General features: G+C 37.8%; 2 protein-coding genes and 1 non-coding gene across 3 annotated transcripts; all 3 read left to right on the top strand.

The window, feature by feature from the left end:
* The first annotated feature begins 35975 nt into the window (after positions 1-35975).
* LOC142519721 (uncharacterized) lies at positions 35976-40463 on the top strand. The gene is made up of 6 exons (XM_075622749.1): positions 35976-36274; positions 37434-37595; positions 38298-38370; positions 38497-38998; positions 39070-39294; positions 40075-40463. Exons 1-6 carry the CDS (start codon positions 35976-35978, stop codon positions 40461-40463), a joined length of 1650 nt encoding a protein of 549 aa, XP_075478864.1.
* Positions 40464-60714: 20251 nt separating this feature from the next.
* LOC142519947 (small nucleolar RNA R71) lies at positions 60715-60821 on the top strand. The gene has a single exon (XR_012813831.1). It is a non-coding gene; the product is annotated as a small nucleolar RNA R71 (small nucleolar RNA).
* Positions 60822-69853: 9032 nt separating this feature from the next.
* On the top strand, positions 69854-83315 carry LOC142519720 (uncharacterized). The gene is made up of 2 exons (XM_075622748.1): positions 69854-70402; positions 83172-83315. Exons 1-2 carry the CDS (start codon positions 69854-69856, stop codon positions 83313-83315), a joined length of 693 nt encoding a protein of 230 aa, XP_075478863.1.
* The last annotated feature ends 60864 nt before the right edge of the window (positions 83316-144179 follow it).

Raw genomic sequence — 144179 nt, 5'->3', positions numbered from 1 at the left:
CATGCGAAGGATTAGCTAGGTACTTCTTCAGCATTGAGACGTAGAACACATTGTGTACCCCGGCCAGGTTCGGCGGAAGGGCAACACGATAGGCTAGTGTCTCAACTCTGTCAAGAATCTCGAACAGTCCAATAAACCTCGGACTCTGCTTGCCTCTCTTCCCAAATCTCATAACACCCTTCATAGATGCTATCTTTACAAAAACATGATCACCTACGGCAATCTCGAGATCTCTCCTCCTCTTGTCAACATAACTCTTTTGGCGACTCTGGGCGGTCTTCATCCTGTCTCGGATCTTGACCACTACATCTGCAGTTTGCTGAACTATTTCTAGGCCAAGTTCTGCTCTCTCACCGACTTCATCCCAATGAATTGGCGATCTGCACTTCCTCCCATACAGTGCCTCGTAGGGAGCCATACCTAAGAATGATTGAAAGCTGTTGTTGTATGTAAACTCGACAAGAGGTAGCTTAGATTCCCATGTTCCACGGAAATCTATTATGCAGGCTCGCAATAAATCCTCCAAAATCTGAATCACACGCTCAGACTGGCCATCTGTCCGAGGGTGAAAAGCCGTACTGAATAGCAACTTCGTCCCCATGGTTGCATGCAAACTCTTCCAAAAGGACGATGTAAACGTCGGGTCCTTTTCGGACACAATAGAAACTGAGATTCCGTGCAATCGAACTATCTCCCTGATATAGAGCTCTGCATACTGCATCATGGAGAAAGTCGTCTTTACTTGCAAGAAATGTGCCGACTTCGTGAGTCGATCCACTATAACACAAAAAGCATTAAATCCTCTGACTGACCTCGGCAAACCAAACATAAAATCCATGGTGATATTCTCCCATTTCCACTTGGGGATAGGGAGCGGCTTAAGCATTCCTGCTGGCCTCTGATGCTTTGCCTTCACCTACTGACAAGTGAGCCATTCAGACACAAATCGGCGGATGTCTCTCTTCACACCTGGCCATCAATATAAAATCTGCAAATCCTTGTACATCTTGATACCTCCTAGATGAATGGAATACGGAGATGAATGTGCCTCTGTCAGAATATCCTCTCTGATCGAGTCCCCACTAGGCACCCACATTCTACATCTTTATCTCACAATACCATCAGACACTGCGTAGAGTACACTGACCTTGGCCTCATCTTTCAGTCTCCATTTCTGTAACTGCTCATCTGAAGGTTGACCTGCACGGATTAGGTCGAGCAGCGAAGACTGAACGGTCAGATTAGACAGCTTAGGAGCTCTACCCTTATGATAAACCTCTAACCCAAATCTCTGAATCTCTGACTGAAGAGATCTCTGTACTGACAGTTGTGCTACTACCGCAACTTTACGGCTCAAGGCATCTGCCACAACATTAGCTTTCCCCGGATGGTAGCTAATTTCACAATCGTAGTCTTTTACCAACTCCAAACACACTCTTTGTCTCATGTTCATCTCTTTCTGCGTGAAGAAATATTTGAGAATTTGGCATTTATCACCACACAAGTAATGTCTCCGTATCTTCAAAGCAAAGACAACGGCGGCTAACTCGAGATCATGAGTCGGGTAGTTTTTCTCATGCACCTTCAACTGCCTGGAAGCATAAGCTATAACCCGACTATGCTGCATCAACACTGCGCCTAACCCGAGCTTAGATGCATCGGTGTATAACACAAAATCCCCATGCCCTAATTGCATGGATAACACTGGCACTGAGATAAGAGCTTGCTTCAAGGTATCAAAGCTCTTCTGACATTCATCACTCCACACAAATTTAGCATTCTTCTTTGTCAGTGAAGTGAGTAGCACTGCTATCGATGAAAACCCTTGAATAAATTTCCTGTAGTAGCCTGCTAGGCCTAGGAAATTGCGAATCTCTGATGCATTCTTCGGTTCAACCCATTCCTTGACTGCTGCTACCTTAGCAAGATCCACCTCAATATCGCTGCTAGATATTATATGATCCAAAAACGCTACCTTTTCCAACCAGAATTCACACTTACTGAATTTCGCAAGCAGCTTACGACTCGGCAAAACCTGCAACATTGTACTCATATGCTGACTGTGCTCTTCATGGCTCTTCGAGTATATAAAAATGTCGTCAATGAACACTATGACGAACTGATCTAGGTAGGGCTAGAATACTCGATTCATGAGGTCCATAAATATAGCTGGAGCATTAGCCAGTCCGAATGGCATTACTAAGAACTCGTAATGCCTATATCTGGTTCTGAAGGCCGTCTTATGAACATCTGCATCTTTCACCTTCAGTTGGTGATACCCCGATCGAAGATCTATCTTAGAGAACACTGTGGCTCTCTGCAACTGATCGAACATGTCCTCGATCCTTGGGAGTGGATATTTATTCTTGATCGTTACCTTGTTCAGTTCTCGGTAATCTATACACAACCTCATGCTCCCATCTTTATTCTTTACGAAGAGTACTGGTACGCCCCATGGTGAGAAACTAGGACGAATGAATTTCTTTTTCTAGAAGCTCCTGAATCTACTGCTTGAGCTCTAACATCTCAGCTGGAGCTAAATGGTACGGTGCCTTAGAGATTGGCACAGTGCCTGGAACAAGGTCAATGGAAAACTCCACCTCTCTCTTTGGTGGAAGGCCTGCAACGTCATTTGGAAAGACGCCAGGAAAATCTCTGACCACTGGTAAATCAGTTATAGACGGAGTGGGTACGTCAGGTGCAAAAACAATGCTGGCCAAGAAAGCCTGACAACCCTTGTGTATAAGTCTCCGCGCTTGCATGCAAGAGATCATGCGAGGAAAACTCCTCCATCTAGTTGGCTCGAAGAGAAACTGCTCAATGCCTAAAGGTCTTACCAACACTGACCTTTTCTGGAAATCGATAAGAACTCTGTTCTTCGTCAGCCAATCCATTCCAAAAATGATATAAAACTCTGGCATCGGCAACATGATTAGATCGGCATAAACTAGGTGGTCTTGCAGCTCGAGATCGATGTCTCTGACCACGCTAGTAGCTGACAATTCTTCTCCTGATGAGACTGTCACTGAATAGTTCACATCGAGTCCAATAGACTTGACATCCAGGTGACAAGCGAATGTCTCTGAAATAAAAGAGTGGGTGGCTCCTGAGTCTATCAGGGCCTTCGTGGATACTCTCTTTATGAAAATGCTTCCTGAGATTCGTTATCACACACAAACTTATATCCCAAAATTCTAACCTTAACCTCAAGCATAGAAGAAATCCTCTACCCAAGTCATCAAAATACTACTAGCACACTAATAATCCCAAATAAAATTTGAAACATGCATGGCAAAACAATACTGCGCTTATTTAAATAAGTTTGCCGGTCAGTAATGTCGTGTCTGGGTTCGCCTCTTGAGCATGCACGGCGAACACTCTTCCCTGGGTTGACTGCCTCCACTGTGGGCAATCCTTTAACATGTGGTCATTGGCTCCACATTTAAAGCACTTGCCTGACCCATATAAACATTGCCTCGGGTGCTGGCGATTGCACTTAGGACACACTTGGAAATCACCATGCTTCTAGGCGCCCTCTGATGTTGAATTGGGCCCTTGCCCTTTGGCGGTCCCTGATATGGCTTCTTCCCTGGATGTCCCTGGAAATGCTTCTTGAACGGAGGTCGCTGTTAATGCTGCTGCAGCTGCTGTGGAGCCTGATAGGGCCTCTTGCCCTGTCTGTCGCCTCAATATCCCTTTGATCCTGTTCTGCCGCCAAAGCTCTAGACACGACAACTGCATATGTAGTATGACCAGCAACTCGGACATCTCGGCGTAAGAGCGGCCGCAACCCATCCATGAAATGCCTCAACTTCCCCTGGGCCTCATTAGTTATCATAGGTACAAACTTTCTGACAAAGTTTGCCACGCTGCTGTCTCCCTGTCGCAGCGTCATGAACTCCCTAGTCAATCTGGATCGTACTTCTTCAGTAAAGTACTTGGGGTACAAGACCTCCTTAAATCCATTTCACGTCAGTGTTTGAAAGTTAGCTGACACTAATTCACTATCCCACCACAGTCTGGCATCCCCTGCCAGAAGGAATGTGGCACACCTGACTCTATCTGCATCTGTCAGTTCCATAAAGTCAAAGATTACCTCGATGGACTTAATCCATCCTTCGCCTATCATCGGGTCAGTGGTCCCCGAAAACTCCTTTGGGTTCATCCTCCTGAACCTCTCATACACCGCCTCTGGTCGGTGCCTAGCCCATGTATCAGTTGCAGCCTGGTTCCACGCAAACTGTGCGAAAAAATGAGTCATACCTGCAAGCATCTGTGCTTGCATATCTGGCGGTGGTGGAGGAGGAGCGTCTCTCCCTTCCTCCCGAGCCTCTCAGCCCTCATCCCTTACTTCACGGTTAATCAAGAGTCTAGGAGGACATACTGTTCCAACAATTTACCCAACACGTAACCCAATATGCATGAACATAATATCAATAGCATAAGATGCACGTAAATTGAATTCAAAACATGAACATGCTGAAATCATGACTTAATGCTTAATACATAACATAATTCAAAACTTTAAAACTTACAGACTTGAGGTGTGACTTCGTGAGCTTCTCGCAACTAGCAGTAGGCATAACCTTTTAAAAGAACCTCGCTCTGATACCAATTGTAACTTACCTTATTTTGAACTACTTGAAATTTGTGGAAAAATAAAAATTTTCTTAAATATAAAATTACTTTAAATTTTCGTTCATAAAACAATAGTTCATCCCAAACATAATTGAGTTAAAAGAGATCGCCAATAAAATTTGCTAAAGGAAAATGCTTGTTTAACGATCATAAACCCAAAACATAAAATCAGAGTATTTCGAACATTTCATGAAACTTAAAATATGGCGGTCCTCGGGTTTAGCCTCCCGCTCACTCCAAGTCAGCTCATTGGTCCTCACCTCTCGTCTCCTCAAATTCATCCTCACCTGCATCGATCAAGTCTAGTGAGTCTAAAGACTCAACACGTATAAACTAGGAGTAACGAGTAATACGTAATAAAGCCACATGCATATTTAAAATAAGATTTACATACTTGAAACCTGAACGTAATAGCATAAACGTACTTGAAACATGAACATAGTAGCATAAACGTAGACGTGCCATCATCATAAGAATTTTCTTAAACATACTTACATCATACACACTTGAGCATACATAAAATCATTTTGCGTAGAGACATGTTTCAAAGAAAGTGACCCATACATAAATACGCCTGATCAGACTAAACCACAGTACTGGGCTGACAGGGAAGATCCACTGCCACATACATGAGATCCCCGTTCATGCTTTAAAGGCTGGATTGGTCCCTGGTCATGCTTTACCGCTTTACAATCCTTATCTAAACCCGTTCATAATTTAACGGGGTGGATTTGTCCCTGGTCATACTTTACCGCTTTCCAATACCATACATAAATTTGGTCACAATACATTTAGCATACCTCAAAAACTTAAAATTATTTTCTTACACGTCGAACATACTTAGTTGGCGTTGAGGGATTCGTTGGATCTCACTTGGGGCCACTGCTGCACATACTAAATGAATAAGTAGCTTATGACATTCTAGTTTACTCGGTAAACCATGACTAATCATCGTATTAAACCATGACATGAAATCCCAAATTGATCCCTAAAATATTTCCCAAAGACTGGAGTACAGGGACCCCATGACCCCTCCGGGTCCGGGTCCGTGTAGGTACTGTATCTGTATACTCGAAAAAAAGGGAGGACACGGACTCCGTGTCAGGGTCCGTCTAAGGGTCCGTGTGGACTCTGTAAAAAGACACTTCAGAAGAAACAAGGGCACGGACCCCGTGCCAGGGTCCGTGTACCCACTGTTGACGCGAACCAACCGGAATTTTGTGCTTGTGACTTAATCTCCCTATCACGATCCTCCCGACCTTGAATCGGCACCTCGAGACCCATCCTAGGATACTATGGCACCTAATAAAACTCCAACAAACACCTCAAAACAACTACGCATCACAAACGACGCAATCCAATTCGTGAACACGACATTTGACACCAAATAATTTCCTACGACTTCTAATTCAACCGAGTGCCTAACGACACGAAACCAAACACCAAAAATCATCCCAACATAATTCTCGATGTACTTAAACACAGCAGCGCCCACCCGTCGATCCCCAATGAAGCCTGCAACAATAAAACTTCAAGAACACATCAAGAACATAATTTTTGGAAAAACGCAGTTTGAGCAGTCTCACGAAACGGCCATAACTCATTCAATTATTATCCAAATATTTCGAATTTTATATCAAATCGAAGGTATCAAAAAGTTCTACGTTTCATATTTTGAAAGTTTTTTCCAGAAAAGCGACCGAAAAATAACAGTATTTAAAATAACAGCAAAAACATGATTTGAGAACCCAAAAATGGTTTCAAAGTGATCCAAACATAGTTGCTCAAACCTCTACTCATCACACATGTATTTTCACGCATAAAAACATCGCAATACATACTATGACATGATCGACGCAGGAAAAATAAAATATACGTGCCTTTTGATATGAAAAACTCACGATACGGTGATACCGAAACGAAAACGGTGCGAGGCTTGATCCGTAACGATTAGTGGCTCGTTTTCTTGCACAAAAACCAACGAAAATTGCTGGAAATATTTCAGAGGAGTGGTGCGGCTGCTACTAGAGACAATAACCCTAGTTTTTCTTTTTAAAATGACATGAGATGGTGTGTGTGCAAAAATGAAAGGCCCTAGAGATGGAATGACAGAGTGTGTGTAATGGTGTGTGTGCGTGAGTTACAACTCAATTAAGGGGATAAATTGCTTAATTACTCAATTAACATGCTAATTAAAATGCTAATCAAATTGCTACATAAAATGCTAGATTAAATGCTAATAAAATGCTACCCCACTAAAAAGGAATTTTAAAAATACGCAATTGAAAATCTTTAAAAGTTTTAAAAATCTAAAATTCACCTAATAATTAAATTAGGCTTTAAAATGTTAAAACTTAATAAATTATTTAAAATGACCCAACCTTACCTTAAAATAAAATGCCCAATTAAATTTTGCCAAAAATCGTCGCCGGTCTTTTCCTCGATTCCCGCTTCGAATAATCGCCCGAAACATGAAACTCGAAAAAAAAACATTTTAACATGCATCACATAAGCATAAATAATTTAAAATAATACATTTAAATAGATCATGCATGGATAATAGTCAATTTAAATTTAAATTAAATGATTTTACTGCTAAATTAGTGCATGCGTTTTTCGTGTACTGATTTTTGGCCTCTACAGAAAGATACTGATACCTCTGGGAGAGTACAGTCTATTGATCGAGCAAGATTACTTCTCTACCCTGTTTCAGTTACACACTGAAAGGTTAACTGAATTCTTTGAAGTTCCTCAACAAGCAATTGAGGGCATAAAACTGAAGTTCTCTGCATCCAGTGATCCTATAAAGACGTCTTAGGAAGAACAAAAAGATGAAGTTGGAGTCTAGATGATGTGGTGGTCAATCCAATTCTGGAAAAGCGGGCTCATTTGATGCCTACACTAAAAAATAGCTTCAATTGATGACAGCCATTGCCACATAATCAAATAAAACTAATCAGTCATTTTGTTCCACATTCTGAATGCATCATCCCCTTGAGTAGATTATTTGAAAATGCAGGAACCTTGATGAGCAACTATGTAACTCTGCACAAGATCAAGGCTCTCACTGCACCAAATATTCTCTCTTTTAATCCTAAAAGACAAGCACTGAATATCTCTACTGCTGAGATGATTGCAATCAAGAAGGAAATTAGAAAATAATTGGCTACTGTATAGAAACCAATTGAAAAGAAAAGAAGCAAGGAAACTGGATCCAAGCTCAAGAGGAAACTGGTTATGCAATCTAGTGACTCTGAGGTAGCGACTCCTAATCATCATCTGAAATAGGCCAGAATAGCAAAAAACAGACCCGTGCCTACATCGATTAAGGCATTGCCTATCTCTTAGGTGAAAGAGGTCAAGGTAACTGAAGACAAGGCTACTGAAGATCCAGCAGAAAAATTTAAAGTGATAGCGGTGGTAGCTCTAACTAGAAAATTAGTATACCAACAACACTCCCTCCTCCAAGACCACCAAAAGCAGTGATCATTAGAGACCGCATCCAATCCACTAGGACAAGACTGATCTCTATGTTCTCCTTAGTCTCAGGAAAATTAAAAGAGAAGGTAACTGAATTTCAAGTCTCATAACCAATATCAAAAGTACATATTCAAATAGACCTGCTGGTGGATGATTTTAATGAATTTTCTGAAGAAAAGATCAAATTTATTGTTGAATGGATGGAATTCAAAACAATCAACTTTGCTAAAAAGTTGAATAAGGATGTACTGAACTGATACTTAGCACTGGAGAAGGCTGTGCTACAACAAGTCAAAAATGTGGTTATAACTGAAACTCTTCAACGTCGAGCTTATCTTCTGCATCTTCTGAAAATTCAAAAGCTGGCACAGTTTGTGCGAAATAGAAATCAAACTATATTCCTTTATGCCCAAATGCATTTGTGACATAGAAATGATAAATAAACTTGATATGGACCTGGTCTCCCTGCAGATGAAGGTCAAATTATGGAAAAATCATCACAAACTTTTTGAGCCAGTAGATTCCAAGGAATAAAAGGTTGATGGATCTTCATCTATGTATGTATCCGAGTAGCCCACTAAATCTGTCTCAAAGGAGGCCAAACTCTATACTCAGCTAGATATTTTCACTTCTCCTCCTCTGAGGCATATTACTCTTGTATATGTTGAAGAAGTTGTGCAATCCATTGCACAACAACAACGAGATGACGATGAAGATGACATCCTATTGAGCGAATTGATTTTGAGATCTACTTTGCCTTAGAAGATTGATGCAGTGGTCTCTAATGTAGAAGTAATCATATCCGATGATGTACTTATGATTAAATCCGATGAAGCTGCAATTGTTTGAGGAATCATATAGGAATTGGTTGAAACAGCTATGACTTAGCAAGATGGCCCAAAAACTGAAGAACAAATCAATCATACTGTAGAAGAATAGGCTGAGGTACCTATCAGACAAAGTGAATAAGTAGTCATAATGATCGAACAAGCAGGATTTTCCAGTAGTCAGGCCCTTGGACTAACAATTTCTGCATCCAAAGAACTTTCAAGAATAGAGTCATTCTCTCCTAATTTGGACTTATCTGATGGAACAACTCTGGATCATATTAGCTCAAGTCTCACTGCCATATCTTCTTATATAACAGTTCTTAAAGGAGCAATCTGAATACTGAGAAAGCTTTGTAATCATTTAAATTTAAAACGCTCAAAGAAGTGTCGGATATATCTAGGGCATGATCGAAATATTTAATCTATTGGAGCAGATAAAAAAAGATTCAAGCAGCTACTGCTACTCATCTTGGTGGGCAAATTGAAGCCAACAACTTTCAAATCTACACTGAGATAGAGGAAGTTCTACCAGTTTTAATGAAAATATTGACGACATTAGTTCTCAGTTAGCTTCTGTTCTTTCCTACCTCAAGCCATCTTCTGGTCTTGACAAAAATGGGGAAGATGAAAAGTCAACTGGCTCCGGTCATGCACAAAACAAGCGTACTGACAAGTTCTCCTGTCAGTTTAGAAGATAGTCATGAAACATAGTGTTTTTATATATTCAGTCAGATAATTCAGTTCTATATATTATTGAAAACAATGAATTTAGTATTGACATAATTTTGTCAAACACCAAAAAAAGAGAAATTTTTCGAACATTTTAAGTTGTGGTGATTTAACTAGGGTACTGATCCAACGGATAATTATATTGCCTAAATTAATTGATTCAAGAAAGAAAACTGAATATCCATAAGAAGAAGCTTTATAAGGAGTCTAACTAACAACTGAGCCAGACTCATAAAGCATAAGAAGAATATTGATAGCCTGATTCAAGGTTAATTGATGAAGCCCAACTAACAGTCTATATAAGTCGATCAGTTAGTCCAAATCCAAAAATTCCTTAAAGAATCATTATAATAAGTGATAATGGATAAGAGCCCAACTGAAATAGCGGATGAAGTTTTTTGTACCAACAGTCACTGAATCTTAACACAATGTCAAGTTCCTGCTCATCACCAGGACATGTCAAAGAGGACGATGACATGGAAAAAATGATGTCTGTATTTGTAAACATATATATTATTTTAAAAAGATTACTGTTACAGATTAATCTATAAATATATCAGTTGAACAAGCTCTAAATGTCATAGATACAATCTATCTCTGAACTTTTACAAACTAACTTCTCTTCTCTGAAAAACTTTATGCGAGCCAAACTGAAAAGCTAGTACATAATAATAAGTTATAATCTTATCATTTTAGGGATCAAATTTGTGCTTAGAATTTCCTTGTTAAATTTGTGTAACTGTTGTTTTAGATTGAAGTTTACTAAGATTTTCTTTTAGATAGTATTAAGTCCTATTAAAGTGGGTGATCAAATTGCTTGTAATTACCAAAGTACTTTAGTGCAAACCTTTCGTGAGAAAGAGGGGGTGACATAGGAGTACTGAAGTCTCCGAATATCCAGAAACAACTTTGTGTCTATTTACCTCTCAGTTTATCTACCTTAAATACTATTCAGTAAATCTCAACTGATTTTCTTGATAAATCATTTGTTCAAATAGTCTCAGTCAATTTACTTCCACACAGTTCATATTGATTAACTTACTAAGAAGCCAAGTGACAAGAATCAAATTTCAGTGCCGCAAACACATCCGAATTCATTTGGTGAGAAAAATTTATTAATCACCCTCTAATTTTATTTTCCAAGCCTAACATCTCTGTATAGGTCATTTATTTAATAAATATAGTATAAATATTATGTCATCCATTGAAGATTGAATTTACCACAATGCCCATTTTAGAAAAAATAATGCGTTAATTATATACAAACTCATTTGCAATTTCGAGATTGCTTAACACACCCCTTGAAAAAAACTATCTATTATGTGACATTTTACCATGCATTAATAAAATCGAAATACCGTAATGCGAAGCCATAAATACAATTGGAGGAAAGATTTCATTTTAAAAAAAATTGCAGAGTTTCGCGAAAAAGGAACTGGCCACCTGTCTCAAGCAAAATATTTCAAATCTAAAACAACTTTCCATATAACCATGAACTACAAAATAAATACTTAGATACATAACCAAAAGTAGCAAATAACGTTATCAAGAACCATTACAAATCAAATTTGCACTTCATAATAACTTTTTCATTTTTACTATAAAATATACTTCATTATCATTTCTTACAAGATTGTCATGAGATCTTCTTCTGTCTCGACGCTCTGTGGTATATAATCTTGTTTACATGTATCTGCATCTCATGAACATAATTGAAATGAGTTATAAAACTCACCAAGTTGACATTGTAATAATAAAGACATATACCATAGTGTAAAGAAGGAATCCGTATCATTTCTTAACCGTAATATGTCACATGTCAATAAAATACGTATATAACAATTATAAGATATCATTCAATAAAACATTACTTTCTTTTTTTTTTTGCATGGCATTGATAGGTCATCCCTCGATGGTATACATGTATGTCTCAGTCAAAATCAGTCATAGTACATGTCATTATGTTGATCAACTTTAGTCGTGTGGGTTTAGAATTACTAAAAGTAACACCACTATACCATATAACCATAAAAACATTCATTGAAACATTTTATCAAACATGTTGGCATCAATTCCATTTTTTTCAATATATCAATACATACAACATACATTATCAATGATTTAAAGGAGCTAAAATCAATATAAACTTCATTTATCATATACATAGCTCATGAGATGCGTTCAAAAGAAAAGTCTACTTACAACCACTTGAAGACTTGATAATCTTAACACCTTGACAATAATCCTATAACATAAAATCATGATATAAGCCATTAACAACAATCCTTTAACCTTCCAGCAATAATCAAGCCCATAAATGAACTTCTCTTCATCTATCATCATCAATAACCCAATTAAACCAAAAAAAAAATAGCTCACATTTGTTCCCCTTGCCAAAGATAACAAATTTTTTAGCTCCCTTTGCTTCTTAAATCCTTGAGATGATGAAGAAGAAAGGAAAAAGATGAAAGAAATGAAAAAAAAGAGAGAACCATAGCTCTAAACCGATGGAGTAGGAAAAAGGGAAAAGAAAAATGATACAAATACACTTCCCAAACAATATTTATTCATTCCCAACCTCAAAACACGTTTTTACACTTTGCTAGGTACTCAGGGGGTCATGTATTACCGCCCTAGCGCAGATCTCTCGGCTAAAACACAAAAATTCAGAGCTAGGTGCGCTCGGGCCGTCAAATCCTACCGCTAGGGCACGCTCTGCACACAGCTACAACAAAGATTGCTTCTGAAACACCTCTTCCCTTCCGAATTTGAAAAAAGTGGCAAACATGAAATTTGAAGCCCTATGTCTTTTCTTGCCTCTCCAATTGGCTTCATGTCATCTGAAGGTTGAAGTAAAAAGTTATGCTCATTCTACCAAAATGTGTCAGTGCAAGAACAACGGTACACACGACACACTTCATGGAGCTTTTGGCTTGTCTTCCATAATGATTTAAGCAAAACTTATAACATGAAAGTTATAGACTTATATAAACCACAACTACTACCACAGTTTCATACCGTTTCAGCACTTTCATTACCTATTAACTCAAGTTCAACCTTCTAATCTACACATCCATTATCTATTTTATTCTATAACGTTCATTAGCATTCATACCATAACGTAAAGCCATAGACCATCACCATATAATATCATACATCATTAATAAAATAAGAGAAACGATGATTGTTACAATTATTTCCCCCTAAAAAAAATTCGTCCCCGAAATTTACCTTACCACTCAAACAATTCCAGATAACGTTGTTTCATTTCTTTCTCGGGTTCCCATGTTGCTTCTTCGACGACATGATTTCTCCATAACACCTTCACGATACCAATCTCTTTGTTTCTTAACACTTTAACCTTTCAATCCAATATCTGAACTGGAAGTTCTTGATAACTCAAATTTGGCATCAAATCTAGTGGTTCATGATGAAGCACATGAATTGGATTCGATATATACTTGAGATGCATCGAAACATGAAACACATTATATACTTTATCCAAGTCCATAGGCAAAGACAATGGATAAGCTCGCTCAACAATTCTATCGAGAATCTCGAAAGCTCTAATAAAACGAGGACTGAACTTTTCTTTCTTCCCAAATCTCATAACTCCATTGAGTGGAGCTATCTTAACAAACACGTGATCACCTACCTTGAATTCCTTCTGTAGGGACTGAGCAGTTTTCATTCTTTCTCGAATCAATGCCACAACATCGACCATTTGTTGAACCAACTCTGGTCCCAACATCTTTTTTTCACCTACTTCATCCGAAAACAAAGGTGATCGACACCTTCTCCATACAAAGCTTCATAAGGTGACATGCCAATCAAAGACTGATAGTTGTTATTGTATGTGAATTCTACAAGAGACAACTTCAAATCCCACCTACCAGGAAAATCAGTAATGCAGGCTCTTAACATATCCTCAAGAATCTGAATACTTCTTTCTCATTGTCCGTCACTCTGAGGATGATAAGCCGTGCTAAAGGCCAACTTTGTACCGAAGCTCTATGCAAACTCTTCCAAAACTCAGATGTAAACTGTGGTTCATGATCTGAAACAATTAATACGGGTGTTTCATGAATTCTAACAATCTCTTGGACATAAGCCTCAGCATACTGTTCATCGAATAATTTGTTTTGGCAGGAAAGAAATGCGATGACTTAGTCAAACGTTCAACAATAACCCAAATCGAATTATTACCTTTATACGTCCTTGGGAGTCCGACAACAAAGTCCATTGTGATGTGCTCCCGTTTCCATTGAGATATCGGCAATGATTGCAACAATCCTTCCGGTCGCTGATGCTCAATCTTAATCTGTTGACAAGTTAGACATTCAGAAACAAACAATGCTGTATCTTTTTTGATACTTGGCCACCAATATAGTTGACGAAGATCTTGATACATCTTGGTGCTGCCTAGATGTATCGAATATGGCGCAGTATGAGCTTCATTCAAAACATATCGTCGAATATTATCACTAATAGGAACATAGATACGACCTCTGAAAGTCATCAATCCACCACTGTTTGACTCAAACTCAGAATTCCCTTTCAACTTAGCCTTAGACCTCATCATCAACAATTGATCCTCATTCTGTTGTTCACTTTTAATCCTATCAATCAAAGTAGATCGAATAACCAACGCTGAAAGTTGAGCTACAGTACCTTTCTCAACCAAAGCTATCTCATTCCTTTGCAGATCCATCAATGAAGGTTTCTGAAGCATATAACGCAACAAAACATCTGACTTCTGGCTCAATGCATCTGCAACCACATTCGCTTTCCCAAGGTGGTAACTAATAGTACAATTAAAATATTTTCCAACCACCTTCTCTTACACATATTCAATTCCATCTGAGTAAACAAATATTTAACACTTTTATGATTCGAGAAAATCTCACACTTCACTACATACAAGTAGTGTCGCTAGATCTTCAAAGCGAATAACACCGCTGTCAACTCAAGATCATGAGTCAGATAATTCTTCTCATAATCCTTCAGCTGACGAGAAGCACAAGCAATCACTTTACCACGCTGCATCAATACAGCACCAAGCCCTTTCTTTGAATCATCAATATACATCACAAAGTCTTTAACTCCCTCAGGAAGTGACAACACTGGAGCTGATGTCAATTTATCCTTCAATATCTGAAAGCTTTGTTGACACTTATTTGTCTATTCAAATTTCACCGTTTTCCTTGTCAAAGTGGTCAGTGGCAGGGCTATCTTTGAGAAGTCAGCGATGAAACGACGATAGTACCCTGTCAAACCAAGAAAACTTCTTACCTCAACAACTGTCGTAGGAATAGGCCACTGCTTCACTGCTTCTATCTTTGCTGGATCCACTGCAATGCCATCTTTAGAAACAATATGATCTAGAAATATTACAAGATCCAACCAGAACTCGCACTCGTACAACTGCTTGTCTCTCAATTGTTGCAACACTAATCTCAAATGCTCTCGATGAAGTTCTCGAGTCTTCGAATAAACCAGAATATCATCAATAAACATAATGAAAAAACTGTCCAAATAAGGCTTGAAAATTCGATTAATAAGATCCGTAAAAACAAATGGAGCATTCTTTAACCCAAAAGACATTACCAAAAACTCATAGTGAACATACCTGGTTCGAAAAGCAGTCTTATGTATGTCAATTTCTTTCACCCTCAACTGATGGTATCTTGAACGCAAATCAATCTTAGAAAATAATGTTGCCCTTGCAATTGATCAAAAATATCATCAATTCGTGGCAAAGGATATTTGTTCTTAATTGTAACTTTGTTGATCTCTCGGTAGTCAATATAGAAACGAAATGAACCATCCTTCTTTTTCACAAACAGCACCGGTGCTCCCCATGGTGAAGAACTTGGTCTAATAAAGCCCTTATCTAACAACTCTTGCAATTGGTTCTTTAATTCTTTCATTTCATTCGGTGCCATTTGATAAGGGGCTTTAGAAATATGAGCACTACCAGGTACAAAATCAATAAAAAAACTCGACTTCTCTATCGTGTGGCAACCCCGGCACATCATCAGAAAAGACATCAGAATACTCTTGAACAATCTCGATATCATTCACATTAACATTGCTTTCCTTACTCACATCCATCACTGAAGCCAGAAATCCCAGGCACCCCTTAACCAACATCTTTTGCACTTTCAAGCAAGAAATAAAAGGAATGTCAATCGAAGTAACTGAACCCTTGAAGATCCTGTTGTCACCTTCTTCTAACGGAAATCGCACCGTCTTAGCCACACAATAAATTACTACACGGTATGTTGATAGCCAATCCATACCTAAAATCACATCAAATTCTATCATAGGAATTACAATCAAATCAGCAAATAATGTTTCCTAATTCACTTGGACAGGACAAGCCTTAATCACACTCGTTGGACAAATCACATCACTCGGAAGCACAATATTATACTGGAGAGGTTCAAATATAGGTGCAATACCCAGTGATCTCATGAAAATTTCAGACATAAAGGAATGCGTAACTCCAGTATAAAATTAAAGTTAGAGCTACTTTGCCTGAAATTAAAATATTACCTGATATAATCGATGCATCTGGATTAACATCCTCCTCGGTCAAAGAGAAAATGCGTCCTTAGACTCTTCCTCGGCCTGAAGATTGAGTGCAATTGATGGCAATATGACTTGCACCTCCACATCTATAACATTTGTTTCTCCCTACAAGGCACTCACCCTTGTGTGGCTTGCTGCATTTGGGATATAAAGGCCTATTCATCTCAGACTGAACCACAGGAGCTTTACCTCGAAACCTTCTTCAAACTTCAAAATATAGTCATTCATGTTCAAGTTACCTTGCTTTAATTCTAAAAACTCCCTTCACTTTCCGTGTTTTTACATCGTTAGAAAATATCTGTCATAAAATAACTCCTTGAACTCACTCCATTTAAGGTTTTGAACATTGATGGCTACCTTCTTGGCTTCCCACCAAATACGTGCAGTCTTTGTCAAAAGGAATACTGCACAACTAACTTTGTCATTGTCCTCAAATTGCAGATAATCAAAAATTGCTTCAACAGCTTTCACCCATTCCATGGCTACAAGCGGATCTGCACTTCGTGTGAACTCCGATGGGTTCATTCTCTTGAATCTTTCATAAGATCCTTCATCCCTATGGTGCTGTCTGTCTTGACCTCTTCCTTGACCCCTACCTTGAGTTGAGGTTTGCGAATGTAAAAGTTGCTGGATCTGATCCCCATGAATTTTGTTTTGCTCCTTAAGTAACTTGCTAAACTCATCAACTACCCGTGATGAAGAACTATCCTCCCCTTCTACCGCTCACCTATTAGGTGGCATCTTCTACGTTACATCTCAGTTTAAAATCATTTTAAATTATCTACATTCCAATAGAGATACTTATCATCATATCAGTACGTCAATGAGATGCATAAATATACATACCGAAGTGTCGCAAATAGAAGAAGTCATGTGCCATATCATTGGTCCCAAAAACTTTTGCTCTGTTACCACTAAATGTGACGCTTATAAAATTGAAATACCGTAATGCGAAAGCCATAAATACAAATGGAGAAAAGATTTCATTTTAAAAAAAATTTGCAGAGTTTCCACGAAAAAGAAACTTGCCACCTGTCTCAACCAAAATATTTCAAATAATGCCAATAAAATAACTTTCATAAAACCATCAACTACAAAATAAGTACTTATATACATAACCAAAAGTAGCAAATAACGTTATCAAGAACAATTACAAATCAAATTTGCATTTCAAAATAACTTTTCCATTTTTACTACAAAATGCACTTCATTATCATTTCCTCCAACATTGGCACGAGATTTTATTCTGTCTCGACATTCCGCCGTATCTAATCTTGGTTACATGTATCTGCATCTCATGAACATAACTGAAATGAGTTATAAAACTCAGAAAGTAGACATTGTAATAATAAATACATTTACCATAGTGTAAAGAAGGAATCTGTATCATTTCTTAACCATAATATGCCATCTGTCAATAAAATGGGTATATAACAATTATAAGATGGCATTCCATAAAACATTCTTCTTTTTTGCATGGCATTGAAAGATCATCCGTCGATGGTATACATATACGCCTCAGTCAAAATCATTCATAGTACATGTCATTATGTTGATCAACTTCAGTCGTGTGGGTTTAGAATTACCAAAGGTAACACCACTATACCATATAACCATCAAGCCATAAAAACATTCATTGAAACATTTTATCAAATACGTGACGTGCGTGCTAAAAAATTAGCTCCTTTACTTTTCCATTGGCATCAATTCATTTTTTTAATATATATATACATACAATATAGATTATCAATGATTTAAAGGAGCTAAAATCAATAGAAATTTTATTTATCATATACATAGCTCATGAGATGCATTCAAAAGAAAAGTCTACTTACAACCACTTGAAGACTTGATAATCTTAACACTTTGACAGTAATCCTACAACATAAAACTATGATATAAGCCATTAACAACAATCCCTTAAGCTTCGAATAATAATCAAGGCCAAAAATGAACTTCACTTCATCTATCACCATCAATAATCCAATTAAACCAAAAACAAATAGTTCACCTTTGTTCCCTTTGCCAAAGATAACAAATTTTCTAGCTCCCTTTTCTTCTTAAATCCTTGAGATGATGGAGAAGAAAGGAAAAGATGGAAGAAATGAAAAGAAAGAGAGAACCCTAGCTCTAAACCGATGGAGTAGGAAAAAGGAAGATAAAAATGATACAAATACACTTCCCAAACAATATTTATTCATTCTCAACCTCAAAACACGTTTGTACACTTTACTGGGCGCTCGGGCGGTCATATCTTACCGTCCGAGCGCGGATCTCTCGGCCAAAACACAAAAATTCAGAGCTAGGTGTGCTCGGGTGGTCAAATCCTACAGCTAGGGTGCGCTCTGCACACAGCTACAACAAATATTTCCTCTGAAACGGCTCTACCCTTCCGAATTAGAAAACGTGGTAAACATGAAAATTGTAGCTTTATGTCTTTTCTAGTATCTCCAATTGGACCCATGTCATTTGAAGGTCGGAGTAAAACGTTATACTCATTTTATTAAAATGTGTCAGTGCAGGAACAACGATACACACGACACACTTTGGGGTACTTTTGGCTTGTCTTCCACAATAATTTAAACAAAACTCAAAACATGAAATTTATAGCTTATATACTATCTTTCTAATGGAAGTGGCATTACAAAATTTGGATCACAATGCAAAACATTATGCTAAAAACCACAACTAATACCACAGTTTCATACCGTTTCAGCACTTCCATTACCTATTAACTCAAGTTCAACATTCTATTCTACCCATCCATTATCTTTTTCATTCTATAATGTTCATTACCATTCACACCTAACGTAAAGCCATAGACCATCACCATATAATATCATACATCATTAATCAAATAAGAGAAAGGATCGGTTGTTACATATTAACTCTTCGTACTTTCAAATATTGAGCACATACATCCCAATGTTTTCAAATATTGAGCGCACACACCTTGTCTGTAAGTGTTTTCAGGTGTATGTATGCTCAAGTTTTGAAAACACGAGGAATAGATAGTCATGAAAAATTTTAAGCAATTTCTGAATTTTAAATGAATATTAACCCAAAAATATTTATTAATTAGAAATACCATGTTTCTATCATATTAACCCTTTGAAAGTAATAAGAAATAAAAAAAATTGCATAAAAACATGTGTCACTTTCATTTATATATGGTCAACAATGTGAGGACGTGATTTTCATACAGGGTGAGGATTTTCATCGTGATTTGGATTTGAACTCATACATCTATTCTAGTCGGTGATTAGATTTATACCACTATATCATAAATGGGGAGGAGAGACACGAGCGTCAAGTTAACTTTTGAAAACACATACCATCATATATTATTTACATTGACTAACACACTTAATAGGAATATCTTCTGCCAATGACCACTTGGTCCTGGCATTGTATTTTCCAAATGAGGAAGAGGTCATGAATTCTAGACCCACCAACACTGCCACTCAGTAAAAAAGAAAAAAAAAATATCTTCTAAATTATGTTTCAGTTTTATATTTTCATGTATAGATGAATAATATGTCATTAAAATAAAGTTTTAGGTTAAAAAGGAACAATATATTTTTTTTAAAATCTTCTACTCACAACGTGAAATAGAATATCAAGATATAAATAGGAACATGTTATTTACATATTTTTTTTAGGAGAATTATAAAACGTTCCATTTTATTTTCTTGACACAAAAGAGATAAATTGCATACAACCCTCTTGTAAAATCTCAAAATAATTGATAACCGTCATAAAAAATAATCTGACGATTAACCTCTTTTTTTTTTAAAAAAAAAAGAAGATCAAATAACTTAAACTTCATAATTTTAGAGGTAAACAATTTTAATACTTCCCACAATGTGTCATTCACATTTTATGTGTTGAATATACGAAAATTGTTATAAAGCCATATTACAAATATTTTTACAAATAAAATGTAATTAGCAACATGACACTATATAATAATCAAAGAAATAAAATTAAAATATCACAAGTTAATTAAAATAATAAAGTGATTAAGCATTTGTATTAATTAGATTTTAAATTATATGCATAAAATATGATGAAAAATTATTTTGTTTAAAAAAATGATATTAGGATAATATTAATATTTCTATAAATTATCTATGAGCACTTGCTTAAAAAATCTAAAAGATTAAACATCTATTTATTTTAAACAATACTATATTAATTCTTTTAGACTGCTCACGTCGATGAAATCTCGATTTGGTTTAATGCAGATCAAAGGTTATTCAATTGGATGACTAACATAGTCAGATTCTATTTTATGGAAAAAGTGTGAATTTTTATGCAAGGAATTAAGAATCTAAAAATTTTCTTGGTACAAAATCATATCTTTGGATCATAACATAAATTGATAAATAATAATAATTCGTAATTGTGTAACAATTAATATTCTTTTAAGCTCACTCTGGCTTCGTCAAGAGAAATATAATTTATCATCTTTGTGAAGAAAAAACATAAAACCCCTCCGAAAATTAAATGATCTTATGTAATCATGTGTTTTTTAAATTTAAGCAAACAACCCTATCATTTTTGGTTTATTCTTATTAGTTTAAGCAAACAACCCCCTGTCTTTTTTGGTTTAATCATTTGTCTTCGTGTCGATTACCTAATTTGTTTATTTATGTTTCTAGAGCATTGCAAATAAACGTTAGTAAGAATAATCACTCATTGACTAGTACTAGATTTTTTATTTTTGTTATTAATAATTAAATGTGTTGGGGATCGATAAGGAGTTTAGAGGAGCATGAATAAACTTTTTCCTTTGTTTAACGATTTTGCAAAGGGTGCTAGAATCCTGTTAGAGATTATAGCTGGTCTTGTTCGAATGTAAGTCCAGTAGATCACAATAAGTGCGGAAACGATCCACTTGAGTACGATGAGAAATAATAAAACAGTAGGTAGTAGAACAGTGGTTGTTTCTGGAAATTTGAAGATAAAATCTTCTACGTCTCCCCTTCTTCTGTTTTCAGAAGGTATCACTAAAAGACTTTGGATTTTACAGTACAACACTTGTACACACCAACTCAGTAGGGCTTATCCTTAGCCTACTAAAACTCTTAGTTACACAACTCCGTAAAAACGAATAAAACAAAGCTCTGGAAAAGACTCTTTTCCAGTTAACAAACTCTTCTCAATGATATAGTAAAGTGTTTCAGCTTGAAGAGAGTTAAGAAACAGTAACAGCACAAAATGATCTCAGAAGATCGGATATTGATAATGAAGCGTGTGCTGATTTTCTATATTTTGAGCTTTGAAGATAAGTAGTAGTTGATGATAGCTCAAACTCACGTTGGAATAATCGATGCATTGATAAAGATAATAACGTTATTTTCTATAAATGATTGATCTTCTTATATATAGAAAGCTTGAGTCCAATGTAAACAAAAACGGATTCTTTTGACTTCTGATAGAATCAGCTTTATTACATAAAAAGGTGCCTGCAGAAAGCTTTCAGAATAATCAGTCTTTGCTTTATACCAAAACTGGTAAGGCGTATTAAATAACTTCGTATAGCATTAATGGTGCAATTAATACTTGTACTAGGTAAAGTAACGGTAACATTTAAGATAGTAACGATCAAGTAAAAGACGTTAAGTTACTTCTACTTAAACTAAGTTCTGCTTATTAAGCTATGTTCTGCTTCTGGTTTTTTTAAGCTGATAAGTACTCGAAGAGTAGTGCTTTTGTTCAAGCGAAATGAGAGCTTCTGCTTTTATGTAGTCTTCTGGTTTTAGCTATCACGACCTACTGGTTTTGACTTTCATCACCACAATTAAATTAAGTCTAACAAAATGCATTCAATGTGACCGTTGGAATCGAAAACTATATATAATTGATGAGTTCAGTTGTGAAAAGGTTAACGATCACGAACAACAATAACAACTAGAACAATCAGTCAGTTGAGATTTACTTTCAAGTTTGTATTGTGTTTGCAATTCGCAAATCTTAGCTCATACTTCATTGATTTATTAGTAGCATTCATGCTACTTATTTGAGCTTTTCAGTTATCAACTGAAAAGTGAAAGAAATTCTAAGAGTTTAATTTTGGCACTGTTTAAGTCTAAATTAAATGAGTTTTACATTCTATTATAATTAATCAAAGTCTTTTAGTGAATTCATATCCTTAAGATAGAAGGGGTGACGTAGGAGTATTCGAAGTCTCTGAACATCCATAAAAAATGTAGTGTGTATCATTTTACTCATTCAGTTATCACGATATCCTAGCCGTAATATTCAATCTAGCTTTCAGTGTATTTTAACACTACTATTATTAGTTAACTGATCGATATAGACATACAAGATTAATTCTGTAAGGTCCTGAAATTTAATTCACGTAACTTGAATGCAAGCAAATATAGGGTTTTATTTTAAATTATGTGTTTAATTTTTTTATGCATTTATGCATAATTCATGCATGGTAGAATTTATTTCATGAATTTTTAAAAGTTCATGCATTAGGATTTCTACATTCATTTCATGCTCGAACGAGTAACGGAGACCGGAGAATTTTCAGGAAAAATATTTTAATTACATGATTAATTTTTATTAATTAATATAAGGTGTTTTTAAGTTTACTTTTCAAAAAAAGGATTTATTGGGTATTTTTACCCGCATGATTTTATTTTTAACCAATACGTAAATTTTATAGAATCGGAGGACTTTTTGAGGGTTCGGCTAATATTTTCAAAAAATTTCCAACACGAAATATTTTTGGGGAGTGTGTTTGGATTTAATGGGCCTACTTTTAAGCTTATTGGGCTTAATTATCTTTTTAATCTTTTAATTAAACAATTTAGGGCCCATTAGCTATTTGATTATTATTTATTTAAATCTAAACCACTCCTTAACCTAAACCTAATTATTCTACATGGCCGACACCTACCCTCAGCTGCAAACCCTCTCGTTTTTCAGCAACCATCTCCAGCATAGCCTTGGTTTTTGCTTGTTCTTGCAGAGAAGAAATTCTCCCTAGGTTCCCTCGCCTCGTTCTTACTCTCCAATCAACACCAAGGCATGCTTGTTACTTGTTTTTGCATCATTCACGTCAATATTAATGCTGTTGTGAATGCTTATACACGAAATGTTTTGATATATTCATGAACATGCTCGGTTTTTGTTTTTCTTTGTGTCCTTGAACTTTACGATCACCACTCACGTTTTTTTTCTGATTTTTGGTGCAAGGGACTGCTGTAATAGGTTGACAAGGGGTTGTACAGATCGTGGTTGTTGAGGTTTAAGTGATGGTGTGTGCATCTCGGTCGAGTTTTGATGAAAAAGGGTGAGGGCCGATCGGTTGTGAGGTGTGAGAAGGTTCGATCAACTTTCCTTTCACTTCGGCTATGCGAGGGCCTTCTCCAGCCCTAGACCAGACCCTGGTGGGTCTGAGTCGGGGTCTGGAATGGCTCGGACAATGCTAGAAATGACGGAACGAGCGATCGAGCAAGGGTGAGAAGGGTTGGCCGCGGTAGGGGTTGTTCTGAAATACTAGGTCCTACCTGTTAGTAGCGTGCATGGGGCTGGTGGCTTGGTTCTGATAGGTTCCTTAGGGTTTGGTCTAGGTCCATGGGAGGCTGGTTCAGGGTTGGTGCTGTCGGAGTAGGCTAGGGACGTGAGTTTTGGGAAGATGAGGGTAATAGGGGGCAAATAAGGAAGGGCCGAAACTTTGCGTTATTTCTGGAATTATCAGCCTAGGGATTGGGGGCCTGAGGTTGATTTTTTAGGAACATTATAGTGTTTTTAAGGTGTGATAAAAAGTTGGGAAAGTTTTGGTTCGATTCGGGTTAAAACCGGGACCAGTTCAAGTTTTAAAAAGAATCGGTTAAGTTGTAAAATGAGCTTGAGTTTACGTCTAGGAATGCTTTTAAATATGTTTTGGGATATTTTAAGGAGTTTGGTAAGCTTCGGGTCAACTTTAGAGGTCTAGGGGTGAAACGATAATTTTCGGGTTTCTAGGGGCAAAATGGTCATTTTGCCCCCGGGGTGAGATTTTGTTCAAGACAGCGCCCTGAGCACATATTTATGATATTTTAAATATTTATGCATCAATGTTTACGATTTTTATGAAATTATGATAAGTACGATGCATGCTTGGTTTAAAAGAAAAATTACGTATATGCATGCTTTTATTTAGGTGATGAATATGATGACACGTTTTGATGGAAGTGATTTAGTTGTGACTAACATGATGACATGATGACATGTAAGGCCGGGACTCAGTGGGCGGGTGATGCTGTCGCTGATGATCCTCGCCGCAAAGGTACCACGGTTACACGTAGATGAATCCATCGACTGACATGATGATACGAAAGTCACAGATAATGAGCGGAATTCAAATTAAGAAATTTAACACGTATATGCTGATACGATGATACATGCTGTGATTATTACCATGTTTTTATAGGAAACGTTTACGTATATGATTTTACTGCGGACATGAAATGTATGTTGATTATGCTATTTTTCACTGTTGTGTGCTACGTATATGTACTCGTTATTACTGGTACAGGTGTGTTAAGTCTTTAGACTCACTAGGCGTGTGTGGTGCAGTGAGCATTTTTATCCGGGGACCGAAGATGCCGAAGACTGAGTAGGCAGGCGGGATGTGCAGTGACACGACTCGAGGGCCATTGTTATTCCGCATATTGATTCCTGTGTTTTGAGAGGAGTTACACATTTTTATACGTTGGTGATATTTTGATTTTTACACGTTTATGTTTACGTTGATTTTGGATTATGTTAGTTATTTTAAACTGCGCTACTTTTATTGGCAAATAAATTTGATTATTTTAAATTTTATTTTGTAATTGCGAGCTTTTATATAAAAAAAAAATTTCGCACTTTTAAAACGGTAGACGTTACAAATTCCTTAATAAACTAATTTATATTTGGAAAAAATTTCAAAAAGCCAAAGTGTTTATTCAACTCCGTCTTATAAACATCTCACCCATATTAACCGATCATAATACATGGTATCAGAGAGATTAAATCTTGTCTTAAATACTTCCAAACGCTCACATCTTATAATCATGTTTTTGTTCAATAAAATTCATATGTTTTCCAGAGAAAATTTGATGATTGGAAAATTAGAATGCATGCTCATCTGTACAAGATGATGATATTTGTTACGTCATAACTGATATACCAATGAAAATATTGAAGGATAATACAGTAGTTGCTCAAACTGATGGAGCACCTCATCGCATTTAGATGGCACACGATGAGTAGGAAACTGAAGATAAAAGGAAGGCAAATCTGGATAATGTTGCCAAGGATATTCTCTACAAGACGCTGGATAAGAACACCTTCAGCAAGATCAAAATTTGCAAATCTACCAAAGAATTTTGGTAGAAGATGATCCAGCTATGTGAAGGAAATGAGCAAACCAATGAGAACAAACTCTCAGTTGCCATGCAAAAGTTCAATAACATCAAAATGAAGGCTGACGAGTCCATGAACGAGTTTGATTAAAGGGTGAGCAGCATTGTAAATGAATTGAATACACTAGGAAAAATGTATTCAAACAAAGAAGTTGCTCTAAAGGTGATGTGTGGCCTTCCCAAAGCGTGGAATTTAAAAACTATGGCCATGCAAATCAAAAAATCTTAACAAGGTGGAACTACATGATTTATTTGCAGACCTGGAAGCATATGAATTTTAAATGCAAACAAGAGAGGGTGAACTGTCAGTTCCACCAGTCACAACTGTCCTCAGGGCTCTGAAACTGAAGCCAATAGTTTCAATCGAGAAGACTGCTGAACAAATAAGCAATGATGCGACGTCATTTTTCGTCAGAAATTTTGAAAGGTTCATAAGAAAGAATCAAGGATCATTCCAAAGGAATTGCAACAGGTATGAATCAAAGGAAGAACCGAACGCGTGCTACAACTGTGGCAAAACTGGTCATTTCATACATGAATGTCCCAAGCCAAAAAAATACAGCAAGCGATAAGTTGAGAATGGAAAGAAGCCCTTCGAGCACAGGAAAAGATCAAAGGATGACAAGAAATCATCCAAGAAGAAGCACGAAGCCCTAGTAGCTGAAAAAAGCAAATCAAAATGGGCAGAAATTGGCAGTGATGAATCAGAAACTGAGAGCTTAAGCAGCTTTAGTGAAGAAGAAGATGTGAAATGCCTCATGGTTGATGATGCTGGACCGGAATCTAGAAGCGAGCAGGTATTTGATTTCAGTTCAACTGATTTTAGGCCTCCTGGATGTGACCCTACAGCAGCTAAGAACCTTGTCCCTCTATGAAACCCTAGCTGAAAACCTAGCTCCCTTCTTTCCAATTTTAGTTCCAGCCTTCTACCCTACATGTGCAACCTTTGTCTATGCATCTATGGCTATTACATTAATTATCATAATTGTAAGCTTGTTCAAAAACGATATCAGATGAACAACAAGATGAACAGAGCTAAAAAAACATGTGGTATCATCTGCACACAACACCCCTAACACACACAAACTAGGTCAATCTATTGGAACACAACGACTGGAAAGTCAGTTCGAATGATCAATGTCTGTGTTTCTAAAGGACTAATAAGTTCAGGAACCAAATATATTTGGGTAACAAATTTATTTATTATTTGTGATTGCAGGTTACAGGAAACTGATCAGAGACTTAGTCTGGTACTTGGACAGTGGATGTTCAAGTCACACGACTAGAGACGCATAATTAATATCACAACCGTTCTAATAATCAGTTTTGGATATGCCTCTCAAGGTAAAACCATATGTAAGGGTATCATAATTACTCAGTTAAGTTCAACAAACACACTTGCACCGTTAAGAAAACAACTGGTGATATTATCAAGGACATGCAAAAGATGTGGTAACAAGTTGGAGTAATCAACCAAATGAACCAGTCTGCTTCATCGCTTAAAATCAATCTAAGAACTATTTATGGCATAAAAGGTTGAACTACCTAAACTTCAAAACCATTGCACAACTGAGTAACCACGAACTGGTAACTGGTCAGCCAAAAATTGAGTTTTCAAAAGATAAAATTTGTTCAGCTTGCAGTTTGGGAAGCAAGTTAGATCATCTTTCAAAAACATAGGAAGTAAATCTTCTACCCGATGCTTAGAATTGATGCATATAGAGTTATTTGGTTCAATACATGTCATAAACTTAGGGGGAATGAAATACACATTAGTGATTGTTCATGACTTCTCAACATTTAATCGGGTAATCTTTCTTAAATCAAAAGATCAAATTGCTTCATAACTTATAAAAGTTTTCAAGAGACTTTTAAATGAGAGATTAGTTGGGATCGACAGAATAAGATCCGATCGGAGAACTGAATTTTTCAATCAAAATCTATCTCAGTTTCTTGAAAATTTTGGAATCAGACATTAATTCTTAGCTGCAAGAACACCACAGCAGAATAGTGTAATTGAATGCACAAATTGGACTCTTAAGGAGGCAGGTATAACTATGCTTGCTGATTATGGTATTTCTCAAATTTTTGGGCAGAAGCAGCTAACACAACGTTTTACTTTCAGAACAGATCGGTGATTAATAAGAATCATTCGGAAAAACCCAATGAGATATGGCATGGAAAGAAAAGTGTGGTTTCATACTTCAAAATTTCGGGGTGTAAGTATTTCATTCACAATAATGGTAAAAAACACTTAATTGTCTTCGATGTTAAATCAGACGAAGGATTAATTATTGGTTATTCATCATTTAGTAAAGCTGATAGAATATTTAATAAGTGTACTATTAATTTTGAAGAATCAAACATGTTGTTTTTGATGAAACAATACTAACTGATAAGCCAACTGATCCTGTTGAGCTAACTAATCGCTTAACATATATAATGTAAGGTCTAAAATGCGATAACGTAATCCAACTACATGCAAATATAGGAAAAATGAAAATGGCTAATTAAATTATTTTAGTTGCATTTATTGAATATGGTAGGCATGTTTACATGATTAAAAATGTGGTTTTATAATAGAATGCATAAAATTGTGTTGTAATGGTTATTCGAGACGCGATCGAGGAACGGAGACTGGGGACCATGGAAAAATATTTTTATTGAATATTTTTTAATTATTTAATATATGGTATATTTTATATGGCATTTTCGAAAATGGTAACTTTTGAAATGTTTTTACGCGTCGAGTCGTATTTGAAATCAGGTAATCGATTTTCGACGAAAATAGGGACGTTTTGGAAACTCGGCTAATATTTTTGCAAACTCTCCTAAACAAAATATTTTATTAACTATCTAATGGGCCTAATGGGTCTATTATACAAGGTTAATGAACCTAAACTTGTGCCATGTATTTTATATATCAAATAAGCCTTAAAAACCCTAACATATACGTAGTAAACCTCATGCCACTCACCTAAATAAATACTAGAACTCTCCATCAGCAACATACACGACCACACAACATAATTTCAAGCCAAATCCACGTGACTTTGAAAGAAAATTCAGCAAACTTCCTCCACCATCTCGCCACCAACATTCTTCGTATCTAAAATTGTTTTTTCAAGCGTAAAATACGCAAAGACACTCATTAATCTTTATTCACTCATTGTTCATACCATAATATATGTTTTGATACATATTTTCATGAAAAACATGATACACTTATTTTATTTTCATTTTTATGGAATAACATGAGCAAAACTAGAGTTTTCATCTTTTAAAACTCTTGCTTATGATGCACAAAGAGCTTCACATGTAGGGTAGAAGGCTGGGACGAAAATTGGAACAAAGGGAGCTAGGGTTTCATAGAGGACACAGCTCTTAGCTACTATAGGGTCACGTCCAAGAGGCCTAATGGGATGGTAGGTTGGCCCTAGGGTGGTTGCATGAGGGCTAGTTTGAGGGCTAATGGTCGAGGCGTGAGGCTTGTGCGTGTATGCATGTAGCGAACAGGTTTGGGGGGCTGTGTCTTCTAGGCTAGGAAAGTTCTGTCCAAGAGGGACTGAAGGGTTCGGTCCCTAGGAGGGTTGGTCAGGGTCTGGTCCACTCGTTTAGTGTCTTGGTTCGAAGGATTTAAGGTTGGCATGAGCTAGGGTTCGAGCAACTTAGGGAAGAAAAATCAGTAGCTGTTCTAGGCGTTTCATGGGTTCTAAATCGCTTGATTTGGGTTGTATATGGTATGGTTGTGTGCTAATAAGCTACGGTTCAAGTTTGGTAAAGTTTGGTTAAGTTTTGAGTCAAGTCGGTTTAAAATCGGGATGTACGTTTAAGTTTAAAAACGAATTGAGAAATTATTCAAGAAGCTTAAGTTTACGTCTAAGATATATTTATGAGTATATTCTAAGGTGTTATGTTAAGTTGGATGAATTTGGATCATTGTTTTAAGGTCTATGGATAAATTGGGAAAGTTAGGGTTTTAAGGGCAAAACGGTCATTTTACACCTGAAAAATGTTAGATGTCCTAGCAGTGCTGTTATGAATGCTAAAATGTTTATGAAATTTTATGATGAAACGTTAATGCTAAAATACGTGTTGTATACTTTGTTTAAAATAAAAATGATATATATGTGCATGGATTTTTATAAGTGAAGAAAATAATGAAAGGTTGAAGGAGGTGCCTTGATTGTGACATAAAATGATATGATTGGGGATGTCGTGAAGGAAATGGCCCCTGAGGGAACCCGTTTATGGGAGAAGGCACCAGAGGGAGCCCGACGATCGTATTTCCATAGAAAGGATATGATGATATAGAATGCCAAGCTTTAGTTGACAGGTGTGAGTGTCGCTGATGGCCCCGCCGCCTGGTACCATGGTTACACGTAGATGGATCCATCGACCTACAGCTGAAACAAATTCAAAATTAACAATCTGAATTAAATAAAAGGAAAACGTATACGTATATGATGAAAAGAAATGTTTATGATGAAAGGTTTGAAGTTATGCATAATCATGAAAAGCTATTTTTAGTAAAAGTATTATATTGATGCATGTGATTGTAAACGTACTACTTGTTATCATGATTAAAGTTTGCTGGGTTATAGACTCACTAGGTATGATCGATGCAGGTGAGCATGATTTTGATGTAGGACTTGATGGTTGAACTATCTTGAATGACGGTGCACATAACCCGAGAACATTTGCTAGTTTTCCGCATTACGTTTATAATTTAAGTTTACTTTAAAGATTCTATCATTTTTGAGGCTTTTGCGAGATTTTTTAGGGATTAAGATTTTTATGCTTTATTTTGAAGAATGGTAAATTTAGGTTTAGTTGATGTTTACGATTTCCTATTTTGAAATGTTCTTTTGGATTTTCAAATATTATGTTGGTTGGTTTATTTTTAAATGATGCAGAATATTTATATATATGTGTATGTGTTCGGCCGAAAGCTTAAGCAAAAGAGGAAAAAAAATTTAGTACATTTTAAAGAAAAACGAGTAGTGGACGTTTGAGTTGGTACCAGAGCAATGTTCTTGAAAAGGGTCGTGCCACCACCAGTTCCGGAAAGCTCAGTCGTCAAGCGTCAAGTCTATAAGTTTAAATGCTTTAAATGTTTTTATGATGGTAACTGCATGTTTACATGATCTATATGCTTAAGTTACACATTTAAGTTCTTTTTGAAGTCAAATGATATTTATGCTTAAGTTGCTCGAAAAAGGATCTTTATATGCTGCAAGGTTAGAAAACTTAGATTTAAATGCACGTTGGTTATATTTAGAATTTGAAAAACATTCAGATATAATGCCTCCTAGACGCACACCTACTACTGATAGGCAAGCTGAGACTAATGAGGATCGTCAATCAAATGCACCCCCACCTCCTAAAGGGGATGCTGCAGCTCGTGTTCTAGAGGACATGGCACGTTTCTTTGAGCAGCAAGAACAGGCTCCGAGGCCACAACACGATATGTATGATAAGTTCCAGAGGCTGAGTCCAAAGGAGTTTTCTGGCACCACCGACCCATTTGTTGCTGAGGGTTGGATTTGATATCTTGAGGTGCATTTCCGTTATCTTAATATGGGAGATGCTGACCGAGTTAGATGTGCTACCTACACGCTGCGAGACGATTCTTCTCTTTGGTGGGAAGGAGCTGAACATAGAATTAATCTAGCCACCCTCACTTGGGTTCAATTCAAGAACATCTTCTACGAGAAGTATTTTACTACTGACGTCCGAGGACGCTTGAAGAGGGAGTTCATGAATCTCCGTCAGGGAGACACGACTGTGGCTGAGTTCGTTAGGAATTTTGATAGGGTTTGTCATTTTGTGCCCCTTATTGCTAGGCATGCTGCTGAGAAATAAGGGCACTTCATGGATGGCCTTCGACCTACCATACGTCGTGTAATGCCCCAAAAATTCGAAGGTCCACGCGAACCACATGCATACAAGTTATTAAATTCTTGTGTATTTCAATTAGTTGTTTTAATTGAATAAATTAATTATGTTGTGCATATTGACATTTTTAAAATATAATTTTCTACATTATGGCATTAAAATGTATTTTTAAGGGTTATTCGAGTCGCGACCGAGGAACGGAGACCGATGGCTGAAAAATATAAAATATTTTTATTTAATAATTTTTTAATTATTTAAATTATGGTTGATGTTTTTTCATATTTTTGAAAATAAGGGATTTTGAGGTGATTTTATACGACGAGGCGTAATTTTTATCGGTGTTGGTTTTTCAACAAAAATACGAATGTGTTGGCAATCCGTCTAATAAATCCACAAATTTTTCTACTCAAAATATTTTTAATATTTACTATTGGACTTTTTGGGCCTATTATACCATACTAATGGGCCCTAAGCTTGCACACAATTAATTAGTATAATTAAGCTAAACCCTTCCTCCCAAACCTCACAACTCACGCCTCACACACACTCCACACACTCCAAAACTCCTAGCAGCCCTAAAGCACACACACCACACGTAGAATTGAAGGGAAACTCGTGAGATTTGAAGAGAATTCATCCTAGAGTCTCCTACGTCAAAGTTCTTTGCATCGCCAAACGTTTTTCGTGCATAATCTACGGAAAGGCACTGCCATGTTCTTTCCTTCAACATTTATCACACCATAGTAATTGTTGAAGCATGTTTTGAATGAAAACGAAGCACACAAATTATGATTTCGCAACTATACATATACAGGTGTCTAACTTGTGTTTATGATTTTTAAGGGGCTGCCATGAATTAGGCTATGATCAAACATATTTTTACACAGTTTCAAAGGGGTCATAGAACACCTGAATATGTTGCACAATCTGTTAAAACAATGGTGGGAACCATCGGGTGTCTTAAGTGATTGAGGGGCTCGTTTCATGGGCATGAAGGCTGGGCTTGGTCAAGGCTTGGGGCCAGGGCGAGCTAAGGACTGTTACGGGTCAAGGAAAGAGTCCTAGACATGCTAGTACTTTAGACCAGGGGCTGGGGAGGAGTCCTAGCCCTCCCGAGAGCCACATCAAGGGTTGTGCAGGTTTCAGCAGCCTGCAGGGAGGAAGAGACTTTGCCAAGGGGCATTGGGATGGGCTAGGTTAGGTCCTTAGTGTCCTAAAAAGGTGCACAAGGGTCTGGTTCAGGGTCTGAGTCGGTTGGCTATTTCCTAGAAACATAAACAAGAGTCCTTGTCAAAGTGGGTTTCTCGGCTATGGCATGCAGCCGAAGTTGGAGCTTTGGTTTCAGGGGCTGGGGTCTAGTCCTTAGGTTCTAAGGGTCCAGTAGGGTCCATAAGGGGTCTTGCTCGAGGTTGGATCATGATTGTTTGAGCTTGGCTCGAGGAAAAACAAAAATGGCTCAAGGGTAGTCTAGGTGGGTTTTTGGACTGTTTCTGCACCTTATGTGTAGCTTTGGTTTTGGAGCATAGGGTCAAGTCCAATGGCTTCTAATGGTCCAAGATGGTGCCTAGATGGGTTGGCTCTGGTTTGGCTCAAGGTGGCTCAAGTATTTTGGGAGATGGCTCGGTGTGTTCGATTAGGTGTCAAAAACGAAAATTTAAGAACAAAAATTGGAACCATGGGTCCACGGGTGTGGTTCATGGCTCACAAGGGTAGAAAAAATAAAAAAAATGTTATGTTTAAAATTTGGGAAGAAAATAATGAGTTTTGGATTTATCTGGGATTTAATTGCCGCACGAAATGTTAATTAAAGAATTAATTGAAACGTCTAGTTTTAAGCGAAATAAAATTATGAAAAATTATATTTAAGCTCAGATAATTATTAAAAGTCTATGTTTTAAATATGGGAATTTTATATTAATGTTTGGTTTAATTTGGGATTAAAACACATTAATATTTTATATTTAAAGATTAATTTAAAAGTCCTCTATATAAGCTAAATAAAAATATGAGAAAATTTATGTAAGCCTAAAATAATTAATTGGGACATGTTAGAGTAATTGAAATTAAGAAAATCGTAAAAATGTGAAATTTTACTTCTAGGGGTAAAATGGTAATTTTACACCCAAAAATTAGTAAACGTCATGGCAGTGTCCTGAATGCTTTTTTTATATGCTAAAATGATTATTTTAAATGTTTATGAATTTTATATGTTGAAATGTCAATTTTAAATGTTTATAGATTTTTATGATGTTAAATTTTTTATTTTAAGTGTTTATGGATCTTATGATTTTATGATGTAAAAATATTTATTTTAAATGTTTATGATTTAATATGTTAAAATGTTGAGTTTAAAATGTTTATGGCTTTTTATGATTTTTATATGTTAAAACGTTTATTTTAAATGTTTACGGATTTTTAATATGTTAAATTATGTTTTTTTAAAATATTTATGGATTTTTATGATTTAATATTGACATTTAAAAGATATGTTGCATACTTGGTTTAAAAGAAAAACGATATTATATGCATGTTTTTATTAAGTGATGGAAATACGAAATGTTGAAGGACGTGAAGGGATTGTGACTAATACGATGATATGTTGGAAATATCGTGAGGGTTATGGTCCCAGTGGGAGCCCGACGATCGTGTTTCCTTAGATACAAATACGAATACGATGATACTTTAATACGTAATGATGCGATCATGGTCGGCCAAGCTTCGAGGAAAGAAGGGTTTACGAGTAATGTGCAAAGTTCTGAAGGGTTCGTGATGCAGGGGAGTACGTTTGGGGACCAAAGGAACATTATTCTAGCAATAATTGAGAAAGATACTCGAATACCATACGTCGGGCGGGGTACGGGCCCCTTATCTTTCAAAGAATGATAACTTCAGTGCCTACACTGACCTCACTCCGGACATGTACCCAAGGTCCGTGTCAATTAAACTCGAGAACGAGAATTATAGTGTCTACATGGACCCTACTCCGGACCCATACACGGGGTCCGTGTCCATTGTTTCCCGAACAGTATTTTGCAGCGAATAGACACGAACCCTTACCCTGAGGCATACACGGGGTCCGTGTCCTATGATATCCGCGAAGATTTGGCGCAGATTTTTGTTTACATAATTATCTTTTGGATATCCTTTTGATTTTGGATGTATCTTTGGACGAATTTTGACACACTTTTTCAGATTATTGAAGATTGAATTAATTTTTTCTTGAGTTTTCTCTCAAACAACTAAAAGCTTTTTGCTTTGTTATAAAAAATCAAACTTATCAAAGTTTATGCTTTGTGGGTTTGTCGATCGTTCTTGTGCAGATTGTCATAGGTTGTTCTTTGAAGGTTAGTTCGAGTTTTCAATTGTTTTCTTTGCGATTATTTGTTGCTAAACTTTTTATATTTTAGAGGTGAAAATCACGCACACACTTGATTCAAAATATCGGGACACAACACAAATCCTTTTCACGTTATTGAATTGCGGGCGCGGTTTGAAATAATCGTGTTTGCTATTCGTTCGTATGAGGATTCATATCACGTAAGGCCAAGACCCAGTTGACGGGTGAGAGTGTCGCTGGTGTCCCCGCTGCCCAGTACTATGGTTACATGTAGATGGATCAATCGCCCAACCCGTAGACGAACATGAAAGTCACAATTAACGATCTGAATTCAACGAAAGGAAAAAAAATACATATATGTTGATGATAATATGTATATAAATATGTTGAGGATGATATGAAAAATGTTTATGAAAATGTTTATGTTTTGAAGTTTATGCGTGTCATGAAAATGGTATTTTTACATAAAAATACTTTCACTGTTGCTTGTGATTTTATACGTATTATTTGTATCAAGAATATGATGTGTTGAGTCTTTAAACTCACTAGGTGTGATTGATGCAGGTGAGTATGATAATAATGTTGAGGGAGGCTTGGATGCCTGATTTGACTGGACTGGAGGTGCACATAACTAGGACCAGCGCTTCTACTTTTCCGCAGTTATGATGTATGTTTATGATTTACGTTAAAGATTTTTAAGAATATCTATTTATGTTTTTTGAGTGGTTTTTGAGAGGATGATACTCTTTGCAATATTTGAAAATATTATTTTTAGGTTTTGTTAAACGTTTGACGATTTCATGTTTTGAGATATTTCCTTTGATTTTACAATACTAGTTGGTTGTTTTATTTTAAAATGGTGCAAAATATTTTATATATTTAATTAAGTAGTTAGGACGATTTTAATTGGAAGAAAAAATAAATTCTAGTACTTTTTAAGTAAAACGAATAGCAGACGTTTCACGTCGTGATGTGATGATGATGCGACCGACGGATTATGCAGCTGCCGTCACTTAGGCATTCCAAGCTAAGCAAGCCCTGAAAGACATTGATTTCGAGATGAGCGGAAGAGACAGCAGCACAAGCAAAACTCTCAGCCAGTCAAGAGGCAATTTACGGGACCTCCAAAAGCTCAAGGGCAACAACATCCCCAAGGACAATGGAAGAAGCCAGGGGAATAGAAGCCACAACAGTCTGGAGCACCAAAACCTGAAGAGGGGCCAATATGAAAAGAATTCAATCACCCACACCTTGGCAAGTGGATGTGGAGAACATACAAGTGATTCATATGCAAGGAAGAAGGACATAAATCAGCTGATTGTCCAAAGAAGAAAGGACCAAACATTGGCAGAGCTTATGTAATGCATGCTGAAGAAACGGAGGAAGAGACAGACATGACTTTGATCCATGGTAACCTAGTTATTTAACATCTTCATATTGCTTTAATTGCATGAAATATTAAATCTGTTATGAGAAATGATTAGGATAATGAAGAACCTAGAGGAAAATAGATTGCATGCTCTACTATAATTGGATTTAAGGGACGACATCGAAAGTTACGGAAATTGAGCATAAAATATAAGCCTTAAAATGCAAAGGAATGAGTAGAACCAAAATAAGAATTTTAAAGCTTGGAATTGGAAAGATAAAAAAATTTCGGGGCATTTATGGTAATTTTCAAAAATTATAGGGTCCAACTTGCAAAAACCAAAAATATAGGGATTAAAGTGCAAAACAAAAAATTTAAGGGGCAAAAATTGCATAGGGTCGATAACTTAAGGGCCAAACCATAAATTCCTAAGGGGTCCAGTGACTTTTTTTGCAATTTTGGGAATTCTAGGGATCAAATAATAATTTTCGAGATTTTGGAACCTAATTGGATTGAATTCAAAATTTATGGGGTTAGGACGCAAATTTTCGAAATTGTCAAAATTTTTGGGGTTGGAAATACAATTTCCGAAAATTATAAGGTTCAAATTTTAATTTTTGAGAAACTTTGGGTAATTAATTATAGAAATTCCTTAAGTGTCAACACGATTGGATTTGATGGCATATTTGTCGCAAAAAAGATATTCCTTTTAGGTGTAGCTACCTATGCATTGCTGGATTCGGGAGCTACACACTCATTCATATCCGAGACATTCGTCAAGTGACTAAAGATTAGACTTGAGGATATGGTTCTATTCCTTCTGTTGATCAAATGTTCACTTCGAGCATCGTGAAGAATCTGGAGCTTCATTTGCAAAAAGATGTGGTTTGGGCAGATCTCATCGTACTACCAATGCCTGAATTTGACATCATTCTTGGCATGAATTTGATGTCATTGAATGGAGCTTCGATAGATTTTCGGCAGAGGTCAGTGTCTATTAGATTGCCCATCGGGAAATCTTTTGTCTTTGAGATAGCGAGAAACAAGCAAATACCGCACATTATCTCCTATATCTGTGCGAGAAAACTTATGAGACGAGGCTACCAAGCTTTTCTAGCATGTGTTACTTCAGCACATGTTCCTGTCAGTCATAAGGTAGAGGATGTTAAGGTTGTCAGAGACTTTCCTAGTGTCTTTTCTGAGGACCTTTCTGGCATTCCACCGAACCGAGAGGTTGAATTTTCTACTGAGTTTATGTCGGGCACTTTGCCGATGCCGGTCACTATGCCAATTTCTAAGGCACCCTATCTGTAAGGTCCAAAATATGATAACGTAACATAACTGCATGCCAATCTAGGAAAAATAGAAAATATATAATTAAAGGGTTTTAATTGCATGAATTAAATATAGGGTGCATGCTTACATGTTTAAAATGCACATTTCGACACGAATGCATAAAAACTGTGTTTTAAAAGCCTATTTGAGACGCGATCAAGGAACAGAGACCGATGGCTGAAAAAAAGAAAATCTTTTTATTAAATAATTGTTTTTAATTATTTAAAATATGGTATATTTTTTATGGTATTTTCAAAAATGAGGGGTTTTGAGGTGATTTTATACGCCGAGACGTAATTTTTAACGGTATTCGATTTTCGAAGAAAATGTGAACTTTTGAGAACTCGGCTAATATTTTCACGAACTTTCTTAAACTCATTCCAGTTTAGTTACATTTAACTCTTGCAATGGACTCTTCAACTCTTTCATTTCAGTTGGGGCCATTCGATAAGGGGCTTTAGAAATCGGTGCGGTACCTGGTACAGTATCAATAACAAATTCCACCTCTCTATCCGGTGGCGATCCCTGGCACATCATCCGCAAAGACATCAAGATCTACATAGGGAGCATTTGAGGACCGTGTTACAGCAGTTGAGGGACAACCAGTTATATGCTAAATTCAAGAAGTGTGAATTTTGGTTGGAGCAAGTTGCATTTTTAGGTCATATCGTTTCCAGAGAAGGAATTGCTGTGGATCCGACCAAGATTGAAGCAGTTAAGAAATGGCCTATTCCTTTGACAGTTGCTGAGGTACGAAGTTTCCTTGGGTTGGCAGGGTACTATCGTCGTTTTATTGTCGATTTCTTTAAAATAGGCTTGCCACTTACTACTCTGACGAGAAAGACAGTTAAGTTTGAATGGACTAATAAATGTCAGCAAGCATTTCAAGTATTGAAGGACAAATTGACTTCAGCTCCAGTGTTAGCACTTCCTCAGCGAGGTGAAGACTTTGTAGTGTATACTGATGCTTCCAAGAAAGGTCTCGATGCTGTGTTGATGCAGCGAGGTAAAGTTATTGCTTATGCTTCTCGTCAATTAAAGGATTATGAAAAGAACTATCCGACTCATGATCTTGAGTTGGCAGCCGGGGTATTTGCTATGAAGATCTGGCGACATTATTTATATGGTGTGAAATGTGAAATTTTCTCAGATCATAAAAGTCTTAAGTATCTCTTTACTCGAAAAGAACTTAATATGCGTCAGAGAAGGTGGTTAGAACTTGTAAAGGATTATGATTGCACTATTAGTTACCACCCAGGAAAAGCGAACGTGGTTGCTGATGCATTGAGCCGAAACTCAGGTTTTCAATTGGGTTCTATGATTCAAAAGCCTCTGTTGTTGGATTTGCGGAGAAGTGAGATCGCATTGGTTGAGAAAGGTATGATCACTCGACTTTCAGCCTTAGTTATTCGACCGACTTTGATTGACTGAATTAAGCATGAGCAACAGTTGGATACTCTTTTGTTGGACTTGAGAGCAAGGTAGAGAAGAAGGGGAATTCTGAGTTTGGATTGAACAGTGATGGCCTGATTACATTTCAAGGCCGTATTTGTGTTCCTATTGGTGATGCTATTCGTCGTGATATTTTAACGGAAGCTCATACTGCTCCTTATTCAGTACATCTTGGTGGCACCAAAATGTATCAAGATCTTCGTCGATTGTATTGGTGGCCAGGTATGAAGAAAGATATAGCAGTATTTATTTCTAAATGCTTGACTTGTCAGCAGGTAAAGTTTGAGCACCAACGACCGGCAGGCTTATTGCAATCCTTACCTATACCGCAATGGAAGTGGGAACACATCACTATGGATTTTATTGTGGGGTTTCCAAGAACTCATAAGGGCTATAATTCTATTTGGGTGATCGTGGATCGATTGACCAAGTCATCACATTTTCTCCCTGCCAATACGACATATTCTATGACTCAATATGCGGAGACGTATGTCCAAGAGATTGTAAGACTTCATGGGATACCAGTGTCGATTGTTTCAGATTCGTGATACAAGGTTTACATCTGAGTTTTGGAAGAGTCTCCATAGAGAATGAGGTACAAAGTTGGCCTTTAACACAGCCTATCATCCTCAGAGTGATGGACAATCAGAGAGAGTTATACAGATTTTGGAGAATATGTTGAGGACCTGTACTATCGACTTTCCTGGTAGTTTGGATTCGAAGTTACCTCTTGTCGAGTTCACATATAATAACAGCTACCAGTCATCGATTGGTATGACACCATATGAAGCATTATATGGTAGGAAGTGTAGATAACCTTTATATTGGGACGAAGTAGGAGAAAGGAAGATGTTGGGACCCGAGTTGGTTCAACAAATGGTTGATGTGGTCGCACTGATCAGACAGAGAATGAAGAGGCTCAATCTCGACAGAAAAGTTATGCAAATGTTCGATGAATGCCTTTGGAATTCAATGTACGTGACCATGTGTTCGTTAAGATAGCTACCCTCAAGGGAGTTATGAGGTTTGGAAAGAAAGGTAAGTTGAGTCCTCGCTATATTGGACCTTTCGAGATTCTGGATAAGATTGGTGAAAGAGCGTATCGATTGGCTTTGCCTCCGGATTTGGATCGAGTTCACAATGTCTTCCATGTTTCAATGTTACGGAAGTATTTGTCCAATCCATCCCATGTTCTTCGACGCGAAGCATTGGATCTTTTGCCTAATCTGAGCTACGAAGAAGTGCCAATTCAAATTATTGACCGCAAAGTTAAGGTCCTAAGGAACAAAGAAATTGACTTTGTTAAAGTTCTTTGGAGAAATCATGTGATTGAAGAGGCTACATGGGAACCAGAGGAAGAGATGAGACAACGTTATCCGGATTTATTTTGAAGTAAATTTCGAGGACGAAATTTTTATAAGGGGGGGAGATTGTAATATCCCAACCTTTTATCCTTTTATTGTCAATGATGTTATTCGATAGTTTGGTGTTATGGATATATGGTTAAGTTATTATTGATCATGGTTATTGATATGGTTTATGAGTATAGTTGATGGAAGGGTTGGTATTGCATGTTATAACATCAATATGGTTATTGCATTGTATTCATGGTTATTTATTGTATGGTTTTGGTATGGTTAAGTAGATGGTTGTGTATTTGAGGAGTTGTTGTTGTCATGAAGGTATAATGTTGGGAGTTGGATTGATGGTTTGGATGGTTTGAGCCAAATAGGTAATTGTGGTGCAGAAACGGTATGAAAATTTTGGTATTTGTTACGGTTTTTAGCATAATGAATGGGATATTGATCCAAATGACATGAGGCCAATTGCATTAGAAAGCTAAGATCCAAGGTTACAACTTTCATCCTTTGAGTTTTGTTCAAATAGTTGAGGAAGATGAGTCAAAAATGGCCCGAAGTGTTTTATGTATATCGTCGTTCCTGCACTGATACATTTTGGTAGAATGGGCATAACATTTTACTCAAACCTCCAAATGACCTGAAACCAGTAGGAGATTCAAGAAAAGACATAGGGCTACAACTTTCCTGCTTACCACTTTGGCTAATTCGGAATAAAAAGTGCAGTTTTGGCCCTTGGACCGAGGGTACACGGACCCCTACACGGACCCAGGCACGAGGTCCGGGTCTTGCCAAACGAAATTTGTAATCTACCAAGTGTACACGGACCTATACACGGAGGGGGCACGGGGTCCGTGTCTATGGCGTATAAAACACATTTTTAAGAGTTTCTAAGCCAATAAGTTAGTCATTTCTCTTACTCCTCTTGCATGCATGGACTTGGGGAGCTAGGGTTCTTCATTTCTTTTCCTAATTCCTTTCTTTCCAAGGTTTGGATCTTCAAGTTGGATGTGTGATCTTCATATCCTCAAGAGCAAGTAACCAAGGTAAGGAAACTTATCTTTTGGGTATTTGGTTGAAGTGAAGGGAATGGTGGTTTAGGCTTGAATGATAGTTATAGGTTGAAGATGTGAAGTTAATGGTATAATCTTGATCTTGTGTTGTAGGATCAACTACCAAGAAGCTGTCACAACAAGTTTTATTGGTTGTAAGTGAGCTTTTTCCTTGAATGCATCTCATGGCCTATATGCATGATGAATGATGTTGTTATTGTTCCTAGCTGCTTTAATCCATTGATTATATACTTTCTATGTAATGGTTCATTGATTGAAAGAAAAGAAGAGGAATTTTGATGCCAATTGCTAAGAAAGGAGCTAGTTCTAATTACATGCACTCCACATGGTTGATAAAATGATTCAATGGTTCTTTTTATGGCTTGATAGTTATATGGTAGTGGTGGTGCTTCTAGCACTTCTAAACCCACATGACGGAAGTTGATCAACATTTAACATGTACAGTGACTGATTTTGACTGAAATGTACATGTATACCATCGACGGATGATTTATCATTGCCATACAAGGAAAATGAAAGAAATGATTGATAGAATGCCATCTTATAATTGTTGTCTATATATTCCATTGAACGATGGCATTTCCTATGGTTCAATTGTAATGATTCATTTCTTTACACTATTGTATATGTAATTGTTATTGAAAGTTCCACTTACTGAGTTTTGAAAACTCATTCCAGTTATGTCTTGTGATGCATGTAAAAAAGAATAGCGATAGAAGTGTCGAGGCATGTAAGGTGCATGTGCCAAAGCTTGGAGAATGATGTTTTGATAAAATGTGGCAATTATAAAATGGTTTTGAGTATTGTACCTTGGTTCATGTTTTGAACAAGAAATTATGTTTTTACTTTTTTCAAACACTTGGTATTTATGGATATGGGATCTATGTGTTTTGTGTAGGTTTTAAGAATATATGTGTATTTTGGAAAGATTGATTGTGGTAATATTTATTTTGTTTGCTTGAGAATATTTGGTAAGTCTATATTTATGGGTAAACTTTGCCAAAATTTTATTAATTATTATTTTTCTCCAAATCTTTTATGAGGCTTCCGCATTATAGCATTTATAGTTTAATGTCATGGGATAAGGGTGTTACACTTAATGGTACGATGATATGATTGGAGATATCGTGAGGGAAAAGATCCCAAAGGGAGCCTGTTACGGGAAGAAGGCCCTAGAGGGAGCTCAACGATCGTATTTCCATCGACATGATATGATGATATGTAAGGACAAGGCTCAGTTGACGAGTAAGAGTGTTGCTGGTGTCCCCGTCGCCAAGTACTGTGGTTACACGTTGATGGATCCATCGACCTTCGGCTGAAACAAAATTCACAATTAACGATCTGAATTCAATAAAAAGGGAAAACATATATGTATATGATGAAAAAATAAAATGTGTATGAGGAAAGAAAAAATGTCTATGTTTTTGTATGTTTATGAAATGCTATTTTAAGTAAAAATATTTTAATTGTTGCATGTGGATGTATATGTATTACTTGTTATCATGGTTAAGGTCTGCTGAGTCAATGGACTCACTAGGTGTGATCGATGCAGGTGAACATGATGTTGATGTTATTGAGAGACTTGATGGTTGATCTTGCTAGACTGAAGGTGCACACAACCCGAAGACCAGCGCTAGTTTTCCGCATTTAAATTAAGTTTATATTAAAGATTTTTACGACTTATGATGCTTTTGATTGGTTTTCAAGAGGATGTTAGAGTTAGGTTTATTTTGAAATCATGCACAGTTTAGGTTTGGTAAATAATCTACGATTTTACATTTTGAATTACTTTCCTTTGAATTTTTAAATGATTTTTGGTTGATTTGTGATGGGAAAAATACAAATATGTATGTATGGGTATTTCGGCCGAATGGAGTAAGTTAGGGAAAAAAATTTCTAGTATATTTTAAAGAAAAAATAAGTTGTGGACGTTTCAGTTCGTATCAGAGCAACGTTCTTGCAAAGGGTTGTTCCACCGCCAGTTCCGGAAAGGTCAGTCGTCAAACCTCATTTTTAAGTTTAAATATTTTATATGATTTATTTGATAGCACCTGCATGATCTCATGATTTAGATGTTTAAGATGCATGCTTATTAAAATTTAATGATATTCATGTTTAAGCTTAACGATAAATGAAATTTATATGATGCACGATTAGAACCTTAGATTTAAATGCATGTTGGTTACGTTAGAATTTGGAAAATGTTCGGACATAATGCCTACTAGACGCGCACCTAGTATTGATAGGCAAGCTGAGAATACTAAGGATCATCAAGGGAATGCACTACCACCTCCTAATGGGGATGGTGCTATTCGTGCACTGGAAGGTATGGCACGTTTCTTTGAGAAGCAGTTTCAGTAGGCTCCGAGGCCACAACATGAATTTTATGATCAGTTCCGGAGGCTAGGTCCGAAGGAATTTTTTGGCACCACTTACCCATTTGCTACTGAGGGTTGGATTTGATCACTTGAGGTGCATTTTCATTACTTGGACATGGGAGACGGTGCCTGTGGCGTGCCGTAATTTAAAACTACTTAGAAATTGCGGAAAATAAAAATTATTCATAAATAAGTAATAGTCTTTCAAAATACAATACAAATAAATTACTTGACTAAATATTCGAACTTGTTGAACGATCTTGCCAAAAAGAAGTAATTTCATTAAATCAGATTTGTAAAGTACCGTACTTTTAAACTACTTAAAATTTGCGAAAAAATAAAAATTTTCATAAATGAATCGTGAACTGTGAGGCCCGGGGCCGAAGAAGGCGGGGGATGATCGCCGGTGCCATGAGGTTGCACAGACAATGAGCGGCTCCTGGCAGGCTTCTAGGTGGAGGGAACATGAATAACCGATCCCACACCGAAATGATAGGGATTCCGAGGACTGTTCAATGTAATGGACTGTACAATCGTCAAATCTGGGGTGTTACATGAACCTTCAAAATTCGATAAAACAAACTGTCCATCCCCAAAGTAGTTGCATAAAAGATCTCAAAGTAAAGTTTGTCAAAGGTATTTGCTTAAAATCTCATAACCAGTAACATAAATCAGAGTACTTTTAAACATTTCATAAAACTTAAAACTTGGCGGTCCTCGGGTTTAGCCTTCCGCCCAGTCTAAGCCCGCTCACTGGTCCACATCTCTCGTCTCCTCAAATGCATCCTCACTTGTATCGATCAAGTCTAGTGAGTCTAAAGACTCAACATGTATAAACTTGGAGTAACGAGTACTACGTAATAAAATCACATGCAACTTCAAAATAGAACGTACATACTTGAACTTGAACGTGCATATAAAAGCTTGAACTTACATACATACATAGACGTGCCATAACATGAAACTTTTCATAAACGTGCTTGCATACTTGTCCATACATGAACATACATAAACTTTATCATTTGGCGTAGAGGCATGTTTCAAAGCAAGTGACTCATACATAAATACGCCTGATCAGAATAAACCACAGTACTGGGCTGACAGGGAAAATCCACTGCCACATACATGAGATCCCCGTTCATGCTTTAACGGGTGGATTGGTCCCTTGTCATGCTTTACCATTTTCCAATCCTGATCTAAACCCGTCATGCTTTACAGGATGGAGAGGTCCTCGGCCACGTTCACCGACTTCCAAACCCATTCATAAATTGGTCATATGACATTTAGCATACCTCAAAAATAAAACATTTTCTCATTTGCACGTCGAACATACTTACTTGGCGTTGAGGGATTCGTTGGATCTTGCTTGGGGCTCCTGCTGCACGTACTAATATGAGTTTCAATACTTATCTTGCATAGCTTATACGTATAGTCATGCTCACACCCAAAAATGATAATTTCCTTATGACATTCTAAATCTCTCGGGGTCGACCACATTTGATCATCGTACTAAACCATGACATAGAACCCCAAAACAAACCTCAAAGGGAAACCTAAACTATTCCCAAACAGGAGGTACACGGACCCCGTGCCTAGGTCCGTGTAAGTGTCCGTGTAGACTTTGCAAAATGAAACTTCAGAAGGAACAAAGGCACGGACCCCGTGTAAGGGTCCGTGTAGCCTCGGATAAAAATCAAACTGCGGAAATTCTTATATTATGCTTATTTCTCCCAACTCAACTGAATGGACTAAGAATCAATACCTCGAGACCTATCCTAGGATGCTATTACCTTGTTCCAAACCCATACAAACACCCCCAAACAACGACATCCAACCTACGACACCATACAACTCAAAAACACGGATATTGACACCAAATCGTTTCCTACTACTTCTAATGAATTCGAAAGCCTATCGACACTAACCGGCATACCAAATACCAACCCAGCATCATACAAAACATACCTAAATGCAGCAAAGATCACCCTTCGATCCCCAACGGAGCCTACAACAATAAAACTTCAAGAACACATCAATAACATAATTTTTCAGAAAACGTAGTTTGAGAAGTCCCACGAAAATGATCATGTCTCACTCAATATTAATCGAAATATTTCTAATTTTATATCAAATCGAAGGTATCAAAAATTTCTACATTTCTTACGTTGAAAGTTTTCCCAAAATCTCGATCGAAAAATCGCAGTATTTAAAAGATCAGTAAAAACGAGATTTGAGATCCCACAAATGGTTTCAAAAGTGATCCAAACATGATTGCTCAAACCTCTACACATCACACATGTATTTTCTCGCATAAAAACATCGCAACACATAATATGACTAGATCGACGAAGGAAAACAGATGCCTTTTGATAATTGAAAATACCAAAACGACGATACTGACGCGAGAAGGATGCGAGAGACGATCCGGGGCGAACGTGGCGCTAAATTCCTTGAAGAAAACCCTCGAAAAAAGTGCTAGAAAAGAAGGGGAGGGGCGGCTGCTCTCTTGGGAAAGAACCCTAGGTTTTTCTTGCTCTCAAAAAAATAATAAAAGTTTGAATGAAATATGTGTGTGTGTGTGTGTTGTGTCGTGTAAGTGTGTGAAAATAGGTGTGTACGTGTGTTTAGGTAGTAAATTAGGGAAATAAATTGCTCAATTAGTAATTAGCAATTAAATTTAAAATAATAACTCTCCCCTAATTATAATAAAATCTCTAAATTTAAAATAACTTGCACAAGTGTCAAAACTTTTAGAAGTTTAAAGAACATAAAATACTACATAAATAATTTGGGATTTAAAAATGATAAAACCAAATAAATTATTTAAAATGTCCCATCCTTAACTTAAAATAAAACACTACGTTTAAAATTTCCAAACTCGTCGTCAGTCTCTTCTCCTCGATCTCGTATCGAATAATCGCTTGAAACATGAAACTCGAAAAACATTTAACGTGCATCACATAAACATAATGAATTTAAAATAACGCATTTAAATAAATCATGCATGGCTAAAACTCATTTTAAAGTAAAATAAATGATTTAGCATTTAAATAGATGCATAGGTTTTATGTGTACTGAATTTGTGCTCTACAAGAGTAAACAAATTCAACATGCATAAAATCCTTGAAACTTAAGCGGCACTCGGGTTAGGCCTCCGCGCAGTCTGAGCCAACTCACTGGTTCCCACCTCTTGCCTCCTCATACTCGTCGTCACCTGCATCGATCAAGTCTAGTGAGTCTAAAGACTCAACATGATTAAACTCATAATAGCAAGTAATACATAATAAAATCACATGCATTATAAAGTAGCACATACATACTTAAACTCTAAACATACTTACATAAACATACATAAACATAGACGTGACATAATTTCATAAATATTTTCATAAACGTACTGCACCATACATACTTAAACATGCATAATCATCATCATTTTACGTACAGATATGTTTCCAAGCAAGTGACCTATAACATAATGCGCCTGATCAGACTAAACCACAGTACTGGGCTGGCAGAGATCATCACAGCCTTTCGACCGAACGTCCACTCCCACATACATAAGATCCCCGGTCATGCTTTACCAGGTGGATTGGTCCCTGTTCATACTTTACCGGTTTCCAATCCTGATCATAACCCGGTCATGCTTTACCAGAGTGGAGAGATCCCCGGACACGTTCTCCGGCTTCCAAACACGTTAATAATTGGTCACAAGACAATTCATATACCTAAAAAACATAAAAAAAATTTCTTTTTGCACGTCGAACATACTTACATAACGTTGAGGGCTTAATCGAGTCTCGCTTGGGCTAGTGCTGCACATACTAAGACATTATTCAAGAAACTTAAATTCCATAACTTAACCGTACCAATCGTAAATTAAATAACTTACGACTTTCTAAACCACTCTGGACTTGACCATTTTTTAACCATCATAATAGACCATGATATCGAACCCCGAAACAATCCTGATATGGAGTATGAACATTTCCCAAGTAATGGAAGACATGGACCTCGCTTAAACCATAATACAACATTTTCTATCCAAACTTCGTAAAGGCTAATCTAACCCTCACTAAGCTTGAACATAATGACATATTAATACCCAAACGAGGCAATAGCACTTAAACCTAAAGCTTCCCCATTCCTGGACCAGCGCCTGTGCGCCTACAGAGTAGCGCTGTAGAACTGGTTAAGAGCCTAGGTGCTACATTCCAGCACTGCGGCGCTACTGGACACAAACCTCAGGCGCTGCAGTGCACCAGATATAGAGCTGCGGTGCTAACCCTGCGCGACTGAAACCCAAAAATGGTCATCTTCTACCCATTCACTTCCCTACTACTTCTATTGTAATTAAACCCTTACCGACCCGAACGAAAACACCAAAAACATCTGATCACAACACACAACATACCTAAACACAGCAGTGATCTCCCGGCGGTTCCCAACAAAGCCTGCAACCAATAAACCTCAAGAAAAAATGAAGAACGCATTTTGATAACCACACAGTTTGAGCAGTCACACGAAAATGATCATAACTTACTCGTCTCTTGTCCGAAAATTACAAGTTTACTGTCAAATCGAAGGTATCAATATGTGATGCGTTTTATATGTTGAACGTTTTTTCTGAAAACCGACATAAAATTTTTAGGACTAGAAATAACAGCAGATTCTGTTTTTGAGATCGAAAAACTGTTTCAAAATTGTTCCAAACATCATTTTCTCAAACTCTGCATAACATTACCGGATTTTTACATACAATATGCATCAAAATATTAACTATGACAAGATCGATGCGAAAAATGAAATATTATACATGCCTTGACGTTTTTTTACTCCCGATACGATGAATACCAAAGAGAGGAGATGCGAGAACCGATCCGGGATGACTTGTGGCACGATTCTTGCTACAAAACCAACGTGAATCTACTGAAAAATCGAAGGGGAAGGGGCGGCTACTGGAAGAAACTTGGAACCCTACTTTTCTACCCTCAATTGAAACGTGTGTGTGTGTGTTGAGTTGTGTCTGTGTGTGATGATTAGGGAGTTAATTAGGATAAAATATACTTAGTCAAATAATTTGTGATAACATAATACTAATCTAATTATTTAATCAAACTAAAAAATTTAATAAAATAAATTTGAAGATTTAAAATCCCCAACTATTCAAATTAATATTTTGAAAAGCTTAAAATCTTAAAATCACCTAATAAATTAAATTAGGCTTTAAAATGCTTAAAAATTCATAAATAATTTAAAATATTAATTTTCTTGGCTTGAAATAAAATACCACATTATTCATAAATTGCCTAAATCGTCACCGGTCTCTTTTCCCGATCCCGAATCGAATATTCACCTGAAACATAAAAATCAGGAAAACGTTTTAACGTACATCAAATAAACATGTAATAATTTAAAATAATGCAAATCATAAATCATGTATTGATAAAAATTATTATAAAAATAAATAAATAATTTAACAATTTAATAAATGTATGGGTTTATGTGTACTAATTTTGGGCTCTACACTGCCCGTGTTAGGTGTGCTACTTATATGTTTAGGGATGAAGCTTCCCTTTGGTGGGAAGGGGCGGAGCATGGGATTGAGTTGACTACACTTACCTGGATACGATTCAAGGAAATATTCTAAGAGAAATGCTTCACTGCTGAAGTTCGAGGACGCTTCAAGAGAGAATTCATGAGTCTCCGTCAGGGACACGATTGTGGCTGAATTTGTTAAGAATTTTGATAGGGATTGTCGCTTTGTGCCCCTCATTGCTAAAGATGCTGCGGAGAAATTAAGGCACTTCATGGATGGCCTTGGACCTACCATACGCCATGAGGTGATGATGATGCGACCGGCGAACTATGCAGCTGTCGTTGCCTATGCATTCCAAGCTAAGCAAGCCCTAAAAGATATTGATGACGAGATGCAGCGCAAGAGGCAGCAACACCAACAGAGCTCTCAGCCAAATAAGAAGTCATTTATGGGACCTCCTAGAGCTCATGGGCAGCAAAAGCCCCGAGGATAAGTGAAGAAACCAAGACCACCAAAGCCATCACAACCTGGAGCACAAAAACCTGTAGAGAGGCCACTGTGCAAAGAGTGAAATCGCTCACATTTTGGCAAGTGCATGTGGGGGACGTACAAATGCTTCATATGCAAAGAAGAAGGAAATAAAGCTACTGATTACCCGAAAACGAAAGCACCAACGGTGGGTAGAGCTTATGTTATGCATGCTGAGGAAGCTGAGGAGGAGCCAGACACGACTTTAATCACTGGTAACCTAGTCATTTAATGTTTTTATATTGTTTTTACTGCATGAAATGTTAAATTGGTTATGAGAATTTATTTGGGATCAAGAAGAACATAGTGGAAATAAGGTTGCATGCTCAACCATAGTTGCAATTAAGAGATGACAATAGAAACCATTGAAATTGAACATTAGTTATGAAGCCTTAATTATGAAAAAGGGAAAAATAATTCCGAACAAGAATTTTAAGGCTTGAAATTGATGAAATTCGAAGTTATGAAGTAAGATGCAAAATTTTTCGAAAATCTAGGGACCAAAAATGCAAAATCAAAAAACTTAAAGGGTTTAAACGCAGTTAACCGAAATTTTAATGGGCAAATACGAAATTTTGAGAAGTACAATGGTCGAAATTGAGATAAGCCAAAAATTTTATGGTGAACATGGAATGTTCAAAAAATCAGGGATTAAATCGCAAAAGTTTAGAAAGATTCAGGGGCTGTTTTCGAATTTTAAGTATTTAGGAGCTATTTTCGCAATTTTTGGATTCCTAAGGGTTAGAATCGTGATTTCCGAAATTTTAGTGCTCAAATTATTGAAATTCGAGTTTAAGGGGACTAAGATGCGAATTTTCGAAAATTTCGGGGGACTAATTGGCAAAATTCGAAGTCTTTAAGGATGAAAAAGCTATTTTCAAAATTTTAAGGGGCTAGAAATGCAATTTTTCGAGAAATAATGTAAAGCCCAAGATTTTGATTATTGTAATCTGAAATGATTGGTTGATAAATTGATGTGATTATAAACGGAACGGATCATATCGGGAAAGACGAAAGAAGAATTGAAGTATGTGAGAGGAATGAGCCTCACGCATATGCGCGACCCAGCCGGGCGCATATGCGCGGAGTAGGCAGAGAACCTCGCGTATATGCGCGACCAGGAGCCGCGAGCGTCGGGCGAGGGCGCGCATATGCGCGAGCTTCCGTGAAGATACGCGCCGAGACATAAGTGTCTCGCGCATATGCGCCGGCGGAAGTCGCGCATATGCGCGAGACGTGCAGTGCATACATGAAGCCACTTGCCCCTTACATGCAATATATATATATATATATCAAAGTTCATTTCCTTCATTCAGACTTCTAGAGCAAGGAAACCGTAACTTCAGAGGATTCCCAAGTTCTTGATACTAGATTTTGATTTACGAACAATCCGTCCGTCCGATTTTCAATCTGACTTCAGTACCGTGTTTTTATCAACAAGAGCTTCAACTGGATGTAAGTTTTCTTATGTTTTGATATGATTCAAAAATACGATATTGAAGAAATCAGATATGATTCATATATGGTGTTCTTGATGCATTTGATCGAGCAAAGCTTGCACAGTGAATAATCCCAAAATTTATTTTATAAATGAAAGCTCGATTTGAATATCGCAAGTGCACGATAGTCAAGTTATAATAAACGTAAGTGAATACGAGTATCGTTCCACAAGGACTGCGTTACACTATTTTTTATTTTCAAGTAAAATTTCTTTAGCAACGATAAATTGAGTTGATGATTAAACTAATGTAAAGTAAACAATTAAAATAATTAAATTGCAAAGAAAACGTGTTCAAGAACGCAATGATTAATTTGGATTAAATCAAATGAGAAATGAATTTGTTGGGAATTATCAGTTCACCTACCACTCGTGTTTAAATAATTACACTCGACTTTTACTCGTGCGTTCGACGGAATTCCCTAGACTAATTAATATACTCTGTCGAGCTATATTAATACTAATAAAAAACATGCAGTACTCAAGTGTCCTCAAATATTTAACAGTTCAAGATTGCATTACATTCTATGGAATCCACTAGCTTTCATTCGGGTGAACTATCACTATCGACACGTACCCAATTCCGTATATCTACTAAAATTGTAAATCGGTGGTTTATACTATTTGATCCTATTGTTAACTATTCTATCGAACTCATCAACAACATGAAATAATCAAAGGAAGTTAGCTAGGCTTCGATTGAAACACGAAAGAACAATAGCATAAACAATTCACTAATGAAAACGTCGAGAAATAATGTTAAACACCGAGTACGGGGTAGGATCCCCTCAAATCCCAACAAATCTAGAGTTTAGCTACTGAAATTCATGATAAAAACCAACAATCAATGTAAGAAATAAAATACTGAATAATGAAAATACTAAAGATGACGATGGATGACGGCCACGACGCGTGGAAATCTCGAGGTCTTCGAAATCTCCTTTGCTCCTAGCCTCCTCTCCAAGAAAAATGATGAAAAGTCTGATAAAAGATGAAAAACGGCTGCTGTCCTCATGTGTTAGGTTATGGTGTAGGATAGAGTCCCTAGAAATTTGGAAACAAATCTTTCTCAATCTCGCTTCTCGCTAGGGCGGTATATTTTGACCGCCCTAGCGAGAGGTCCTCGAATAAGCTTCCTCGAGCATGTCCCTGGTTTCGCTGGGGCGGTCACTTTTGACCGCCCTAGCGAGACACTTGCGCAAAATAATCCTCGGCCAGACCACAATGCTCGCTGGGGCGGTCATTTTTGACTGCCCTAGCGAATTCTCTTCGACATTATGCCAAAGTTTCTCCCACTCTTTGGTTCAATTCCTACAAAATCACCACAAAATACACGAGGTCAGTCAAATGCTAAATAATGCTAAAAAGATGCAAAATTAAACTAAACAAACTAATATGATGCATGAATGCGACTCAAAACCAACACTAAAAACACGTAAAAACGAGTCCTATCAACCCCCTCATACTAACCTTTTGCTCGCCCTCGAGCAAAATAGGTTAAAGCACGAGAATCTAAATAAACACAACAAACACAAAATACTCAAACAAGAAATAACCAACACAAGTAAATGTCAATGGTGAGTTAACACTTTTATGCTCATGCCTCAGTGAACTTTCCCACATTTAAATCATAATCAAGTCAAATCACAAACGAATACTCATTCTCATCTACACATAAATCTCGACACTAATTTGAACGTGTGTGTGTGTCATGATGGGTCTAGTCATTCGTACTTCAAATAGATCAATCATCCGATCATGCGAGTCACTCAATTAGCACTTCAATACAAGTCTCACTAGCATGCACCCCCGTGTCCATTTATCACTAACCATAATTTGAACTTTATTCGATTCTTAAGTGCAGAGAAGGGTGTCAAAAAGAAGGAAAATAAGCTCAAGTGGCTAACAGTCGGGAGTACACCGATCATTTTCATTGTGCAATCGTCAAGACTTTTCGTCTGACTTTCCTCGTCTCCTTACATCTCCAACTTTTAGCCCAGGAATAGAATTTCATTCCTTTTATTTCGGCTCCCCCTCACCTTACATCTCCACCAATTTTTTCTTTTTCGATATATATATATATATATATTTTTTTTGATGCACAATTTTCACACGTGTACTCCCTAGGCTAAGAATATATACTTTGGATTACAGCTGGTTAGGAGTATGATATTTTAATTCAGTGCATTGAAAAAGGGGGTATATGTGAAGTTCAAGGCAAATCACATGTTCTCATTCAAGGTCCCAATTAGTGACTTATTTTCACGGGTTTACATGCTAAATCAACTCATAAATGATGCCTTTCAAGTTAACCACACAAAACCTTCAAATTTCACCATTATTCCTACAAAATTCTAGCCCCACACATATGTGCTCCAAAAGTTCAACTTTGTGCCAAAATTCATGCTTTAACAATCAAGAGTACCATTCATGAGGTGACCCAATCAATACTTTTGTATACTATCAATTCAACATCATCATTGGCTCATACACTATGTCTTCTCACCATAAACGACACCAAATAAAAGAAATGCAACAATTTAAAACCAATTAACTAAGCAAACATAACAATCTACCCCCCTCATACTAGAGTTGTGCAATGCCCTCAGTGCACAGAACGAAACAAACACTAAAAACATAAAAAAAACTCATGAATTTAAATGCAAAGATAGAATATGCAAAATAAAAGAAAGGGGAAACAGTAAACTCCCCTGATCAGAAATCATCCTCCTCCTCAATCTCCGGCGGTGGAACTCCCTCTTCAGCTGCTGGGGGCATATGATAATTGTACTGAAATTGGAAGGGTGGCGGGTATGCGGGTGTAGGTGGCCGTCCGGAAGTGTCGATGCCCAAATGAGTTGAGATCCCCTGCACCAGGTGTTCGATGTTCTGAATATGTGCCTGATTAACGGCCTGGTACTGCGTCTGATAATGGGCCCAAGCGCCCAATTCGGCGACGCGATCTCGCATGGCATGGCGGCGTGGCTGCGGGGGTGGTGGTGCATGTCCTAAGGCCGGAGGTGGTTGAGCTGCTATCCCATAATCGAAAAATACCTCCTCGGGCAGCTCAGCATGTCTCTTCTCCCTCTTGGATTTATAGAGAGCCTCATCAATGGCTCTCATCGGCGGTAACCACTCATCATCATCTTCGAATATCACCCCCGCTTGGGCACACAGCTCAGTCACTATCGTCGGGAAGTAAAAAGCCAAATTGCTGCTATTAATGCACATGTTAAGCTGTCCGAAAATGAGCCTGCCTTCATCAATCACTATCCTAGTACAGATGGCATAGAGAACAACCGCCCGCTCACGCTGCACATCACTCGTATGACCGACCGGCATCAATCTCTTAGACAAGAATGCATACCACAATGCCCCCTCCACTTTCAAAAACTTTTCAAGAAAGACCGTGTAAGTCCCCGGTTGTTTCCACGTGGTGCCCGGATAACAGAGTGTGCGAATGATCAAATCATAATCCGGGTTAAGCACCCACGCCTGAAACACCGAATCGTCCACCGACGGTAAACCCAACATATCATTGATCGTCTTGGGATCATACGGGACTAGATGTCCCCTCACAAATGCCTTCGACTCATTTCCCTCCGGAGCATTGGCATAAAATTCACGCACAACCGGAACCACTGCTGCATTCGGTTGTGCTACAAAGGTATTCCACCCTCTTCTTTCTATTTGGGACTCCGAAAATTGACCGATAACAAACGAGCTAAATCCACGCTCAGGGATTGGTTTCCTATGTAGTCTAGCATGCTCAAATCTCTCCCTAGCTTTTTCATTCACAAACATAGATGGAGTGGAACGAGAACTAGAAGCACTGTGAGTTACCTTAGATCTTTTGGGTGCCATGTAGAGATTGGAGTGCACAAAGTATCCAACCGCCGGAAAATTGTTGAGGGTCGCCGGAGAAGCTCACCGGAATATGTGGAAGATGACCGGAGTTGCTTGAAAGACCGCCGGAGAAGAAAATCTTGTAGCCTAAATGCTTCCTCGTGGAGTGTATGGACCAAGATTGAGTCTTTGCCCTGAAAAATCACCAAATAATAAGGATTGAGCACAAAAGATGGAGGGGGGGGTGCCGAAAATCGGAGGGGAGTAGTAGGGTTCGAAGTGGGGAGGAAAAGAGAAGAGGAAAGTATTTATAATCTGCGCGACTCGCTAGGGCGGTCAAAACTGACCGCCCGAGCGAGAAGTTTTCGGAAAAAAAATTTTTTGTTAATCTGTGCGACTCGCTAGGGCGGTCAAAATTGACCGCCCGAGCGAGAAGTTTTCTGGGAGAAAAATTTTTAATCTGCGCGACTCGCTAGGGCGGTATATTTTTCCCGCCCTGGCGAGACGTTTTCGCAAAAGACTTCTTTTTTTTTTAAAAAAAAAAAACGAGTACCCGCTGGGGCGGTCAGTTTTGACCGCTTGAGCGAGAAGTGTTCGGGAAAAAAAATTTGAATGCAATGCCATGCAACTACCTAAATGCAAATGATGCGATTAATAACTAAAAAAAAATATAATCAAAATCAAAATAAGGAGTAGAAGTAGTTCTCAATTTATAGTCTAGAGCTCGACTCTTCACCCATGTCCTCAATGACTGTCATGGAGCCGAGTGACTCCAATTTGTGGCTCAATTGTGCCACCGATATAGTGCTTCAATCTTTGAGCGTTCACAGTAAATGTCCCGTCCTTGCCATCATGCAACACCACTGCACCCGATGGGAACACCTTGGCTATAGTGAATGGTCCTGACCACCTTGACTTTAGCTTGCCCGGAAAGAGTCGTAAGCGAGAATTGTATACCAACACCGTTTCACCCACTTTGAATTCCCTTCTTATAATGTGTTTGTCATGGGCTCGTTTGGTGCGTTCCTTGTAAGATAGTGCAAGATCATAAGCTCTTCCCCGAAACTCATCTAACTGATTCAACTGCAGCAATCGTTTTTCACCTGCAAGAGCAAAATCAAAGTTTAGTGCTTTGGTCGCCCAATATGCTCTATGCTCTAATTCGACTGGTAGATGACATGCTTTACCAAAAAGCAACCTATATGGTGTAGTGCCTATAGGTGTTTTAAAAGCAGTACGATACGCCCACAAAGCATCATCTAACCGAATGGACCAGTCCTTCCTATTCACATTAACCGTCTTCTCTAAAATCCTCTTAATTTCTCGATTGGATACTTCAACTTGTCCACTAGTTTGGGGATGGTATGGAGTGGAAACCTTGTGGGTGACACCATATTTGCCCAACAGTTTATCAAAAATTTTGTTGCAAAAATGGGTGCCACCATCACTTATGATTGCACGTGGTACACCAAATCGATTAAAAATATGTTTCTTCAAAAATTTTAACACCACTTGTGAATCATTAGTGGCACAAGCCTCTGCCTCCACCCATTTAGATACATACTCCACTGCCACCAGAATAAATTTCTTTGCAAAAGACGCAGGAAAAGGACCCATAAAATCAATCCCCCACACATCAAATATTTCACACTCAATAATGTTATTTAAAGGCATCTCATGACGGTTGGAAATATTACCTGTGCGTTGGCATCTATCACAATTGAGAACATACAAACGAGCATCCTTAAAAAGAGTTGGCCAATAGAAGCCACATTCAAGTACCTTAGATGCCGTCCGTATGGGTCCTAAGTGACCACCTACCTCACGGTCATGACAATGGTTCAGAATTTGATTGGTTTCCTCCTCCGCCACACATCTTCTTATCATGGAGTCTGCACAAATCTTAAACAAGAACGGTTCCTCCCAAAAATAATATTTCACGTCTGAAAAGAATTTCTTTCTTTGGTGAAACAATAAATTAGGTGGAGGTGTGCCAGTGACAAGAAAATTTGCAAAATCGGCATACCAAGGGTACGCATTTACCTCAAGCAATTGTTCATCAGGAAACCAGTCATCAATATCATCGTCACTGCCCTTAATTCTAACATGCTCAAGCCTAGACAGGTGGTCAGCAACTACATTTTCCACACCCTTTTTATCTCGAATTTCGAGATCAAATTCTTGCAATAATAAAATCCACCTAATTAACCTAGGTTTCGCATCTTTCTTAGCAAGCAAGTATTTTAGGGCAGAATGATCTGTATACACAGTTGCTTTAGACAGAACAAGGTATGAATGAAATTTGTCGAAAGCAAATACTATAGCAAGCAATTCCTTTTCAGTAGTAGCGTAATTCAATTGAGCATCGTTTAAAGTCTTACTTGCATAGTAGATGGTATGAAATACCTTGTTCTTCCTTTGACCCAGCACCGCACCAACAGCTGTATCACTAGCATCGCACATCACCTCAAACGGTAGCTCCCAATCAGGGACAGTCAGAACAGGTGCTGTCACCAAGCTTTCCTTGAGTATCTCGAATGCATGCAGACAAGTAGAATCAAAATTAAATTCAGCATCTTTCATCAACAAAGAGGATAAAGGTTTAGCAATTTTGGAAAAATCTTTAATGAAACGCATATAAAAACCAGCATGCCCTAGGAAACTTCTAACTCCTTTTATTGATGAAGGTGTGGGTAAGTTTTTGATTACTTCCACCTTGGCTTTGTCAACCTCAATTCCATTCTCCGATACCTTGTGTCCTAACACAATCCCCTCTTGAACCATAAAATGACACTTCTCCCAATTCAACACCAAATTGCTCTCCTCACATCTAACTAACACCAAGTTCAAATTCTCTAAACATTCATTAAATGAGGAGCCAAAAATAGAGAAGTCATCCATAAAGATTTCAAGGAAATTTTCAGTCATGTCATGAAAGATAGCGGTCATGCATCTTTGAAATGTTGCAGGTGCATTGCATAAACCAAAGGGCATACGCCTAAACGCAAAAGTACCATAAGGGCAAGTGAAAGTAGTTTTCTCTTGGTCCTCAGGTGCAATTGTGATTTGATTGTATCCCGAATATCCATCTAAAAAGAAATAAAATTCATGACCTGCTAATCGTTCAATCATTTGATCGATAAATGGCAAGGGAAAGTGATCTTTACGGGTTGCATCATTCAATTTCCTATAATCTATGCATACACGCCAACCCGTAATAGTTCTAGTGGGAATCAACTCATTTTTTTCATTAGCAATAACAGTAATCCCACCCTTTTTAGGCACACATTGTACAGGACTTACCCACGCACTATCAGAGATAGGATAGATAATACCTGCATCCAGAAGTTTAATTGTTTCAGCTTTTACTACCTCTTGCATCTTTGGATTGAGTCTCCTTTGTGGTTGTGCTAGAGGTGAGTATTTATCTTCCATCAGAATTTTGTGCATGCAGATCGAAGGACTTATCCCTTTTATGTCTGAAACCTTCCAAGCGAACGCTCCTTTATGCTCCTTGAGGACTCCCAAGAGCTTACTCTCCATATCATCTGTCAAAGAAGAGGAAATAATAACAGGCAATTTATTATTTTCTCCTGGATATACGTACTTGAGATGTGGAGGTAATGGTTTGAGCTCCAAAGTAGGTGGCTCATCTAGGCTTGACTTTTGAGGCATTAAATCTTTTTTGTCTCCCAATTCCTCTAGTCTAAGCCTCACTTGCTTTCTCCAAGGTGGAATGGCATTCAAATGAGCTACCATCTCCATCTTTTCCTCGTCTAGCTCGTCCTCCTGCTTTTCAGTAGTGAGAGTGGCCTCCAATGGTTCTTTCAATCCATCCTGCACAAAATCACAAACAAGCGAATCCAAGACATCAATACGAAAGCAACTATCATTGTGCATTGTGTGCTTGAGAGTATTGAAAACATCAAAAATAATTTCTTCTTCTCCAACTCTCAGTCTCAATTTCCCCTCCTCAACATCAATCAGTGCTTTCCCTGTAGCCAGAAACGGTCTCCCTAGGATTAAAGGCATCTCTAAATCTTCCTCCATGTCAAGTACCACAAAGTCTGCAGGAAAAATAAACTTATCCACTTTCACCAGAACATCTTCGATAATCCCACGTGGATACTTGACAGATCTGTCAGCCAGCTGCAACGACATCCTAGTTGGCTTGGGTTCACCTAATCCCAGTCTCCTAAACACAGAAAAAGGCATCAGATTAATGCTCCCACCAAGATCACATAGAGCTTTATGAAAATTAATGTCACCAATAATGCAGGGTATCGAGAAACTCCCTGGATCTTTTTGCTTCGGAGGCATCTTGTTTTGAACTAAAGCGGAGCAATTTTCGGTCAAATTCACCGTCATATGATCTTCTAGCTTCCGCTTATTTGCTAAGATATCTTTCAAGAATTTTGCATAACTTGGCATATTCAATAAAGCATCAGCAAAAGGAATGTTAATATGCAATTTTTTAAATATCTCAAGAAATTTACCAAATTGTGCATCTAATTTAGTTTTCTTCATTGCTGCAGGAAAAGGTGGAGGGATAACAATTTTATTCTGTGCAATAGGTGTAGATGTAGAGTTAGAAGACTTACCTCCTCGATTTTTCACCTCATCCTCACCGTGCTTGGTCTTTTCCTCATTAGACCCGAGTGTTTTTCCACTACGCAATTCCACCGCCTTCACATGTTCTCTTGGGTTAGTTTCCGTGTTGCTTGGTAAAGTTCCTTGCTCCCTATTAGCAATCAGCTTAGCCAATTGTCCAATTTGATTCTCTAACCCCTTTATGGATGCATCTTGGTTCTGAAATCTCGTCTCTGTTGCAGAAATAAATTTAGTCATCATTTGCTCTAAATTGGACTTCTCCTCCCGAGATGGTTCTGGCTTGAATCCTTGGTGCATCACATATGGTGGACCTCTTTGTTGGCGATGTTGGTTGTTTTGACCTCCCCATGAAAAGTTTGGGTGATTCCTCCATCCCGGATTATATGTGTTCGAGTAAGGGTCATTTCTAGGACGGTTCTGGAATCCCACTTGTTTTACCGGTGCTCCCTCAGGCACATAGAATGGATTGCCATCTTGACAATCCTGCACATCATGCTCACCCCCACACTTATCACAGAAAATTTCTTGCAGACGCATAGCCGACCCACTCATGCTCATCCCATCAATCTTTCTATTCAAAGCCTCTAACTGTGCTGAAACCGCCGACAAATCATTAACTTGATTAACTCCAGCACCTCGTCTCTGCCTATCAGACTGAGGATGATAGCTACTAGCAGCCATCTCCTCCAATAACTCATATCCTTCCTACGCCGTCTTTCTCAGTAAGTTACCACAGGCAGCAGCATCTATCATAGTACGGTTAGGAGTAAGCAGACCGTAGTAGAAAGTTTGAACAACTAACCCAAGAGGCAGCTCATGGTGTGGACATCTCCTCAACAAGTCCTTGTAGCGCTCCCATGCCTCGTAAAGTGACTCTTGCTCATATTGAGCAAAATTAGTAATGTCGGCTCTGAGCTTCATAGTCTTCGACGGAGGAAAGTACTTGATCAGGAACGCCTTTGCCATATCTTCCCATGTAGTAATAGACCCTACAGGCAAACAGTTTAACCAAGACTTAGCTTTATCTCTCAGTGAAAATGGAAATAAACGCAAACGAACAGCGTCATCAGACACGCCATTAAACTTAAAAGTATCACAAATTTCAAGAAAGTCAGCTATATGAGAATTAGGGTCGTCAAGTGCACTTCCCCCAAATTGGACAGTGTTCTCAATCATCTGAATGATAGCTGGCTTGATCTCAAACTGATTAGCTCGGATGACTGGTCTTACGATGCTTGGACGTGCTCCATCAAGAGACGGCTGTGCATAATCCAACATCGGTATACGCCTTGGCTCCTCTCTTTGTTGATCGCCTTCCATTCTTTCCTTCGCTCTTTGCTGCTGTAGTCGACGTCTAGCTGTGCGTTCGATCTCGGGGTCAAAAGGCTCAAGCTTAAACTCGAGTGATCTTCGCATGCACCACAAGAAAAATCTGCAACACAATGAGAGTATCAAATAACAATAAAATAAATAATACTAAAGAATTTAAATGAAAAATAAAAAATTGTGAATCAACAGTCCCCGGCAACGGCGCCAAAAACTTGATCGAGCAAAACTTGCACAGTGAATAATCCCAAAATTTATTTTATAAATGAAAGCTCGATTTAAATATCGCAAGTGCACGATAGTCAAGTTATAATAAACGTAAGTGAATACGAGTATGATTCCACAAGGACTGCGTTACACTATTTTTTATTTTCAAGTAAAATTTCTTTAGCAACGATAAATTGAGTTGATGATTAAACTAATGTAAAGTAAACAATTAAAATAATTAAATTGCAAAGAAAACGTGTTCAAGAACGCAATGATTAATTTGGATTAAATCAAATGAGAAATGAATTTGTTGGGAATTATCAGTTCACCTACCACTCGTGTTTAAATAATTACACTCGACTTTTACTCGTGCGTTCGACGGAATTCCCTAGACTAACTAATATACTCTGTCGAGCTATATTAATACTAATCAAAAACATGCAGTACTCAAGTGTCCTCAAATATTTAACAGTTCAAGATTGCATTACATTCTATGGAATCCACTAGCTTTCATTCGGGTAAACTATCACTATCGACACGTACCCAATTCCGTATATCTACTAAATTGTAAATCCGTGGTTTATACTATTTGATCCTATTGTTAACTATTCTATCGAACTCATCAACAACATGAAATAATCAAAGGAAGTTAGCTAGGCTTCGATTGAAACACGAAAGAACAATAGCATAAACAATTCACTAATGAAAACGTCGAGAAATAATGTTAAACACCGAGTACGGGGTAGGATCCCCTCAAATCCCAACAAATCTAGAGTTTAGCTACTGAAATTCATGATAAAAACCAACAATCAATGTAAGAAATAAAATACTGAATAATGAAAATACTAAAGATGACGATGGATGACGGCCACGACGCGTGGAAATCTCGAGGTCTTCGAAATCTCCTTTGCTCCTAGCCTCCTCTCCAAGAAAAATGATGAAAAGTCTGATAAAAGATGAAAAACGGCTGCTGTTCTCGTGTGTTAGGTTATGGTGTAGGATAGAGTCCTTAGAAATTTGGAAACAAATCTTTCTCAATCTCGCTTCTCGCTAGGGCGGTATATTTTGACCGCCCTAGCGAGAGGTCCTCGAATAAGCTTCCTCGAGCATGTCCCTGGTTTAGCTGGGGCGGTCACTTTTGACCGCCCTAGCGAGACACTTGCGCAAAATAATCCTCGGCCAGACCACAATGCTCGCTGGGGCGGTCATTTTTGACCGCCCTAGCGAATCCTCTTCGACATTATGCCAAAGTTTCTCCCACTCTTTGGTTCAATTCCAACAAAATCACCACAAAATACACGAGGTAAGTCAAATGCTAAATAATGCTAAAAAGATGCAAAATTAAACTAAACAAACTAATATGATGCATGAATGCGACTCAAAACCAACACTAAAAACACGTAAAAACGAGTCCTATCAGTATTCGACATCGTATAATCGAAACCGGATTGAAGAACAGATACCGTATGAAATTGTTATTATTTATCAGATATGATTTGATTGAGCTTATACAGATTTGATATTAGATTATGTTTGTCGATCGATTATGAGTTGTTAAGATTGGTATTTGTTGATATCTGTATTGCTGGGTATATTGAGATTGTGCAGTTATGCCGTTGAAACAGAATTAGATTGAGTTCTGATTATATCCAGTATTGATTTGAGTGATGTATTGATATTGTACTCCTCGATATTGTCATTACCAGATTGAGTATGGACAGATTTGAATTCGAGACTTCGACTTTGTCAGACCGAGAAGAGAAAGGTATAAATCAATGTTGATCCGGATTGCACAACTCGAGTTAGATTTAACTTGATTTCCCAAAATCACATACTTAATTTTCATTGCCTCGATATGTTGCTTTGTCTGAGATTGATATGCTTATTCTATTGATTTATAGTTAAGCATATGTTATGTGAAGAGTCATGGGCGGATGTGCCTAGTCATTGGCGGAAGTGCCAAGGCGGATGTGCCTAGTATTTGGCTGAGTTGCCAAGACACCGGAAGTTTGGTGATATCGATGTTGCGTAGAAGTAGACCGTCTTCTATTGCGGAGATTCGATTGACAGGACCAAAGTTCGGGAATAGGAACGTACCGCCACCCCGATCGGGAGAGTAGGTGGGAGATTTGTTACATTCTTATTCAAACCGGGATCCTTAGATTAGAGATGAGTCGAGTTTGAGATGACGAGTCCAGAGTTTATTTACAGCTTTATATCGAGTCATGTCTTTAAGATTTTGATACATGTTATTGATATATGTTTCATGCTTTTATATTTGTTATATGATTGCATGTACACGTTGTTTTTATATTGGGAATATTTTTCTCACCGGAGTTATCCGGTTGTTGTTGTGTTTGTATGTGTGCATGACAACAGGTGGGACAGGATGAGGGTCACGAAGAGGATGAGAGATTACAGTTAGCGTGGAGATTCGGAACCAGAAGTAGAATAAGCTTCAGCACTTGACATATAGTAGTTAAACCCTAGTTTGATTTTAATGTAATTATACAAGATTTGTACTTTTATGTTAATGTTTATATTAGATTGATTTTATTATGTTCCGCACTTGTATTTAAAAATAAAATTTAGACCCAGTTTAATTAGATTGATTCAATTATTCCCAAGAACGATTAAGAAATGAGTTAGCGTCCGGGTCCCCACAGCAGGTGGTATAAGAGCAGTAGGTTACCTTAGACTGAGATAGAAGATAGTGAGCGGGTAGAATGAGTTTTCTTCCGTGCTTTTGATTGCTAGCATGTTTTACTGCTTTGAAATGCATGTTTACCTGATTATTTGATTTAATTGGAAACATGTGTTATTGAGAAAGAATCAGAACCGATTGTTGATCAGCAGTAAGATGATCAGAGGAGAACTGAAACAGGTTTTTTGTATTTGGTTACTAATCCTTTTGGTAATCAGATATACCTCCTCGAAGAATCCCAGAACTGGGTAGTATCTTGACTAATCCAATGGATATGTCCGCAACTCCGATGGAAACACTGTTGAAGAGGTTTCAGTCATTTCAACTGCCGATTCTGAAGGGTACTGAGACGTCTGTTGATTGTGAGAGTTGGCTAGATGACATAGAAATGCTGTTTGATTCACTTGATTACCCAGATGAACGTAGAGTTAAACTGATTGGGCACCAGTTACACGAGGTCGCGAAGAGTTGGTGACTTGCAACCAAGGAAGCCTTAGAACAGCGTGGTACTGTTATTACGTGGAAAACCTTCAAAACTTAATTTTATCAAAGATTTTTCCCAGTATCATACATGAAATACAAGGGTGCAGAGTTTGCAAATCTGAGACAGGGTCAGTGAATTGAAGAGTATGTGGCCAAATTCTCTACCTTGCTACGTTTTACTCCTCACGTGGCTGGGAATGATGAAGCTGTAGTAGATCAGTTCATCAATGGATTGAATCCTGAGATATTTACATTGGTAAATATGGGGCGACCCCATAATTTTGCCAATGCCTTGAACAGAGCAAAGGGAGCTGAGGCAAGTTTAATCCAACAGCGAGGAATGTCGTATGTAGCTCAACCACGGAAACAACAACAGCCTCCCACCCAATTCTTGCAACCCCTTCCTAGATTTGATAGTGGCAGTAGTAGCCGCGGAAAGAAAGATAAGCTGAAAGCTAGAGGGAAACAGTTTAAGAAGTATGGTAGTGGTTCATCCAGGTCAAGTGGTTCACGACAGAGCCAGAGTTATACCGGAGTCTATTGTAGCACATGTGGAGGGAGACATCCCACAAAGCAATGCCGAGGTGTGTTTGGTAGTTGCCACATCTGCAGACAGCAAGGACACTTTGCTAAAGTCTGTCCACAGCGAGGTTCCCAGGGATCCTAGGGAGCAGAATCATCTGGATCAGTGGCACAGCTTGATAGACGATCATCTATTGTTCACTTCTTTCCAGCCACCCTCTACCCAGTCACAGCCAAGGCCAGGAGGAAGCCAGACAGTTAGTCAACCTCTAGACAGTAGGCCAAAGTGTTGCATTGACCGAGGAACAGGCCCTAGGACGCACCTGACAATGTAATTGCAGGTAATTGATTCCGGTGTGGTTATCTTGCATATGCATTGATAGATACTAATGCATTCCATATGATTATCTTGGAACGAATTGCATTGATATATGCTTTGCCTTTTGAATCCTTATCTACTGTAGTATGTATCTTTTCATATTGAGGAGAGGTTTGATTTCAGTGTATGCTGTTAAACATGGTTTGCTACAGTATGACGGACATGAGATTGAGTTAGATTTTATTGTACTTGGGTTGTCTGATTTTGATTTTATTATCGGTATTGATATGCTGACCAAGTACAGAGCTACCGCTGATTATTTTCGTAAGATTGTGAGATTCAGACCTGAGAGGGCTGAAGAGTTGAAATTCTACGGTAAGGATTCTAGATTTAAAATTCTTTTGATATCTGCTATGTCTATGACTCGATTATTACAGAAAGGAACAGAGGGATTCCTTATGTATTCAGTTGACGTACTGAAATCGAGCCCATCATTGGCGGAATTGCAAGTGGTATATAAGTTTGTTGATGTTTTCCGAGATGAGATTTCAGAATTGCCTCCAATCAAAGAGATAGATTTCAGAATTGAATGCGTATCAGGTACAGTTCCTATCTTTAAAATACTGGACAGGATGGTACTGATTGAATTGAAAGAATTGAAAGAGCATTTGGAAGATCTATTGGCCAAGGGTTACATCAGACCGAGTGTTTCTCCTTGGGGTGCTCTAGCTATGTTTATGGGTTTAATGAACCGTGTATTTCAGAAGTATTTTGATAATTTCGTGATTATATTTATTGATGATATTCTGATATATTCGAAGAATATGATTGATCATGCTAAGCATTTGAGAACTGTATTGAAAATTTTGAGGGCTGAGAAACTGTATGCCAAGCTTTCGAAATGTGAATTTCGGCTGAGACATGTTGTATTTTTGGGGTACAGTATATCCGAAGATGGTATACCGGTTGATCCTAGCAAAGTGAAGATGTGATCAATTGGCCAAGATCGACATTATTGTCAGAAACTGCAGTTTTATGAGTTTAACAGACCAATATTGATGATTGGTGTTTCGAATTTGATTGAATATTGCTGTTGTTATGAATCCGTATTTGAAACAGATAGTAGACCGTGGAGACTTTATATTGTGCAGGCCGAACCAGAGCTGATTTTGAAAATTAAAGCAGCTCAGAAAATTGATCAGAATGTGCAGAATTCGATTTCGATGGTCAGAGCAGGGCATCGATCCGAGTATCAGGTTGGTGATAGTGTGTTATATGTGAAAAATCGTCTTGTTGTGCCAGATATTTCAGATTTGAAACGACAGATATTATCAGAAAAGCATAGCAGTCGATTTAGTATTCATCCTGGACAGCAGGAAAATGTACAATGATTTGGAAAGACAGTTTTGGTGGAAAGAGATGAAAGCTGATATTGCTGAATTTTTATCCAAGTGTCTGAATTGCCAACAGGTAAAAGTGGAAAGAAAGAAACCAGGAGTTCTGCTACAGAGTTTGTCCATTCCTGAATGGAAATAGGATCACATTTCTATGGATTTTGTGACAAAGCTACCACGTTCCTCCCGAGGTTGTGATTGCGATTTTGGTTGTTATTGACAGATTGACCAAATCAGCATGTTTTATTCCATACAAGATGACGTACAGACATGACCAGATGGCAGAAATCTATGTCAGAGAAGTGGTCAGATTACACGAAGTGCCTAAGTCATCTTTATCATACTATGATCCTCGGTTTACTTCGCATTTTTGGCACAGTTGACAGCAGGCTCTAGGTACGAAGTTACATCTGAGTACCGCATACCATCCACAGACTGGCGGACAGTCAGAGCAGACTATCCAGACACTGGAGAATATACTGAGAGTTGTAGTGCTAGATTTTTGCACTAGTTGACAAGATTCTCTACCACTTTGTGAGTTTTCGTACAACAACAGTTATCAGACGAGTATTGAGATGACACGTTTGAAGCGTTGTACGGAAAGAAGTGCAGATCCCCTCTGTATTGGGATGATATATTCGAGGTACCTGAGATTGGACCTGACATGATTAGAGAAATGACAGAGAAAGTGAAGCTGATTCATCAAAAAAATGAATGAGAACAGCTCAGAATGAAGACTATTCCGCTTGTGAAAGTTCAGTTGAGTCGTCATGGCATTGAAGAAACTACCTGGGAAACTGAATCAGATATGAGACAGAGATTTCCAGAGTTGTTTCATTGATGTGAGGGTCTGTTTAGCTTCTGTTATACATTTCTTTTTGATATGATGTGATTGCTTGTGATTTCGGGGAAGAAATCGTATCTTAGAGGGGGGGAAATGTAATGCCCAAGATTTTGAATATTGTAATCTGAAATGATTAATTGATAAATTGATGTGATTATAAATGGAATGGATCAAACCGGGAAAGACGAAAGAAGAATTGAAGTATGTGCGAAGAATGAGCCTCACGCATATGCGCAACCCAGCCAGGGTGCATATGCGCGGAGTAGGCAGAGAACCTCGCGCATATGCACGACCAGGACCCGCGCATATGCGCGAGTATGGCAGAGAATCTCGAGCATACGAGCGAGGGCGAGCATATGCGCGAGCTTCCGTGAAGATACGCGCCGAGACATAGTGTCTCGCGCATATGCGCCGGCGGAAGTCGTGCATATGCGCGAGACGTGCAGTGCATACATGAAGCCACTTGCCCCTTACATGCAATATATATATATATCAAAGTTCATTTCCTTCATTCAGACTTCCAGAGCAAGGAAACTGAGACTTCAGAGGATTCCCAAGTTCTTGATACTAGATTTTGATTTACGAACAATCCGTCCGTCTGATTTTCAATCCGAATTCAGTACCGTGTTATTATCAACGAGAGCTTCAACTGGATGTAAGTTTTCTTATGTTTTGATATGATTCAAAAATATGATATTGAAGAAATCAGATATGATTCATATATGGTGTTCTTGATGTATTCGACATCGTATAATCGAAACCGGATTGAAGAACAGATACCGTATGAAATTGTTATGATTTATCAGATTTGATTTGATTGAGCTTATACAGATTTGATATCAGATTATGTTTTTCGATCGATTATGAGTTGTTGAGATTGGTATTTGTTGATATCTATATTGCTGGGTATATTGAGATTGTGCAGTTATGCCGTTGAAACAGAATTAGATTGAGTTCTGATTATATCCAGTATTGGTTTGAGTGGTATATTGATATTGTACTCCTTGATATTGTAATTACCTTATTGAGTATGGACAAATTTGAATTCGAGAATTCGACTTCGTCAGACCGAGAAGAGAAAGGTATAAATCAATGTTGATCCGGGATTGCACAACTCTAGTTAGATTTAACTTGAATTTCCCAAATTCACATACTTAATTGTCATTACCTCGATATCTTGCTTTTTCTGAGATTGATATGCTTATTCTATTTATTTATAGTTAAGCATATGTTATGTGACGAGTCATGGGCGGATGTGCCTAGTCATTGGCGGAAGTGCCAAGGCAGATGTGCCTAGTATTTGGCGGAGATGCCAATTTGGTGGAGATGCCAAGTCTTCGGCTGAGTTGCCAAGACATCGGACGTTTGGTGATATCGATGTTGCGTAGAAGTAGACCGCCTTCTATTGCGGAGATTCGATTGACAGGACCAAAGTTCGGGAATAGGAACGTACCGCCACCCCGATCGGGAGAGTAGGTGGGAGATTTGGTACGTTCTTATTCAAACCAGGTTCCCTAGATTAGAGATGAATCGAGTCTGAGATGACGAGTCCAGAGTTTATTTACAGCTTTATATCGAGTCATGTATTTCAGATTTTGACACATGTTATTGATATATGTTTCATGCTTTTATATTTGTTATATGATTGCATGTGCACGTTGTTTATACTGGGAATATTTTTCTCACCGGAGTTATCCGGCTGTTGTTGTGTTTGTATGTGTGCATGACAACAGGTGGGACAGGATCAGGGTCACGAAGAGGATGAGAGATTACAGTTAGCGCGGAGATTCGGACCCAGAAGTAGAATAGGCTTAAGCACTTGACATATAGTAGTTGAACCTTAGTTTGATTTTAATGTAATTGTACAAGATTTGTACTTTTATGTTAATTTTTATATTAGATTGATTTTTTTATGTTTCGCACTTGTATTTAATAAAAAAATTTAGACCTAATTTAATTAGATTGATCCAATTATTCTCAAGAACAATTAAGAAATGAATTAGCATCCAGGTCCCCAAAAATAATAAGGTCTAAACACATGATTTTCGAAAAAAGATTGGAAAAATTATATAGATAGAAATTCCTTAAGCTCTAACACGAATAGTTTTGACGGTGGATTCGTCGTATGAAGGTGTAGCTACCTACGCATTGATGGATTCGGGAGCTACACAATCATTCATATCCGAGACATTCGTCAATCGGCTAAATATTATACACGAGGATATGGAATTGAGATTCAAAGTTTCTATTCCTTCTGTTGATCAAATAGTCACTTCGAGCATTGTGAAGAATCTAGAGCTTCGTTTGCAAAAAGATGTGGTTCGGGTAGATCTCATCGTACTCCCAATGCCTGAATTCGACATCATTCTTGGCGTGAATTTACTGTCATTGAATGGAGCTTTGATAGATTTTTGGCAGAGTTCGGTGTCTATTCGACAACCCAACGAGAAATATTTTGTCTTTGAGGTAGCGAGAAACAAGAAAATGCCACATATTATCCCTTGTATGTGTGAGAGGAAACTTATGAGACGAGGATGCCAAGATTTTCTAGCATGTGTTACTTCAACACATGTCCTTGAGAGTCGGAGGCTAGAGGATGTTGAGGTTGTCAGAGACTTTCCTAGCGTCTTTCCTGAGGACGGTCCTAGCATTCCACCGGATCGTGAGGTGGAATTTTCTATTGAGTTGATGTCGGGAACTGTACTAATTTCTAAAGCGCCCTACCGTCTAGCACCCGCCAAAATGAAAGAGTTAAAATATCAAATTCAAGAATTATTGGACAAGGGTTTTATTTGCCCTAGTTGTTCTCCGTGGGGCGCACCAGTAATATTTGTAAGGAAAAATGATGGAAGTATGCGACTTTGCATCGACATAGAGATCTGAATAGGGTCACCATTAGAATTAATATTCTCTACCTAGAATTGAAGACTTATTTGATCAATTACAATGAGTATCGATATTCTCAAAAATAGATCTTCGTTCTGGGTACCAGGTGAGGCGTGTGTTTAAGGGTTTGGGGTAGGGGTTTACTAGCTTATTTATTGATAATTAAAATTGTATTTAAGTTTGGGCCCATTAGTATGGTATACTAGGCCTATAAAGCCCATTAGTGCATTTTAAAAATATTTCGTTTAGAAAAATTTGTGAAAATATTAACTGAGTTGTCAAAAAGTTCATATTTTTGTTGAAAATCGAATACCGTTAAAAACTACGACTCGACGTATAAAATCACCTCAAAACACATTATTTTTCAAAAATATCATTTAGCATCAACCTTATTTTACATAATTAAAACAACTATTTAATAAAAATGTTTTCTACTTTTCAGCCATCGGTTACCGTTCCTCGATCGCATCTCGAATAACTTTTTAAAAATATAGTTTTATGCATTCAAATAGAAAAATACTTCATAACCCTATAACATAACAAACATAATTTATTTAAGCAGTTAAAATCATTTAATTAGCCATTTTTCATTTTTCTCTATATTTGCATGCAGTTGGATTACGTCATCTTATTTTTGGACCTTCCAATTCCTCTGTCTGTTAATAAAATTTCGTCCTCAAAATTAAAACTTACAGAATAGCTCCGGGTAGCGACTCCTCATGTCCCTCTCGGTTTCCCAAGTGGCTTCTTCCTCCGAGTGATTTAGCCATTTGACTTTGATCATTGGTATAACCTTGTTTCGGAGTCTTCTTTCTTGTCTAGCCAAGATTTGTACGGTCTTTCCTCATATGTCATATTTGGAGTCAATTGCAGTGGTTCATGATTTAGTACATGTGAAGGGTTTGACATATACTTTCGCAGCATAGATATGTGGAACACATTGTGTACTCCGGATAGCATTGGTAGCAATGCCACTCTATAGGATAGTGTTCCAATCTTTTCCAAAATCTCAAACGGCCCTATGAATCTTGGACTAAGTTTGTCTTTCTTGCCAAATCGCACAACACCCTTCATAGGTGCTGTTTTCACAAAAACGTGGCCGCCTACTGCAATCTCTGACTCTCTTCGTCGCTTGCCGGCATAGCTTTTCTGTCGTCTTTGTGCAGTCTTCACTCTCTCTTGAATTTTGACTACTAGCTCCGATGTTTGCTTGATCAAGTCCGGACAAAATTCTCCTCTTTCACCACCCTCGTCCCAATGTATGGGTGATCTGCATTTCCTTTCATAAAGCGCCTCATAAGGAGCCATCCCTATAGATGATCGATAGCTATTATTGTAGGTTAACTCTACTAGAGGCAACTTCGGTTCCCAACTTCCTTGAAAATAAATGACACAAGCTCTAAGTAAATCCTCCAAAATTTGAATAACTCTCTCTGACTCACCATAGGTTTGAGGATGGAATACCGTGCTGAATAATAATTTAGTCATCATCGTTGCATGCAGACTCTTCCACAAAGATGATATAAATCTCGGATCTCTGTCAGAAACAATAGATACGGTGATCCCATACAGACGAACTATCTCTCGAATATATAACTCATCATACTGTGTCATGGTCAATGTCGTCTTAATAAGTAGAAAATGCGTTGATTTGGTAAGACGATCCACTATCACCCATATTGCATTAAACCCATTGATAGTTTTAGGTAATCCCACAGCAAAGTCCATAGTAATATTTTTCCATTTCCACTCGGGAATAGGAAGTGGCTTAAGTTTTCCCGCCAGTCTCTGACGCTCTGCTTTAACTTGCTGACATGTCAAACACGCGGATACAAATCGCAAGATATCCCTCTTCATACCCGGCCACCAATACAATAATTGAAGATCCTTGCACATCTTTGTGCTTGCAAGATGAATGGAATATGACATGTCATGAGCTTCCTTCATAATGACCTCTCTCAATGAATCACCACTGGGAGCCCACAATCGATTTCGATAATGAACTATACCCTCCACTTCAGAATAAATCTTCCGGCCCTTGGCTTCATCTCTCAATCTCCACTTTTGTCATGCTCATCAATAGATTGTCCCTCACGGATTCTATTTCTCAAAGTCGAATGTACTGTCATGGTAGCAAGATTAGGGGCCTCGCCCCTAGCATACAATGTGATCTCAAAACGTTGTATCTCAGACTGCAATGGTCGCTGAAGTGATAATTTATTGATAACTGCTGTCTTTCCACTCAATGCATCCGCTACCACATTACCTTTTCCCGGATTGTAGCTAATGTCACAGTCGTAGTGCTTTACCAACTCTAGCCATCTTCTTTTCCGCATATTCATCTCTTTTTGTGTGAATACCAATTGAAGGATCGTGTCCTGGTGCCTTTGAAGGCATTTCAAACACAATATTCTCCAATGAACTGCAATAACTCGTGTTCTAATAATGTTAACACCGATGAATTAAATCGAGTTTGGTTAAAAACCAAGCAGAAAAAACTCGAAGTAATCCTTCGTGAAGAAAACTGTTAAATTAGAAAAAAACTTAACTTATGCAAACTGAATAACTGAAAAGCAGGGGATCAGTTGTCACATATATTAGTTCACTTATGGCAAGAACTGAACTAACGGATGCTCTAACTGATCAAGTCAGTTTGAAAACAGTAGTTAATCAGTTAAATACACAAGATATGCTTATGGATGTTATGAAACTTCAACGGCTCCTACGTCACCCCTTCTACCACCTCGGGTAGTATCCACTAGGAGACTTTGATTTATACAACTGGTTGTACAAACCCACCCAGCTTAGAACTTATCCACTGCCTAACTGAACTCCTAGTCTAGACAGAAGGCAGCACCTTCCAGCCATCACTTCTTTAACGTCTATGTGAGAAAGACTATATACAAAAGTTTAACGTCTTTGTGCAAGCCTGTATTTGGGTGGTGGTGGAGTTCTCGTGTTTGAGAACTGAACAATGAATACACCAAAAAAGTGTTCTCACGCACTGAGGGAAGTGAGCTTCTAAACTAGGCTGATAACACGTGATTATTCCCTCTTGACTGAATGCTTCTTGAAATCTGATAAGCAAATAAGCGTTCCCTTTCTTTTGTTTTACCACACCCTCTCTAGTGTTGTATGGTTCTCTTTTTCTCACTTTGATTCTTCACAAATCTTCTATTTATAGGCGGGAAACTGATCATACAGTGAGACTCAATAATTGTATCTGTTGCATTTTGAATTTGTTCCTTGGACTTTGTGTCTCGACTTTTTGACTGCCCTTCTGAAACGTTTGTCTTTAATTCTCTGATGCAACGTTCATTATTGTCTTTTGACTGGACAATTGCTTTGTACCTTTGTGTATAGCTGGAATCCACTGAATGAGTTTGTCTTCATCTACAACTGAAAGATTCTTAACTGACGCTCCGAACTAGTCAGCTGAACTGATCTTCAGTTGGGTTGGTGAAATAAGTTGACTCGTCAGTTGAACTGATTTCACTCTCGTTCAGTTGAACTGATCAGCTGGATTTCTTCATTACTTGAACAATCCTTCGGCTGGCCGGGCTTCTGAGGTTCTCCTGCTGACCCACCTATCAAGTGGACAATCAGCTGAACTACTCTTTTGACGTATCAGTTCGCCTGACTTGGTTTGTGCGATCAGTTGGGTCTTCAGTTTGCGATGTAAACAACTTGTAACTGATCCTAGCTTCTATACACTAAGGTAAAAAATTAGTAACACAAAATAACAAGTTTTGTTAACATCAAAATTAAGATTGCGAACTTGAAAAGTTTCAATAAGCACTTCTCACCATACAAGTAATGTCTCCAAATCTTTAATGCAAAAGTTCCAATAAGCACGTCATGGTGAATGTCGTCTTAATAAGTAGAAAATGCGTTGATTTGGTAAGACAATCCACTATCACCCATTTTGCATTAAACCCATTGATAGTTTTTGGTAACTCCACAGCAAAGTCCATAGTAATATTTTCCCATTTCCACTCGGGAATAGGAAGTGGCTTCAGTTTTCCCGCCAGTCTTTGATGCTCTGCTCTAACTTTCTGACATGTCAAACATGCAGATACAAATCGCAAGATATCCCTCTTCATACTCGGCCACCAATACAATAATTGAAGATCCTTGCACATCTTTGGGCTTGCAGGATGAATGGAATATGACATGTCGTGAGCTTCCTTCATAATGACCTCTCTCAATGAATCACCACTGGGAACCCACAATCGATTTCGATAATGAACTATACCCTCCAATTCAGAATAAATCTTCCGGCCCTTGGCTTCATCTCTCAGTCTCCACTTTTTTCATGCTCATCAATAGATTGTCCCTCACGGATTCTAATTCTCAAAGTCGAATGTATTGTCATGGTAGCAAGATTAAGGGCCTCGCCCCTAGCATACACTGTGATCTCAAAACATTGTATCTCGGACTGCATTGGTCGCTGAAGTGATAATTGATTGATAATTGTTGTCTTTCCACTCAATGCATCCGCTACCACATTACCTTTTCCCGGATTGTAGCTAATGTCACAGTCGTAGTGCTTTACCAACTCTAGCCATCTTCTTTTCCGCATATTCATCTCTTTTTGTGTGAATACCAATTGAAGGATCGTGTCCTGGTGCCTTTGAAGGCATTTCAAACACAATATTCTCCAATGAACTGCAATAACTCGTGTTCTAATAATGTTAACACCGATGAATTAAATCGAGTTTGGTTAAAAACCAAGCAAAAAAAACTCGAAGTAATCCTTCGTGAAGAAAACTGTTAAATTAGAAAAAAACTTAACTTATGCAAACTGAATAACTGAAAAGCAGGGGATCAGTTGTCACATATATTAGTTCACTTATGGCAAGAACTGAACTAACGGATGCTCTAACTGATCAAGTCAGTTTGAAAACAGTAGTTAATCAGTTAAATACACAAGATATGCTTATGGATGTTATGAAACTTCAACGGCTCCTACGTCACCCCTTCTACCACCTCGGGTAGTATCCACTAGGAGACTTTGATTTATACAACTGGTTGTACAAACCCACCCAGCTTAGAACTTATCCACTGCCTAACTGAACTCCTAGTCTAGACAGAAGGCAGCACCTTCCAGCCATCACTTCTTTAACGTCTATGTGAGAAAGACTATATACACAAGTTTAACGTCTTTGTGCAAGACTGTATTTGGGTGGTGGTGGAGTGCTCGTGTGTGAGAACTGAACAATGAATACACCAAAAAAGTGTTCTCACGCACTGAGGGAAGTGAGCTTCTAAACTAGGCTGATAACACGTGATTATTCCCTCTTGACTGAATGCTTCTTGAAATCTGATAAGCAAATAAGCGTGCCCTTTCTTTTGTTTTACGACACCTTCTCTAGTGTTGTATGGTTCTCTTTTTCTCACTTTGATTCTTCACAAATCTTCTATTTATAGGCGGGAAACTGATCGTACAGTGAGACTCAATAATTGTATCTGTTGCATTTTGAATTCGTTCCTTGGACTTTGTGTCTCGACTTTTTGACTGCCCTTCTGAAACGTTTGTCTTTAATTCTCTGATGCAACGTTCATTATTGTCTTTTGACTGGACAATTGCTTTGTACCTTTGTGTATAGCTGGAATCCACTGAATGAGTTTGTCTTCATCTACAACTGAAAGATTCTTAACTGACGCTCCGAACTAGTCAGCTGAACTGATCTTCAGTTGGGTTGGTGAAATAAGTTGACTCGTCAGTTGAACTGATTTCACTCTCATTCAGTTGAACTGATCAGCTGGATTTCTTCATTACTTGAACAATCTTTCGGCTGGCCGGGCTTCTGAGGTTCTCCTGCTGACCCACCTATCAAGTGGACAATCCGCTGAACTACTCTTTTGACGTATCAGTTCGCCTGATTTGGTTTGTGCGATCAGTTGGGTCTTTAGTTTGTGATGTAAACAACTTGTAACTGATCCTAGCTTCTATACACTAAGGTAAAACATTAGTAACACAAAATAACAAGTTTTGTTAACATCAAAATTAAGATTGCGAACTTGAAAAGTTCCAATAAGCATTTCTCACCATACAAGTAATGTCTCCAAATCTTTAATGCAAAAACAACTGTTGCGAACTCATGATCATGTGTGGGGTAATTCTTCTCATGCACTTTCAACTGTCTCGACGCATAAGCTATAACTCAATCATTTTGCATCAGAACTGCGCCCAAATCAAGTTTCGAGGTGTTAGTATACATAACATATTCTCCTTGCCCCGATGGCATCGATAATACTGGCGCTGAGATCAAAGATTGCTTCAACTTGTCAAAAATTTCTTGGCAATTGGATCCTCATATAAACTTTGCATTCTTCTTTGTCAAGGCATTCAAGAGTACCGCAATAGATGAGAATCTTAGAATAAAATTTCGATAATAGCCAGCTAGTCCCAAGAAACTACGTGTCTAGGTTACGCTCTTCGGTATAGGACATTCTTTCACTACTTCAACTTTGCTTAGATCCACATCAACTCCATCTCCAGAAATGATGTGGCCTAAGAACGCCACTCTCTCTAGCCAAAACTCGCACTTGCTGAATTTTGCATATAGCTTCCTATCTTGCAGTAATTCCACTGTTGTCCTCAAATGATGACTATGCTCATCCTCGCTCTTTGAGTAGATCATAATATCATCAATAAAAACGATCACAAATTGATCTAGGTACGGCTGAAATACGCGATTCATGAGATCCATGAAGATCGTTGGTGCATTGGTCAGTCTGAATGGCATGACCATAAATTCATAATGCCCATAACGAGTTCTGAACGTTAGCTTATGAACATCCTTCTCTTTCACCTTCAACTGATGGTATCCAGAACGAAGATCTATCTTTGAGAATATCGATGCTGCTTGTAATTGATTAAATAGGTCTTTAATTCTTGGTAGAGGATATTTATTCTTGATGGTGACCCTATTCAGCTCTCTATAGTCGATGCAGAGTCGCATACCACCATCCTTCTTCTTTACAAACAATACTGGCGCGCCCTATGGAGAACAGCTAAGGCGTATGAATACCTTGTCTAATAATTCTTGGATTTCATCTTTTAATTCTTTCATTTCAGCGGGCGCTAGACGGTAGGGTGCTTTAGAAATTGGTACAGTGCCCGGCATCAACTCAATAGAAAATTCCACCTCACGGTCCGGTGGAATGCCAGAGACGTTCCCCGGAAAGACTCTAGAAAAATCTCTGACGATATCAACATCCTCTAGCTTCTAACTGTCGGGAACATGTGCTGAAGTAACACATGCTAGATAAGCTTGGCATCCCCTCTTAATAAGCTTCTTGCACACATACAAGAGACAATGTGTTGCATTTGCTTGTTTCTTGCTGCCTCAAATATAAAAGGCTTCCCACTAGGCGGTCGAGTAGATAGTGTCCTCTGCTGAAAATCTATCGAAGCTACATTTTCTGTCAGCCAATCCATGCCAAATATAATGTCAATTTCAGGCATTGGAAGTACGATAAGATCTGCCACGAACCACATCTTTATATAAACAAAGCTCCAGATTCTTCACTATGCTTGATGTGACCATTTGATCACCGGAAAGAATAGAAACTTTGAAGCTCAACCCCATATAAGCGGGTATAATATTTAGTCGCTTGGTGAATGTATCGGATTTAAATGAGTGTGTAGCTCCAGAATCTAGCAATGCGTAGGTAGCTACACCTTGGACGAGTATCCTTACTGCGACGAATATGTGTTAAATTCATTCGTGTTGAAACTTAAGGAATTTGTATCATTATTTTCCCAAAAATTTATGAAGATGAGTGATTGGATCCTCTTGTTCCTAAGGAAATTCACAATTTTACCCTTATAATTTCCGATTAATTGCATTTTGACCCTTCAATTTTTTGAAATTAGCGTTTTAGTCCCTCTAGAATTTTTGAATTTTTCAATTTGAACCCTTAAATTTTTGGAATTTCCATTTTTGGTCCCTTAAATTTCGAAAATTTCATTTTTGATCCTTACATTTTTTGGAAATTACCCTTAAGTCAATTTGGTTTTCGAAAATTACACTTTGGTCCTTAAAATTCTCGGAAATCGCATATTAGTCCCTTAAGTTTCGATTATTGCAATTTATTCACTTAAGTTTTCGAAAATTCCTAATCATGCCCTTGGTTTTGATTTTCCTCAATTTTAATCCCTAAAACTTTATTCTGGAAATAATTACCTTCTTTGCATGATTAAGTCTCAAAATTCAAGTCCAATTATGTAGTTTCCATTTTTATCTCTTAATTCCAACTAAGGTAGAGCATGCAACCTAATTTCAACTAGGTTATTCTTGATCCCAATTTCAAATCTCATAACAAATTTAACATTTCATTCAATAAAAGCAATATAAAACGTTAAATAACTAGGTTATCGGTGATAATGGTCGTGTCTGGCTCCTCCTCAGCTTCTTCAGCATGCGTAACATAAGCTCTTGCCACTGTTGGTGCCTTCTTCTTTGGGCAATCAGCAGCTTTATGTCATTCATCCTTGCATATGAAGCATCTAAAATATCACCATATGCACTTGCCATAATCTAAGCGATTGCACTCCTTGCACGGTAGCCTCACAACAGGTTTTGGTGCTTCAGGTTGTGGTGGTTTCGGTGGTCCTGGCTTCTTTACTTTTTCTTGGGACTTTTGTTGCCCATGAGGTCTAGGAGGTCCCGTATATGGCTTCTTATTGGGCTGTGAGCTCTTTTGGTGTTGCTGCCTTTTGTGCTGCACTTCAAAATCAATATCATTCAATGCTTGCTCGGCTTGAAATGCATAAGTAGTGGCAGCAGCGTAGTCCACCGGTCGCATCATCATCACATCCTAGCGGATGGTAGGTCGAAGTCCATCCATAAAGTGCCTCATTTTCTCAGCAGCGACCCTAGCGATGAGGGGCACAAAGTGACAGCCCCTCTCAAACTTCCTCACAAATTCAACCACAGTCGTGTCCCCCTGACAGAGACTCATAAACTCCCCCTTCAGTTGCCCTCGAACATCAGCAGTAAAATACTTCTCATAGAAAATTTCCTTGAAGCTAACCCAAGTAAGTGTAGCCAAATCAATCACATGCTCCACACCTTCCCACCAAAGGGAAGCATCCTCTCTAAACATGTAGGTGGTATACCTAACTCTGTCAGCGTCTCTCATATTCAAATAACGGAAGTGAATCTCGAGAGATCGAATCCAACCCTCAGCAGCAAAAAGGTCAGTACTGCCAGAAAACTCCCTCGGACTGAGCCTTTGAAACTGATCATAAATGACATTCTGTGGTTTTAGGAGCATGCTGAATCTGCTTCTCGAAAAAATGTGTCATGCCCTCTAGTGCGCGGATAGCAGCATCCCCATTAGGAGGCGGGGGTGCATTCTCTTGAGGGTCCTCAGTATTTTCAGCTTGCCTATCGGTAATAGGTGCACGTCTAGGAGGCATTATATTTGAACGTTTTCAAAGTTCTAAATGTAATCAACAAGAATTTAAATCTAATCTTTTCTAATCATGCAGCATCTAAAGTTCATTTATCCTTAAGCTTTAAACGTGAATATCATCAAATTGTAATAACATGCATCTTAAACATATAAACCATGCTATCATTTAGGTACTAAGCATAAAATCATATAAAGCATATGAACTTACAAATTTGAGGCTTGATGACCAAGCTTCCCGACACTGAAGGTGGCACAACCCTATGCAGGAACATTGCTCTGATACCAACTGAAACGTTCATTACTCGTTTTTCTTTAAAAGTACCATAAATTTTTTTTACCTCTAATATTTTGGCCAATACTTATATATATATAATATTTTGACACCATTTTAAAATAAACTTACCAACTATAAAATATTTTGACACCATTTTAAAATAAACTTATCAACTATATTTGAAAATTGAAAGGAAGAGTTTAAAACACCAAAAGTGTCAAACTTTGCCAACCCTAACTTAGAGATATTTTAAAATAAATCTAACTCTAACAACCTCTCAAAAACCACTCAAAAGCATAATAAAAGTCGTAAACCTCTTTAACATAAACTTAAAATTGTAACTGCGGAAAAACTAGCACTATTCCTCGGGTTATGTGCACCTTCAGTCCAGTAAGATCAACCATCAAGACCCTCACAACATCAACATTATGCTCACCTGCATTGATCACACCTAGTGAGTCTATTGACTCAGAAAACCATAATCTTGATAACAAGTAATACGTATACAATCACATGCAACAGTGAAAATACTTTTACTTAAAATAACATTTCATAAACATGCATAAACTTAAACATTTTTCATATCATCATATACATATTCATTTTCATAATATACATATAAGTTTTCCTTTCGTTGAATTCAGATCGTTAATTGTGACTTCCGTATTAGTTGAAGGTCGATGAATTCATCTACGTATTATCACAGTACTGGGCGGCGGGGACATCAGCGACACTCTCACCTGTCAACTGATCATTGGCCTTACATATCATCATAATCATCGCATCATCGTATTAGTCACAATTACTTCACTTCCTTCAACATTTCATATTTTCCTCACTTTATAAAAATTAAACATGCATAAATCATTTTTCTTTTAAACCAAGCATGCAAGCATATCTTTTTGCATTAACGTTATATCATAAAAATTTCATAAACATTTAAAATAAACAATTTAACATATATTACAGCATTCAGGGTACTGTCATGCCGTTTATTATTCTTCAGGTGTAAAATGATCGTTTTACCCCTAGACATAAAATTCCTCGATTTTGACTTTTACTTGCTTTCATAGACTCTAGACCATTTCAAATAATTATTTAAGCTTAAATTAAATTTTTCATATTTTTATTTTTCTTAAATTCGAGACTTTCTAATTATTTCTTAATTATTAATTCGTAGAGCGTTTTGATTCCGATCTAATTCAAACTTTAATATAAATTTCTCAAGTTTTAAACATAGACTTTTTATATTTAAATTACCCTCATGAACCATGATTCGACCCTCAGTGAACCATGTTCGAATCCCGTATCCATAGAAAACCCAAGGACCGAACCCTAGCATTAACCATCGAGCCACCTCTCGTTTTCTTCGAACCGTGCCTGAGCCACCTCGAGCTAGCCCTTGCCCAGCCCCTCTAGGAACCCTCATGGACCCACTGGACCAGCCCTAACTCATTGCATCCCTCTAATCGAATGACGCGAGCCTTGCGATCCTAGTAGAAGTTCCTAAGACTATGACCCTACCCTCGAGCAACCACTGAGCCCAGTCCCTTTTGAACCCTCTCAAGACCCTAACAAACCGTGAGCCCCAGCCGCGAGCCCTCCCTACACGCTGCTGTTCTCTCGGATAGCTTGGGAAGAGTCCTAGCTTAGCTTTGACTCTTCCCTAGCCAACGCTAATTGAGTCCTAGCCTTCACACACCCAACCATGTCCCATACCAGCCCTGGTCAAGCCCTGGCCGAGCCATGCAGTGGTTCTCTCTTATGACCGAACCTTGACATCAAAACACACAATAATTCGATCAGCTTGTTTTAGTTCCATGTGCAGCCCCTACCGTGCTTCGTGTGGCCCTTAAACTCATATAAAAAAACGTGGCTCTAAGATCCTATAACATGGCAGCCCCTTCACGCAAACATATATCAAGTCTTTTGGAACAAAATTTTACACCTTAATCAAGAAAATATTCAAAAAGGAAACATTTTTTCCATGCAAACAATAATCAAACACATATTAGGGTGTGATAGATGAGAAAAGAAAGATTTATGGCGTGTTTTTGAGTAATTTACGCACGAAAATTACGTTGAGATGCGAAGAACGACGAAGAACTGACCTTGGCTAGATTTTTCCCTCAAAACCGATGCTTTTCCTTGCTTGAATTCTTGTGTGTGTGTGAGTTTTGATGGAGGAAAATATTCCTTGTGTGTTTGAGGGGTGAGGCGTGTGTTTAAGGGTTTGGGGTAGGGGTTTACTAGCTTATTTATTGATAATTAAACTTGTATGCAAGCTTGGGCCTATTATTATGATATACTAGGCACATTAAGCCCATTAGTGTATTTTAAAAATATTTCGTTTAGGAACGTTCGTGAAAATATTAGCCGAGTTGTCAAAAAGTTCATATTTTCGTTGAAAACCAAATACCGTTAAAAACTACGACTCAGTGTATAAAATAACTTCAATACACCTTATTTTTCTAAAATATCATTTAGCATCATCCTTATTTTAAATAATTATAAACAATTATTTAATAAAAATATTTTCCATTTTTCATCAATCGGTCTCCGTTACTCAATCGCATATCGAATAAACTTTTAAAAATACAGTTTTATGCATTCAAATAGAAAACTACTTCATAACCCTATAACATAACAAACATAATTAATTTAAGCAATTAAAATCATTCAATTAGCCATTTTCCATTTTTTCTTAGATTTGCATGCAGTTGGATTACGTCATCTTATTTTTAGACCTTACATTCAACATAACTGATCTCCACCACCTTGGTGGTTCCTGAGACCTTCTTTATTCCCGAAGCCTCTCAACAACTGGTTTATGCTGCAAATAAGGCTGTTGAGGAACCGAGTTCATCTACTGTTCATCAGGATCAACCTCAGTGTCTTTTTGTACAAGAAGAGGCTGTAAACGAAGTTGCTGAGGATGTGGACCAAGATGTTGGCCCTGGACAATTAGTAGTTGTCGATGTCAGTAGAAAAGGGAAAGGGAAAGCCACAACTATTGCTAAATAATTCTCTCCTAAATTGCCGATTTAAGCTGATGTAATGCTCGAGAATATAATGTCCAGTTTGCAAGATCTTGGGTCTATAGTTTCTCAAGTCAAGTCGACTCAACTACTCCATTCTTTAAGTCTTAATACATTCAAAGATTAGACCATGAAGGACCTAAAGAAATTGACCAAAGACATGTTTGCTCTGTTCACCACTACTGAAAAGATGAAAAGAGAAGCAGTCATGTAGGGCCTAAAATCAATACACGTAAAATCATGCATTTATTAAATTGTTAAATTATTTATTCAATTTTAAAATGATTTTTAACGATGCATGATTTATGATTTGCATTATTTTAAATTATTACATGTTTATTTTAAGCACATTAAAACGTTTTCATGAGTTTTGTGTTTCAGACGAATATTCGATACGGGATCGGGATAGGAGACCGGAGACGATTTAGGCGATGTATGAAATATGTGGTATTTTATTTCAAGTCAAGAAAAATGGTATTTTTAATCGATTTATGAAATTTTAAGTATTTTAAAGCCTAATTTAATTTATCAGATGATTTTTAGATTTAAGCTTTTCAAAAATACTAATTTGAATAGTTGGAGAATTTTAAATCTTGAAAGTTTAGCACTTGTGCATTTTATTTAAAATTAGGGGTTGTTAATTGGTTATTAGTATTTTTATTAATCTAATTATCCCCTAATTAACTCCGTAATCTATACACACACACACTTACATGCACACACACACCCACTCGACACACACACACTTGAATTTTCTCTTTTTTTTTTTTGTAGAAATAGGGTTCATAGAGTTATAGTAGCAGCCACCCCTTTCTCTTGCAAATTTATGGAGATTTACTCCCTTTTTTCGAGCAAGAATCGTGTTGCAAGCGTCTCCCGGTCATCCCCCATGATCCACCACGTCGGTATTCGTTATCTTCTTGTATTTTAATTTAAAGGCATGTACAATCTTTCATTTTTCGCATCGATCTTGTCATAGTAAATATTTTGATGCATATTGTATGTAAAAATCCGTGTATGTTATGCAAAATTTGAGCATTTGATTCTTGGAACGATTTTGGAACAAAATTTTAGATCTCAAAATCGAATCTGCTGTCATTTCTAATCCTGCAAATTTTTTATCAGTTTTCTAGAAAAGCTTTCAACATATAAAACGTATTATTTTTTGATACCTTCGATTTGACGTTAAATTCGTAATTTTCGGACAAGCAACGAGTGATTTATGATCATTCTTGTGAAACTACTCAAACTGTGACGTTTTCAAAATGTGTTCTTCATGTTTTCTTAAGGTTTATTGGTTGGAAGCTTCGTTGGGAATTGCCGAGTGGTCATTGCTGTGTTTATGTATGTCGTGGAATGTGATCAGACGTTTTTGGTGTTTTGTCAGGTCGGTAAGGGTTGGCTACAATAAAAGTCGTAGGGAAGCGAATGGGTAGAAGATTCCATTTTTTGGTTTGAGACGCACAGGGTAAGCGCCACAGCACTGTATCTGGAGCGCTGCAGCGCCTGAGGTTCGTGTCCAGTAGCGCCGCAACATTGGGATGTAGTGCCTAGGCGCTAAACCAGCGCTGCAGCCCTACTCTGTAGGCGCCTGTCCAGGAATTGGGGAGCTTTAGGTTTAAGTGCTATTGCCTCATTTGGTTAGTAATACGTTGTTATGTCCGAGCTTAGGGAAGGTTAGATTAGCCGTTAATAAGTTTGGATAGGAAACGTTGCATTATGGTTTAAGCGAGGTCCGCGTCTTCCATTGCTTGGGACATGTTCATACTCCATCTCAGGATTGTTTCGGGGTTCGATGTCATGGTTTAGTTTGATGATTAAACATGATCAAGTCCCGAGGGGTCTAGTAGCAGTAGCCCAAGCCATATCCAATGAAGCCCTCAACATTATGTAAGTATATTTTACGTGCAAAAAGAAAATGTTTTATGTTTTTTGAGGTATGCGAGTTGTCTTGTGACCAATTATGAACATGTTTGGAAGCCGGAGAACGTGTCTGGGGATCTCTCCACCCCGGTAAAGCATGATCGGGTTATGATCAGGATTGGGAAGCGGTAAAGCATGACCAGGGACCAATCCGCCCGGTAAAACATGATTGGGGATCTTATGTCGATGGGAGTGGACCTTCAGTCGAAAGGCTGTGATGATCCCTATAGGCCCAGTACTATGATTTGCTCTAATCAGGCGCATTATGTTATTCGTCACTTGCTTTGAAACATATCTCTACGCAAAATGATGATGATTATGCATGTTTAAGTATGTACGTTGCAAGCACGTTTATAAAAAAGTTTATGAAATGATAGCACGTCTATGTTTATGTAAGTATGTTTAGAGTTTAAGTAAGTATGTGCTATTTTAAAAATGCATGAGGATTTATTCTGTATTAATTGTTATTCTCAGTTTCTACATGTTGAGTCTTTAGACTCACTAGACTTGATTAATGCAGGTGAGGACGAGTATGCGGAGACGAGAGGTGGGGACCAGTGAGTTAGCTTGGACGGTGCGGAGGCCAAACCCGAGGACCGCTTATGTTTTCAAAGATTTTTAAGCACGTTTAATTCATTTACTCTGATTTTATTGAAATTAATTCACGTTGTTTTAACAAGTACCTGGTGCAAGCTCTTTTACATTTCAAATATTAAGACAAGCATATTTTTTTTGTATTTCATTTTGAGAGATTATTACTTATTTAAGAACACAAATTTATTTTCCGCAAATTTTAAGTATTTTTAAGGTTACGGTACGTTACAGTTGGTATCAGAGTGGTGTTCTTGTAAAGGGTTATGCCTACTGCCGGTTGCGAGAAGCTCACGAAGTCACGCCTCAAGTCTGTAAGTTTTAAAATTATTTCATGTAGTAAGCAGCAAAGTCATGAATTCAGCATGTACATGTTTAAGTTCTAATTATGTTCATCTTATAATATGGATATTATGTTCTTGCTTGCTGGTTTACGTGTTGGTAAATATTGGAACAGTATGCCTCCTAGACGTATGATCGCCCGTGGAGCAGGTGAAGAGGACAGAGAGGCTCGGGAAGGGAGAGAGGGCCACTCCTCCTCGCCCACTGCCAGATATGCAGGCACAAATGCTTGTAGGGATGACCCAGTTCTTCACACAGTTTGCGGAGAACAATGTTGGAGTAAATACGGGAGCGAGGCCTAGGCTAGAAGCGGTGTATGAGAGGTTCAGGAGGATTGATCCAAAGAAATTCTTGGGTACTACTCACCCGATGATAGCTGAGGGATGGATTAAGTTCATCGAAGTGATATTCACTTTTATGGAGCTGGAGGATGCAGACAGAGTCAGATGTGCCACGTTTGTGTTGACAGGGGATAACAGACTTTGGTGGGAGAGTGAATCAGTGGCAGTGAATTTGCAGACCCTTACTTGTGAGGGTTTCAAATGAGGTGTTTTACTCCAAGTACTTCACTGAAGAAGTACGCTCTCGCCCGACCAGGGAGTTTATGACTTTGCGACAGGGAGACAACAGCGTAGCAGAGTTTGTAAGGAAGTTTGAGAGGGGTGTAACTTTGTGCCCCTAATTGCGAATGATGCCCAAGAGAAGCTGAGGCATTTCATTGATGGATTACGGCCGATCTTGCACCGTGATGTTAGAGTCGTTGGTCCTACCACTTATGCTATTGTCGTGCGGAGAGCCTTGGCGGCAGAGCAAGACCAAAAAGATATTGATAACGACAGACAGGGCAAGAGGCCTTATCAGGCACCTCAGTAGCAGCAGCAGTTTAAGAGACCTTTCAAGGGACAACAGGGAAAGAGGTCATTTCAGTGACCGCCAAAAGACAAAGGTCCTATTCCCAAAAGAAGGCTCCTCAGAAGCCTGGTAAGTATCCAGTGTGCCCGAAATGCAACCGCCAACATATGGGGCAGTGTTTATGGGGCTAGGGCAAATGCTTCAAGTGTGGAGCCAGTGATCACATGCTGAAAGACTGCCCGCAGTGGAGGCAGCCAACTCTGGGGAGAGTTTTCGCCATGCATGCCGAGGAGATGAACCCAAACACGACTCTACTGACTAGTAACCTATTTAATTCAGCACTGTATTATTTTTGCCATTCACGCTTCGAATTTTACTTAGGAATAATAGTATGTTGTTTAAGTAGTTTGAGACTTTGGTTAGAGCTTTCCAACTATGCATGAGGTTAAGATTAGTATTTTCACTACAAGAAAATCTTAATTCAACAATACATCAAAGACAACAGTTTTTTATAAAAACCGTTGTGCTTTGTCTTTCAACAATGGTTTCAAGAAAAACCGTTGTCGTAGGCTCAAAAAACCCGCTTATAGACAACAGTTTCTTAAAAACTGTTGTCATTGATATGTCTACGACAACGGTTTTTAAAAACCGTTGTCTATTAGCTTCTATTTTTTGGGCTACGACAACGGTTTTTAAAAACCGTTGTCTATTAGCGTGTTTTTTTTGGGCTACGACAACGGTTTTTAATAACCGTTGTCTATTAGCTTGTTTTTTGGGCTACGACAACGGTTTTTAAAAACCGTTGTCTATTAGCTTGTTTTTTGTTGGCCTACGACAACGGTTTTAAAAACCGTTGTAAATTAGTGTGTTTTATTTTGCTACGACAACGGTTTTTAAAAACCGTTGTCTATTAGCGTTTTTTTTTTTGAGCTACGACAACGGTTTTTAAAAACCGTTGTCTCTCAGCTGGTTTTATTAGAGCTACAACAACAGTTTTTTAAAACGTTGTCTTTTCTTAGTGGTTTTATACGGTTAACGACAACAGGCTTACAAAAACCGTTGTGGTAGAATTTTTTTTAAAAAAAATTTGTAATGTTATACAATTTTATTATCTTTAATTAGGCTATATAAATAACTAGTGCATCAGCACTACTTTTTTTTGTAATTAATTTAAGTTAATATTTTAATTTTAAGTCAAATTTAATTAAGTAAATAAAACACTCATATGTTGACTGTTACTGATGTTGACTTCAGCCTCCCAACGACTCCAACCGAGATCTTGACCCAAACTGAGATTAGCTATTTTGACGCATGGGAGGAAGCAGTTCCGGTGATGCAGAGGGTCGAATCTGTTAGGGATTTAAGGGCCAAGATGCTCGAGAAACTATGCAAGGAGAATCTCCTTGATCTAAATCCGAATCCGGATGTTGGGTGGGTGACGAATCTACTCGAATAGGTTTGATTCGAATATTGCTGGATAAGGAATCGCCATTTTGGAATCCAACTCAATAAGTACGAAAATGTCGTAATTATTGCGACGGTTTAATAAACTGTCGCAATTTAATGCGACGATTTTTAATAAAACCGTCGCTATGTAAAACAAGCGACGGTTTAAAAAAAACTGTCGCTTGTGTAGCGACAGTTTACAAAAAATCGTCCCTTCTTTGGCGACGGTTACGGTTTAACGACAACCGTCGCTACTCTAGCGACATTTTAACATAAACTGTCGCTAATATTGCGACGTTTTATCCACTAATCAAAATAAGCGACGGGGTTCTAAAAACCGTCGCTTTTACAGCAACGGTTTGTAGTCAACCGTCGCTACTGCAACGACAGTTTTTTGGACAACTGTCGCTAATATTAGGCGAAGGGTTTGTACCTGTCGCCATGTGCGACGGTATAACACGACCTGTCGCAATATACGAGGACGAATATACATAAACCGTCGCTGATATGGATTAGCGACGGTTTTAGTAAACCGTCGCCGATCTAATATGCGACAGTTTCTATAAACCGTCGCCGATCTAGATCGGCGACGGTGTATGAAGTAGCCGTCGCAACCAGCGACGGTTTTATTGTAGTCCGTCGCTCTAACTCTATATATACCGAGATTCGCAAACATTTTTCGTAAACGATTTTCGCCTATCTCTGGTAGTAACGATTCTCTATAAATTTTTCGAAGTTTCGGTTTTTATTTTGTACTAACTATTTCGTATTTATTTTGTAGATTTGCTACTCGGTGTGATTTACCTGCGTTACGTGGAACTACATGTCTTCGTGCAACATCAGGTTTTAAAGCTTTTTTTTTACAGAAAATTTAATATCTTATTTTAATTTTTGCGTAGTAGTTTTTTTTGTAAATTTAATACCTGATTTTAATTTTTGCGTAAATTTAATATCTTCGGACACATCAATTGTGAATTTCGTTAAACACCGTCGCTATATTAAACGACGGTTTTTATAAAAATCCGCCGATTAATATAGCGATGGTTTTTGTTAAATCGTTGCTTACAATAGCGACGGTTGTTAAAATATTGTCGCTATATCTAGCGACGGTTTTTCAAAACCGTCGCTTATTTTAGCGACGGTTTTTAAAACCGTCGCTTAATATAGCGACGTTGTATTTATGACCGTCGCTAAATTAGCGACGGTTGACATATAACCGTCGCTACAACCTTTTAGCGACGGTTTGTGCGACGGTGTTACCGTCGCTATTTTTTTTTTTTAGCCACCAGATTAAAACCGTTGCAAAACTATTGTCAATAGTGCTAAATAACAATGGTTTAAAACTGCTGCGAAAGTGTTGTCGTTGGTAGAAAATACAACGGTTTAAACCCATTGCAAAACCGTTCTTGTTGGTATAAAAGACAACGGTTTAAAACCCTTGCAAAACCGTTGTCGTTGGTAGAAATTACAACGGTTTAACACCGTTGCAAAACCGTTGTCGTTGATAGAAAAGACAACGGTTTAAAACCGTTGTCGTTGAAGACACTTTGAACAACACCCTCAGTTACAACAGTTTTAAATGGCCTACGACAACGGATTTTATCCGTTGTCGTTTGGCGTTTTTATTGTAGTGTTGGGGTATAAGTTTATGTGTTGTGCTAATGTCCCTCAAGAAATATGTTTAAACGACCTCGAATTTTTTTTTTCTAATCTTAAATCATAAATTATAAATTACTAAATAAAATAATTTAACAAAATCATGTAATCATAAATAATTTAACAATATAAATCTCAAGTGCATAAAATATATCCTAAATCATCAACTAACAAAACATCCTAAATCGACCTTTAGAAGATCAACTAACAATAAAAATAAAGCATAAAAATATCTCTAATAAACATTATTAACATAATCTTTAAATCATTTATCTAACAAGCCAGTGCGAAAACATAAAGGCCATCGGGTGTGTACTACTGCACTCGATCCACTCAAGTGTCAGCGCCTCCCATAACTCATCAAATCTTGCATCATACAAATCTAGTGAGTCTAATGACTCAGCACGTTCTAAACATGGATAGAAAATGATACATATATAATCACATGCATTAAAAATCATAATTTTATTTAAAATAGCTTTTGAACATAAATAAACAATTTAAAATCATTTAAGCATAATTAAATCATAAATCGTAAAATCATTTTAAAAATAACTTTAAACATAAATAAGTCATTTGAAAATCATTTAAAATAACTTTTGAGCATAAATAAATCATTTTAAAATAGCTTTAATCATCATCATAAATCATATATCATAAAATCATTTTAATCATAAGTTTTCAATTTATATCTCATTTTGGGTAAAGTTTGATCCTTGAAAGTGACTAGCTTTTATCCTCGGTCGAATGATCAGTCTTCAGCTCCACATGACCCATGGAGGTGTGCACTAGGCTCCACCGTGGAAATATGCTCTTCGTGATCCCTCTAGGGCCTTTTTCCATACACGGGGTCCCTTCTGGGCCTTGGCCTGTAAACAGGGTCCCTCTGGGCATTGGCCCGTATATAGGTTCCCTTTGGGGCTTTGACCCTCACGTCATCCCCACAAAATTGTAAATTATCCGTCCTCAACATAAACGGATCATCCACAAATCATATATCATATGTCACAGTCAATTCACATCCCTCAAAATATTTTCATTTTCTTTTTAAAATCATAAAACAACATAACTTTGCAAAAATAGCATTTTAGAAACTAAACATTGCACGGCTTTACCATAAATCATAAAAATACATATTATCATCAAAATATTCATTTTAAATCATAAAATATCATTTAACATGTCCTTCGGGACGCTGCCAAGCGTTTACGCATTTTCCTAAGTATAAAATGATCGTTTTGCCCCTGGACGTAAAAATTCTCGAATTTATCTTTTTCTCTCATTTAATGATATGGGATTATTCCAAATAATTATTTAAGCTTAAATATAAATTTTCATAAATTTATAAAGCATAAAACTAGACATCTCAATTAATTCTTTAATTAACGTTTCGTGCGGCGATTAAATCCTGGATAAATCCAAAACTCATTATGTTGATCCCAAATTTTAAACATAGCATTTTTATTATTTATTCTACCCTTGTGATCCATGAACTGCACCCGTGGACCCATGGTTCTAATTTTTACTTATTAAATTTTAAATATGACCCATTATCGAACCACCCGAGTCATCTCCCAATTTACAAGAGCCATCTCAAGCCAAACCCAAGATAACCCACCTAGGCACCCTCCTGACCAAGCCCATCCCAAAGAACCAGCCCCTAAGTCGCTCAAACTCACCTGAAACTTGACTCCAAACCTACATGTGTGTGTGCGTGAGTCTCCCATGAACAATAGGACTCCTACCTATTCTAGGACTCTTCCAGCCCTTAAACACTTGACCCCTCATGACCCTAAGCCATCCCTGGACAATGCCCAGACCCAGCCCAGACAAGCCCAAGCCCCTGAACCCACGCGCCAGCCTCCTGCCCGAAGACCAAGCTGCGCGTTCCCTCCTGCCCTGCAGTTCCCACGTTTTTTCTCCAACTAGCAACGAGCCCACCACTCCAGCCCCTGGCCCAACCCTTGCCCATCCTCCTAGGACCCTGATGAACCACCTAGCCTAGCCCCAAACCGATCCACCTCCTACAACTCTTGGCCTGACCAAAAAACCTCTCGAGAAGAACCCCCTCCAGCATGGACTCCTCCCCAGCCCTGCTGCACAAGTCCTAGCCCCCTAGGACTCTACCAGGCCCTCTCCTCTGTCCCTACTCAAGCTCCAGCCAGCCCTGGCCTAGCCCCCAAGCCCCATGCAAAGCCACCGAGCCCTTGCACCTTGTCAAACCAAACAAAAACTCACGGTTCTCTCGTTATTGTTCCCACGGTTTCCATCTTGTTCCTCTATCAATTAGTCATGTTTTCATCATAATCAATCATATTTTATCATGTTTTGGCAGCATGTCTGTTGGGTTCATAACGATTCTTTTAAAACAAGCGTAAAATTGTAAAAACGTTGAAAATCCGTATCATACCGTAAAATAATTGAACTCATAATTTTTCATACATAAAAAATTAAATCAAGCATATTATGATTTGTATGATGTTTTAAAAGAGTTTAGGAACGTGCCTTTGCGTTTATTATGCTCGAATAGATGATCGTTGGCAAGGGTGCGACGTTGGACGATCGGGCGACTGAAGAACACAAGCTTCTACCTTCCTTGATATTTTCGAAAATTGCAAGTGTGTGCAAGAATGAATTTTCGGCTGATATCAAAAGAATTGTGGTGTTTTAGATGTCCTAGGATACTTATTTATAACTTAATTAACATATTAATGGGCTTGCAAGCTTATGGGTAATTGGGCCTAATTTAATAATTAAATCTAGCCAAATATCACTTAATTAATTAAATAATAAAAGTTTATAAAATTAGTTTACATAAAATAATATTTTTGATATTTTAAAACTCCATGTTTGTCCAAAACCGGCTTCCCGGGAAAAACCGAACTCGACTCGTAAAATAATTCGAACTCCAATATTTTTAGGAAAATTAAATCATTTTTAAATCATATTAGGAAGTCTTGCCATTAATTATTGAAAAATAAATATTTTTGTGTTGATCGTCTTCAGTCTCCTTTTCCCTTCCTATTATCGAATATTCGGGTAAAATCCTTAATTTCATGTAATCATGTCATAGTATCATTCAATCATGTCATCACATATTTAATCATATAATAAACATTATGCTAGCATTTAAAATCAATTAAATAAAACAATTAAGCAATTAAAATAATTTTGCATGCATGCGGTTTACGTAGGTTGGTTTTTCGGACGTTACATATGTTCATAAATAGAGTATCCACAAAGGCCTTTTTAGATATTGGGGCCACTCACTCTTTTATCTCGGAGACGTTCGCTAATTATTTGAATGTCAAGTCCATTGGACTCTACGTGAGCTACTCCATGACAGTCACATCAGGGGAGGAGCTATTAGCTACTAGCGTGGTCAGAGATATCGATCTTGAACTACATAGCGACCTAGTTTATGCCAACCTAATTGTGTTGCCAATGCCAGAGTTCGATGTTATCTTGGTGATGGACTGGTTGATGAAGAACAGAGTTCTAATTGATTTTCATAAAAGATTAGTGTTGGTAAAATCTTTGGGTATAGAGCAATTTTTTTTTTGAGCCAGATAGGTGGAGAAGTTTCATTCGCACGATCTCTTACATGCAGGCACGAAAAATTATACATAAGGGGTGTCATGCATTCTTGGCCAGTATTATTTCAACATCTGACGTACCCACCTCGTCAATGTCTGATGTACCAGTTGTCAGAGATTTTCCTGACGTTTTCCCAAATGACGTCGCAGACATTCCACTAGAGAGAGGTGGAGTTCGCCATTGACCTTGTGCCACGAACTGTACCAATCTTTAAGGCACCGTACCATTTGGCTCCAGCAGATATGGTAGAACTCAAACAGCAAATTCAGAAGCTCCTAGACAAAGAATTCATCTGCCCTAGTTTCTCACCATGGGGCGCACTAGTGCTCTTCTTAAAGAAGAAAGATGGAAGCATTACCGAGAATTGAACAATGTAACGATCAAGAACAAATACTCATTACCAAGGATCGATGACTTATTCGACCAGTTGCAGGGAGCATCAGTATTATCTAAGATAGATCTACGTTCTGGGTATCATCAACTGAAGGTAAAGGATGCAGATGTTCATAAGACAGTTTTCAGAACTCGATATGGGCACTACGAATTCTTAGTGATACCATTTGGACTGACGAATGCTCCATCAATTTTTATGGACCTAATGAATCGAGTATTTTAACCCTACCTAGATCAGTTCTTCATAGTATTCATTGACGACATTCTTATATACTCGAGGAGCCATGAGGAACACAGTCAGCATTTGGGTACATTTTTGCAAGTCTTTCAGAGTCACAAGTTGTTTGCAAAATTCAGTAAGTATGAATTCTGGTTGGAGAAGGTAGCATTTTTAGGGCATATCATATCTAGCAGTGGCAATGAGGTGGATCCAGCTAAAGTGGCAGCAGTAAAAGATGCAGTTTCCTGGGCTTGGCAGGCTACTACAAGAAATTTATTCAGGGGTTTTCCTCGATTGTAGTGCCACTCACTTCATTGACTAAGAAAAATTCTAAATTTGTGTGGAGTGAAGAATGTCAGAAGAGTTTTGATACTCTGAAGCACGTTCTTATCACAGCGCCAGTTTTAGCCATGTTAACATGGCAAGGCAATTTTCCTGTTATACACCGATGCTTCTAAGCTCGGCTTAGGCGCAGTATTGATGCAGCATGGTCAGGTCATAGCATACGCCTCCAGACAGTTGAAAGTGCATGATAAGAACTACTCGATTCATGATCTCGAGTTAGCTGCCGTTGTCTTTGCGTTGAAGATATGGAGACATTATTTGTACGGTGAGAAATTCCAGATATTCACTGATCACAAGAGTCTCAAGTACTTCTTAACGCAGACAGAGCTGAACATGAGACAAAGGCGGTGATTGGAGGTAGTAAAAGACTACGATTGTGAAATTAGATACCATCCAGGGAAAGATAATGTCGTGGCAGATGCTTTGAGCAGAAAAGTAGCAGTCGTAGCACAGAGACCTCTTCAGTCAAAGATTCAGAAGTTCGGCCTAGAAGTTTATCCTAAGGGCAGAGCTCCCAGGTTGTCTAATATGATAGTCCAATCTTCTTTGCTAGACCAAATCCGTAGAGGTCAGCCTTCAGATGAACAGTTACAGAAATGGAGACTGAAGGATGAAGCCAAGGGCAGTGTACTCTATGCAATGTCCGATGTTATTGTGAGGTACAAAGGAAAGATGTGGGTGCCTAGTGTTGATTCGATCAGAGAGGATATTTTGAGAGAGGAACATACATTTTCGTATTCCGTCCATCCAGGGGTACCAAGATGTACAAGGATTTATAGATGCTGTATTGGTGGCCAGGGATGAAGCGGGACATTCGCGCATTTGTATCTGAATGCCTCACTTTTTTGGAAGTGAAAGCAGAGCATCAGAGACCATCAGGAATGCTTAAGCCATTCCCTATTCCCGAGTGGAAATGGGAGAATATCACCATGGATTTTGTTGTTGGATTAACGAGGTCAGTCAAATGATCTAATGCCATTTGGGTTATAGTGGATCGACTTACTAAATCGGCACACTTCTTACCGGTGAAGACGACTTTCTCCATGACTCTGTATGCAGAGCTCTATATCCAGAATATAGTCCGATTGCACGGGATCCCAGTTTCTATTGTGTCTGATAGGGACTCGAGATTCCCATCATCCTTTTGAAAGAGTTTACATGCTGCTATGGGGACGAAGTTTCTATTCAGTACGGCATTCCACCCTCAGACATATGGCCAGTTTGAGCGAGTGATTCAGATATTGGAAGATTTGTTGCGAGCTTGTGTGATCAATTTCCATGTAAATTGGGAATCGAAACTACCCCTAGTGGAGTTTACCTACAACAACAGTTTTCAATCATCTATAGGTATGGCTCCCTACAAAGCACTGTATGGAAGGAAGTGCAGATCGCCGATTCATTGGGATGAAGTCAACGAGAGATCAGAACTTGGCCTAGAGATTGTTCATCAGACTGCAGACGTGGTGGTCAAGATCCGAGACAGGATGAAGACCGTCCATAATCGCCAAAAGAGTTATGCCGACAAGAGAAGAGGAGATCTTGAATTTGCCGTGGGAGATCACGTATTCGTGAAGATAGCACCCATAAAGGGTGTTATGAGATTTGGGAAGACAGGCAAGCTGAGTCCGAGATTCATTGGACCATTCGAAATTCTTGACAGATTTGGGACACTTGCTTATCATGTAGCTCTACCGCCGAATCTGGACCGGAGTACACAATGTATTTCACGTTTCGATGCTGAGGAAGTATATGGTGAATCCTTCGCATGTCTTAAGTTTTGAGCCGTTGTAGTTTGCTCTATATCTTTCATATGAAGAAAGACCTGTCCGAATTCTAGACAGACAGGAACGGAGACTTCGGAACAAAGTGACAAAGTTGGTCAAAGTCCAGTGGCTGAATCAATCAGTGGAGGAGGCCACTTGGGAGGCCGAAGCAGATATGAGAAGTCGCTACCCGGAGTTTGTTGGTAAGATTTAATTTCGAGGATGAAATTTATTTAAGTGGGGGAGGATTTGTAGAGCACAAAATCAGTACACGTAAATCCATTCATTTATTAAATTGTTAAATTATTTATTCAATTTTAAAATGATTTTTAACGATGCATGATTTATGATTTGCATGATTTTAAATTATTACATGTTTATTTGATACACGTTAAAATGTTTTCTTGAGTTTTATGTTTCAGACGAATATTTGACACGGGATCGAGATAGGAGACCGGAGATGATTTAGGCGATGTATGAAATATGTGGTATTTTATTTCAAGTCAAGAAAAACGGTATTTTTAATCAATTTATGAAATTTTAAGCATTTTAAAGCCTAATTTAATTTATTTGATGATTTTAAGAATTTAAGCTTTTCAAAAATACTAATTTGAATAGTTGTAGAATTTTAAATCTTGAAAGTTTAGCAATTGTGCATTTTATTTAAAATTAGGGGTTCTTGATTGGTTATTAGCAATTTTATTAACCTAATTATCCCCTAATTAACTCCCTAGTCTATACACACACACTTACATGCACGAACACACCCACTCGGCACACACTTGCATTTTCTCTCTTTTTGGTAGAACTAGGGTTCTTAGAGTTACAGCAGCAGCCACCTACTTTCCCTTGTAAATTTCTGGAGATTTACGCCCTTTTTTCGAGCAAGAATCGTGTAGCAAGCGTCTCCCGGTCAACCCCCGTAATTCCACCGCGTCGGTATTCGTTATCTTCGTGCGTTTTAAAGCAAATGCATTTATAATCTTTCATTTTTCACATCGATCTTGTCATAGTAAATATTTTGATGCATATTTTATGTAAAAATCCGTGTATATTATGCAAAATTTGAGCGTTGATGCTTGTAACGATTTTGGAACAAAATTTTAGATCTCAAAACCGAATCTGCTGTCATTTCGAATCCTGCGAATTTTTGATCTATTTTCTGGAAAAAATTTCAACATATAAAATGTATTACTTTTCGATACCTTCGTTTGACAGTAAATTCGTAATTTTTGGACAAGCAACGAGTAAGTTATGATCATTCTCGTGTGACTGCTCAAGCTGTGATGTTTTTAAAATGTGTTCTTCATGTTTTCTTGAGGTTTATTGGTTGTAGGCTTCGTTTGGAATCGACGAGTGCTCATTGCTGCATTTAGGTATGTCATGTGTTGTGATCAGACGTTTTTGGTGTTTCGTTCGGGTCGCTAAGGGTTTGGTTACAATAGAAGTCCTAGGGAAGCGAATGGGTAGAAGATGACCATTTTTGGGTTTGAGTCGCGCAGGGTTAGCGCCGCAGCACTGTATCTGGAGTGCTGCTACGCTTGAGGTTCGTGTCCAGTAGCACCGCGGCGCTGGGATGTAGAGTCTAGGCACTTAACCAGCGCTGCAGCGCTACTCTGTAGGCGCTGGTCCAGGAATGGGAAGCTTTAGGTTTAAGTGCTATTGCCTCGTTTTGGTATTATTACGTCGTTATGTCGAAGCTTAGGGAGGGTTAGATTATCCATTACGAAGTTCGGATAGGAAACATTGCATTATGGTTTAAGCGAGGTACGTCTCTTCCATTGCTTGGGAAATGTTCATAATCCATTTCAGGATTGTTTCGGGGTTCGATGTCATGGTTTAGTTTGATGATTAAACATGGTCAAGTCCCGAGGGGTCTAGAAAGTCATAAGTTATTTAATTACTTCGATGGTAATTAGGATTGTTATGGTTAAGTTATGGAACTTAAGGTGCATGAATCATGTGTTAGTATGTGCAGCAGTAGCCCAGGCGAGATCCAATGAAGCTCGCAACATTATGTAAGTATGCTTGACGTGCAAAAAGAAAATGTTTTATGTTTTTTGAGGTATGCAAATTTTCTTTTGACCAATTATGAACGGGTTTGGAAGTCGGAGAACGTGTTCGGGGATCTCTCCACACCGGTAAAGCATGACCGGGATATGATCAGGATTGGGAAGTGGTAAAGCATGATCATGGACCAATCCACCCAGTAAATCATGACCGGGGGATCTTATCAATGTGGGAATGGACGCTCGGTCGAAAGGCTGTGATGATCTCAGCCAGCCTAGTACTGTGCTTTAGTCTGATCTGGCGCATTATGTTATGGGTCATTTGCTTTAAAACATAACTCTACGCAAAATTCTGATGATTATGCATGTTTAAGTATGTATGTTGCAAGCACGTTTATGAAATGATGGCACGTCTATGTATATGTAAGTATGTTTAGAGTTTAAGTAAGTATGTGCTATTTTAAAAATGCATGTGGCTTTATTATGTATTAATTGCTATTCTCACTTTATGCTTGTTGAGTCTTTAGACTAACTAGACTTGATCGATGCAGGTGAGGACGAGTACGAGGAGACGAGAAGTGGGGACCAGTGAGCTAGCTTGGACAGTGCGGAGGCCTAACTCGAGGACCGCTTATGTTTTCAAAGAATTTTTTAGCACGTTAAATTCATTTACTCTGATTTTTTTGAAATTTATTCACGTTGTTTAAACAAGTACCTGTTGCAAGCTCTTTTACAGTTCAAATATTTAGGCAAGCATTTTTATTTGTATTTCATTTTGAGAGATTATTACTTATTTGGGAAAAAAATTTATTTTCCACAAATTTTAAGTAGTTTTAAGGTTACAGTACGTTACAAGTCACTACATCAAACCGATCACCTACAGGAACTACTCTACCAACGGATTGATTTTGTGCACGATAGCTTATCAAATAAAATTGATATTGTGCAAAATCAGGTAGCTGAAGCATCCGCACAAGTCAGTTCAGCATTCTTCCTATTTTCCAAGGTGGCAGGTGTTGAAAAAAAGAGGAAAAAGCATAAAAAACATCAGAAACTAGCAAAAAGTGGATTGAACCAAACAGTACAACTGATAAAGGATCATCTGACAAGAAATACAAGAAATAAACAGAGTCTGGCATCTCAGTTCTGAATGTAACTGGGCCGTGTCAGATCTTTATTCAGTCATGACAACTACTGAACTTCATCTTCAATACTTTTCATCATAGCCTCCAAGGCTATTTGTTCTGATGTGCTTGTTTCTACATTCTGCTCAGTTGGATTTGTAAATTCGAAGTTCAGCTGGATATCAGTGGCAACTGATCTGACCACTTCGTCAACGTTGGCCAATGATAACTCAGCATTTGTGTACAGAGGTTGTCCAGATGGTGAAGATCTTGGAGATGCAGTAGAAGTGAATGGGTGGATTACCGTAGGAACCGATTCAGTTGTTTGCACATAACCTTGTTTACCAACTAGCTCCTAGACTTGTTCAGACTTAACTACTGTTAGCTGAACCTGATCAGCTGACTGAGGGCTGCTGGTCTCAACTGGTATATACAACTGTTGATCCATCTCCCAAAGTTTTATCTTCATTTGAAGAGAAATAAGATATGTTTCCAGTTGTTGAAAAAATGCCCTGTCAGCATAGAAAGTTGGACCAATTGGGTTATAGTTCTGCTTCAGTTCCGCAGTCACTTCATCTAGCCTTTTCATCCTCATCAAATCAAAGAAATAAACTTTCCTTTCGAAGCCTCGTGCGATTGTGAAAGCCTTGTCTGTCTTCAGCACCATAGTCTCCAAAAGCCATATATTTCTTCAGAACTGACTTCTTCTTTAGGAGTCTCGCAAATAATATAGTTACAAATTGAACCCATTCATCAAAATTCTCTAATTTTGATTCAGCAAACTCATTAATATCATTCTAGACAAGATCGATGTGAGTCTGAACAGAATTGGTTGGCATGGGCTCTTCAATCAATTTGCCATTGCCTTTGGGATCAATCAGAGCATGAGAAATAGTCAGCCTTGAAGCAGTTGCATCAAATTTCTCACTAATCACCAAGACCTTGGGTCGTGCGATTGGAAGAACAATAGGTCGGATCACTATTGTTGTAGAACCCATAAATCAGTCTACGTATAAGCCATGCATAATTCTAGATTTTTAAAATTTAATTGACTTCATTGCATGATTATTTTAAAGGCATTTCTTTGAAGTTAATTATTTTATTATTTCATGCAGTAGTTTAATTTTTAGCATTTCAGTGAGGCCGGACTGGAGTTGGAGTTTTGAGATATAATTTAAGATTCGAGAAATATTTCCAGAAGTTAATTTAGCTAGCAAGTAAGTTCATTTAAGTTAAAAAGAATGTTTTGAGGATTTAATTTAATTACTTGAGGTGATTAAGAAATAAGTTCATTTAAGTTCCAATAATTAAGGGTTAATTCACTAAATTAATTAGGGATTAGTGAGGCTTTTAAGGATTATAAATTTACTAGCTAGATAACATTTTTCCCTTCCTTTTTAATTGTTAAATTTCGGCCATACCTTTTTGTTGATCAAATAATTCATTTGCCAACTCATCATTTGACCAATTCTTTGTCATCTTTTAGCATGCTAACCTTTTCTTTAGGTAATCAACTTTAATTAATTAATTATTAGAGCTTATCCTAGTCTACATTAGCAAGCTAAAAATCGGCCATCACCTTCTAGATGCATCCATCAACCCATTTGATATCAAACCACAATTCAAATTTTGAATTTGAGGGAGACTTGGTCATACCTTTGCATCCCTTTATTATTGGATCTCCCCCTCACTATCCTAACCATCACTCCCCCCTCCATTATTTCGAAAATCAGAGCCCTTTTCAGAGTGTAAAACGTGAGTTTCATAGCCAAAAAAAAAAAAAAAAAAGAGGAAAGAATCGAGAGCAAGGAAACAAGAGAAGCGTTCCACTCCTCCGCGCCGCATCGTCTCTTCTTTTCGTTTTTATTTCAAACGATAACCAAGGCATGTCTAGATTCTTTCAAACCTCAATCAAGTCATATTAGCAATTATTTTTCAGTATGTGATCATGTTTTATCAAGAAAAAAAAATCGAGATGCATGTCCAAATATTTTCGAAACCATGGTGCAGATTTTTTTGACTTTCCTTGGCAAGCTTCACGTTTCCTCTTGTTTAGTGGTTTCAGGTGGATGGTTCGACTCCAGGCTCCCAAGGCGACATCTAGACACGTAATAGGGTGCATTAGGACCATTTTGGTCCATTCAAATCAGCCCCATGCATGATGGAACCGAAAATGACAGCAGCATTCCTCCACTGCCATTTTGTGCTTCGAAATTTCATATTTTTCTGTCAAGGGATTGAATCTGATCTTGGCTACCCCAAGGGTCTATAGCCACGGTTAGATCACTCCCCTAGCATGTCTAAGACGTGACTAAGTCGCCTTTTTGGTGGCTTGGTCCATGGCTCATCGGTTTTTTTTACATAAAACATCAAGAACAGCCTCCTCCCCTCTAGGCCCCTTCGGTTTTGACAGCACATGTACTTCGAGTTGGTTGGTTTGGTGTGGATCTTGGTTGGCCTATGGCCCTTAGCCACGGTTCATACCATGCCCCTAGATGTCTAGATCGTGCCATGGTCAATCAATGGCCACTGGAATGAGTCGGGACAGCAAGCGAAGCACAACACCACACACGCACGCATGAGGGCCCTCGGTAAGAGCTTTTGGTTGGTTGCTGGAATGGTGAGGATTGTGTCTGGCCTAGGGCCCTTAGCCATGGTTCAAATCATTCCTTGGGATGTTGGTAAGAGTCTCTGGTAGGTGGTTCACGCACCAATGGCCGGTAGTCTCGAAAACAACACAAGATACGCGATGGTATAGCTGCTGGAAATTTACAGCAAGTTGCTGTGTTGGTTCGGAGGCTCGTTTGAGTTCTTGGTTGGCTTTTAGCCTGTGGCCTTGGATTGGACAGTGCCTCATTGAGTTAGGAAGGTCGTGTTTTTGACCGTTTGTGATTCGGATCATTGTTGAGGTCGTACGAGAATTTACGGTGCGATGTACCAAATTGACTCTCGAAAGAGCGTTTCTTGTTTTGGCCTCCATTTCACCTAGATTTCGACCCTCATCATTTTAGGAGCATTATTTCATAATTTTAAGCGTATTTTAATCATGACGATACGTCGGTTCAGTGTCGGTTCGGGTTGGTTCGGAGTCATGATTAAATACGAAGTCGTTAGACGTAATTGTCGCATTTTCAAACTTAATTGCATAGTTTGGTCAAGTATAAGCTATTGCATATTTTTCATGGCATATTTAGGTTGCAGCGAGCCTGGGAGAGATCCAATCCAGTTGGTAAAATATACAGGATATTTTCATTATGCCATTTAATTATATTACGTGCATGAAAATAGAAAATACTTATTTTTGAGATTTATGCGATATGGCTTGTGGTCTATTCACTATTATGGGAGCATTATTTTATACGGTCGCCAGTGACCGATCAGTTCAGTTTGGTACCACCCGGTCGCCAGTGACCGGTCAGCTCAGTTCAGTTTGATACTCCCCGGTAGCCAGTTACCGATCAGTTAAGTTCAGTGCAGGGGCCACAGGCGTAGACCATAATCTCAACAGAAAATTTTTACCAGTTATTTCAGTACAGGGCTCCAAGGAGCAAATATTTTTACTATAATTTCAGTTCAGTTATGCACGTATTATAATTGCTCAGTACAAGTTATTGTCAGTATGCCTCATGACATGATATTTTATCCCATGCACATTTTACTTCAGTATTTACTCGTTACCTACGATATTTGCATGCTGAGTCTTTAGGCTCACTAGACTTGATTGTTGTAGGTACTGATGAGGCCAGGGCCGAGGGCGGGGACCAGTGAGCCAGCTTGGGTCGGCAGTAGTGGCACCCGAGGACCTCAGTTTCAGCACTTGCCACTTTTTTATGCTCAGACATTTTATCAGCTGTTGAATATTTTTAAATTGTTATTTTCGGCAAACTTTATTTTCTTCCGCTGATATATTTTAAACATTGAACTTGAGTTATCAGTTGATTTTATGAATGAGGCACTTCATTTATTTTTAAAAAGAAAATTTTTAATTTTCCGCAAATTTTCAAAGTAAGAATTTTCGGGCCCTTTACTATTGGTATCAGAGCGGTGGTTCTGTATAGGGTTACATTACTACTGACCACGAGAAGCTCACGAAGCCACGCCTTCGGTCTGTAAGTTTTACATTTCAGCATTTTATTTAAAGCATGAATTATTTTGTCAGCATGCTTCCATGAAATAATTTCGACCAGATTTTCAGTATTTCAGTGTTCATAAAAAATAAATTATGGAATTATGCATGTTAGTTACGTATGGGTTATGTTGGAAGAGTATGTCCCCTAGACGTCAAGTAGGACGCCCGAGAGGTAGTGGCGAGCACCGTCGCGGTGACGATTACGATCAGAGACAAGAGAGGCAGACACCTCCTCCTCCTCCACCTCCACCACCGCCCCCACCTGACATGAGTGCCCAGATGCTAGCTGGGATGACGTAGTTCTTCACACAGTTTGTGGGGAACAATGTTGTGGTGACTAGGCCGACGGGGCCCGAGGCTGTTTACGAGCGATTCATGAAGATGCGTCCGAAGGAGTTCTCTGGGACGTCTGACCCCATGATTGCCGAGGGATGGATCAAATCCCTCGAGGTCATCTTCGAGTTTATGGAGCTGGGAGACAGCAGACCGAATCCGATGTGCCACCTATCTGTTCACTGGAGACGCTCGCTTATGGTGGGAAGGAGCGTCGGTAGCCCTGACCTTGGCTACACTGTCATGGACACGCTTCACGGAGGTTTTCTACTCCAAATATTTTGCCGAGGAAGTGCGCACCAAGTTGACCACTGAGTTCATGAGCCTGAGACAGGGAGACATGACGGTTACGGAGTTCATCCGTAAGTTCGAGAGGGGCTGTCATTTTGTGCCCCTGATCGCGAATGATGCCAAAGCCAAGTTGATGCATTTCCTGGTGGGTCTACGGCCGATCTTGCGCCGGGATGTTAGGGTGTCTGACCCTGCTACTTATGAGATTGTTGTCTCCAAAGCCCTAGCCGTAGAGCAGGATCTGCAGGATATCGAGAGGGATTGCCAGGGCAAGCGCCCAGTCCAGGTACCACACCGCCCTCCTCCTCATCAGCATCAGCAACAGAACAAGAGGCCTTTTCATGGACCGCCTAGAAACAGAGGCCAGCAGCAGCGGGGACGCCCAGCCCCGAGGACTTATGAGCACCCAGTCTGTCCCAAGTGCTCACGCCGCCATCCTGGAGCATGTATGTCTGGCTCAGGAAAGTGTTTTAAGTGTGGCAGTCCAGACCACATGTTGCTGCAGTGCCCTCAGAGGAATCTACCTACCCAAGGCAGAGTTTTTGCTCTCCATGCCGCGGAAACCAACCCGGAGACTATGTTGTTGACAGGGAGAATTTTTATATCTGGTTCCGCTACCAAGGCCTTGATAGATTCAGGGGCCACTCACTCGTTTATTTCGGAGGTCTTTGAACACTTTCTCAAGATCAAGACCATTGGGCTAGACATAGCCTTTTCAGTAGTGTTGCCGTCAGGCGAGGAGGTGGCAGCCACCAATGTTATCCGAGATATAGACCTTGAGCTGCACGGTAATCTTATTTATGCGGATCTGATTGTGCTACCGATGGCGGAATTTGACATTATCCTAGGGATGGACTGGCTATTGAAGAACAGAGTGTTGATAGACTTCCAGCGGAGATCTGTTCTTGTCCGACCGCCTGGAATGGAGCAGTTCTTATTTGAGCCGGACAGGTACTTTCCTTTACCGTGCATTATTCCTTATGTTCAGGCCAGGAAGCTCATGCATAGAGGGTGTCGGGCATTTCTAGCGACCTTTTTATCTGTCCCCGAGGAACCCAGCCAGTCAGCCTCAGATGTTCCGATTGTCAGAGATTTCTTAGACGTTTTTCCCGAAGATGTCTCTGGTATGCCACCCGAGAGAGAGGTGGAGTTTTCCATTGAGCTTATGCCAGGTACGGCTCCGATATCCAAAGCGCCGTACCGACTAGCACCGACAGAGATGGCAGAGCTTAAGAAGCAGATTCAGGAACTTCTCGACAAGGAGTTCATTCGCCCGAGCTTTTCACCATGGGGCGCGCCGGTCTTATTTGTGAAAAATAAGGATGGCTCGATGAGGCTTTGCATTGACTATCGGGAGTTGAACAGGGTTACAGTGAAGAATAAATACCCACTTCCGAGGATTGAGGATCTGTTTGACCAGTTGCAGGGAGCTTCGATTTTCTCCAAGATTGATCTGCGCTCTGGTTATCACCAGTTGAGGGTGAGAGATGCTGATGTTTCCAAGACTGCTTTTAGGACTCGTTATGGCCACTACGAGTTCCTTGTGATGCCGTTCGAACTGACGAATGCGCCAGCGATCTTCATGGATCTCATGAATCGCGTATTTCAACCATATCTCGACCAGTTTGTGATAGTGTTCATAGATGACATTCTCGTCTACTCCAAGAGTCGGGAGGAGCACAGCAGACATCTGACCACAGTGTTGCAGACATTGCAGAAGCACAAATTATTTCGCAAAGTTCAGTAAATGCGAATTCTGGTTAGAGAAGGTGGCGTTCTTAGGCCACATCGTTTCTAGCAGTGGTATTGAGGTAGACCCAGCAAAAGTTGCAGCAGTCAGATATTGGGTTGTGCCTCAGAATGCATCAGAGATCCGCAGTTTTCTTGGCTTAGCAGGATATTATCGGAAGTTCAGCAAGGGGTTCTCTTCGATTGCAGTTCCACTCACAGCACTGACCAAGAAGAATGTGAAATTTGTTTGGAGCGAGGAGTGTCAGAAGAGCTTCGATACTTTGAAGCAAGCTCTTATCTCAGCACCAGTTTTGGCCGTGCCTGTCAGGGTCCGGTGAGTTTGTACTGTATACCGATGCTTCGAAGCTCGGTCTGGGCAGTTGTATTGATGCAGCATTGGAAGGTAATAGCTTATGCTTCTAGACAGTTGAAGACTCATGAGAAGAACTACCCTACCCATGATCTAGAATTGGCGGCCGTAGTTTTTGCCTTGAAGATTTGGAGGCACTATCTGTATGGAGAGAAATGCCAGATCTTTACCGACCACAAGAGCCTCAAGTATTTCTTTACGCAGAAGGAGCTGAACATGCGTCAGAGGCGTTGGTTGGAGCTTGTGAAAGACTACGATTGTGACATTAGCTACCACCCGGGTAAAGCTAATGTAGTTGCGGATGCATTGAGCAGAAAAGTCACAGTGATGGCTCATTTGACGATTCAGAAACCTCTTCAGTTTGAGATACAGAGGTTTGATCTCGAGACTTATCCTCGAGATAGAGTTCCTCGTCTATCTACCTTGACCATTCAGTCTTCCCTTTTGGACCGTATTCGCAGTGGTCAGTCAGCAGATGAGCAATTGGCACAGTGGAAGAAGAGAGATGAAGCCAAGGGCAGTGTCTTGTATTCAGTCAGTGATGGTATTGTGAGATACCGAGACAGGATATGGGTTCCTAGCAGTGATTCTATCCGAGCAGATATCTTATCAGAAGCCCATACGTCGTCGTACTCTATTCATCCAGGGAGTACGAAGATGTACAAAGATCTGCAGCTATTGTATTGGTGGCCTGGTATGAAGAAGGACATCAGACGTTTTGTGTCCGAGTGTCTGACCTGCCAGTTAGTGAAGGCCGAGCATAAGAGACCAGCAGGTTTGCTCAAGCCTCTCCCTATTCCCGAGAGCAAGGAAACAAGAGAAGCGTTCCACTCCTCCGCGCCGCATCGTCTCTTCTTTTCGTTTTTATTTCAAACGATAACCAAGGCATGTCTAGATTCTTTCAAACCTCAATCAAGTCATATTAGCAATTATTTTTCAGTATGTGATCATGTTTTATCAAGAAAAAAAATCGAGATGCATGTCCAAATATTTTCGAAACCATGGTGCAGATTTTTTTGACTTTTCTTGGCAAGCTTCACGTTTCCTCTTGTTTAGTGGTTTCAGGTGAATGGTTCGACTCCAGGCTCCCAAGGCGACATCTAGACACGTAATAGGGTGCATTAGGACCATTTTGGTCCATTCAAATCAGCCCCACGCATGATGGAACCGAAAATGACAGCAGCATTCCTCCACTGCCATTTTGTGCTTTGAAATTTCATATTTTTCTGTCAAGGGATTGAATCTGATCTTGGCTACCCCAAGGGTCTATAGCCACGGTTAGATCACTCCCCTAGCATGTCTAAGACGTGACTAAGTTGCCCTTTTGGTGGCTTGGTCCATGGATCATCGGTTTTTTTTACATAAAACATCAAGAACAGCCCCCTCCCCTCTAGGCCCCTTCGGTTTTGACAGCACATGTACTTCGAGTTGGTTGGTTTGGTGTGGATCTTGGTTGGCCTATGGCCCTTAGCCATGGTTCATACCATGCCCCTAGATGTCTAGATCGTGCCATGGTCAATCAATGGCCACTGGAACGAGTCGAGACAGCAAGCGAAGCACAACACCACACACGCACGCATGAGGGCCCTCGGTAAGAGCTTTTGGTTGGTTGCTGGAATGGTGAGGATTGTGTCTGGCCTAGGGCCCTTAGCCATGATTCAAATCATTCCTTGGGATGTTGGTAAGAGTCTCTGGTAGGTGGTTCACGCACCAATGGCCGGTAGTCTCGAAAACAACACAAGATACGCGATGGTATAGCTGCTGGAAATTTACAGCAAGGTTGCTGTGTTGGTTCGGAGGCTCGTTTGAGTTCTTGGTTGGCTTTTAGCCTGTGGCCTTGGACTGTACAGTGCCTCATTGAGTTAGAAAGGTCATGTTTTTGACCGTTTGTGATTCGGATCATTGTTGAGGTCGTACGAGAATTTACGGTGCGATGTGCCAAATTGACTCTCGAAAGAGCGTTTCTTGTTTTGGCCTCCATTTCACCTAGATTTCGACCCTCATCATTTTAGGAGCATTATTTCATAATTTTAAGCGTATTTTAATCATGAAGATACGTCGGTTCAGTGTCGGTTCGGGTTGGTTCGGAGTCATGATTAAATACGAAGTCGTTAGACGTAATTGTCGCATTTTCAAACTTAATTGCATAGTTTGGTCAAGTATAAGCTATTGCATATTTTTCATGGCATATTTAGGTTGCAGCGAGCCTGGGAGAGATCCAATCCAGTTGGTAAAATATACAAGATATTTTCATTATGCCATTTAATTATACTACGTGCATGAAAATAGAAAATACTTATTTTTGAGATTTATGCGATATGGCTTGTGGTCAATTCACTATTATGGGAGCATTATTTTATACGGTCGCCAGTGACTGATCAGTTCAGTTTGGTACCACCCGGTCGCCAGTGACCGGTCAGCTCAGTTCAGTTTGATACTCCCCGGTAGCCAGTTACCGATCAGTTCAGTTCAGTGCAGGGGCCACAGGCGTAGACCATAATCTCAACAGAAAATTTTTACCAGTTATTTCAGTACAGGGCTCCAAGGAGCAAACATTTTTACTATGATTTCAGTTCAGTTATGCACGTATTATAATTGCTCAGTACAAGTTATTTTCAGTATGCCTCATGACATGATATTTTATCCCATGCACATTTTACTTCAGTATTTACTCGTTACCTACGATATTTGCATGCTGAGTCTTTAGGCTCACTAGACTTGATTGTTGTAGGTACTGATGAGGCTAGGGCCGAGGGCGGGGACCAGTGAGCCAGCTTGGGTCGGCAGTAGTGGCACCCGAGGACCTCAGTTTCAGCACTTGCCACTTTTTTTATGCTCAGACATTTTATCAGCAATTGAATATTTTTAAATTGTTATTTTCGGCAAACTTTATTTTCTTCCGCTGCTATATTTTAAACATTGAAGTTGAGTTATCAGTTGATTTTATGAATGAGGCACTCCATTTATTTTTAAAAAGAAAATTTTTAATTTTCCGCAAATTTTCAAAGTAAGAATTTTCGGGCCCTTTACAATTGTAGGAGGTGCGCGGAGACCTACAAGCTTCAATTTTCAAAGTAAGAATTTTCGGGCCCTTTACAATTGACGTTCTTCAGCTGATTGTGAAACTGGAACAGACTAGATTGGTTCAGCAGCTTTGGGTGCCTCAGCTCCAGTAGACATTAGTCTAATAGCTGGATTGGCTCATGAAACAGCTCGTTTAGTCTTCTGATATCAGGGTTTCTTCAAGATTTTCGGAGAGGGTGTTTTCTCCGAATCACTATCATGGACAACCAGTTTCCTCTTGGTGGTCAGTTGGCGAGCCACGGCCTTGGCCTTCGCAAATTTCACAGACTTCGGAGCTACAATCATACCGATTTCAATCTGGATTTTCACAATTTGGATGGGGAGATCTCCACCTTTGTTCAGACCAGTTGGACATTCTTGGCATTGAATACCTTGAACTTTGACAACCTTTCTGCAGAGTCACTGATGAAACCAGAGCTCTTCAACAAGTAGCTGAGCTGCGACTGCTTTGAAGATTGAACCATATTCTTCAGAAAGCTGAAAATTATTGTTGACCATTTCAAGCTTGTGCTCTTCATGATTGCAGTCATAATTTGAAATTTCTCCAGAGTAAGGGCAGCAAAGGAACTTGCCTTGGCTAGAACGCCTTTGGCAACAATATCAGCCAGCAATTGAATCTCTGGCTTCAGTTCCTTCTTTGGGTCAGATACCTTGATCTTCTTCCCATCAACAAATAGTAAAGACTGCATTTCTTCAATATCAGCTATTGTGACTTCAGAGAAGTGTGACAGACCTTCAGTTGGTAGTTGGAAAAGATTGATGAAGAATTTTTCATCTATAGTCAGCGTCTGGTTGTTGACAGTAATGGATATCTTTCCATCATCAGAAATTGTGTTGCTAGCATAAACTTCTTGAATCTACTTTGGATAAATAATCTTGGTTGCCATTCCCAAGAATTCCTTCACACCCGCACCTTCTATCTATAGAAATACGTTGCGAACAGATTCATCCGACACAGATAGGACAGATTCAATGTCAACCGCCATATCATTAAGAATGAAAGGTAGGATTTGGCTTGCCATTTGCATAGATTTTTCTGCGAAAAAGATTGCTCTGAGTTTTGAGTGCTTGAGAGTTTAGAGAATGGATAGAGCTAAATTTAGAAAAGACGGCACAAATATATATATGTTCGTGACTGTTCAAATTTTTGGACACGTGGCAGTCCAAGGTTAAATCAAATAAATGGCATTTACTTCACATGTAAATATAGAAATTAAATCGATTGAACTACTTATAACCGAATTTCCAATAATATTTAATGAATGGGTTAATTAATGAAGTAACCTTAAAAGTAACAAAACTTGTTAACTGAATTGATAATCAGTTAATGTATATGATAAGATCAGTTTGATCGAGAACTGACTGATCATTTGGAAAATGAGTCAGCTCATGACTAATTGATAACTGTCTTATCGGTTAACTAACTATCATTCGATGTTCCCCCTAAATTAAGCATTAAGATAAATCAATAAGCCCTAAAATATTTCTAAAGTAAAAAAAAAAACTTATTATCTTGTAGTGGCTTTGTGAATATATCTGTTGCTTGTTGTTTAGTTGAGATGTATTCCAATCCTATGTCCTTCCTGAGAGCATGATCTCTGATGAAGTGATGTTTGACATCAATATGATTTGTTTTGGAGTGAAGAACTGGATTATATATAATCACAATTGTACTAGTTTTGTCACAAAAAATTGGTGAATCCTCTGCGATGACACCATAATCTCTCAGTTGTTGTTGAACCCAGAGCAGTTGAGCGCAACAGCTTCCAGCAGTTAGATATTCTGCTTTAGTTGTGAAAGTTGTGATGGATGTTTGCTTCTTGCTGAACCAGGAAATTAGTTTATCTCCCAAAAACTGACATGATCCACTAGTACTTTTTGATCAAATTTAAATCTTGCATAATCTGCATCTGGATAGCCAACTAGATTGAAAGATGAGTCTTTATCATACCATAAGCTCACATTTTGTGTGTCCTTTAAGATATTTCAATATAATTTTGGCAGTTGAAAAATGCGATTGTTTAGGATTTCTTGAAATCTAGCATACATGTAGACAACAAACACAATATCAGGATGGCTAGCAGTTAGGTAAGTAAGAAACCTATTAAACCTTTGTAGAATGTCATCTAGACTGATATTCCCCCTTCATCTTTATCTAATTTAATTTATGAACTCATGGTAGTATTTGCAGCTGAACATGCTTCCATGATAAACTTCTTAAGCAGTTATTTCGTATATTTAGTTTGATTGATAAATGTATCAATTTCCATTTTCTTCACTTGCAGACCAGGAAAGAATGTCAGTTCATCCATCACACTCATCTCGAATTTATCTTGCATCAACATTAGCAAATTTCTTGCATAATTTGGGGTTATTTGACCTAAAAATAACATCATTAACATAAATTTATACGAGTAAAGTATGATCTTTCTATGTGAATTTGAACAATATTTTATCAAATGTTCCAACAATAAAATCATGATCAGTTAAGAATTTTGATGATGTCTCATACCAAGCTCGGGGAGCTTATTTGAGACCATATAATTCTTTGTTGAGATGATAAACATGATCAGGAAATGAATGATTTATAAAACCTCGTGGTTGTTCAACATAAACTTCTTCATGTAGCTGACCAGTGAGAAATGCACTTTTGACATCCATCTGGTAAATTTTGAAATTCTTGAAAGAGGCGTAGGCTAGGAATATTCTTATTGCTTCCAGTCGAGCAACTGGTGCATAAGTTTCATCATAATTAATCACTTCCACTTGTCTGTATCCTTGTGCAACTAACCTTGTTTTGTTGTGCACAACTGAACCATCTTCATTTAGTTTATTTATGTATACCGATTTTGTACCTATAATTGATTTCTGAAAGTGATCTTGGAACTAAAGTCCAGACATTGTTATGGGTAAATTGATTTAGCTCCTCTTGCATAGTATTTATCCAATTTGGATCAGCTAGAGCTTCATCAGTTTTCTTAGGTTCAAATTGAGAAAAAAACGCAGAGTATACAAATAAATTAAACGTATTATGTCTAGTTCTTACTGGATCAGATGGATTACCTATCACCAAATCTTGTGGATATGATTTACTCCATCTGTAGTTGGAACTTGTTGGATCAGTTTGCGTAACAGTTTCAGTTTGTAACTGAACATTTCCTTCAGCATTAGTTGCAACAGGTTTAGTTAGTATTTGAATATCATCGCGTTGTTCCACAACTTGATTGATCGGAACAATTTCATGTTCAACTGTTTGCTCCACCACTTCAGATTCAGGTGTTTGAAGGATGTTTCGATTGATGTTCACTATAATACTCCAAGCTGATCAGAACAGGTAATGCTCACTATCATCCTCCAAGCTGATTTCTGTTAATCGATCAGTCAGCTCAACTGAATCAATTGGCTTATCAGTTAGAGCAGATTCATAAAATACAACATGCATTGATTCTTCTACATTTAAAGTATGCTTATTGAAAACTCTGTAAGCCTTGCTGACTGATGAATATTCCAGAAAAATTCCTTCATCTGATTTAGCATTAAATGTTGTTAAATGATTTTTTCTATTTTTATGAAAAAATCATTTGCAACAAAAAAATTTGAAATAAGATACCATGCTTTACATTCCATGCCATATCTCATATGACATTTTTAAATGATTTTTATTAATCATTGATCTGTTCTGAGTATAACATGCAGTGTTTACTTTTTCTGTCCAAAATCTTTGAGAAATACCAGAACCAGCAAGCATTGTTCTAGCAGCTTATTTAAGAGTTCGATTTCTTCTTTCAGCTACACCTATTTGCTGAAGTGTTCTTGCAGCTGAGAACTCATGTTTGATTCCATAGTTTTCTAAAAATAGAAAAAGATTTTCATTGAAAAATTCAGTCCCTCGGTCAGACCTTATTCTGTCAATCCCAACTGATTATTCATTTAAAAGTCTTTTGAAAAGTTTAATCAGTTGTGCAGCAGTTTGGTCTTTTGATTTGAGAAAAATAACCCAAGTAAGTATTCAAAAATCATCCACAATCACTAGGGTGTATTTCATTCCTCATAAACTCATGACTGGTATAGGACCAAACAGATCCATACGCATCAATTCTAAGCATCTGGAGGAAGATTTACTCCCCTTGTTTTTAAAAGAAGATTTTACTTGTTTACCAAACTGACATGCTGAACATATTTTATCTTTTGAAAATACAATCTTAGGCAGACCAGTTACAAGATCATGACAACTCAGATGAGCGATGGATTTGAAATTGAAGTGATTCAACCTTTTATGTCATAACAAGTTTTTAAATGAATTAAAAGCTACAAAACAAACTAGTTCATTAGGTTGATCAGTCCAACTTACTTTGTAAATGTTACCACATCGATTTTCTATCATGATAATATTATCAGTTGAGTTCTTGACTGTGCAAGTATGCTTGTTGAACTGAACTGAAAAATTATTATCATACAACTGACTGATTCTAATCAGATTAAATTTTATATTATCAATGAGAAGAATCCCATCAATAATAATGTTTTCATGGATAAGCTTAACCTTACTCATGGTTCTACCTTTTGAGTCATATTCAAAACTGATTTTTGGACCAGAATATTTGACCACTTGGGATAACAAATCAGCATCCACTTTCATATGTCTTGAGCATTCGTTGTCCAGGCACCAGATTGAATCTTTAATTGATGTACCTGTCACATGTAGTCGCGCACTATGAATAATTTTGGTACCCACATCTATTTGGGTCCTAAACTGATTAGTACTTTAGGAACCCAGAATTGGATCAGTCTCACTGACTTTCCCGTTGCTGTGTTCCAGATAGTTTTTCTCGGTTTGTGTGCGCTTGATGTGTTGGGTGCAGATGAGACAATATGTGTTTTAGCCTTTTATCTGGTTGTTCATCCGATATCTTTTATGAATAGGCTTACGATTATAATAAGCATTCCTAGAGTGTTGATTTTCATAGCTGAATCCTTTACATGACCAGCTTCGTGAATCATTTGAACTCAAATGACTATATCTGATTCCATACCTCTTAGTCTTGTCCTTATTGTCAATTGTTTGTTCAACTGGTTTACTTGTCTCTGATTGTTCATGTACCATAACTGATTTTAAAAAGTGAATATACTTCCCTTTGCACATGTTCAGTTCTGGCTTAGTACTACTGATTGAAGATTCATATTGGCTATTAAAGCATAAACAGGTTTTTTCAATAACTGATTTTTGTGAACCTTGCATTTCAGTCAATGTGACTGATGACTTATTCCAAGCTTGAATCAGATCAGTTTGTTATGATTTTTCTAGTTTCAGCTGTTGAATCACAGATTGGTTCTCACTCATTCCAGCATTTAGCTCAGTTTTTTTTCCCAGCCCAAACCCTACACTTTTTACATGCCTCAAATCAGAATTTTTGCTCTCCCAAACTCACCATATTCACGGCACACACTCATCACAATTGGTAGAGAAAATTTCGAAGGGTCAAGGTAGAGTTCAAGCCAAGGTCTTGCCTCGTTCTTCGCCGTCGTCAACGAATAATCCTGCGTTAAATACGCAAAGGCACGCATAATCCTTCCCTTCAAACATCATCACACCATATTAAGATTTTATGCATGAAATACGCAAAGGCACGCTTAATCCTTCTCTTCAAACATCATCACACCATATTAAGATTTTATGCATGTTTTGTATGAAGAACAAGTAGCATAAGACTTATTTTCGAATTTGCATGTACATGTGTTCCAAACTTGAATTTTTTTATTCCAAATTCATGTGTTAATTGTGGTAAGGAGGCTGTCATGATATAGGGTACAATCAACAATGTTTTACCTGATTTTAGAGTCCCTGAATATAGTCACAAACGCTGCACAAAACCGAGAGACACGAGCTGTTGCACACAAGTTGTTGTCATGTAGTCCAGGGTTCGGTTTTTTTGTTCTTAAGGGCTCAGCTTGGGCTTGGCTTGGGTCAGGACTTAGCCAGGGTCTAGGAAGGGTCAAAGGAAGAGTCTTAGCCATGCTAGGACTCAAGTTAAGGGGCTTGGGAGGAGTCTTTGCCAACAAGGACTCCTACCCGAGAGTTGCTAGGGAAGTAGCGCAGGGTTTAGTGCTTGCGCAGGGATTGTGGGCTCGGCCAAGGGGGCTTAGGTTGGGCTAGGTCGACTCTTTGGGGTCCTAGGTGAGTGCACAATATGTTGGTTCAGGGGTTAGGTCGGTTGGCTAAATCCTAAAGAAGCAAGAAGAGTCCTGCACCTAAGTGAAGTTCTCGGCCATGCATAGGGGCTGGGGTTGAGGCTTCGGCTTTTGGTTTGGGGATGCTTCCTAAGGGTTCCAAGGGCCCAGTAGGGTGTCTAAGGGTGTTGGTCAGGGTTGGGTTCATTATGGCTCGAGGGTGGCTCGGGGGATTCGAGACATGGCTCGGTGCCAACTAATAAGGGTCAAGTTAGGGTTTTTAATTGCTAATTTAATTGAAACACGGCTCACGGGGGTCGAGTCGTGGTTCACGAGGGTTATAATATTATAAAAAAGTCTAAATTTTGAGTTTAGGAAATTTTATATTAAAGTTTGGAATTTTTCGGGATTAAAACGCCTCCAAAACGACTAATTACGAATTAATTAAAAAGTCTAGTATTTAGGCTAAATAAAATTTTGGGAAATTTAATTTTGTCTTAAATAATTATTTGGGACATTTAGAGTCAATGAAATTAAGAAAAAGTCAAAAATGTGAGAATTTACGTCTAGGGGTAAAACGGTCGTTTTACACTTAAAAATTAGTAAACGTCATAGCAGTGTCCTAAATACTATTTTATATGCTAATATGATTATTTTCTATGGTTATGAATGTTTATGAAATTTTATACGTTAAATTACGATTTTTAAATGTCTATGATGTTTATGATTTAAATATGGGCATTTAAAAGACATGTTGCATGCTTGATTTCAAAATAAAACGATATTATTATGAATGTTTTTTTAAGTGATGGAAATACGACATGTTGAAGGACGTGAAGGGATTGTGACTAAATACGTGATATGTTGGAAATATCGTGAGGGTTATGGTCCCAGTGGGAGCCCGACGATCGTGTTTCCTTGGATACGGATATGAATATCAATACGAATATGTTAATACGTAGGCCAAGGCCTAGTTGATCGGTGAGAGTGTCGCTGGTGTCCCCGCCTCCCAGTACTGTGGTTTTCTCTAGATGGATCCATCGCCCAATACGATTAAGAATACGAGTCACAATCACGATCTGAATTCAGCAAACACAAACATGAATATGAACACGAATATGAATATAGATGCGAATATGGATATGAATATGAATATGTTTATCTTGATATGATTTTGTTTATGAAAATGTTTAAGTTTAAAGTTTATGCATTATTATGAAAATGATATTTTAAGTACAAGTATTTTTCACTGTTGTATGTGAACTGTATTACGTATTACTCGTTATCAAGGATATGATGTGTTGAGTCTTTACACTCACTAGGTGTCTTTGATGCAGGTGAGTTTGATGGAGGTCTTGATGGTTGACCTAACTGGACTGAAGGTGGACATAACCCAAGGACAAGCGCTTCTGTTTTCCGTATTTAAGTTTATGATTTACATTAAAGATTTTAAGACTCTTTATTTATGTGTTTTTGAGAGATTTTTTAGAGGTTTAGTATGGGCTATACTTTTCATATTTATTGCTTTTTAGTTTGGGTAAAACATTTGACGATTTTACGATTTAAAATATTTTTCTTTGGTTTTGAAATGTTAGTTGATTGTTTATTTTTAAAATAGTACAAGGTATTTTCAAGGTATTTATATATTCATGTAAAAAAAAATTGTAGCACATTTTAAGAAAACGATTAAGCAGACGTTTCAGTTGATATCAGAGCAAAGATCATGTAAAGGGTTGTGCCACCATCAGCGCCGGGAAGATCAGTCATCAAGCCTCAATTTTTAAGTTTTACATGCTTTATATGATTTAATATGATGTTAACTGCATAGTGGAATGAATAATATGTTTACGTAACATGTTTACTAGCTTTTTGAGTACTTATGCTGTGCATGCTTAAATTGCTAAATTAATTAGGATATGTCACATGATTAGAAAACCTAGATTTAAATGCATGTTGGTTAAGTTAGAATTTGGAAAACGTTCAGATAAAATGCCTCCTAGACGTGCCCTTGTCAATGAAAACCAAGCAGAGAACAGTGTGAACCGTCAAGGGAATGCACCCCCACCACCTCCTCCGGGGGATGCTGCTACTCGTGCGTTAGAGGTGATGGCTCGTCTCTTCGAGCAACAGTTACAGCAGCTGCAGTTACAGCAGATGCAACAGGCACCTAGGCCACAACATGATATTTATGATCAATTCAGGAGGTTAGGGCCGAAGGCATTTTCTGGCACTATCAATCCTTTTGCTGCTGAAGGTTGGTTCCGTTCACTCGAGGTACACTTTCTCTATCTGGATATGGGGGATGCTGACCGTGTGAGGTGTACCACTTATCTACTTAGGGATTACGCTTCTTTATGGTGGGAAAGAGCCAAGCATGGTGTTAACCTTGCTACACTTACTTGGGCTCAATTCAAAATGATATTCTATGAGAAATATTTTACTGCTGATGTCAGAGGGCGATTAAAGAGGAAATTTATGACTCTCCATCAGGGAGACGCTGCTGTTGCTGAATTTTTGAAGAGATTTGATAGGAGTTGTCACTTAGTACCCCTTATTGCCAGGGATGCTGAAGAAAAGCTTAGACTCTTATTGGATGCTCTACGACCCACCGTACGGAATTATGTTATGATGATGCGTCCTGTGGATTATGCTACTGCCGTTACTTATGCATTCCAGTCGCAATCCTTGAAGGACATTGAGTTTGAGTTACAGCGCAAGATTCAACAACATCAGAATAATAATCAGCCAAACAAGAAGCCATATACGGGTCCTCCTAGACCTCAAGGGCCTCAAAAGCTTCAAAGTCAAGTCAAGAAGCAAACACCACAAAAGCCACAAAATCATGCAGCGTCAAAACCTGCAGAAGGACAGCCATGCAAGAAGTGCAATCGACTACACTATGGACCATGTGTGTGGGGGACTACTAAGTGCTTCATGTGCAAGGAAGAAGGACACAAAGCCGTTGATTGCCCAAAGAAGAATGCACCTACTATGGGACGAGCTTATGTTATGAATGATGAGGAAGCTAAGGAGGAGGCAGACACTACGCTTATCGCGGGTAACCTAGTCATTTAACATTTTTATATTGCTTTTTATTGCATGAAATGTTAAATTGGTTATTAAAATTAAATTTGGAAGAAAATTTAACCTAGTGGGAATTAGGTTGCATGTTCTACCTTAGTTGAAATTTAAGATAGGATTTTGAGACCATAGAAATTGATATTGAAATTTTGTGCCTTAGTTTATGTGAAGGATGTAATATTCCAATAAAAGTTTTAGGGCCAAAATTAAAGGAAAAACATAATTAAGAAATTTATTGGGAATTCGAAATTTTTAGAGGGGTCAATGTGCAATTTTCCAAAATTATAAGGTCTCAAAGGTAATTTACGATAATTAAGGGACCAAAATGTAATTAACTGAAAGATAAGGGACCTAGTGAAATTTCCGAATTCTTAAGGACCGCCAATCCAATTTTCGAAATTTAAGGGATTAAAATAAGAATTTTCGAAAAATATAAGGGTTAAATTGCATTAATTCAAAATTTTGGGGACTAAATTTCAAATTTCAAAAAATTGAAGGGCTAAATGTATTTTTTCAAGAGATGCTTAAGATCAACACGTAATCTACACATAATTTTGGGAAATTAATGATTGTAAATCCTTAAGCTTCAACACGAAAAGATTTTAAAAGAAGTTTTCGCCGCAGGGAAGATTATCATTCAAGGTGTGGCAACCTATGCACTTTTAGACTCGGGAGCTACACATTCTTTCATATCTGAAACTTTCATTAAAATAGTGAATATTACTCGTCAAGAAATGGGTTTGGGTTTCAAAATTTCTATTTCTTCCGGTGATCAAATGCTCACGTCTAAAATTGTCAAGAATCTGGAGGTTCGTTTATTTAAGGATGGGGTTCGGGCAGATCTTATTGTGCTTCCTATGCTTGAATTTGATATTATACTTGGGATGGATTGGTTATCAGCGAATGGAGTTTCGATTGATTTTCGTCAGAGAACAGTGTCTATTCGACCGTCTAGTGGTAAATTTTTGTCTTTGAGACGGCGAGAAACAAGCAAATGCCGCACATTATCTCTTGTCTATGTGCAAGAAAACTTATTAAGCATGGATTCCAAGCTTTTCTAGCATGTGTCACTACCGCACATGCTCCTATCAGTCAGAAATTGGAGGATGTCGATATTGTCAGAGATTTTCCTAGCGTCTTTCCCGAAGACGTTTCTGGTATTCCACCCGATCGTGAAGTAGAATTCTCTATTGATCTAATGCCGGCCACTGTTCCTATATCTAAAGCGCCTTATCGTCTAGCACCCGCTGAAATGAAAGAATCGAAAGATCAAATCCAAGAATTGCTAGACAAGGGTTTTATTCGCTCTAGTTACTCTCCGTGGGGCGCACCGGTATTATTTGTGAAGAAGAAAGATGGTAGTATGCGTCTTTGCATTGATTATCGAGAGCTTAATAGGGTCACTATCAAAAATAAGTATCCACTGCCAAGAATTGAAGATTTATTTGATCAATTGCAAGGAGCATCGATATTTCTAAGATTGATCTTCTTTCTGGATACCATCAGTTGAAAGTTAAAGAGTCAGATGTTCACAAGACAGCATTTTGTACGAGATATGGCCACTATGAGTTTATGGTCATGCCATTCGAGCTGACCAATGCGCCAGTGATCTTCATAGATCTCATGAATCGCGTATTTCAGCCGTATCTGGATCAGTTTATTATAGTCTTCATTGATGATATATTGATCTATTCGAGGAATAAAGAGGAGCATAGTCGTCATTTGAGGACAGCACTGCAAGTACTGCAAGACATGAAGCTTTATGCAAAATTCAGCAAGTGCGAGTTTTGGCTTGATAGAATGGCTTTCTTAGGTCACATCATTTCTAGTGATGGCGTTGAAGTTGATCCGAGTAAAGTGGAGGTAGTAAAGGAGTGGCCAGTACCGAAGAGTGTTACCGAGATTCGCAGTTTCTTGGAACTAGCTGGCTATTATCGCAAATTCATCAAGGGATTCGAGTGTCAAGACAGTTTTGATAAGTTAAAGCAAGCCTTGATTTCATCACCAGTGTTATCTATGCCATTGGGGCAAGGAGAGTATGTTTTGTATACCGACGCTTCTAAACTTGGTTTGGGCGCAGTTTTGATGCAAAATGACCGAGTTATAGCCTATGCGTCGCGACAGTTAAAAATTCACGAGAAAAACTACCCTACTATGATCTTGAGCTTGCAGCAGTAGTTTTTGCATTGAAGATTTGGAGACACTACCTTTATGGGGAGAAGTGCAAAATATTCACCGATCATAAAAGTTTGAAATACGTTTTCACCCAAAAGGAATTGAATATGAGACAGCGAAGATGGCTTGAGTTAGTAAAGGACTACTACTGTGAGATTAGCTATCATCCGGGGAAAGCTAATGTAGTGGCAGATGCATTGAGTAGAAAAGCAGCAGTTATCACTCATCTATCACTTCAAAGACCGTAGCAGTCCGAGATACTGCGGTTTGAGCTTACACTTTATGCTAGGGGCGAGGCCCCTAATCTTGCCACATTATCGGTACAGTCTACTTTGAGAGACAGAATTCGTGATGGGCAGTCTATCAATGAGCAATTGCAAAAATGGAGAGCTAGAGATGAAGCCAAGGGCCGGAGATTGTATTCTGAGATGGATGGTATAGTTCGTTATTGAGATCGTTTATGGGTTCCTAACGACGATTCTTTGAAAGATCTTATTATGAAGGAAGCTCATGACACACCTTATTACATTTATCCGGGAAACACGAAGATGTATAAAGATTTGCAATTGTTATATTGGTAGCCAGGCATGAAGAGAGATATTTTGAGATTTGTATCGGAGTGTTTGACTTGTCAGCAAGTTAAAGAAGAGCATCAAAGACCAGCGGGAAAACTTAAGCCACTTCTTATTCCCAAGTGGAAATGAGAAAACATCACTATGAACTTTGTTGTGGGATTGCCAAAGACACTATTAAGGGATTCAATGCTATATGGGTGATAGTTGACCATCTTACGAAATCCGCGTATTTTCTACCTATCTAGACGACCTTCACCATGATTCAGTATGCAGAGTTATATATTCGGGAGATAGTTCGTCTGCATGGGATTCCTGTATCTATTGTTTCAGACTGAGATCTGAGATTCACGTCATCTTTTTGGAAGAGTCTGCATGCAGCGATGGGGACCAAGTTATTATTCAGTACAGCATTCCATCCTTAAACCGATGATCATTCAGAAAGAGTTATTCAAATTTTGGAAGATCTACTGCGAGCATGTGTTATTGATTTCCAAGGCAATTGGGAACCAAAATTACCTCTAGTGGAATTCACCTACAATAATAACTATCAAAAATCAATCGGGATGGCTCCTTTTGAGGCACTTTATTGAAGAAAATGTAGATCTCCTATTCATTGGGACGAGGTTGGGGAAAGAAGAGATATTGGTCCGGATATGATTGAAGAGACTACTGAGCTCGTAGTCAAGATTTGTGAGAGAATGAAGACTGCGCAAAGCCAAAAAAAGAGTTATGCGGACAAAAGGCGAAGGAACTTAGAGTTTGTAGTGGGAGATCATGTATTTGTGAAAATAGCACCTATGAAGGGTGTTATGCGCTTTGGCAAGAAGGGCAAGTTAAGTCCAAGATTTATTTGTCCGTTTGAGATTTTGGAGATGATTGGGACACTAGCTTATAGAGTGTCATTGCCACCCATGCTATCGGGAGTTCACAATGTGTTCCATATTTCGATGATGCGGAAGTACATGTCGAATCCATCACATGTACTAAATTATGAGCCTCTACAATTAACTTCAAATATGACATATGAAGAAATACCTGTCCAAATCTTATCAAGACAAGAGAGGAGACTGCGAAACAAAGTCATTCCAAAGGTCAAGGTCAAGTGGCTGAATCACTCGGAAGAAGAAGCTACTTGGGAAATCGAGAGGGACTTGAAGAGTCGCTATCCAGAATTATTCGGTAAGTTTTAAATTTCGAGGACGAAATTTTATTTAAAGGGGGGAGGAATTGTAAGGTCCAAAATTAAGACGACGTAATCCAACTGCATGCAAATCTAATAAATATGAAAAATAAGTAATTAATTGATTTAATTGTTTAATTGATTATGTGGCATGCATGATTAGATGTTAAATAGGATTTTATTGTCATTGTGCATAAAACTTTATTGTTAAGGATTATTCAAGTTGCGATCGAAGAACGGAGTCCGAGGCTGAAAAACGTAAAATGTTTTTATTAAATAATTGTTTTTAATTATTTAAAATATGGTTGATGGTTTTTCATATTTTTGAAAATAAGGAGGTTTGAGGTGATTTTTTACGCCGTGACGTATATTTTATCAGTGTTGGTTTTTCAACAAAAATACGAACTTTTCGACAACCCGGCTATTAAATTCACAATCTTATTTTAACAAAACCATTTTTAATATTTTAATTAAATTCTAATTAAGCTTTAATGGGCCTAAATTATGCTTAATAGGCCTAAATCCTTGTTAATAGTAAATTATTTAACTATATATTATGTAAACTCACCCCAAACCCTACACTTTTTACACGCCTCAAATCAGAATTTTTGCTCTCCCAAACTCACCATATTCACGGCACACACTCATCACAATTGGTAGAGAAAATTTCGAAGGGTCAAGGTAGAGTTCAAGCCAAGGTCTTGCCTCGTTCTTCGCCGTCGTCAACGAATAATCGTGCGTTAAATACGCAAAGGCACGCATAATCCTTCCATTCAAACATCATCACACCATATTAAGATTTTATGCATGTTTTGTATGAAGAACAAGTAGCATAAGACTTATTTTCGAATTTGCATGTACATGTATTCCAAAGTTGAATTTTTTTATTCCAAATTCATGTGTTAATTGTGGTAAGGAGGCTGTCATGATATAGGGTACGATCAACAATGTTTTACTTTATTTTAGAGTCCCTGAATATAGTCACAAACGCTGCACACAACCAAGAGACACGAGCTGTTTCACACAAGTTGTTGTCATGTAGTCAAGGGTTCGATTTTTTTGTTCTTAAGGGCTCAGCTTGGGCTTGGCTTGGGTCAGGACTTAGCCAGGGTCTAGGAAGGGTCAAAGGAAGAGTCTTAGCCATGCTAGGACTCGAGTTAAGGGGCTTGGGAGGAGTCCTTGCCAACAAGGACTCCTACCCGAGAGTTGCTAGTGAAGTAGCGCAGGGTTCAGTGCTTGTGCAGGGATTGTGGGCTCGGCCAAGGGGGCTTAGGTTGGGCTAGGTCGACTCTTTGGGGTCCTAGGTGAGTGCACAATATGTTGGTTCAGGGGTTAGGTCGGTTGGCTAAATCCTAAAGAAGCAAGAAGAGTCCTACACCTAAGTGAAGTTCTCGGCCATGCATAGGGGCTGGGGTTGAGGCTTCAGCTTTTGGTTTGGGGATGCTTCCTAAGGGTTCCAAGGGCCCAGTATGGTGTCTAAGGGTGTTGGTCATGGTTGGGTTCATTATGGCTCGAGGGTGGCTCGGGGGATTCGAGACATGGCTCGGTGCCAACTAATAAGGGTCAAGTTAGGGTTTTTAATTGCTAATTTAATTGAAACACGGATCATGGGGGTCGAGTCGTGGTTCACGAAGGTTATAATATTATAAAAAAAGTCTAAATTTTGTGTTTAGAAATTTTATTTAAAGTTTGGAATTTTTCGGGATTAAAACGCCTCCAAAATGACTAATTACGAATTAATTAAAAAGTCTAGTATTTAAGCTAAATAAAATTTTGGGAAATTTAATTTTGTCTTAAATAATTATTTGGGACATGTTAGAGTCAATGAAATTAAGAAAAAGTCAAAAATGTGAGAATTTACGTCTAGGGGTAAAACGGTAGTTTTACACTTAAAAATTAGTAAACGTCTTGGCAGTATCCTAAATACTGTTTTATATGCTAATATGATTATTTTAGATGGTTATGAATGTTTATGAAATTTTATACGTTAAATTACGATTTTTAAATGTCTATGATGTTTATGATTTAAATATGGGCATTTAAAAGACAAGTTGCATGCTTGATTTCAAAATAAAACGATATTATTATGCATGTTTTTTTAAGCGATGGAAATACGACATGTTGAAGGACGTGAAGGGATTGTGACTAAATACGTGATATGTTGGAAATATCGTGAGGGTTATGGTCCCACTTGGAACCCGACGATCGTGTTTCCTTGGATACGGATACGAATACGAATACGAATATGTTAATACGTAGGCCAAGGCCCAGTTGACCGGTGAGATTATCGCTGGTATCCCCACTGCCCAGTACTGTGGTTTTCTCTAGATGGATCTATCGCCCAATACGATTAAGAATAAGAGTCACAATCACGATCTGAATTCAACAAACACGAACATGAATATGAATACGAATATGAATATGGATACGAATATGGATATGAATATGTTTATCTTGATATGATTTTTTTTATGAAAATGTTTAAGTTTAAAGTTTATGCATTCTTATGAAAATGATATTTTAAGTACAAGTATTTTTCACTGTTGTATGTGAACTGTATTACGTATTACTCGTTATCGAGGATATGATGTGTTGAGTCTTTATATTCACTAGGTGTGTTTAATGCAGGTGAGTTTGATGGAGGTCTTGATAGTTGACCTGACTGGACTGAAGGTGCACATAACCCGAGGACCAGCGTTTCTATTTTCCGCATTTAAGTTTATGATTTACATTAAAGATTTTAAGACACTTTATTTGTAACTGCTCAGATTCGACGACTGTCCTCACTGCTGTATCAAGACGAGTCTTTCCAGCGTGCTTATGTCCTCACTCACACGCACCCTGGGAAACTTCCCAGGAGGTCACCCATCCCAAAATTGCCCCAAGACAAGCACACTTAACTTTGGAGTTCTTATGTGATGAGCTACCGAAAAGAAGATGCACCTTCGTGATATGAGTAGAGTACAAATCAAATCTTTTAAGCCCTCTTCAACTGTACAGTCCATTACATTGAACAGTCTCGGAATCCCTCTCATTCCCGTGTGGGTCGGTTCATTCATGTTCCCTCCACCTATAAGCCTGCCAGGAGCCGCTCATTGTCCGTGCAACTGATGGCACCGGCGATCACCCCCCGCCCTCTTCGGCCCCGGGCCTCACACCCTAACCAAGAAACTCATACAGCCATTACCAACTCAATTTGTATGAGGACATCGTAGAGCAAGTCGACCGTGACAGTGCCTTGCGTGACTTCATGCGCGCGCGCTGTCCCTTCTTGTCTCCAACGACTTTCCTACCAGACCAGCCCATAAAAGGCAATGACCAGACCCACCTTAACACCTTATGACACTGTCCAGACCCTAGCCCAGCCCGAAATTTCCCCGACCGACCAAACTCGTGCAAGAGCATCAACATGTGTGTGCTACGGCAGCTTGCGCTCCATCTATTCTATGCGCAACTTGACCACTTCCGACCTTTCAAGGGCTGATAAAAATCATCTAAACACATCCTAACACATATCCATTGTCTATGTCACAGGTTGTTGGAATTAAAAGTTTCGGAGTTTGACAAATAAAGCATCGAAGTTTGCTGAACTGATCAGATCAAATGAAACCACTCAACTGAAGTAAATCGAATTGAACAAAGTTAACTGAATCTGTAAAGATAACTGAACTATTACTTGGAACTAATCAGTCATATAGTCAGTTCAACTGATCAATCAAATAGTCGAACTGCTGATAACTTTGACACGTCATCAGTTAGCTTTATCAACCGAAAAATTGTATGCATCAGACTGCAACTAACAGAAGGAGTGCCACATTAGCAGACTGCAACATCGTAATATTGTCAGAAGAATGTTGACAGATTCAGAAAAGACAAATCAATGGATAAGTAATAATTAATGCATTCAATGTTACCGTTGGACGCAAAGCCTATAAATAGCCGTGGAGTTCAGCTGAAAAAATTTTATTCATCATTATTCCGATTGTTTTCGAATTTGAAGACATATGAAAAATTCAGTCATACACGATCAGTTATGATATTCACACAGAAAAAGCTCACACTTCATAGATATATTCATATCATTCAGGCTATCATTCGAGCTAAAATATTACCACATTAAATTATTGTATTCGATCTTTTGAGATCAGTTGTGCTACAGAATATAATCAGTTTGTGTACTGATAAGTTGTAAGAAACTAAGAATTTCAATTTGGCAGTGTTTAAGTCCAAAATGAAGTGGGTTATTACAGTTTCTGTAATCAATCAAATTCTTTTAATGAAAACCTATTCCTTTTGATAGAAGGGGTGACGTAGGAGCGTTTGAAGTCTCTGAACAGTCCATAAAAATCTTTGTGCTCAGAAGTTCTTTTATTCTTCAAGTATTCAATTTATCAGTTAGTTTATTTCTGCACTTCAACTAATTAATTGATTGATATCGATAACAAGATTCTTGAATTTAATTCATCATTAAATTGATTCATCATTTCAAAAAGAGCCAAGAATCTTAAAATGTTTATGCAACCACCCTTCTAAACAGTTTGACCCTTCAAACCGATCCTAACAAGTGGTATCAGAGCCGTTTCGATCTTGTTTCTGAATATTTTCTGTTTATACGCTTGATCAACATGTCTTCATTCAACAAAATCCCTATGTTCTCAGGAGAGGAATTGAAACGTCTGCTTAATCGTTTTCTTAAAATGTACTAGAATTTTGTTTTCTTACATGAATATATAAATACTTTGAAAATACCTTGTACCATTTTAAAAATAAACAATCAACTAACATTTCAAAACCAAAGGAAAATATTTTAAATAGTCAAACGTTTTACCCAACCTAAAAAGCAATAAATATGAAAAGTATAGCACATACTAAACCTCTCAAAAATCTCTCGAAAAAACATAAATAATGTGAAGGCCCGAAAATTCGTGTTTGAAAATTTGCGGAAAAATTTGAAAATTTTCTCTTTAAATAAATAAAAAGCCTCATTCATAACTGAACTGATAAATAAAGTTTGATGTTCAAAGTGGCAGCGGAAGAAATTAACATTTTCGAAATAACAGTAAAAGGTTTTTCCAACGATAATTAAAATGTTTGAGCCATCAAATAATAATAAATGCTGAACTGAGGTCCTCGGGTTCTACTACTGCCGACTCGAGCTGGCTCACTGGTCCCCGCCCTCGGTCCCGACACCATCAGTACCTACAACAATCAAGTCTAGTGAGTCTAAAGACTCAACATGCATATATCGTAAATAGCAAGTAAATAAATAAATAATAAGCTTGCATGCAAGTGAAAATATCATGTCATGAGGCATAACGTAAAAATGTCGTGTCATGATTAATTATAATACGTGCATAACTGAACTGAAAATCATTGTGAAAATGTTTGCTCCTTGGAGTCCTGTACTGAAATAGCATGTAATAATTTTCTGGTGAGATTATAGTCTACGCATGTGGTCCCTGAACTGAACTGACCGGTAACTGGGGACCGGGCCTGTAACTGGCGACAGGACTTAGTAATGTACGTCTGATCAGACCACTGCCACAGTACTGGGTGAAACAACTGAACTGACCGATAACTGGCGACCGGGCCTGTAACTGGCGACAGGACTTATTAATGCTCTCATAACCGGTAACTGACGACCGGACCGGTAACTGGCGACCGGATTTAATCATGATATTAAAGTGACCACAAGCCATAACGCATAAATCTCAAAATTTGTATTTTTGCACGTAATATAATTAAATAACTGAATTAAATATCCTGTAACAATTTTACTGAATGGATTGGATCGCTCCCAGGCTCGCTGCAACCTAAATATGCCATGAAAAATATGCAATAGTTTTATGGGACCAAACTATGCAATAACCTTCAAAAATGTGACAATTACGCCTACCGACTTCGTATTTAATCACGACTCCGAACCAACCCGAACCAACACTGAATCATCATGTAGTCATGATTAAAATACGCCTAAAATGATAAAATAATGCTCCTAAAATGGTGAGGGCCGAAATCTAGGTGAATGGAGGCCAAAACATGAAACGCTCTTTCGAGAGTCAATTTGGCACATCGCACCGTAAATTCTCGTACGACCTCAAAAATGATCCGAATGACGAACGGTCAAAAACATGACCTTTCCAACTCAATGAGGCACTGTCCAGTCCAAGTCCATGGGCTAAAAGCTAACTGAGAACTCGAACAAGCCACTGAACCGTCACAACAAGTTGCTGTCCACAAAATACAGCAATTGTGCTTAGGTGTCTTGCGTCGTTTTCGAGACTACAGGCCATTGGGGCTTGAACCACCGACCAGAGACTCTTACCAACATCCCAAGGAATGATTTGAACCATGGCTATGGGCCCTAGACCAGACACAATTCGCACCATCCAGCAAACACCAGAAAAACTCCAACCGAGAACACCTTGCATGCGTGTGTGTGTTGTGCTTTGCTTGCTGTCTCATCTCGTTCCAGTGGCCATTTGATTGACCATGGCATGATCTAGACATCTTGAGGTATGGTATGAACTGTGGCTAAGGGCCATAGGCCAACCAAGATCCACACCAAAACACCAAAACCGAACCATACATGCTGTAAAAATGAGAGGGGCGAAAGTGGGGGGGCTGTTCTTGAGTTTTAATTTAAAAAACCGATTCACCATGGACCAAGCCACCAAAAGGGCGACTTAGTCACGTCTTAGACATGCTAGGAAAGTGATCTAACCATGGCTATAGGCCTTGGGACAGCCATGATCAGTTTCATTTCCCTTTTTGACAGCAACTGAATTTTCGAAACACATTTCTGCACCTATGGGGAGGTTGCTGTCATTTCGACTTCCAGCAAGCATGGGGGCTGAACTAATGGATCTACATGGTCCTAAACCCTTCTAGTACATGTCTAGGAGTCTTCTTGGGAGCCTGGAGTCGAACCATAACCTGTAGCAACTGAAACAGCAGCAAACGTGAGAGCACAAGGGAGAAATCCGAAAATCTGCATCATGGTTTCAAAATGTTTTGTCATGTATTTCGGATTTCCCTTTCAAATCTATGTACATGTGATGTTTTGAAATGATAATATGACTTGATTGAAGAGCAATGAAATATATATACATGCCTTGGTTTCGTTTCGGAAGAAAACGAAAGAATGAAACGATTCGGCGCGGAGGAGTGGAGCGCTTTGCTACCTAGCTTGCTACTGAATTTTTCCTCTTGTGTCTAGCTATGCAACCCATGGTTTTCTACTCTGAAATGGCTCTGATTTTCGAGATTTGGGAGATGGGGAAATGGTTAGGGGAGTGAGGGAGATGGGTGCAAAATATAAGGGACAAATCAAGACCAAGTCTCCCTCATTTTGAAATTTGAATTTTTGTTGCTATCAAATATTGGTTGGAGGGATTAAGAATGAGGTGTGGCCGATTCTACCATGCACAACAAGGCTAGGATAAGGTTGATTATTAATTAAATGGTGCTCCAAAAATCAAAGAATTATCCTACTAATTAAATACAAAGAAAGGGTCAAAGGTGATGTGTTGGCAAGGAATGTTCTAGCAACTAAGGGTGGCCGAATTTTACCATTTAAATGGAGGGAAAAATGTTGCTTATTTACTAAATTTATAACCCTTAAAAGCCTCACCTATCTTTTAATTAATTTAGTGAACTAACCCCTTAATTAAGGAACTTAAATAAATTTATTTTCTACTCACCTCAAGTAATTAAATTAAATCCTCAAACCTCCTTTTTAACTTAAATGAACTTATTTGCTAGCTAAAATAAATTCTGGAAATATTTTCTGAATCTTAAATTTTATCTCTAAACTCCAACTCCAGTCCGGCCTCACTGAAATAAATGAAAGAATAAAATTTAAACTACTGAAATAAAATAATTAACTTTACAGAAAGGCACTTTAAGTACTCATGCAATAAAATCAATTTACTTTAAAATACTAGAATTATGCATGGCTTATACGTAGTCTAAGTTACGGGTTCTACATAGGGTCTAAGGCCATGGTCTAGTGCTTGATTAAGGGCTGATTCGATCCATGGTATGTTTGGAGCCGTATGGAACCCGAAAGTGTCAAAAATGGGCCGAATAGAGTCTAAAATGGCCTAGAGTTGCTTATCTTGTTTCGGGATGGATTGGCGCTATTCCAGTTGTGGTTGTAAGGGTATGGACATCGATTTAGGTTGCTGGTCAAATTTGAGTCGACTACCGAGTCGTGGGGTAAGTCGTAAGTCGTTTTATTTAATTCAGGGAGTCGTACGAGTATGATGCCATTTTATTGGCTATTTTGAGTTCTAAGTTATAACTGGTGACAGTGGGTCCAGAGGTCAATCTAACTAGGTTCACGATGTTCGTAAATAAATATAATGTTCAAAAATATTATTTTTGAGGTATGTAAGTTGTCTTGTGGTCAAATTATTCATGTACAGGTCCAGAAACAGGAGAACGTACCCGGGGACCTTTCCAACTTATCTTATGATTATCTTATGACTGGTAATGGATATCCAGTACATGACTATGGTGATCCTTGCCGGCCAAGCGCTGTGGTGTTAGTTTGATCAAAAAAATTATGTTATGGTGCCACATTTCAATGAGTATAACTCTACGCAAAATGGTTAAGTTTATGTTATGTCAAGCATGTTTTATAGAAATATTTATGCAGGGAAGTCACGTCATATTATTTATGCCTATGTATTTTAGAATCAATTATGTTTAAATTGTATGGTTTTCTTTTATCATGTAGTATTTTCTACTCATGGTTTATGCATGCTGGGTCATTACTCTCACTAGACTTGATTTATGTAGATGACATTGTTGAGGAGGTTGGAGGCGCTGGCTAGTGAGCGAGCTCGGACTTTTTGCAGTGCATTCCCGATGACCTTGTAGTTTATGAGTCTTGATGCATGTTTAAACTTATTTATACTCTGATTTATTTTATTTTACTCATGGTTGGGAAACAAATTATTTTTTTGTTCGTTTTAAAATATTTTATGGATTTGACGTGAATCATTTTTATGCCTTAAATTAATCAATATTCAAATTTTTAAATCTTTATTTTTTGAATTTCTTAGGTTTAATTGTTGAAATTTTGGAAAATTTTGTGTAGGTATTTATTTAGAAGTTAAGAATTATGGATTTAAATAAACAATTAAATAAAATTATTTTCCGCGTATTTTAATTAGTAAAATAAGGAAGTACGGGTCGTTTCAGAAACAGCATACAAACTGTTCTCGAATATAATGAATTACAAAGAATTTCTAGCACTTAATGATCATCAATTATCATATACAATACTATGTAAAATGTGTTTGAGTATAACTTTGAAAGAAATAGTTGTTGTAAGCGTATAACTGTTGTTCTTGTGACTTGGTATCTATTTTAAAATTATTGTCTCTTGCTCATCTGATCTGCATCTCTATTTATAGGTTTCGAATTGCAATGGTCACAACCTTAAAAAAAGATATGCTGCTGCATCTTTTGTCAACATCATCATTCTCTGACATCCATACAAGATGTAGTATCGTTGACTTTGGCTGTTTTTGCAAGGTAAGGAAAAAACTTATCTAATAATCAGTTTTGCACTCTGCTGTAAACTGATATCCTTGAGAATGATGAATATTTCTAAACTGATAACTTGATTCAGTTTTGATAACAAACACTTTTGTTTCATTAGTTCAATTTAGATAAACCGATTTAGCTTGTAGACATAGTCATTTCTATTTGATTCGGATGACTCAAATAGTCTAGTTCAATTTATCTTACATCAGTTTAGCTAAAATCTGTTTTGTCTTAAGTCATATGTTAACATCAAAACATAAATATTCTAACAGCTAACTAACAAATATTATGAAACATAAAACTATTTAAAAAAAATTGATGTTATATTAACATATCTAAATTAATCAATTAGGGATGTTAAGTTTAATATTATAAAAATAATATAGATATTAAATAACTTGAAATAAATTTAGTGCCAACCTATGTTTCTAGTCTAAAATTATACCAAACCCTACTGACAAAGGCCATCGCATTTTATTTATGTATTAATTTTTAAGCCAAAACCTATTATCTAGAAAAGTAATAATTAAACATAGGTCACTTTTTAGTTTTTACCTTTGACTCTTTGCAAGAATCCATGTATAGAAGTACAAGTGGACTCTCAACTATATTATAAAAATATTACCCCGCTTTTAGTTGAGTTTTTTCCCACTAAACATTGAATTAAGTTCTGTAATAATTAAATTCAAAATCTTGTACTTTTGGGAAGATGGCCACACATTGGTGGACATATTATTCATACAAAAAACATACACTTGCGGACACAAAAAAGCTGTGACTCTGCCATGACTAGAAATTACATTTTAGTTTTATTCAGATTTTTGTAGCCTTTTGGTTGTAAGAATGTGGCTATTGATATGTTTTTACGGGTTTTTTAATTATTAATTTAAAAAAATTCAAAATAAAATAAATTTCAAAATTACGTTAAAACGTTATCGAAAAGAACGGATGCTGGCTAGCTGGCATCGATGTGGCTCATCATCCGCGCCTTGTAGGAGCGGCTCTACTCCATTTAATTTCATCTATGCTTTGTAAACACGGTGGTTTGCCACATCACGATCATCCGTGCTTTGTAAGCACGGATGCTCCGCCACCTCACGTTCCTCCGAGCTTCGTTCGGTCACCCATCTCTTTCCTCCACTCTCACTTCTCTCTCACCTTCGAAAATACTCCCTTCCTCACTCTCTTTAACCGGCCATAATTTAACGATATGATATTGAAAATTCACACCGAGTTCAGATTTGAAAAACATTCAAGAAGAGTTATATTTTGATACAAAAGATTTGCAAAGAACTCACAACTTGGTCAATCTATATTTTGCGTCGGATATGCACCGATTCTCACGTCACTTGTGACCACCGCACAAGCGTGAACCGTTGTGTTAGAGAGTCTTGAGCTCGTTTCTTGTCTTAGATCGAAGTTTACAGACTTCTTTTTAAGGTAATTTTTTTTTTGATTGATCCCGGTGAGATTTGGCTTCATTTTTGTTTGATTTGTTATTAGTTGATGTTGTGTTTGAAGCTTGTTTTTGTTTCTTAAATTTTGAGACGTGTCCAGCAACTTCCGGCGAAATTCTGGCGATTAGGTTCAGTCGTTTGTTCTAAATTTCCACTTTCATTTTTTGATTTAAAATAACTATCCCTTGATTAAATGTTCATTATTAAATTAATTATGATATAAAAAGTCATTAAATTAATATTCATTTATTTGTTCGAGATGATTATTCCAAAATTTTCTTGCGGAATTATATTATTGGCAATTAGTCGATTGAGGTATGTGAGAATAGATTATTTATGATGATGCCCGAAGGCTTGTAATTATTTAATACATGAGTTATATTTTTTCTCACCAAAAAAAAATTCATCGTTATATTATTATTTTCAATTAGTTGTAACTAACTTTGACAACTTATGTCAAAATGACAGATAATCGAGATCCAGAAGATCTCAGTGTCCTCTATTTACAAACGACACATATGTCATCTACAGAATCTTTTTGTAGCCGTTGATAATATTGTCAAAGTTTAGAGGTCAGACAATTTGATTTGGAAGTTATACACTAATAATTATTTACACAATCGTGTACTTGCATACTTGAATCATATGGGGTTTTATGGAGTTTTAGAATGTGGCTCACAATTTTTTGATAATCATTTGATTACTGCTTTTGTTGAACGTCATCAATGCGGGACACACACCTTTCATTTTACATGTGGTGAAGCAACTGTCACGTTACAAGATGTTTAAATATTTGTGGTCTAACAATTGATGTTGAAGCAGTTACTGGAATAGATGTGTCACATACAGTTGAGGAATGACAACTTATATGTTTGGACTTGTTGGGATTTGTGCCATCATCAACACATTTTAAAGATGGTCATTTGTCTATGACTGAATTACATTACCTTTGAATGTCTACCCTTATTGATGATAATATTTCAGAAGTAGATTTTGTGAAACATACCCGCTGTGTAGCATTAATGATTATTTGAGGAATATTGTTCCCTGACTATCAAGGAGGGTCTGATAGACTCATGTTTTTGCAACTGCTGCGAGATATTGATAATGTAAATTCTTATAGTTGGGGTAGTGCAGTTTTAGCATCTCTATACCGTGACCTATGTAACACGACACATATAGAAAAGTAACGGCTGGACCTTTATATATCATGCAGATATAAATAATGTATTGCGATTATTTAACAATTTTTTTTGTTACTTTTGTTTAATTTTTTTTATTATTACAAGCAGATATGGACATGGAGCAGGATTAAATGTGTTAATCCCGACCGAGATGGGTTAACATTAGTTGTACATCCCATGATACAGATACTATTATTTCAGTTTCTCCATATGGTGCACGATAATATTTAAAATTTATTGTCATAATATAACAAGCATTCAACATAAATTAGAATTACATGTACTAGTAAAATATAAAATCTAAGCCACATGATACAAATTTTGAAGCACATGATATCATCATGGTATCATACTCATCTGATTCCTAAAAAAAGAATGAAACAGTTAGTTTTTAAATAAAAAATAAAATAAGTCAAAATATATATGAATTAAAAGTGAATGCGTATTTACTTACACCTTGTTCGTTGTTGTCTATCTCTAACTATCAGTCTATCCATCTCATTTCTCAATCGAGTTGTTCTGTCCCTACCTACTCTTCTTCTTTCACGTCTAACCGGGTTTTTGTGTAACTCGAAATCCCAATATCGGTTATCTACAAGAGGTTGAAATCTACCCTCGTATGTTGCTAAGTACTCAGAGATGTCATACCATGACTGTACAAGTGTCGTGGGATCTAACGAGTGCCACGTAGCGGTGCAAATAGCATGGGAACATGGGAAGCCAAAAATCGTCCATTTACCACATGAACAATCACTCGTTGATAACTTTACCACATGCATATGTTGGCGACGACTTGGTCTTCCTACAGTCGCAACCGAAGCAGTTTTCTCACGTACATCATATTTGGCAACACGATGTTCGCTAGATTTTCTCGCTCATTTCTCATACTTCTGACATGCATAATCTGACCACAGCTGATTTTCCTGAACTATACGACCACATCTTGTCACACGTTCAATGAAATATTGTACGAACCTCATAAATATCAAGTGTACTATCACAGATATAGGTAGTCTACGAGCACCTTTTGATACACTATTTAAACACTCCGACATATTGGTTGTCATTGCCCCACGACGCCAACCACCGTCATTAGTCATACTCCATTTTTCTTTTGCAATTCCGGCCAAATATCTGTGCGCCAAAATGTTTTTATTATTGATTTCCTCCATTGTTGCTTCAAAGTTACAAATTTGATTTTGTGTGTCTGCCTCTCAGCATAAATCTTTCAAATGCACGTCTTTGAATTTAGCATTAAAATTTGAACACACATGTCTCAAACAAAAATGATGCACACCAAAAAGAGGTTGAAAATATGGTAGATCTTCGGTTGCTCGCACAATTTTCTTATGCCTATCAGAAATTAGGCACACACCATTTTCACCACAAACAACATGTAGTCCAAGATTTTCCAAGAACCATTTCCAAGAATCTGATGTTTCTTCATCCACATTAGCAAATTCCAGCGGTAGAACCTGATTGTTCACATCAAGAGTGACAGCGATCAATATTTTGTGCTTGTATTTGGTATACAAGTGTGTACCATCGACACTAATACTTTTTCGACAATGCTGAAACCCGTCAATAAACGGCTTGAATGCCCAGGTTCAGTGTCTTTATCATTTCAGTATTGGATCTGAGATGCTTCCAATACATAGCTGTTCTCGGATTATATTTGGACAGAACACGCATATATTTTAAAAGTAATTGAACGGAGATCTCCCATGTACCATAAGCAATTTCTACAGCACGTTTCAAACTTCGTCGTTCCTTCGTGTATGAGATTTGATATCCATATTTATCTTTCGCATTTCAATGATATACTTAATCTCGTACGAAGGATCACAACGAACTCCCAATAGCGTTTGTGCCACCATATCACTATTCAAATTATGATTGTCTATACCAAAACTGGTAGATATACATGTGTGAGACCTGCCATATTTTGTTATTTTTCAATAACCATTTTTGTACTTTAAAGAAGTGTGTATACCACATCGACAAATGATCGTAAAAGAATGATTTCTGCAATGTAATTTCCACAAACTATGTGTGTTATCCATGACACGATACTCATGTCTGACAATTCTAACGGAATAATCCTTCACAAATGCAATGAGATTATTCTTATCTTTAAATAACATATTTACGCATAATTCACCTCTCCCCGGATTATAATAGCTTGTTCGCATTCCAGAAGGTACACCGACAGAATCAGGAGGCTCTTCCCCAAAAACTTTATTGAAAAATGATGGCATTTCAAAAGTGTTAGAGAGAAATGGTTTGCCTCTGTAACGTTTCACGAGGTGGTCGAGATGATGTCCCCTCATCAGGATTTGAATGTGTATTCACATCTTCATCATTATTCACATCTTCTTCTTCTGACTCGCTATATGAAATATCGAGTTCAGTATCACTCCATGAAATATCATCATTATTGGCTGAACCGGACAACGAGCCCTCGTATCTAATGTCGTATTCGGCCAATATTGAGGATGATTTTGTTCTGACGAGACATTGATATATTGATCTCACGACCCACTTACATTATCAAAATTTATAATGCAGAGTCCTTCAGTGACCTGTGGAACATAAAGTTCTAGATCCTGAAAACCACCATATGTAGAAGTATCGGGTTGGTTTTTGAACCTTGAATCTAATGTATGTGGAACATAGGATGTTGGTTCATCAAAACTAACATGATGATCAATTGAATTTGCTTCCATGTATAAATGCAACATATGCATATTGTCACATTGCATTATAAACTCTAAAGATCATCACCGAGATTGACTTGAATTTCATGCCAAGATGATCTCTCCATAAATGAATATTTGTTGAAAACTTCAGAGTAAAATTCATTGGATCGATTCCTAAAATTTTATGCACTACTTCAAGCAACTCTAAAAAATTAATAGATCGTAATATTCGTATCGGTCTAATACATGGAATACTATTGTAACGCTCCAAAAATTTTAAGGTCCACGTGAACCATCTGCATGTAAGTTATCAAATTTCTTATGTATTTAATTAATTTATTTTTAATGCATTATTATTGCATGATTTGTTAAAGTTTCATGCATAAAAGCTTTTAGTAGTTTTTCGCGCTCGAACGAGGAAACGTAGACCGGGGATAATTGAGGAAAAATATTTTTATTAAATAATTATTTTTAATTATTTAATGTATGGTGTAATTAGGTGAGATTTTCAAGAATGGGCCTTGGTGGAGTATTTTTACTCGTCGGGTCATATTTTTAACCGGTATGTAAATTTTAACGAGTAGGGGGACTTTTTGAGGGTTCGGGCAATATTTTCAAAAAAATACCTAAACGAAATATTTTTCGAAAATTTTTTTGGGCTTAATGGATTATTTAATGCTTAATGGTCCTAAAATCCTTTTAACCTCTTTAATTTTAATTAAGGTCCCATTAACACTTAATATTATAACTTAAACTCCATTATTATACCCTAAACCTAATTTATTCATGTTGGCCGCCCCTCCCTCATTTCACCAGCAGCATTTTCATTAAACTTCAGCAGCCACCTTCAAAAATCCTCTTGGTTTGCAAACAAATCCCTCACCGTCTCTCCGGTGCACGTTCTACGCAAAGGTTTCGAGCGTTTAATCACTAATTCATGCCCTATACCTCTTTTTTCTCATCAATCACATCATGATATGTATTTTAAATGGTTTTTACATGATATTACATAGTTATATCATTTTACATTGAATTTACATGATTATTACCCTAAAATATGCACATTACATGCCATGTTGCTCGCATTCTTGATATTGTTGAAGTGCTGCCGAATCTTCCAGGTCCAAGAGCAACTTACAGCAGGTTTTGAAGGTGTTTAATGGTGATAAAGGAGTAAGTGATGATGGTGATCTCTTGGTTCTAGGGTTCAAATGCTTGGACCGGGTGAATGGGAGAGGGCAGCCATGCATGGCTCATTCCAGGCGCTGGTTCAGGTCATGTGGGGTCTGTGTTAGGGCTGGTAATGGTCCATGGTCAGCTGGTAGAAGGGCTAGGCTTGGATCGAAGCTTAATGAAAAGTTAGGTCGAGTTTTAGGCGAGTTCGAGTGTTCCCGACCGCAAAGGCTGTAGAGTTGGGTTATGTTGGTTCAATCAGGTGCACGTGGGTCTGGTCATGGTCCTAGAGGGGTTAGCCAAGGTCTAGAAGTGTAGGTTTCGGGTCGAAGTTTAGGTGCACTAGGGTTTGAATCTCGATATGTGCAGAAAATTCTAGCAATTGGTCGAGGACTTTCGAAGGTCTTAGGTGGTCTGAAATAAGTGTTTTGAGGCCTGGTCATGTAGGTTCAATTCATGGTTTAAGTTGGGAAAATTTTGGTTGAGTTTCGGGTTAATTCGGATTAAAACCGAGACCTCGATCAAAGTTTTAAAACGAATTATAGAAGTTCTTGCATGGGTTCGAGTTTACCTCTAGCAAAGGGTTATAAATATTTTTTGAGGTGTTTTAATAAGATTGGTCGGCTTCAGGTCAAAATTTTGAGGTCTAGGGGTAAAATTGTCAAATAGGGTTTCTAGGGGCAAAATGATCATTTTTTCCCTAGGTCGAGTTAGCAGTCCTGGCAGTGTCCTGATCACAAATTGACATGTTTTAAATGAATAGTTTATCACGAGCATGACTTTGTATGGAAATATGAAAAATACGATGCATGTTTTGATTTTAAGAAAATTTATGTATATTCATAATTTTTATAAGTGATGAATATGATAATACGTATTCAATTATAAGAGTTGATTATGATTAATACAAAGACAAACATGTAAGGCCAAGGCTCAGCAAATGGGTAAAATTGTCGCTGATGTCCCCGCCGTTGGGTACCAGGGTCATACGTAAATGAATCCATCGACTAGAGCTGATACGAAAGTCACAACTAATGATCTGGAATCCAATAAAGAAAATGAATGTGTATATGTTGTCATAATGAGATATATTATGGACACGTTTACGCTTTGCAACGTTTTGTTTAAGCTCATTCTTTTAAGATCATTAAATATATGTTAATTACAGTATTTTTCACTGTTGCATATTATGTATATATACTTGTTATACCGGTTCAAGTGTGTTGAGTGTTTAGACTCACTATATGTGATTGATGCAGATGAACATGATGATGTGGAGACTAAAGACGCTGTAGACTGAGTAAGTGGAGCTGGGTGTGGACACGTTAATCCAATGACCCTGTATTTTTCCGCATATTATGATGCGTAAAAAATATTTTAAATGTTTTTTCATATCTTTATACTGATGATTTTGATAGACGTTGAGTTCTTTTAAAAAAGTAGACTAGGAGATTGATTTCATTTTTAAGGTTTAACTAACCGCAGTTATTTTTATTCAATGTTGGTCGATATTTTTTAAAATGCATGATTGATTGTTTTTATTCCATGCGTGTGTTTGAGCCAAAAAGAGCTTTTTAAAAAAATATTTAGGCAGTTATTTTAAGCAGTAGACATTTCAAATATATTCGAATGATCCATTATCGATAACTACATGACCACCAAAATATAAGAGTACATCCATATTAGAGATTTTGCCGAAGAAAATTGGGAGAAAATCTAAGCAGAATATTCGAAAAAAATATCTTTCATGAAATAAAATTTAGAACTCATTGAAAAATATCAGCGTTCACAATATTTTATAGATTTTTATACACATCTATAAATTTAATAATATATTGTGTAAATATCTTACGCGTGATTGATCCAACATATTTCATAAATCACATCAAAAATTTGACAAACGATTCAATTATTCAAGGAAAAAAAAACAAAATGAATTAATTATCACATATTCCAAACATAAAAATTAATTGAGCATCTGTGCTTACGAAGGACATATTTGATGAGGTGGAAGAGCATATGTGCTTCGTAAGCACGGATTTGACCACGTACTCAGCGTCCATTGTTTTCGATCACGTTTTAACGCATTTTCGAATAATATTTATTTTTGAATATTTTTGAAATATTTTTTAATTTTGAAATTAATAATAAAAAAAAACCCTGTTTTTACATATTCAACACTTAGTACAAGTTTTTTGGTTAGAAGAATCAATACAAATATTCTATGGAGTAATTCACTTTTGGGTCCATTTAAGAGTAAGATATTTTTTCTTATTTTTTTGATTACTATACCGTCTATACGTCGAATTAAAGTGGGAATATTTATTTATACTAGCGACATGACATATAGTGTAATATAATATATAGCAATATGGTTTTTCTACAATTATTAAAATTGAAAATTTAGGCATGCTCTACAAAATTAACTATGTATTATTATTAGAGTTAAATGTGTGAAAATACAACTTTGAAATTAAGAAAACATACTTCACCAAATGTGTTTATTAGTCAACTATCTTATTTTATTAATAATATAGACAAATAATCGATTAAGAAATAATAATTTACAAACAACAAACAGTATAGACAATCTTACATATTTATATAAGTGAGACATGTCAATACAGACAATATTTGGAATCAAAATTAATATTTTTTAATTAAAAAATAATATATTTTAATGGTTCATATTAGGTAGGAAATATGTCTCATAAAATTGATTTGTAAAACCATCTCATCAGAATTTTTGTGAAGAACACAAACTTCATTAAATTTATAAAGGGATCATATATAAATAAAAAAATTATAATTATTATTTTCCAATAAATGAGCAGTTTGAATTTTATATTAAAAAGAGTAATGTGCATTATTTATTTGTCACATTTCTTGGCCATAAGTCGTTCGAATTGGCATAGCATATATTGGGAATCGGAAATGTACTCGACTTTTGAAGTTCTATCATCGGAATAGTCCAAATGTCACGGTTGTTTCACATCTTTTGTCAACATGAAAAAGCAGCAGCAGGTGGAGAAAATCAACCACATTACAATTAAGGAAAATTTGTAATTTTGGTGATATATTTATGATTTTTTGGATTTTGGTTTCTATATATTGCTAAATTTTGATCTGGATAATACATCAATTTTCTTCTTCTATTTTGACAAAGGACAGAAATATTTTATTTAGAGTGAGTCTCATGTGAGACCGTCTCACGGATCCTAATCTGTGAGACGGGTCAATCTTATTGATATTCACAATAAAAAGTAATACTCTTAGCATAAAAAGTAATACTTTTTCATGGATGATCCAAATAAGATATCTGTCTCACAAATACGACCCGTGAGACCGTCTCACACAAGTTTTGTCTGGAAACGGGTCATTATTAATGGCTGACCAATCCATTAAACTCTAATAAAGTTGATTGAATAAAATTTTATTAAACCAATATTTTGTAAAACTACACAAATTCATAGATAGTCGTCTTATCGAATGTGGAGAAGCCAGTCGAACAATTATGTAAAATAAATAAAATTATATATAGATCGATCGACTTAGATACTCGAATGTCATTTCTAATATTTTCTATTGCTTGGCATTTTTGGTAGGGTAGTTTGCATCTTTTCCCGTTTTGATATTGTTGTCGGTCACTCCAAGATTTTAATATAATAATTTGCATATTTATCAAATTTATAATTTTTAATCATAATGATACCATATCATTGGATATTTCAACAATATTATATATCGCATTAGAAATTTTTTATATCTTATTATTATTTTTGGTGTCATGTCATTATTTATTAATATCACATGCACGGCCGGAGCCATGTGTTGCCGCCCGGGTAACTTGTTTTTTTCCAATAATTTTTATACATAAAATTTTATCTTTTTTTCTGGTAACTTGTGGCTCTGTTTATTAATATTAGCTCAACCATGGTTTAAAAAATTTTAGTCTGGGTAACATTCAAGTGTAAAATTACTAAAAAAAATTAACAAAAAATATTATTAGACTGAGACCATTAATAATAAAAAAACGAGCGCAAGTTATATTTTCCCAAAATATGGAATACTTCTGCAGCTTTGATTGCTTGTTTGCGCATGCCATGCTGAAAAAATACCACGTCATTCCAAAGTTCATTATTTGTACGGTTATTTGTGATGTTGACAATGCTTTTTCTATCTGAACAAAGTTTCCGAACTAGTATTTCTGGAATAATGTAAAAGATAAATTATATCCATTTTAATCGTACCTTAATTTTTTTTAATCACACAAATTCTTCAGAAATTATTCATAAATCAATTTTATGAGATAAATATCTAATTTGACACAAATAAAAAATTATTAATTTATACTAAAAATATTATTTTTAATAAAAAATATGGATCTGGTCGATCCGCCTCACGGATATAGATTCGTGAAACGGACTATTTTTTATTGTTATCTTAACTTTTATTCCACGGAAGAGTTCTGTAATATACATAACACGTTTTAATTGGAAGACAACATTGCCATAAATATTATTTAATTATTTTAATTATTAATTAATAAAATACATATGAATAATCTGTGATGCACAGCACTGCTTGTCTGCACAGTCAGTTTCTTATGGATATTAGTCCATTTCCATAAAAAAATATGTGCAACTATAATGCAAATATTTTAATTATTTTGTGGGGATGTGTGACTAGTTTGTATGTTGTGGTTGTAATTATTCTTTGAATAATGCGTTGGTTTTTTAAAAAATAATGTTGCAACCATTTTAAATATATTTGTAATTTATATGGAGTTGTGTGGATAACGTCTGAATTTTTATATGAACTAACTAGCAATTATAATGGATTAGTGAGTTAAATCTTTTAGGGGGCGTTTGGTTCATGGGATTAGGTGGGTTTATGATTTTTAAACTCACATAATCAAGCGTTTGGTACGATTTTTATATAACCAACTCAATCCCTCTTATAAATGATTAGGTTGTATAAGGTGTGATAAAATAATCACTCCTCACCCCCTAGGATTATTTATCAAACTCTTAATCCTTCATATTTTTCCAATTTTACCTTTCTCTTACATCCAAACTCACCGCCACGACCGACCACCGCCGGCCGACCCCTCTGCCGCCGACTGCCGGCCAACCGGCTCCGGACAACGACCGCCGACAACCGCCGGCCGACGCCGCCTACTGCCGGCCGACCGCTGGAATACCGTAGCCGTCGTAGGTCGATCGCCGCCTACTGACGGCCAACCACCGCCTCCGCCGACCACCACACCGTCGCCGCCGCCGGAGTAAAGAAGGAAAAAAAAAAGAAAAGGGCAATTTTGTCATTTCATCAAAAAATTTAAAATTATCCCACACTTAAAAATCATACCAAACAAAATACAATTTTACATTATATATTACAT

Source organism: Primulina tabacum, chromosome 11 (genome assembly GCF_025594145.1).
Source record: "Primulina tabacum isolate GXHZ01 chromosome 11, ASM2559414v2, whole genome shotgun sequence".
NCBI classification, from domain to species: domain Eukaryota; kingdom Viridiplantae; phylum Streptophyta; class Magnoliopsida; order Lamiales; family Gesneriaceae; genus Primulina; species Primulina tabacum.
The sequence above is the reverse complement of the archived record's forward strand: the minus strand, read 5'-3'. Positions and strand labels throughout refer to the sequence as shown.

What these genes read in the sequence shown, in the direction of transcription:
- LOC142519721 (XM_075622749.1), top strand. Translation starts at nt 35,976, where the DNA reads ATGAGCGGAAGAGACAGCAGCACAAGCAAAACTCTCAGCCAGTCAAGA. An exon ending in CAAACATTGGCAGAGCTTAT is followed by an intron (nt 36,275 to 37,433) that starts GTAATGCATGCT and finishes TGTTCCTGTCAG; the next exon opens with TCATAAGGTAGAGGATGTTA. An exon ending in ATTTCTAAGGCACCCTATCT is followed by an intron (nt 37,596 to 38,297) that starts GTAAGGTCCAAA and finishes TATCGTTTCCAG; the next exon opens with AGAAGGAATTGCTGTGGATC.
- LOC142519720 (XM_075622748.1), top strand. Translation starts at nt 69,854, where the DNA reads ATGGATTCGGGAGCTACACAATCATTCATATCCGAGACATTCGTCAAT. An exon ending in TTGAGTTGATGTCGGGAACT is followed by an intron (nt 70,403 to 83,171) that starts GTACTAATTTCT and finishes ACTGTTCATCAG; the next exon opens with GATCAACCTCAGTGTCTTTT.